General features: G+C 48.8%; 2 protein-coding genes across 7 annotated transcripts in view; one reads left to right on the top strand and one right to left on the bottom strand.

The window, feature by feature from the left end:
* Nucleotides 1-1113: 1113 nt before the first annotated feature.
* Nucleotides 1114-68581, bottom strand: ARHGEF18 (Rho/Rac guanine nucleotide exchange factor 18). 3 transcript variants are annotated; one of them, XM_036846603.1, is made up of 20 exons: nt 61410-61512; nt 27761-27899; nt 26129-26241; nt 25831-25971; nt 24137-24387; nt 23266-23391; nt 21445-21562; nt 20305-20553; nt 18764-18840; nt 17075-17253; nt 16170-16261; nt 8267-8449; nt 7058-7195; nt 6526-6650; nt 5724-5780; nt 5583-5633; nt 5004-5474; nt 4286-4619; nt 3386-3502; nt 1114-3299 (listed from the first exon to the last, which is right to left on the bottom strand). In XM_036846603.1, exons 2-20 carry the CDS (start codon nt 27826-27828, stop codon nt 3145-3147), a joined length of 3045 nt encoding a protein of 1014 aa, XP_036702498.1. In that variant the 5' UTR covers nt 27829-27899; nt 61410-61512; the 3' UTR covers nt 1114-3144. The 3 variants fall into 3 exon arrangements, with proteins under 3 accessions (XP_036702498.1, XP_036702496.1, XP_036702497.1); XM_036846601.1 differs by lacking the exons at nt 5724-5780; nt 61410-61512 and adding an exon at nt 68462-68581 and having other exon boundaries at nt 5583-5630; XM_036846602.1 differs by lacking the exon at nt 61410-61512 and having other exon boundaries at nt 5583-5630; nt 27761-28670.
* A 66863-nt stretch (nt 68582-135444) lies between these two features.
* Nucleotides 135445-144179, top strand: part of INSR (insulin receptor) — a 132920-nt gene continuing 124185 nt past the window's right edge. For all 4 annotated transcript variants that reach the window (XM_036846117.1, XM_036846118.1, XM_036846119.1 and 1 more), the window contains exon 1: nt 135445-136005. In XM_036846117.1, the coding sequence (XP_036702012.1) occupies nt 135906-136005 (100 nt within the window). In that variant the 5' untranslated portion in view covers nt 135445-135905. The remainder of the gene's footprint in view (nt 136006-144179) is intronic.

Genomic DNA, 144179 nt, shown 5'->3' on the forward strand with positions numbered 1-144179 from the left:
GGAAGAGGAGGGAGGGGGAAAGAGGAGGGAGGGGGAAAGAGGAGGGAGGGGGTCCCTCTTCCCTCTGGTAAAGGGGGGGCACGCTTGGCCTTCCCAGCACCCAGGGGCGCCAGCAACATTAGGGTGGGGGTCAGAGCAGCACCTGCCTGTCAGGAGACTCAGTGAGTTAACACCTGGAAGGCAGCGTGTTTGTCAGGGGATCACGTGAACACCTGGATGTGTAACACGGCAGGTCACAGGTGCCCCAGGAGGCTGGCGTCCCCCGGGCCTGGGCAGCGGGGCGGGGACGCAGCTGCAGGGCCTCAGGCACAGCTGGGTGGGCTGGTGAGGAGGAACCGGTTGCAACTGTCGTGTGGCCACACCCCCTGCCCCGTGCCCTTCCCTGGGCTGGCAGCTCAGCTGCAGGTTGGGGTGAAGCAAGACAATTCCAGGGGACCGGGCCCCGGCGGATCTCCAGCTGTCATGCAGGACTCGGGGGGCGCACGCTCCGTCAGGGAGCAGGGAGGCTGAGGGGCCCCACCTTGTCGAGGAGGCTGACACCCCAGGACCACAGGGGCGGCCTAAGTGGGAGGGGACCGGCCAGGGCGGGAGGACCTGGCGGCATTCTCCGCACCCTGGCTTCGTCAGCGCTCCCCCGGGGGGCCGCCGTAGCCACCTTGGTACTGGCACTGCCTCCCAACTTTGTCCAGATGGAGTCACTGTCTGGGGCTTCCTCACCGGGACAGAGCAGGCTACCTGGCCTGGGCGCTCTGTGCAGTCCATCCAACCCCTGGTCTGAGCTGGTGCCCAGCGGGGGGTAAGGTGCTGTCACTCGCCTGGGAGGCGTCCCCCGCCTCCCTACATTCCCCGCCCCAGCCTCGGGGCAGGGGGAGCAGTGCGCCCAGCAGGAGAGGTGACAGCGGCGGCGGGCACTGCCGTGGTGTCCTGGGCCCACATGGGAGGGACAGGGCACCACAGCCTGGTTGGCAGGCAGGCCCTGGGCCTGGTGTGCAGGCCTCCTAGTGCAGCAGAGGGCCCGAGGCTCCTCTCCTCCCCGCCCCCCGCCCCGAAAGCACACTGCAGCACCAACCTTTGCGCAGGTGATCCTAAAACAAAACTCCGAAGAACCGCCACTCCGGTCAGCTCATCTCAGACACATTTATTGCTAGAATCAGGTCTTAAGTTCTAGGGCGGTTCCGACATATATCACAGTGAGGAAATGCTGCCATCATTGTAAAAGTAACTGTCGGGTGGACTAAGGTCATGGTCACGATGAACGTGCACAGATCCCACAGAAATAGGAACATCTGCTCGACCCCTAACTTTACAAATAAGACTGAGCTCTACCCAGGAGTGACCTCGGGGTCCTGGTGAGATGTGCCCACGGTGCTGCCCCGCTGCTGGCACCACCAGGAAATCTCCTCGGCTGATATCCACGTGGCCTCGAGCTGCTGATCGCCCGAGGAATCCTCTGGGAGGGTCACAGCGGATCTGTGGGTGGGGCTCGCGGCCCAGCAATGTCCTCTTCACAACAGGACAGGAACTTAAAAGTCAACTTTTCTAAAGTGCTCTGATGCGTCTCAGTACAAAACACAAACACTGATTACAGACGTGGCACAGATGACCTGGACGTGTCCCGGGGCAGAGAGGCCGCTGCTCTTTGCTGCTCGCTGGTGCCGCAGGCCCTCGGGCAAGGGCGAGGTGGGGGAGGTCCCCAGAGGGGCAGGAAACAGCTTGGGAGAGGTCCGGAACCACTGTCAGTTCCTTGTCACTGCTGGCTGTGTCACCTCGCCCCGGGTGCCCGGGCTCCTGTTCCGCCAGGACTCAGTCTTCCCGCCAACGCTTCGGGAGGTACTGGGCTGTGGGTTCCACTGGGGAGCCTGGGGTGCAGGAAGAGGCTGGAATGCCCCGTCGTTCCCCTCCTCCCCCTGCCTGGTACCCAAGCCTGCACTTGGCCAGAGCTGGAACGTGGGTCTGACCCAGTTGCCACCCTGGGACTGTTCATGGACATGCGACGCCATCCCCGACACCTACAGCCTCGCCTCGAGGCTGGACCGGTGGCCCTCTCCCTCCTCCTGGGTGTTTGCTGACAATAAGCTGCGACAGCTCACTGGATGTGAGGTGCCCGCGAGGCGGCCGTCTGTGCGCTCACTGGCAACTGTCACCACCCAGGCCACATGGGTCCCTCCAGCATTCCGCCCCACTGCCCTTTGCCCCGGCATCTGCCCATCGGCTCGGGACACCAGCCCTATAGGGACTACCCCCCGGCAGCCCTGGAGCAACTGGCCCGTCTCATGGGGATGGAGGACCCTCCACCCGGGGCTGCGACCCTCAGGTGTGTGCCAGCCCTGGCTGAAGCTCTGGACTTGGCTTCCTGGGCGCCTGGTATTCGAGAGGGCCACAGAACCACGCTGCCTTGGTGAGGCGCCTTGGGAAAGCACCGAGTTTGACAGGAGCAGGTTTTAAAAACCTCCACCAGATTAAAATGAGCTACGGTCAGTCCCTTCCAGGTCAGCCCCTTTGAGGACGAGTTTCTGCACCTGTAGGACCCGCCAGGCAAGCCATCAGCCAACCTCTCTGGCTGCCCAGCCCTGTGGCCCTGTCCCAGGAGAGCTGTGTGCCACCCCTGGCTGGGCTCATGTCTTGGCCTGGAGGTTCACCATGAACCCACTCATGGAAGTCAATTCTGCCTGATTCTGTGGACAGAGCCAACACCACTGGGCCCCTTCTGGTGCCATCATGACTCGCTCCAGGGTCTCCTGGTGGCCATGGAGCCCAGCCTGGGCCAGCATCTCCTCAGGCCGGGGTCTGGCCTGTTATCATGCTCTAGGTGGAACCACCACAGTTGGTCACTACCTTGGAAACACAGCCTGGAGTTGGTCTCTCTACCCAAACGGGGCGCTACGATGACAGCTCCATGGGTTAGCTTTGGTTCAACCTTCTGTTAAAAACTTTCCTTTTTGTGTTAGAAAAAATAGGTTTAAAAGTTGCCCAGGCACCACTGCTAATCCTACAGAGAGCCTCAAGATGGCAGGCCAGCGCTGCCCCGGCCTGGTGGTGGTTGGCAGAGGCCTACTTGGGAATGGGAGAGGGCCGGGGGGCGCGTCCCCAGAGAGCACGGACGGTGGCGGCACAGGGAGGGGTCTGCACCCCGAGCCACGCCCCCTAGAAGAAGATGACATCTTCCTTGCCGGCTTCTTCCTTGTCGAGTGGTGTGGAGGACAGGGCCACGGGTGGGGAGGATGCCCCCCAGGCCTTGAAGGTGAAGTACTCATTGGGGACATCAGCCGGGACCGGGGTCGAGGCTGGGAGGCAGGAGTCTGGAAGAGAGAGGGGGTGGTGGGTGTCACCAGCTGCCAGGCACCGTGGGTGCCAGGGGGTGGGGGTGGGGTGCGGGCCGGCTCACCTGGGGGGGGTGTGGAGCTGCGCAGGATGGGACTCAGCGAGCGGCGGCTCCGAGAGGCGTTCTCCTCTTTGCCCATGAACTTGTTGAGAAGCAGTGGCTGCTTCAGGTCCAATGAGGCTGGAAGCGGGAGGAAGGTACCGGCTGGGGCGCTCGGCCTCGCTCCAGGCACAGGAGCGCTCTGCGGACCCGGGCCAGGGCCTCATCCCACTTCTCGCCCACACTTTCCCCAGCGCCCGTTCCCAGGGAGAGACCCCACTCAGACATTAGGCCCCAAATTCAGTGACAAAATCCAGGGCAGACACCCCTGCCCGACCACAGAAGGCCCTGCAGTCATTTAAACCTTTGGACGAGAGGCCCTGTGACCCTGCTGCCCAGTGGTCCTGGGACACAGGCCGTGCTCCCCAGGAATGTCCCAGGGATGCTCCCCCTGGGCCTGCCCTACCGGGGACCACTGGCTGCAGGGTGCTCTGGTGCAAGGGCTGAGTGTGCCGTAGGTGGAGCAAGGCCACCACCAGAGCTGGCAGCACCTGGGCCAGCGCAGGGCGGGGCTTGGTAGCAGAGCAGGAGCATCGATCACTGCGCAACTTCCTGCCCGACTTCCCGCCCCGGGCGACTAACTGCGCAAAGGTTTCCAAGGCTCGTTTCTGAATCGCCAGCACGTTCCCTTGTCCCTGATCCCAGTTTGAGGGCCAAGGCGGGAACAGGAGCTGAGGTTTGATGTTTCCATTTTTTTGCTCTTTGAGATGAAAGACCTCCACATGGGGGGTGGGGGGAGGGGGCAGCCTCAGCTGCATCACCAGCTGTGCCTTGGGGTTTCCTCCCGATGCCCCCTCCAGAGGCGAGGGGCCAGGCGGGCCCTGGGCAAGGTAGGGAGGGGGCTGCCAGGAGGCCCCAACTCACCTGAGCTCTCCGAGCGGTGGGAGCCCCGGCTCTTGCCGCCCTTGTCCTTGCCGCCCTTGGTGGAGGCGGCCAGCTTGGTGGGGATCTGCTGCTGCACGGCCGCCTGCCTCTGGATCTGGTTAGTGGCGCTGAGCAGCTGGATGGGCACGTCGCTCTTGGCTGGCCGACCCTCAGCCAGGGCGCTGTCCCTGCGGGTCACCTCGGGGCGCTCTGCGTACTCAGGCCCGGCACCAGACAGCAGCAAGCTCACCCGGGGCCCTGGCGCTTTAGCCAGGGCCGCGGGCCCTTCCAGCCCTTCCCCGTTGAAGCTGGGAGTGTGGCTGGGGGGCTGGGCCTGAAAGAGCGACAGAAGACACCAACGGTGGTTCCTGCGGGAAGCCCTTCCGTGTCCCGCCAAGGAGCCGCGCCCCGCAGATTTGCATGGCGCCGCGGGCCAGCCTCGCCCGCACTCTGCCGGCTCCCGGGTGGGGCGGGGTTTTTGGAGATGGATGGACCTGGCCTGCCTGCCCGCCCAGCTCCCGGGCCAGGGGTGGCTTAACGGAAGCTTCTTAGCTGGGAGGGTCAGATCTGGGCAGAGGCTGACGCTGGCCCGACGGAGCTGCCATTTACCGCCTGTCCCGAAAACACAGACATACACACCCACGCATGTGCTCACGCACTCACAACTCACAGACGTGCCCGCGCCCGCACGGGCCCAGGACGCACCCCCAGCGCTCACCTCTGCAAGCACCTCGGGCGGCAGCGCCCCGGCCACCGTGCTCTGCTTCTTCACTCTGCGCAGCAGCTCCAGCCGCTCGCGCTCCCGCTCCACGGCGCGCTGGGCTTCGCGCAGCCGCTCCAGGTCGTGCTGGTAGGCCTGGCGCTGGCGCTCCAGCTCCTCGCGCTCCTGGCTCAGCTGCTCCTGCACCCGCAGCGACTCGCTCTCGCGCTGCCGCAGCCGCGCCGCGGCCACGTCCAGCTCCTGGCGCTGGCGCCCCCGCTCGCACTCCCAGCGCTGCTGCTCTAGCCGCAGCTGGCCCTGCAGCTTCTGCACGCCCGCCAGCTCCTCCCGCTGCTTCTCGAAGTTGCGCTGCCGCTCCTGCTCCAGCAGCAGGTTCCCGCGCGTCGACTGCAGCCGGAACTGCTTCTCGCGCTCCTGGATGGCCGCCCTCTGCGTCTCCACGTAGCTGTCCTGCTGGGCGATGACCGCCTGGGGGAAGGGAGGGCCGGTGAGCGGCCGGCTTGAGGAAGAGCCCAGCCTCCCCCCAACCCGGAGAAGGGCACGTGCGGCCTGCCACGCTCCCCGCAAGCCGCGTACCTGGAGGCTGAGGAGCAGCTGGGACAGTGTCTGGATCCGCTGGACGAGCTGCTGAGAGAGGGAGAGGGGCGTTGGCGCTCTGCAGGAAGCCCCGCCGGGCGTGCGTGCCGGCCCCGGGGGGACGCACAAGCCCGCGCTTACCTCCGACTCCAGGAGGGCAGGCAGCCGGGGGCTGGGCTCAGCACCTGGTGCCTCCGCCTGTGGAAACACGGCATCACAGCACAGAGAGCTTCTAAGGGCCAATCCAACTCGAGCGGGACCCGCAGTATCGCTAAGGCATCCCCTTAGCACGGGACAGGCCCCTGCCTGCTCGTCTGACTTGTGCCAGCCTTGGTGTCTGGAAAATGAGGGCGCAGGGTGGGTGCAGGGTGGCCTCCGGGAGGTGCGAGGGCGGCGGGCGGGCTGGGCCCGCCGTGTGGGAAGCTCTGAGCCTGGCCGCGGGGGTGGGGTGGGAGGGGGTGGTTGTCGGAAGAGCCCAGGCCTCAGACCTCAGAGGCTCAGAGGTGGCCTGAGGCAGCCGGCCTCCAACTCTGACCCCAGCGCTTGGCAAGGGTGGGCCTTCTGAGTCAAAGAGGGAACAGCCAGTGACCTTGGCATCCGGCGGGGGGCGGGGGAGGACACCCGTGCAGACTGAAAGCTCGTGGTCCCCGCATGGTGGCTCTCACCTGTTGCTGAGGCCGCCGCCCTGAGCCCGCCCCTCCCCTGCCTCCCGCCCCGCCCTTGCCGGGGCCTGCAGGAGGAACCAGGAGGGTCACCTGGCCACACGTCAGTCTGCACATTGACTATTAGTCACCGTCAACCGGGACGACGCTGCTCACTATTTGCCCTGAGACGGAAAAACCAGACAAGCCAAGCACAGGCTGTTCACCCTCACTGACGATAATTGAAAGCACTGGGGCCGACTCTGTGTGGAGCTCGGGAACATCCCAAGGAGGCAGCGTACCGCCTGCGGTGCTTCCTCGGAGGCCCCCGGGGTGTCGCCGAGCCTCGAGTCCGGGCTGCCCGCGGGGCCCTGCCAGTCTCGGAGGCTGGGGTTGCTATTGCAGACGTTCTTCTGAAAACTGCCATCTGAAACCCCAAGCCAGGCGCGTGAGATGCCGCGGGTCCCGAGGGGTCTGCATGCCCTGTTCCCCACCCTGCCCCCATCCTGGGTAGGAATCGTGGCCGGGCTGCTGCCTTCCGACCTGGGCAGAAAGGGCGGCATGTGGGGCGCAGAGACCAGCAGCAGGAACTGGCCTGGGTGCTGCTGTCAGAACGTGACTCACAACCCCTGGAAAGTTCCAGAACCCTGACCCCGGAGAGTTTATAGAAGGTTGAGGGGAATCAGCAGCAGAGATGCTGAACAGCAAACGTCTGGGCTTTGACAAGGATGCTTTGTGAAGGGAACATTTTAAGAAACTGCACATCCTCCTGCACCCGCCGACCTCCCGGGGTCCCGAGAAGCCCCAGCCCCGAGAGGAGGCGGCGCCACTCACTCTTGCCGGGGCTGCCGGCGCTGTCGTAGCCCCCGGAGGCCTCCACCCTCCGAGCTGGGGCCGAGGAGCCGCCCCCGTCATCCACCTGGCTGTTGGCGCTGCCCAGCCGCCTGCAGATCAGGCTCTGGATGTCCTCGACTGCGGAAGGAGATGGAGGGGAACCGAGTCACCCTGCGGCCCTGCCGTGGGCATCAGAGCAGGGTGCAGGGACCCGGGCCACGGCCTCGCAGGGTGTCGGTCACCCCCTCTGACTCTGTGCACCCCCTACACAGGTACTGCACCCAGGATGTGCCAATCTGTATCTACACGAGGCCGGACCTCGGGGCGCTCCGGGCCCTGGGCCTGGGTCTGCGCTGGGCCTAGGAGGGAACTCGGCGTGTTCACTGCCTGTGTGCTGACGGTTATACAGGAGGTCAGGGGCCACGGGAGGTGGCCTTGGGGGGGGCAGGGCTGGTCACACAAGGTGCTCGAGGACAGACGGGCTTTGGCCAGGTGAGGAGGTGGGGAGACTACTCCAGGCCGAGGCACAGGACATGAGAGGGTCTCGGGAGCCCAAGAACAGTGGTGACTGGAGGCGTGGGAGGCACGGCCGGAGGGAGCGAGGCCGGGCAGGAGCGCAGTCCCCGCGGGGCCCCTCTGGCCTTTCCACTCCGATGGAAAATTCTGTCTCGCCTGCCGCTGAAAGAACAGTGCTGGCCCTGCTGCCTGACTGCCCGGCAGGAGCACATGCCCTGGCCTAGCATGGGGCTCAGCAGTTGCGTGGAAGTTTCTAGGAGCTCCGCAAGGACCCTGTCAGCTCCCGGAAGCAGGCCTCTTACGGGCCACCGCCCTCCCGTGGCTGTGCGGCCAGGAGCCCCTGAAACGACCCACCAAATGTGTATGTGTGTATTTTTCTGGGGACAGCATCAGTGACCCACTCATCAGAAAAGAGGAACCGTCTCAGTCAATTTGAGACCCCCGGGTCCAGCCCCGGGAGTGTTTGTTGAGTGAAGAGGAGATGGTACTTTAAATCTGCAGCGAGGGGTCTGCACCCGACTGGGTCCAAGGACCTTCCAGCTCTAAGCAGAACAGAGGCAGACAGAATCGTGCCCGGACAGGGCGGCCTGTGGGCCCCACGGGGCTGTGTGCCCAGCCTGGGGTCTCCCGGGAGCCCACCAGGCAGCACAGGGAGGGCGGGCCGGCGCTCAGCGAGGGCTGGAGGCCACTTACTCTCACTCATGGCCGACTTGAGAATCAGCTCCCCCTGCAGGTTCTCGGGGGCGTCCCCTCCCCGGAAGAGGAGGCGAGCCGGGGCGAGGTCCTCGAGGCCGCTCATCTCAGCCATCGCCAGGTAGATGTGCTGCTTCTCGCTGAGGCTCTGGGCGATCTGCTGATCTTTAATGTTAAGTCGCTCTGCAAAGTGGCGATGGGCGTGGCGGTCGGCCTCCTCTGGGGTGGTTTCCCCCCAGGAGCCGGTGTAAGGATGCCTCACAGGGCCAGGCGGGCCCCTGGGAAGCCTGCTGACCCACGCCCTGTCCGGAGCTGGACCTCTCCCTTCGTCCAACATTCCCGACAAGCAGGCAAGGGCGTGGCCCTGTCTCCAGCTTGTTTCCCTCAATTATAAAAATCAAACACGGTGGGGGCATGGGGGAGGACCATAACGGGCTGATTTTCATTAGTTTGGGACAAATTCAGAGCCTTATAAGACTTAGTTTTCTAATCTCCTTACAAGTCTCTGGGTTTTATACTTTTTTTTTTTTGGCCGCACCACAAGGCATGCGGGATCTTAGTTCCCTGACCAGGGGTTGAACCTGGGCCCCCTGCAATGGAAGCGTGGAGTCTTAACCACTGGACCACCAGGGAAGTCCCTATACCTTTTTTTTTTTGCTGCCATGACTACGACTTATTTTATTAGACTTTCTCACTGGTGATTGCTAGTATAAATATACACATCCCGTTCAGCTAAATTATTGAGCTCTCTTACATTTCAAATAGTTTTCCAGTTGATTCTACAAGATTTCCTAGGCAGATAATCATGTCACCTGCAAAAAATAATTCTGCCACCTCCCTACCAATCGTGATCTCTTACTTCCGCTTCTTCCTTTATTACCCTGGCTGGAACGTCCAGGAGGAAGCTACTAATGGTGAGGGTGGGGGGGGTGGGGGGCCCTGCCTCGCTCCTGACTTAGATGGGAGTGTCCCTGATGGTCCAGTGTGAAGGATGAGATTGGCTTTTGGTCCAAGATAATAAAGAAGATCTTGGTGAAGGAAACATCTATTTCGAATTCACTAAGACTACTGTCAGGAATGGGTGATGAGGAGACGTTCCTGTATGATTCTGTGGTACCCATGGAGATGCATCTGTGCAGGGCATGTATTTTATTACCCTCCGGCAGAAATGAGAGTTAGAACGGGACACACTGGAGAGGAGGTGCACCAGCCCCGAGGGAATGGTGGAGCCCTGACAACGTTGGAACAGCCCTGAGGCTGAGTGGATGGGCCCCTACTTTCTAGATGTTGGCCTTCTACCACTATTTGCCGTGTGGCTGACAGGATCTTGGTGCTCCAGCCTGGTGTCAGGCCTGAGCCTCCGAGGTGGGAGAGCCGAGTTCAGGACATTGGTCCACCAGAGACCTCCCGGCCCTACGTAATATCAATTGGCGAGAGCTCTCCCAGAGATTTCCGTCTCAACGCTAAGACCCAGCTCCACCCAATGGCCAGCAAGCTCTAGTGCTGGATGCCCCATGCCAAACAACCAGCAAGACAGGAACACAACCCCACCCGTTAGCAGTGAGGCTGTTCAAAAATCATACTAAGTTGACAGACACCCCAACACACACCAACAGATGCGGCCCCGCCCACCAGAAAGACAAGATCCAGCCCCACCCACCAGAACACAGGTAGGCACCAGTCCCCTCCACCAGGAAGCCTACACAAGCCAGTGAACCAACCTCACCCACTGGGGGCAGACACCAAAAACAACGGGAACTACGAACCTGCAGCCTGTGAAGAGAAGACCCCAAACACAGTTAAGTTAAGCAAAAGGAGAAGACAGAGAAACACACAGCAGATGAAGGAGCAAGGTAAAAACCCACCAGCCCAAACAAATGAAGAGGAAATAGGCAGTCTATCTGAAAAAGAATTCAGAGTAATGATAGTAGAAATGATCCAAAATCTTGGAAACAGAATGGAGAAAATACAACAAAAGTTTAACAAGGACCTAGAAGGACTAAAGAGCAAACAAACAATGATGAACAACACAATAAATGAAATTAAAAATTCTCTAGAAGGATTCAGTAGCAGAATAACTGAGGCAGAAGAACGGATAAGTGACCCGGAAGATAAAATAGTGGAAATAACTACCACAGAGCAGAATAAACAGAAGAGAATGAAAAGAATTGAGGACAGTCTCAGAGACCTCTGGGACAACATTAAACACAGCAACATTCGAATTATAGGGGTCCCAGAAGAAGAAGAGAAAAAAAGGGATTGAGAAAATATTTGAAGAGATTATAGTTCAAAACTTCCCTAACATGGGAAAGGAAATAGTCAATCAAGTCCAGGAAGCACAGAGAGTCCCACACAGGATAAATCCAAGGAGAAACATGCCAAGACACATATTAATCAAACTATCAAAAATTAAATACAAAGAAAAAATATTAAAAGCAGCAAGGGAAAAGCAACAAATAACATACAAGGGAATCCCCATAAGGTTAACAGCTGATCTTTCAGCAGAAACTCTGCAAGCCAGAAGGGAGTGGCAGGACATATTTAAAGTGATGAAAGGGAAAAACCTACAACCAAGATTACTCTACCCAACAAGGATCTCATTCAGATCCGAGGGAGAAATTAAAACCTTTACAGACAAGCAAAAGTTAAGAGAATTCAGCACCACCAAACCAGCTTTACAACAAATGCTAAAGGAACTTCCCTAGGCAGGAAACATAAGAGAAGAAAAGGACCTACAAAAACAAACCCAAAACAATTAATAAAATGGTCATAGGAACATACATATTGATAATTACCTTAAATGTAAATGGATTAAATGTGCCAACCAAAAGACACAGACTGGCTGAATGGATACAAGACCTGTATATATGCTGTCTACAAGAGACCCACTTCAGACCTAGGGATGCATACAGACTGAAAGTGAGGGGATGGAAAAAGATATTCCATGCAAATGGAAATCAAAAGAAAGTTGGAGTAGCAATTCTCATGTCAGACAAAACAGACTTTAAAATAAGGACTATTACAAGAGACAAAGAAGGACACTACATAATGATCAAGGGATCAATCCGAGAAGAAGATATAACAATTGTAAATATTTATGCACCCAACATAGGAGCACCTCAATACATAAGGCAAATACTGACAGCCATAAAAAGGGAAATTGACAGTAACACAATAATAGAAGGGGACTTTAACACCCCACTTTCACCAATGGACAGATCATCCAAAATGAAAATAAATAAGGAAACACAAGATGTTTTAATAATGACACATTAGACAAGATGGACTTAATTGATATTTATAGGACATTCCATCCAAAAACAACAGAATATACTTTCTTCTCAAGTGCCATGGAACATTCTCCATGATAGATCATATCTTGCATCACAAATCAAGCCTTGGTAAATTTAAGAAAATTGAAATTGTATCAGGTATCTTTTCCAACCACAACACTATGAGACTAGATATCAATTACAGGAAAAAAACTCTAAAAAAATACAAACACATGGAGGCTAAACAATACACTACTAAATAACCAAGAGATCACTGAGGAAATCAAAAAATACCTAGAAACAAATGACAATGAAAACACGACGACCCAAAACCTATGGGATGCAGCAAAAGCAGTTCTAAGAGGGAAGTTTATAGCAATACAATCCACCTCGAGAAACAAGAAAAATCTCAAATAAATAACCTAACCTTACACCTAAAGCAATTAGAGAAAGAAGAACAAAAAAACCCCCAAAGTTAGCAGAAGGAAAGAAATCATAAAGATCAGATAGGAAATAAATGAAAAAGAAATTAAGGAAACAATAGCAAAAATCAATAAAACTGAAACCTGGTTCATTGAGAAGATAAACAAAATTGACAAACCATTAGCCAGATTCATCAAGAAAAAAAAGAAGACTCAAATCAATAGAATTAGAAATGAAAAAGGAGAAGTAACAACTGACACTGCAGAAATACAAAGGATCATGAGAGATTACTACAAGCAACTATATGCAAATAAAATGCACAACCTGGAAGAAATGGACAAATTCTTAGAAAAGCACAACCTTCCAGACTGAACCAGGAAGAAATAGAAAATATAAACAGACTAATCACAAGCACTGAAATTGAAACTGTGATTAAAAATCTTCCAACAAACAAAAGCCCAGGACCAGATGGCTTCACAGGCATATTCTATCAAACATTTAGAGAAGAGCTAACGCCTGTCCTTCTCAAACTCTTCCAAAATATAGCAGAGGGAGGAACACTCCCAAACTCATTCTACGAGGCCACCATCACCCTGATACCAAAACCAGACAAAGATGTCACAAAAAAAGAAAACTACAGGCCAGTATCACTGATGAACATAGATGCAAAAATCCTCAACAAAGTACTAGCAAACAGAATCCAACAGCACATTAAATCATGATCAAGTGGGATTTATCCCAGGAATGCAAGGATTCTTCAATATATGCAAATCAATCATTGTGATACACCATATTAACAAACTGAAGGATAAAAATCATATGATCATCTCAATAGATGCAGAAAAAGCTTTTGACAAAATTCAGTACCCATTTATGACAAAAACTCTCCATAAAGCAGGCACAGAGGGAACCTACCTCAACATAATAAAGGCCATATATGACAAACCCACAGCCAACATCGTCCTCAATGGTGAAAAACTGAAACCATTTACTCTAAGATCAGGAACAAGACAAGGTTGCCCACTTTCATGACTATTATTCAATGTAGTTTTGGAAGTTTTAGCCACAGCAATCAAAGAAAAAGAAATAAAAAGAATCCAAATTGGAAAAGAAGAAGTAAAACTGTCACTGTTTGCTGCTGACATGATACTATACATAGAGAATCCTAAAGATGCTACCAGAAAACTAGTAGAGCTAATCAATGAATTTGGTAAAGTAGCTGGATACAAAATTAATGCACAGAAATCTCTTGCATTCCTATACACTAATGACAAAAAATCCAAAAGAGAAATTAAGGAAACACTTCCATTTACCATTGCAGCAAACAGAATAAAATACCTAGGAATAAACTACCTAAGGAGACAAAAGACCTGTATGCAGAAAACTATACAACACTGATGAAAGAAATTAAAGATGACACAAACAGATGGAGAGACACACCATGTTCTTGGACTGGAAGAATCAACATTATGAAAATGACTCTACTACCGAAAGCAATCTACAGGTTCAGTGCAATCCCTATCAAAGTACCAATGCCATTTTTCACAGAACTATAACAAAAAATTTCACAATTTGTATGGAAACACAAACGACCCCGAATAGCCAAAGCAATCTTGAGAAAGAAAAACGGAGCTAGAGGAATCAGGCTCCCTGACTTCAGACTATACTACAAAGCTGCAGTAATCAATACAGTATGGTACTGGCACAGAAACAGAACTATAGATCAATGGAACAGGATAGAAAGCCCAGAGATAAACCCACACACAAATGGTCACCTTATTTTTGATAAAGGAGACAAGAATATACAGTGGAGAAAAGACAGCCTCTTCAATAAGTGGTGCTGGGAAAACTGGACAGCTACATGTAAAAGAATGAAATTAGAACACTTCCTAACACCATACACAAAAATAAACACAAAATGGATTACAGACCTAAATGTAAGGCCAGACACTATAAAACTCTTAGAGGAAAACATAAGCAGAACACTCAATGACATAAATCACAGCAAGATCCTTTTTGACCCACCTCCTAGAGTAATGGAAACAAAACCAAAAATAAACAAATGGGACCTAATGAAACTTAAAAGCTTTTGCACAGCAAAGGAAACCATAAACAAGACGAAAAGACAACCCTCAGAATGGGAGAAAATATTTGCAAACAAAGCAACTGACAAAGGATTAATCTCCAAAATATACAAGCAGGTTGTGCAGCTCAATATCAAAAAAACCCAAACAACCCAATCCAAAAATGGGCAGAAGACCTAAATAGACATTTCTCCAAAGAAGATATACAGATTGCCAACAAACACATGAAAGGATGCTCAATATCACTAATCATTAGAGAAATGCAAATCGAAACTACAATGAGGTATCACCTCACACCAGTCAGAATGGCCATCATCAAAAAATCTACAAACAATAAATCCTGGAGAGGGTGTGGAGAAAAGGGAACCCTCTTGCACTGTTGGTGGGAATGTAAATTGATACAGCTACTATGGAGAATAGTATGGAGGTTCTTTAAAAAACTAAAAATAGAACTACCATACGACCCAGCAATCCCACTACTGGGCATATACCCTGAGAAAACCATAATTCAAAAAGAGTCATGTACCACCATGTTCACTGCAGCTCTATTTACAATAGCCAGGACATGGAAGCAACCTAAGTGTCCATCGACAGATGAATGGATAAAGAAGATTGGCACATATATACAATGGAATATTATTCAGCCATAAAAAGAAACGAAATTGAGCTATTTGTAGTGAGGTGGATGGACCTAGAGTCTGTTGTACAGAGTGAAGTAAGTCAGAAAGAGAAAAACAAATTCCGTATGCTAACACATACATATGGAATCTTAAAAAAAAAAAAAAGGTTCTGATGAACCTAGGAGCAGGACAGGAATAAAGACGCAGACGCACAGAATGGACTTGAGGACACAGGGAGGGGGAAGGGTAAGCTGGGACGAAGTGAGAGAGTGGCATGGACATATATACACTACCAAATGTAAAATGGATAGCTGGTGGGAAGCAGCTGCATAGCACAGGGAGATCAGCTCGGTGCTTTGTGACCACCTAGAGGGGTGGGATAGGGAGGGTGGGAAGGAGATGCGAGAGGGAGGGGATATGGGGATATATGTATACATAGAGCTGATTCACCTTGTTGTACAGCAGAAACACAACATTGTAAAGCAATTATACTCCAATAAAGATGTTAAAAAAAAAATTTAGAACGGGATGAAATGAATACTATGTTAACATTATACTTTCAGGGGTCAGTGGGATTTCTCTCCCTGATTTCTTTTGGACATTTTTATTCCTTAATACCCTCAAACTTGCACCTCTCCCCGCAAAAAGAGATAAAATACATACTGCCTAATTTTATGTGCTTACTGCTCAAATGTTACCTATGTTAAACATAAATATCACAGTGAGTGAGAGAGAGGAGGGGAGTTGACTGAGACCACAGAGTACTGAGATGGATTCTTGGCAGTGACCTCGCTGAAATCTCACAGGAATCTGTTAAAACCGGGGAGCAGAATAAGCACGATGTGGTCCATCCACACAATGTAATATTATTCAGCCTTAAAAAGGAAGGAGATTCTGCCACAGGGGTGAACCTTGAAAACATCACGCTTGGTGAAATAAGCCAGTCACAAAAGGACAAATATCCCCATTTATACGAGGTGTCTGGAATAAGTAAATTCATAGACAGATAGACAGTAGGACAGAAGTTCCCAGCTGCTGGAGATGGGGAAAGAACGGGAGTGACTGCTAATGGGGATGGGGCTTCTTTCTGGGGTGATGAAAACAGCCTAAAATTGACTGTGATGGTTGCACATCCTTTTGGTATATACTAAAAGCCACTGCATGGCACACTTTAAATGGGTGACTGGTAAGGTATGTGAATTATTGAGCCCTTCTTGAGCGAGGACCAAGGGAGGAACCCTAGTGCCCCACCCCCCTTTCCCACACGCCCTCTGGAAGATCGCTACCCCAGGGCAAACGGCCCACAGAACCGCAGGACATGGGACAGCCCACAGCCAAACTCCTGGGCACTTGGGCGGCGGTTCGGTCCACGGCCAGTTCCGATGGGATAGAACAGAAAGGCTACTGCTGGGCCCAGGAGGGCTCTGGGGGCCAAGTCACCAGACGAGGGCCACGTCGTGGGTGCGGAGGTGCGGAGGTGACGCTGACCCCACCCCGCCCTTACCTTGGAAGTCCCTCAGCCTCAAGGCGCGGGCCTCAAGCACCTTCCTCTCCTCCTCGGCCTCGCTGTAGGGGCCCTCCTCCTCGTCCGGGCAGCTGCAGGGAGAGGGGGCGGATGGGCGAGCACGCTCCACGTGCTGGCCGCCTCTGAAACAGCACTGAGGTCTGCCTGCAGGTCCGGCTGCAAAGAGCATCTCTGACGTGCTGAGAGATTTAGTTTGTTAACGGTCAACCGTGCAGGACAGAAACACAGCCGTCGGCAAGCCTCCAGTCGCAAGGTGTCGGGACGTAACCGGCCACAGGTTTTAAATGTCTGGCACAACTTGCAGGGGGTGGGGGGGGAGGAGGAGACAGAGCAGTTCATTCCCTGCGGACCTCCCAGCTACAGGAGGCTGCAAGGCCAGCAGGGCCGAAGTTGAGTACTGAGGGGGCTCGAAGCAGACTACGGCTTTGAGAAGCTTCTGGGCATAAAGAGAGGCAGCAGCAGGCTGGGCAGGGAGGCCGGGCCACCGTCTGTCGGTGGACCAGGAGGCAGGCATCACTCAAAGCCACGGGGCTGGGGTCCTGAGGGCTCCCCTGGCCCGAGGAGGAAGGACAGCCCCCCGTGTCAGGTGGACAGCCCACCAATACAGAAGGTTAGAGCTGCGGGCCCCGCATCCTCCAGCCACAGACATCTGGGCCTTTTCAGCCGCTGTCGGAAGGGGGTGAATGGCATCCTCTGCCTGCCCTTAGGTGAGGGGACGGACAGAGCACCGAGGTGGAATGACAGGGAGGGGAAAAGCGAAGGGGTCTCCCGCCTGCGACCCCCGGCACCGTCACAGGCGCCCCAAGGTCTCTGCTGATTTGCCAGCCACCACAGCCAGGGGCACAGCCGCCGGTGGAGGGAAGGCCCACCCGCGCCCCTCTCACCTCTCCACGGCCCTGCGGATGTGGGCCATCCAGGTGTTCCTGTCCTCCTTGGAGCTGGTGTAGATCTCGTACATCTCGGGCCCGTGCAGGGAGGCGCTGATCAGAAACATGGCTTTCTCCTCGTTGGCTACCTCCCTCACGATCAGCTTTTGCAGCGAGATGATGGGGCGCTTGGAGTCCTGCGCGGGTGGGACGGGGCGGGGAGGGTCACCCTGTACCTGCTGCAGCCCCACAGCCGTGGAGCCATGAGCCGGCGGGGAAGGGGACTCGGGGGGAGCGGGGGAGGCGTGCACCCTGCTTATCCTCCAACAATTCGACGCAGAAAGATTTTGCCACCTGGGGGAAACGGACACTATCGCGATGATATCCTCACATCCTTCTCACGTGCCTGTTCAACGTGCTTAAAAAATGTTCTATAATTGCTAACGCACGTACACTGTATAAAACTCAGAAGATACAAGAGCAGGCAGTCTGTGATGACAAATAAATCTTCCTCCCAACCCTGGGCCCCAAATACCCAGAGCCAACCAGTATTTCCAATCTGTGGTGTGTCCGACAAGAGATAATGCTCTGACCGACCAGTAAAATGCGCAATTTTAACTGGCTGTTATGGGCTATACTGCATTTCCCCCCATTCCCCACTAAATCCAGATGGTGAGGTCCTAACCTCAGAATGTGACGGTATTTGGAGACAGGGTCTTTAAAGAGGTGATTAAGTTAAAGCGAGGTCATGAGGGTGGGCCCTGACCCAACAGGACTGGTGTCTTTCTGAGGAGAGGCAATAAGGACACAGACACACACACACACGCACACAGAGGGCGAGCAGGGGAGGCCGTGGGGAGCAGACGGCACAGCAGATCATAGATGTCGCATCACCCTCGTGAGCGGACACACAGCACACACGAGGTGGGCTGGCGTCAGGGCGAGACCACTGTTTGGCAAGACAGCGTGACCTATTTCTGGAAACTTCCTGAGAAGCTAGTTTAAGTTTCTGGGAAAGGGGCGAGACTCTGGAGTTGAGTGACAAAGGCCACTTTCCTCTCCAGGTGAACCCAGAGGCAAACGGGTTCGCTGAGCCCCTCCGCGGCAGGTACCCACGGGTCACCCAGGCGAGCAGGGGCGGAGCCCGAGTCCCCGGTGGACGTGGGCCGGGTGGGATGGGCGGAATCCCAGCCTGACTCCGAGCCCTCCGTCCGCACGGAGCTCCCGGCCAGCTTGGCTCCCGTGACGCGGCTGTTCTGGGACCAGCATGCCGTGAGGCCAACGTGGTCATAGGTCCCAGGGCAGTGGCTGCCTGAGGGCGCATCCTCAGCGACGCGCTAGCTCCCCGGGAAGGAGGGACAGGCTCTCCCGGCGAGGTTGCCCGGGCCTGTGAGAGCCCGGGCGCTTGTGAGGGGAAGGGCCACGGAAGCACAGAGCCCGGGCGGAGCTGGGCAAGATGTTGGCACGACCCTGAAGCTGCCTCAGGCCACTGGACAGGAGCCCATTCTTGGCAAATTCTACTCCTGCCTTGCTGGTACCTTCTGGCCCTGGGGAGGGCCTGGGACGACGGGGTAACATGTGGATGTGCTCTTCTAGCCTCCCTGCTCTTGTGCTGTCCCCCTGCCCTGGCAGTGGGGCAGTCCCTCCCTCCCCGGCCCGTGCAGGCAGCTTTGAGCAGCCCTTTCTGCGAAGGGATGGGACACGTACCACGGAAGCAAAGACGTATTTTTGATCCTTTTCTTGTAGCAGCAGAAGCACGTCCGTCAACAGGACAGCAAGGACATCTAAGGCGAGAACGCAGAAGGAAACATCTTAATAGGGTCCCGCCAGGCAGACGAGGAATCCCAGGCCGGCGCCACAGCCCGCGGGCGCCCTTCAACCTGACCCCACCCCATCACCCTCCTGGTTTCAGCTTTGAATGCCGAGCCCCTGGATGCTCGCGTCCTGCTTCCTGCCGTAGCAAAACTCTCGTGCCCGCATGGCCGAGCTTCCTGGTGGCGGTAGGTTCGGAGCCTTGCCCCTGTAGGGACATGGTGCGGTGACCCGCCCGGCAGAGCTGGTGCACGTGGGTGCAAATCCCGAGCTGTGCTTCCAACAGGAGCACTCGTGCTGCGGGAAACGAAAACACCGCCTCCTCGGGGTGCTTGTTCAGACACCCCATCCCAATCAGACACCCTCTCCTCACGGAACTCTGTCGCGCTGCAGCCTGCTGGGTTCCTCTAAAGCACTTACTGTGCTTTTCACTGTTTTTGTGCTTACTTCTCTCCTCTGCCCACCAACTGGAGCCCCACGTGGGCAGGGGCCTCTGCCACCCACCTCGGTGCCTGGCGTGCAGGGGCTGCTCCACCGTAAACTGTCTCTTTTGGCCGCTTACCTGCTCAAATTAAGAACAAGCACATCCTGTCGTCTGCCTACCTGCGACGCCCCCCAAAGATCTTTAAAGAGGCTGATGCCAGTGGACAGGTTAGGATGCTTCTAGAGGCTCATGAAATGGACAGGAAACTCAGGGATGAGCCCCGGGCGCTCTCTGGTCTGGAACCACACCACGGATCTTGAAAGTAGGGCGTGGAGCTCGCCCCGAACAGCGGGTGGGATGCTGGCGGCCACGGAGGTCCGTGGCCCAGGTGGCATCCTCTACCCCCACTGGGGCCCGTGACTGTTGTTTAGAACCCTGGGGCCTCTGCTAAATCTGGGGTGTCCTGATACCCCGGGTTTCTGTTCAGGAGTCAATGACTCAGTGTGCCCTCTTCACCTGGCGGCCTTCCCTGTGTGCACCACACCACCTCAACCACCGGACACAGAGGGTGCTGGTACGACCACCTCCACCTCGTTCCTGCTCTACTTCTGTGCTCGACCTGACTCAGCAGGTAACCTCCCTTTAGCCGCGAAGCAGCCAGGCTGCAGTGGCTCTGTGCCAGCTGGTGCCCATCAATCCAAAATAGTGCTCACTCATCCAAGAGGGTACCCAAGTCTCCAAGGTGGTGCCACCGACCCAGGATGCCGTCCACCACTCCATGCTGGTGCCACCAACCTAGATGGCGCCCACCACTCCAAGGTGGCACCACTGATCCAAGAGGACGTCCACCACTCCCAAATGGTGCCACCAGCCCAGGATGGCGTCCACCACTCCAAGGTGGTGCTACCAATCCCAAATGGTGTTTACCACTCCAAGATGGTGCCACTGATCCAAGATGGCACCCACCAACCCAGGATGGCGTCCAGCAGAGGTGACTGGAGCGGGGCTTTACCTTTTAGGCGCCCGGACGTGGTCTTCCAGCACAGCGTGCCCTCCAGGTGGAGCTGCCGCTGCAGCATGTCCTCCTTGCGGAAGGTCAGCCCGTTCTTGAGCTTGCTGGAGGACTTGAGGTCCATCTTGCCCGCGATCTCCCTGAGGCGCTGGCCTTTCTCGCACTCGCTGACCCTGGCGTCCACTTGCGAGATGACGCCTTTGATGAGGCTCAGGGCCTGCGTCAGGTCTCTGTGGTCCTCGGAGTCAGCTGCCACACACAGCAGAGTTAGCGCTTTCCTTGGTCTGCGTCCACGAACGCGATGGAGGCGGACAGGCTACGGGGCCGAGGAGGTGTGTCCCGAGGCCACTGCTCACAGGACCCTCGAGAATCACCTTCCAACTCGAATTTCCTGAGATGTAAACACTTCTCCAAAGTAAACGTGACAGCCCAGCGTTTGGTTTTCACCAAGACAGAGCTTCTGTCGAACGCAGAAGCTGAGGTGCAAATCAAGCGGCAAAAACAGCCCCTGCATAACTCCGCCGGCCATTCCTCGGTAAATAGACGCCCCCCTGCCCTCCAGCTCTCCATGAAAGACTCCCTCCACCTCCGGCCATTACCAAGAGCTGGCTCCCCCCACTCCAAGGGCTCTGCTTTCACGGCAGGGAACTTCGTGCGTTCTCCCACCACCCAAATCCCCTGGAGACAAGGGAGGTGTGGTCAGCACTGCCCGGGCCTCCGGGAACCCCCGGCTGGGCTACATGCCCTTCCTCTCTGCCCTCCATGGCACCAGGCACGCGACACGGAGGCCACCTCTGGGCCTGTGTGGGTCACCCAGGGGTGACCTTAGCAAGGGCACTACCCGTGTCTTTTCATCCACTCTCCAATACTGACTGAGGGCTGCTCCAGCCCAGACCGTGCGGGGACGCGGGGGGTAACGGCAGGCGAGACCAGGCACCCTGGCTGGAAACCCTAGCACCCAGCACAGTGGATTCTGCAAGGTGGCAGCTCAGTCAGGGACTGCTGAGCCCAGCTGAATCCGGAGAACCAGGGACAGATCGCAGAGTGGGTTATCTAACCCACTATTAGAATAGGGGGTGGGGAGACAGAGACCCTCCTCCCCACCGAGCACCTAAGGGCAAGACAGGAGAGCTACCGTACCTTCCGTGTTCTGAATAATACGCTCCACCAGCACGGGGTACTTGGTTATGCGCTGGGTGACCAGAAGGATACACTCCTGCACGCCGAGCCGCCTCACGATGGAGAAGTTGCCGATTCTCTATGACACGGAGGAAACAAAGCCATGCTGCGTGGGTGTCTAATCCCCCGCCACGTCAGTTCATGGTCGGTTATCGAGTGATATCCAGTTCACGGTCCCTTTTCTGCTTACGGGGACCTTGTCCTTGCCGCTTTGCAGGTACGTGAAAGCAGGGACTGCCTGCTGTATACAGAAAGGCCACAAAGGCAGAGGCAGCCTCACCTGCTATAAAACGTGGGCCCCCGCAGAACCCGTTAGGAAGAAACCAGCCGGGGGGTGGGGGAGTGAGTGGGGGGGTGGTCCTGGGAATCCCCTGGAGAGCTGTCCACGTGCACACGCACATGTGCAGACCCTCGCCCTGCTGATGGCCGCCGGGACCCTCCAGACGCGCTGGGCCGGTGCTCCCTGAACTGGCTCCCTGGCGGCTGCTGGTGCGCGCTTCTGGCTAAGAGCCTAACAAGTGGTCACCTGAAGTCACTTGTTTTTCCCAGCCACATCATGTGGCTTGCAGGATCTTAGTTCCCTGACCAGGGATTGAACCTGGGCCCGCGGCAGTGAAAGTGCCAAGTCCTGACCACTGGACTCAGGCCCCCAAACGACCCTCTCCTTTTCATGTCTATCCACTGTCAGGATAATGGAGTGAAATTTTTTTAGATTTTTTTTTTTTTTTTTTGCCACACCTTGTGGCGTGCAGGATCTTAGTTCCCCGACCAGGGATCGAACCCATGCCCCCTGCAGTGGAAGCGCGGGGTCTTAACCACTGGACCGCCAGGGAAGTTCCCTGGGGTAAAATTTAACAACCCTGGATCCTTAACTCTAGACCTTTAGTTGTTGGATATCACTTCAGGGTAGAGTCCTTGCGGTACAGGCTGCAGGTGCGGAGCTGTTGCGGGGTGCAGTGGGCCGGGGCTGCCGCAGGGCATATGCTGACGGCGCCCAGCAGCCTTGACCCAGGAGCGCCTCCCAGGATGCGGGGGGCGGGGTCTTGCCCGACCACTGACTCAGCTCCTGGGCCCTGAGCACTTGCACACTGTTGGGCAGAAAGAAGACAGGTGTGGGTCATTCCACGGGCTGCGGGGGATGCATGGGGACCAGACAGGGGAGGAGGTGACGAAAGGACAAAGGCTTAGAGGAAGGCAGGTCTTGCATCTGCCGGAGCATCCGAGGCAGAGCGGGTGGCTCTGGAGGGCCGGTTCCCGGGGCAGGGCGGCCCCTTGTGAGGACACTCATGTCCCCTCAACGGTCTGAGGACCCATGGTCATCCATTGAGGGGCATCTCAGGGGCCACCCTGCTGCGGCAGGAACAAAACCCTAGGCCTGCTTTGCTTTACACCCGGGGATTCTCCAGAGCTTTCACCACTGTGTTCTGAATGAGTTTGTGGTTAAAAATGAGACAGGGGCTTCCCTGGTGGTGCAGTGGTTGAGAATCTGCCTGCCAATGCAGGGGACACGGGTTCGAGCCCTGGTCTGGGAAGATCCCACATGGCGCGGAGCAACTAGGCCCGTGAGCCACAGCTACTGAGCCTGCGCGTCTGGAGCCTGTGCTCCGCGACAAGAGAGGCCGCGACAGTGAGAGGCCCGCGCACCGCGATGAAGAGTGGCCCCCGCTCGCCGCAACTAGAGAAAGCCCTCGCACAGAAACGAAGACCCAACACAGCCAAAAATATAAATAAATAAACTTAAAAACAGATAAATAAATAGATACTATTTTTTTTTTTTTTTACCTTGATCAAGTTTTGAAATTTCTTGTTTTGCTGCAGTAGCAACTTGTAGTGACTGACGGCTTCATTGTGGCCGCTACAAAAGACACCGTATTTTTCTTTCATTCTCTCCCCGTTTTCACCTGAAAACTGAAGAGAGGCCGTGGAGGCGTTACTAGAAGGAAACACAAAAACTGCCAGGGAATGTTTTCACCTCATTCGCCTGACTCTGCTAAAACGCAGATTGACTTGACTTGGGATTTCACTTTCTCGTCTGGCTTGCTGGCAACCGAACAGAGAAATGCTTCAGGACATGGTGTCTCAGCGCAAGGTACCGAAAGGGAAAAGGAGAAGACGTCTGCACGTCACAGGTGCTTGTAAAACATCCCGAAGTCCGAGAAGGAAAAATCAATTTAAGTGGAAGAATGTTAGAGAAATTCAAAAGCGAACGGCGTCTTCTTCTCATGCATCCTAGTTAGCTGACCTGGGACGCTCCGGGCACTCCGAGGGCAGATGAGGGGCCCTGGGTCCCCTCTGTCAATCTCGGTCTTGGCCCTGAAGTCCACTCAGAAGTCAGCTCAGGGTCAATGGCCCTACCATGGATGGCTCTGGTCCAAAAACCAAACAGCCGTCAAGACCAAAAAAAATAAAAGCCAGCCAACCAAACAAACAAAAGCCCAGAACACCCACTGGATAGTGTCTAGACGAGTGCATTCACCATTTAGGTCTCTGTGTTTCTAGGCTGGTGGCAGGATGCGTGGCTGTTAAGGGGCCGGGACTGCAGTCCTCGGGGGCTGGGGCTCTCAGCAAATGGGGGGCATGTTCTTTCTGCATTGGAAGGAAAGAGACGGGGCAGGGGCTGGTCCAGGCCCTGAGCCGCCCTGGCCACGCCCACCTGTTGTACCAGGAGGTCCCCGATCTTCTGCACGATGTAGTTGCGGTCACTGCCCTCCTCCAGGGACTCCTGACGGCGCTCCTTCAGCCGAGACAGGAAGTGGCCGTGCACCTCCAGCAGGTCGTCTGCGCCTGGGAAGAGGAGGCTGATGGCCTTGGGGCTGAACTGCAGCTCCTCCCGCAGGGCCCTGGAGTAGACCTTCAGCATGATCTTGAGCGTCCGCACGTGGTGGGCCTCCGTCTGCATCAGCTCTGCAGGGACAGGGACGCGGGACTTAGTGGTGCGGGGCCAACGCCCCAGCTCGGCCCTCCCTTGTCCCGCGACGGGTCAGGCCGGCTTCTCAGGTTTCTGTGAAGCCCTCGCCCTGGTGGTCTGACAGCCCAGGGGCCAGGCTTCCTGTCCTCCCCGGCCCAGCAGTGCTGGGGGGCCCAGCTTAAGGGGGCGGCGAGGGGTGGAAGGACATCAGGAAAGAGAGGACCCGGATGTGCGCTGGGACCTCAAATTCACAGGAGGGGTTCCTGCCTAATGTCAACCGAAGACGTTTCCAGGCTGTTTGAAACAAAGAAGACTGTTCTGACGAACACCCCTCCCAGGGATGTGAAACTTGCATGTCAGAGACCTGCCCCAGACTACAACTGATGGGAAAAGCGGAGCTCCAGGGAGGATTTTAATTCACTGTTAAAGGCAAAGAAAGATTCGATTTTGTGATGGAGTTCCTCTGCCGTTTAAGTCAAGGCCTTGAAGTTGTTAGAGATGAAACAGAAGTCAGTGGCGCCGGCCGGGGCCAGGGTCGTCAGCCACGGGGCTGGAAGGAGTCTGCGCTTGCCCAGCAGGGGAGACAGCGTGGCACAGGGCTGCCCAGAGGGAAGCGATGGACTGCACCACCCCCCCGCCCTCTAGGCAGGACTCCTGGCCGGGCTCAGGCTCTCCTCCCCACCCACACCCCAACCTGCTGTGGCCCTGGCAGGGAGCTCAGTGTGTAAAATGTGGAAGGAAGTGAGTGTCCACTGGTGAGTGGACACCACTGAGCAGTGTTGGGGGCCTGGAGGGACCCACGGGGGGCACCCAGCCCAGGGATGGGCGGTGTCTGGGAGATGTGGTTTCCACGGTGACTGCAACATCCCATCTAAGGACAGCAGCTGCCCATGGCCAGGTTCTCCAACGGCCAGTGGGAAGGGGCGCCCAACCCGCAGCAGCGCTACAGTCACATGCAGAGAGGGACCTGCCTCCAAAACCTCCACCACGCCCGGGCCTGTCTGTGGTCACCAGGGATGGCTGGGATGGGCCCAGGCGGTCTTCTCTCTCGGGGACACCAGCAAGGTAAGGACGAGTCATGACTGGGCATTCAGCCATTCCTGTCCTCGGGGACTGGTCCTCACAAAGCCCCGTCCGGCCACCTCCTTCCCGGCCCGGAAGGCAGGGCTACCCCGCGGGAGTAGGTGGAGTGGGCCACACAGTCTCAGGGAGGGTCAGCAGTGGAGCCCTGGCTCCCAGATGGAATTAATAAATTAAAAAAAAAAAAAAATCAAGAAGAAGAAGAGGGAGGAGGTGGAGGAGGGGGAGAAGGAGGAGGAGGGGGAGGGGGAGGAGGAGGGGGAGGAGAAGAGGGAGCGGGAGGGGAGGAGAAGGAGAAAAGGAAAAAGAAGAAGGAGGAGGGGGAGGAAGTGAAGGGCTGGCGTGGCAGGCCTCCTTACCATAAAGCACATCCTGCCTTTTCACCACCTCCCTCTTCTGTTTCTTCACATATGCGGGGTCCACGGAGAGGCTCCAGGACTCAGCCTCGAACTCGTGGGCATCTGCTTCGATCTCACGCCTCAGCGAGGCAGTGTAGGGGTCTGAGGGAAGAATAGGAGGCTGCTGCTCAGGGGCCCGGGGCCTGGCAGGCCTGGGGCTGCCCCTGCCCGTGCCGCCTGGACGCCCGGATGCGGGTCCTGGCGCCTCCCAGTGAGTGGAGACCACCTGACACCCGAGAAAGAATCGAGGTGACGGTACCTTCTATTAAGATGGAGTCAGCGTTCAAAGATGTAAGTGAAAGACAGTCATCGGCTGCCTGCTTGAACTTCAGAGGCAATGTGTCGGTTTCATCCATCTCTCCTGTGACTGGTCTAGATGGAAATCATAAAACCAGTCATTCAAAAAAACTGCATTAAACACACACACACACACACACACACACACATTCTACAAAGGCAAATCAAGTTGTTACTCAATCTGATTAGATACTATTTGAGAACTTTCTGCCTATCAACATAAGCCTTAACTCACAGACCATTTTGAAAATTAGGAGACTATCTGTCAATGTGACATCAGGTCTTCTTCCATCAAAACTGCCTTTTTTGCGGGGGGAGTACAGTTGATGTACAATATTATATTAGTTACAGGTGTATAACATAGGGATTCACAATTTTTAAAGGTTATACTCCATTTATACTTATTAAAAAACATTGGCGATATTCCCTGTGTTGTATAATACACCCGTGTAGTTTATCTATTTTATTTTTTAAAATAAATTTATTTATTTAATTTATTTATTTTTGGCTGCGTTGAGTCTGTTGCTGCACGTGGGCTTTCTCTAGTTGCAGCAAGTGGGGGCTACTCTTTGTTGCAGTGCTCGGGCTTCTCATTGCGGTAGCTTCTCTGTTGCGGAGCACGGGGTCTAGACATGCGGGCTTCAGTAGTTGTGGCATGCAAGCTCAGTAGTTGTGGCTCATGGGCTCTAGAGCGCGGGCTCAGTAGCTGTGGTGCACGGGCTCAGTTGCTCCACGGCATGAGGGATCTTCCCGGACCAGGGCTTTAACCCGTGTCCCCTGCACTGGCAGGCGGATTCTTAACCACTGCGCCACCAGGGAAGCCCTATCTATTTTATACATAGTAGTCTGTGCCTCTTAATCCCCTGCCCCTATCTTGCCCCTCTCCCCTTCCCTCTCCCCACTGGCAACCACTAGTTTGTTCCCTATATCTGCCATCAAAACTTACTTTAATTTAATGTTCAAGTACATTCTAAGGGTGCATTCATTATATGCTTCCTTTCCTGGCCACCGGAGCCCTCAGGAACCCCTGGAATTCTTTCTGGCCAGAGTAGGCTGCACACAGCCTCATTCCCACTTGAGATTGGAGGGAGAATCCTTTCTCGAGGAAAAAGAAAATCAGCTCCTTTCCCCACTGACTCATCCAAGGATGAGTGACATTTTTTTTTTTTTTTACATGAGGTTTTCTACCTGAATGCTGCTGAATGCAATATTACAAGAACCACCTCAAAGTCCTAGGAAAATCGGATTAAGGCATGAATAACAGGACACAAACTTCGCGGCAACCTCAGTGGACTCCCAGCCTCGTCTGGAGGACACAAAGGAGCCCTGTCCAAGGGTCCTTCAAGAGCAGGAAGCAAACTGGATCCAAATGGCCGAGGACCCCCAGAACACATCATTTTTGAAAAGGGAAAAGGAGTGAATCTCCAAAGCAGGTGTTAACAGCAATCTCGCTGCTTGGTGGGGCTCTCCCCAACCCGCCCCCCCCCCCACCGAGGGTCCCCTTTCGGAGAGGCTGTCCTCGGGGTCCCTGAGGAAAGCCACCCCTGCTCCCTCCCTTCGTCAGCTCCTGTGGCAGAGGGAGTACCCGACTCACCCAAGTCTTGTCCCCGTTCCCGCCGGGCTGGGTGCTGGCTGTGGACCCCCCTTCTGCGAGACCGTCATGCCGACATTCCTGGCCAGGCCCGGGCTGCCATCGGACAGGAGGGTGGCCCTCGGGTGCTCCTTCAGGGATGCTGCGACGGAGGCAAAGACAGAGCTGGTGCTGAGGAAGTGGGCAGGGTAGCGGAGGTGGCCCGTCCGGAGGCCCCGCTCCGACTGGGGCCGCAGCACGGACAGAATCTTGGAGGTCAGCAGCTCGTTATCCAGAAAGATGTTCTCGCTCCACTTCCTGGGAAAAGAGCTGTAGAACGAGAGCTCGGGGCGGCCGCGGAGCGAGCTGGCCCCGTCGCTGCTCTTGGAGTGTGCGTTCCCCATGGTCATGACGCTGGGGGCACCGAGACCCAGCCGGGCTGTGCCGTTTTTATAGCCCCGGGGGTGATCCTTCTAGAAATGGAAAGCTGCTTCTCTTACTGTATTGGCTGAAGCCTCGGGTATGGAGGGCAGGAAATTGGTCCCCGCTGTGACCATTTAGTGTGGAAATCGCACGGTATTTTCTCCGCAGGTAAAATAAGAACGACACGGCTACTCCTCCACCCCATACCCCTCCGTCTTGGTAGGGGGTAAAAAGCAAAGAGCAGCTTACATCCACCGCAAAGAGTCTTAAGATCACGGATTGGGAGCTTGTGCCGACATCACACACATCTCAGGTTGTAATTAATCTGAGACCGGCTGTCAGGATGATTCTGAGATGCGGAGACCGTGGGGGTCTCTGGTGTTTGGCTGCACGCGCCACTGTTCGTAATTGCTCTGATAGAATTTGACTCCCAAGGTTGATGAGAGGCCCTGATCCTATGTCATAAGGTGATCGTAAACCAACCTGACACACAACAGGGGTCCCGAAGGGTTGTCTGCACTCATCTGCTCGTTAAGAGTTGGGATATTGCTGTCGATGCCAACTACCTCCAACAGGTCATATACTTGAATATGTTCTTCCCATATGTTATATGTTAATTCATTCGATCCTCTCAATAAGTATCAAGGTATGCAATCTTATCTTCACCTTGATAAATAAGGGCAGTGAGAATTAAGAAGATGTGTACAATGTCCAGTGCCACTTATATTTGATAAATGAAAGCCCATGACATCACTCACAGGACTACCTGATTCAAATCTGCAACTTTTTTCATACTCGGTACTAGCAAGAATTTGTATGTTCTATTAAGGTCATCATCTAGAGACAGGTATTGATCTATTATAATTATACTTGAAGTACATGACTGTACTGGACTTTAGACACATACACCCAAACACATACATACACACACATAACAAAAACAAAAACAAACAACAACAAAAACAGAAATCTAGCATCAGATTGGATATTGAATAGAAAGGATGTTGAACACAAGTTAAGAGACAAAGAGTCAAATTATTTAAAAAAATAGTGTGATATTAGAATAAGTGTTTAAAGAATGTGAATGTAATTTTTACCTTTTTAAATTAAAAAATATGTATTGAAAAGAAAAAAAAGAGTTGGAATGTTCAGATGTATTGTACCCACTGATCCTTCCCCATCGATGGAAAGATGCAGCTCTTGGAAAGCCAGGCTGTCATTAATGAGGCTGTTTTTTTTTTTTTCCTCCTCCTATTTGACAAGTCGATCATTTAAGTCAAGCCTAGTTGCGACCGGCCGCTTGGCTAATTTATTTATTCTCAGGGTGAAAGCCACATTTGAAAGCTTTGCTCTAAGACAAACAGCAGCCTTGAAAAGAAATCTGGGGACTTCCCTGGGGGGTCCAGCGGTTAAGACTCCGTGCTCCCAATGCAGGGGACACGGGTTCCATCCCTGGTCAGGGAACTAAGATCCCGCATGCCGAGCAGCATGGCCAAAAAAAGAAAAAAGAAAAAAGAAAAAAAGAAGAAATCTGTCCAGTGGCCTTCCTGACCCGGCTCCTGGGTCCCCAATGCACCCACCCACCAGTTTCTCTGTGTCACACAAGGAAAGCAGTTGGGACTCTGGTTCTGAGCCGCACGGAGACTACGTGATGCCATTTGGTCGGTGACCTCAAACATCCTGACGTCGTGATCATAAATAGCTAACAATGACTATTATCATAGTAGACAAAGGTGACAAGGCTGTCGCTCACATACCAACACCCGTTTGCAATGGTGAAAATCATAAATCGAGGCCTCCACGGTCCAGGGCAGGCACTTCCCGGCATTTCTACGCCCAGTGAACTCCACCCAGGCAATTATGATCTGGATGTACAAATATGGGACAAATGCTAAAATGAAGACTTTGCCCGGCATCCTGGTGCGGCTGACAGATTGCTCCTGTGATCCGAGGTCCTGCCTGAAGTCGGATGGATTCTGCTTTAATCAAACAGCCCACGGGAGGAAAAGTCACCCTAAACACCCTCTAAGAATCACTGGTTCCAGAGAATTTTTAGAAAATGATCGGTAATGCTAAATCAACGATAAATGGAATTAGATCTTCCTTGGATGATTAAGAAGACACTTGGAGGTTTTCATGTCTTGGGGGTCATGATTAGGGGCCCCAGGTACCACTGGACTCAAAAGGGTACAAGGGGTAGAATTCCAGCTAAAAGAATGATGAACTGGCCCCCTAAACGTATGATATAATTTACATATTCTGATCACTGGCTGTCTCCCCGGTAGAATGGAGGACAGTGCCTCCCACAAAACAGGTGCCAAGAAATCACTGTTTCACAGGGTTTTATTTAGCCATAAAAAGGAATGAAATTCTGACACTTGCTACAACGTGGACAAAACGTGAGGACACGGTGCTCAGTGAAATAAGTCAGACACAAAAACGACAAATACCCTCGGATTCCACTTCTAGGAGGTCCCAACAGGAGTCAGGTTCATAGAGAGAAAAATTAGAATGGGGGGTTCCCAGGGGCTGAGGAAGGGGAATGGGGAGTTTTGTTGAACACGGACAGAGTATCAATTTGGGAAAATGAGGAGAGTTTTGAAGATGGATGGTGGTAGTGGTTGCCCAAAACTGTGAATGTACTTAATGCCACTGGACTGTACTCTGGTTAAACTGGTCACTTTTATGTTTATGTATATTTTGCCACCGTTTTTTAAAAAAGAAATCATTGTTTATTTAGGGTGATGGAATAGTTCTGCCTCTTGACTGTGGTATTGGTTACTCACATCTACACCTGGAAAACATTTCATAGATACATACACTCCCCTTTCCCTCACAAGAGTGCAGGTAACAACTAGCAAAACCCAAATAGGGTCTGTCCCTGAGTTGATAACATTGTATCAATGTCTTGGTTTTGCCACTGGACTATGGTTATGTGAGATGGCACGAGTGGGGGATGCCTGGTGGAGGGTACACAGGAAGTCTATTTTTACAACTTCTTGTAAGTCTTGAACTACTCCAGAATAAAAAGTTACAGTCAATTCTTGTTATTCGCGGTAGTGACTGAATTAGCTAATACGGAACCACGGCTCCTATGGGAGCTTCTGGCTGCACTTTTGCCAACCGGTCATCCTGTAACCTTGTTTTATGTGTGTTTCTATTGAAAAACGCATCATTTAACATATACTGTTGACTCATTAACATTGAACTTGTGTCTGAACGAAGCTGGTCTAACAGATCTTCTCTGTAAGGCCCACTGTAGCCTTCTTGTGCTTAAGACCACTACACAGCACTTCAGCGCTATGCTTGGGGGCCCCTTTGCCAAATCACCAACAAAAAGCTCCCCCCCACCAAAAAAAAGGGCAAAACGTGTGGCACCAAATACACTGCAAAAAGGACACGTGTTTGCAGTATGAACTGAAGCAAGAATGCAGGGCACGGCCTGTTCAACCTCAGCTGGGAACGTGCGCCTTAGTGACTCACATTTTTCACCGCAAGTGTCTCTGCACGTGACTGTGAAAACACCCCACAAGTACTGATTGGAGGGTTACAAATACATTTTAGCCAGTAGGTGAATTTGCAAAGACAGAATCCTGCATCCATACAATGCAATAGCATTCATCTAAAGAAGAAATGAGATGCTGAAACATGCTCCGATGTGGATGGACCCGGGAAATAACCTGCTGAGTGAAAGTGGTCAGGCACACAAGACCACGCAGTGTAGGATTCCATCTATAGGAAACATGCAGAATACGTAAATCCACAATGACGGAAAGTAGATCAATAGGTAGATGCCTAGGACTTGGGGAGACTGGAGGGTGACAGCTAATGGGTATGGGGTTCCTCTTGGGGGTTCTAAAATTGCGGAAAAAAAAGGGGGGAATTCCCTGGTGGTCCAGTGGGGGCCTGGGTGCGACCCCTGGTTGGGGAACTAAGATCCTCCAAGCTGTGCAGCATGGCCAAAAATAAAATAATAAAATAAAACAAAATAAAATAAATTGATTGCGGTGACTCTGAATACACTAAAAGCCACTGCACCGTACACTGAAATGGGTGCACTGTATGATATGTGAATTATACCTCAGTTAAAGCTGTTCAGCGGATAAACTCTTGTGAAGAAGGGTCACCTTTCTGCAGGAGAACAAGCCCAGTGATTTGTAGGTTTCACACCCAGTATGACTTAGTCATGCTGCCGCTGGCTCTGAGACAGACAGGAATCTGTATTTATCCTGCCCTCGTGTTTTCCTAAACCAGACAGCCATGGTGGGGCAGACAGGGGGTGGTGGGTCGCTGGGATCTGGGCTGTGCTGTCTGCACAACCATCGAACCCGATTCGGAGCTTAATTAGCACCGTCTGCCCACCGCTGAGAGGTGCCATCGATCGGCATGCTCCTGGCCCGCTGCACAACCGGTCCACCACAGAGGGGACCCAGAGGAGAGCCACGAATGACAATGAGAAGTGAACGGTGAAAATGGAAAAAGTTCTTGGCTTGGAGGAAAAAACACACCCGTTCTCAGCCACAAACTGACAGCAGCCTCTTCTCATGATTTTTTTTTTTTTTTTTAAACCTGTTTTGCCTCGGTTTCTTGAAGAGTGGTCTCTGTGAGCAAATCAGACGACTAAGCTGGTGTGACAGCTACGATGATCCCACTCTGGGATTTTACTTGGACAACAGACCCCACGCCACAAAGTTCAGGTTAATAGGGGCTAATTTCTAGCGTACTTAGGCTCCCGAGTGACCTGCAGTCTATAAATCCTCTGATACACAAGCACAACCCCATCAGCCCTTGGGGGAATGTAAGGACCCACGAGGGAAGTCCATGAACAAGACTTGATAGTTAAGGACCTGCTGAAAGTCATTTTTCAAGGAAACTCATTATGACATATCAAGTGACCATCTTAATTGGGCTTAAACTGTCCTTTATAATCTAGAAGCATACTGGCTTCTAGAAACACCAACTTCCAAGCAAGAATTTTATATTCTAACCAACAAGGACCTACTGTATAGCACAGGGAACTATACTCAATATCTTATAATAATGGAAATTATTAATTATTAATAGTAATGGAAAAAAATCTGAAAAAGAATATATAGATATATATACGTATAACTGAATCACTTTGCTGTACACCTGAAACTAACACAACACTGTCAATCAACTATACTTCAATTAAAAAAAAAGAATCCTATATTCTAAATGGCAGATTCCTCCTGCTGCTCGACGGGGAAGTAACTGGAAACATCTTTGGGAGGCAGCTGGGCCCAGGCACAGAGGTCCCTGCAGTTTTCTGCAAAAGGTCACGCAGGGGACTTCCTGTGCTCCCAATGCAGCCAGCCTGGGTTCGATCCCTGGTTGGGGAACTAGATCCCGCATGCCGCAACTAAAGATCCCGCATGCCACAACTAAGAAGTCCGCATGCCGCAACTAAGACCCGGAGCAGCCAAAATAAACAAACAAATAAGTAAATAAATATTAAAAACAAAAAAACCACCAGCTGCCTGGCAGTTTCAAAGGCTTGGCTTCGAAACAGCTGCCCCTTTTCTCATATTTGGCCAGGTCCTAGGCCCCCCTCCCTGCCCCCATTCTTTGTGTCTTCGAAGACTTTTCTCTCAGGCTGCGAGTGCCACCTGTCTCTGGAGAGTTCTAGCAAGCACGGGCTGCGGGTGAGTGTTCGAGAGACAATTAAGAAAATCTGATACCAAATGAAGTTTTCAGTTCACAGTTCCCGGCTTGGCAGCCACCTGGGAATAGACTAAATCAATGCCGAGACAACTCATTGATTTCTCTGCCCTGCTTCAGTTGGATGTTACAAAAGCAAGACAGCATAAAAAAGAAAAAAAACAAAAATACAGGAGGGGGGAAAAAAAAACCCCAAACCCCAAACCTTAACCCCATGCCTCAGAGGACAAAGAGAGAGAAAAAAAAAAAAAAAACAGAAAAAAAAAACAGGCATATTGGGGCTTAGAAATGTGAGCCAGAAAGAATACTCTCTGTAAACCTGAAATTAAAAAAATACATAAGCCCCCCCCCCATTCCCAAATTACATCAAACCCAGCAAACATCACTTAAAAAAGAATTGTGGGATCTTCTTGACTGCGTGTGCAGAAGACTTAAAAATCGCAAAACAGTATAAAAGTAGAAATAACCTGTACTGCTACCACCCACAGTTAATTGCTTCTGGAATGAAGATTTATAAGTTGAGAATTAATGTTTAATAATGAGTGATCTAGAGATCTGTGTTGAAAAATCCTTCACGTATAGCAAAAGGATAATAAGGTAGCAAATATATATTTTTGGCGTAAATATCATGCAGGACATGTGGGTTATACCATCAAGCGATATGCTTGCAAATCACTATTCTACAAAACAGTTTGTATTATTCTATGGATAATTCCGGAAGTTAATGCAGAAAGGACCAATGGCCATGTCCGTGGGCATAAAAATGAACCTCAACCTAAACTTCATGCTTTTCACAAACAAGAACTCAAAATGGACCACAGATTTAAACAGAAAATGTAGAACTATAAGACTTTTCAGAGCTAACATAGGAGAAAATCTTCAGGAACTGGGGCTTGGATGGGTGAAAGAGTTCTTTGCTATGACACCAGAAGCCTGATCCACAAAAGAAAAATATATCTTTAAATCGACTTCGTCATAATTAAACACATTTGCTTGTGGAAGATCTGTTAAAAGGATGAAAAGACAGGCTACGGAGTGGGAGGAAATATTTTGCAAACTGCCTATCTGACGAAGGACTAGCATTTGGAATATATAACGTGCTCTCAAAATCCAACAGTAAAAATACAAACAACCCATTCAGAAAATGAGCATAAGAGATGAAGACTACATTTCACTGAAGAAGATATACAGATGGCAAAAAAGCACATGAAATGATGTTCAACATCATTTAGCCATCAGAGAAATGCAAAACCACCGTGAGCCGTCACTACCAGAACGGCTAAAATAAAAAACGGTGAAGATGCTGAATGCTGGTGAGGATGTGGAGAAACTGGATCACTCATACATTGCTGGCGGGAATGTAAAAGGGTGCAGCCGCTCTGGAAAACAGTTGGGTGGTTTGTAAAGAAAACTAAACGATTGCATTCTTCTGTATTTATCTCAGAGAAATGCAAAACTCAGGTCCAGACAGAAACCTTTACATGACTGTTCGGAGCTGCTTTGAGGCCAAAACAGGAAACAACACAGATGTCCTTCACTGAGTAAATGGTCAGACAAACTGCGGTCCACCCATGCCACGGAATACTGCTCCGCAAGGAAAAGGAACTGTTGATAACACACAACAACCTGGGTGGATCTGATGGGCATCATACTGAGATAAAAGCCAATCTCAAAAGGTCACCATATGATTCCATTTATGTAACATTCTTTTTTTTTTTTTTTTTTTGGCTGCACCGAGCAGCTTGTGGGATCTTAGTTCCCCAACCAGGGCTCAAATCCAGGCCCCCAGCAGGGGAAGTGCGGAGTCCTAACCATTGGGCCACCAGGGAATTCCCTATGTAGCATTCTTGAAATGACAAAATTATAGAGATAGAAAAAAGATTTGTGGTTGCTGGAGTTATCCGTGGGGGGGGGGGCGGGCGCGTGAAGAGTGGGTGAGAATATAATGCAGAGAAGTTCAAGGGCAATCTGTGGTGATGGAACAGTCCTGCATCTTGAGGGAAGTGGTGGCTGTGGGAATCTACACATGTAATAAAATGGCATTGGACCAGACTCACATATTGTCCAGATGACAATTTCCTCGTTTTGATATCCTATTATATTTTAGTTACAAAGAAGTAACCAGTGGGGGAAACTGCGTGAGGGGTACACGTGACCTCTCTGTACCACCTTGGCAATTTCCTGTGAATCTGTAATGATTTCAAAAGAAAAAGTGTGAAACAAACAAAAGCATCACCACCAACAAAAAAAAGAAAGAACACTCATGCCCAAAGTCATAAACAGCTCCTGCTGTCATAATAAAATAACAATTTGGGTGGCTTAAACAATAGAAATTTATGCCTTACAGTCCTGGAGGCTGGGAAGTCCAAGACTAAGGTGACAGTAGATTCGGCCTTTGCTGAGGGCTTGCTTCCTGGCTTCAGACGGCCACATTCTTGCTGGGTCATTACATGGTAGAGAGAGTGAGAACAAGCTATCTAGAGTTTTTTCTTATAAGGGCACTAATCCCATCATGGGGGCCCCACTCTCATGACCTCATCTACTCCAATCACCTTGCAAAGGCCCCACCTCCTATTACCATCATGCTGGGGGGTTAGGGATGCAACATGGGAATTTGGGGGGAACACAATTCAGACCAGAACACAGTGAATAAAGCCGTGTTTCCAGCAAACTCATTTAATTCCAGAGCTTCTCTTATCACTCACTGGACACCTCAGCAGAAAGAACAAGCAGCCTTCCTCTTTCTTCCCTTCCTTCATCTCTTAGAGGGAAGGCCAAAGGGCACAGCCTCTTAAGAAGAATTCCTGCAGAAGGTGATGGACGCTCAACTGAGATCTCAGAGAGCAGTTCTGATGGCCAAGGAGGAGGGTCTGGGAATAGTGCTTTATAAGAAAGCAGGCTTGGAGACTTTCAGAGAGGGTTACAGTGAAAACGAGAAATGCCCGAGGACCTCATGGCAAGTCACCATAATTTGGGAGAAGAGACTGTAAGAGTATAAAAAGTAATGAGAGGGACTTCCCTGGTGGTCCAGCAGTGAGGACTCGGCGCTTCCACTGCAGGGGGCATGGGTTTGATGCCTGGTTGGAGAACAAAGATCCCACAAGCTTCGCAGTGCGGCCAAAAAAAAAAAAACAACAAAAGAGCCACCCAACGGGATGTGGGGCTGCTCCACTGAGAGTGGCCGAACACAAGACTTTGTCCTGGCTGGAAACCTGGGGACTTCGTGCAGAAGCCTCTGCCAGGGGCCACCATGTAAAAGAGAAATGCGCAGAGGTGTGGATGGTAAGAAATGATACCTGGCTGAGAGAGCTGCCAGACGGCCCTGGGCCAGCCATCCCTGCCTGTCCCCGACCTCGTGGGAGAATCTGCCCCTCATGAGTAAATCCCCAACATCACCACAAGGCATAGAAAAAATTTACTTTGGGGACTTCCCTGGTGGCGCAGTGGTTAAGAATTTGCCTGCCAATGCAGGGAACATGGGTTCGAGCCCTGGTCCGGGAAGTTCCCACATGCTGCGGAGCAACTAAGCCCATGCACCATAACTACTGAGCCTGTGCTCTAGAGCCCGTGAGCCACAACTACTGATCCCACGCGCCACAACTACTGAAGTCCGCACACCTAGAGCCTGTGCTCTGCAACAAGAGGAGCCACCATAATGAGAAGCCTGCACCCCGCAACAAAGAGTAGCCCCTGCTCGCCGCAACTAGAGAAAGCCCGCGTGCAGCAACGAAGACCCAACGCAGCCAAAAAATAAATAAATAAAATAAAATAAAACAAATTTTTAAAAAAAGGAAAATTTACTTTGTTATTAGCATGAATGTTAAATACGGTCATCCCTCAGTATCTGGAGGGGATTGGTTCCAGGGCCTCTAAGGATGCCAAAATCCCAAAACCCAGGATGCTCAAGTCCTTCATATGAAATGGCAAAGTATCAATACAGTTGACCCTTGAACAACATGGGTTTGAACTGTGCAGGTCCACTTAGAGCGGATTTTTTTCCCCCACTAAATATGTGCTATAGTACTATACAATCCGTTGTTGGTTGAACCTGAGGATGTGGAGCCACAGATATGAAGGGCCACCTATAAAGTTATACTCAGATTTTCAACTGCACAGAGGGTCAGCGCCCCTAACCCCCCCACCCCCCGCACTGTTCAGGGGTCAGCTGAATCTGCATAGAACCTATGCACACCCTCAGGTATACTTTAAATCATCTCAAGGTTACTTATCATACCTAATACAATGTAAATGCTAGGTAAACAGTTGGCTGCGAGCACAGCAAATTCAAGTTTTGCTTTCTGGAAGTTTCTGGAGTATTTCTGATCCTTGGTTGACTGAATCAAGGATGTGGAACCTGTGGATATGGGGGATGGGCAACCATACCTTGTCTGCTTAGCTAAGGAACTGTGCCCAACTCATTGTCTGCCTGTGTCTAGAGAAAAGGGAACTGCGTGATCTTTTATGCATGTGTATCTTGCTGAAAATTAGTCCAAGTAAAAGATTTTTGGAAAGCTCAGGTCTGAAATGACATTTCGCTGGGTACACCTGACATTTGTGAATGTTACGTTCCCGAATGGGGCCTGCAACTTAGGAAGCATATGTACCTTAAAATTAAAACAAAAACAAACAATAACAAAAATGAATGGCCAAGGAGCTTCCTCTCTCTGAAATGGGTTGGTTGGCAGATAACTTGGAGGTTCATCACCTGAATGGCATTTTCCTTTTCTCCAATGACATCAATGAATATGTTGGTACCAAAATGCAGTAATGTTTTATAATGAGTAGATGCCTGCCTATTGTGATTATAGATAATTCCTCCTTTGTTTGGTTTTGTGTTAAGAGTTTACTTTTGAGAAGAAGAAGAAAAGAGGGGTTTATTTCAAAGACCTGATATCTGAGAGTAAAGGGGGAAGGGGGGGGGCTCTTAAAAATTTGGAAAATGAACCCAGACAAAACTATAATTCAAAAAGATACATGCACCCCAATGTTCGTAGCAGCACTGTTCACAATAGCCAAGACGTGGAAGCAACCTAAATGTCCATTGACAGAGGAATGGATAAAGAAGATGTGGTACATATACACAATGGAATATTACTCAGCCATAAAAAAGAATGACATAATGCCATTTGCAGCAACATGGATGGACCTAGAGATTATCATACTAAGCGAAGTAAGTCAGACAGAGAAAGACAAATACCATATGATATCACTTATAGGTGGAATCTAAAATACGACACAAATGAACATATCTATGAAACAGAAACAGACTCACAGACATAGAGAACAGACTGGGGGGTGGGGGTGGGGGAGGGATGGATTGGGAGTTTGGGACTAGCAGATGCAAACTAGTACATACAGGATGGATAAACAACAAGGTCTTACTGTGTAGCACAGGGAACTATATTCAATACCCTAATAAACCATAATGGAAAAGAATATAAAAAGTATATACATATATATATATATATATATATATATATACACACATATATATATATATAACTGAGTCACTTTGCTGTACAGCAAAAATTAACACAACGTTGTAAATCAACTATACTTCAATAAAATAAAAAATGTGGAAAATGATTTGATGAAGAATCATGAGGAGTAAGGAAAGGGGGCAGGATCTGAAGGAGGAGGATGAGGGGCTGCCAAGGAAGACCACCAAGTTCAGATTTTCAAGGACTGGTTATTAGAACTGGACAATGCATAATTGCAAAGGATGACAATATTAGGGAAGTAGCTCAAAAGTGAAATCCGCTAAGTGCAATGTGGGCTCCTGGGCTGGATCCTGGCACAGAAAACCTGGTGAAATCTGAATAAGGTACGGAGTTTAGTCAACAGTAATGTGAACATCAGGGGAAACTACGTGGGGGGTATAAGGAAACTCCATACTCTCTTTGCAAGTTTTTTATAAATTGAAAACTATTCTCAAATGACAGTTTCCTTTTTTTAAAAAAAAAGTTAAGTTCGGGAGGAACTGAGCCTTGTTAAAAACAAAAGAATAACATTTGAAAAGGTATGTGTGTGCGGGTGCTCCGAGTTATATTTCAAAAGGGCAGGAATGGGCCAGGCCCCTCTTGGGACAGAGGGAGGGAAGTGACAAATAATCGAAAATATTTAGGGACACCCATGTTCACAGCAGCATTATTCACAGTAATGCTGAGGTGGAAGCAACCCAAGTGTCTATCGATGGATGAAAGGATAAACAAAACGTGGTCCTTTCATAACACTGGAATATTATTCAGCCCTAAAAAGGAAGGAGATTCTGACACCTGCTACAACATGGATGAACCTTGAGGACATTATCCTCAGTGAAATAAGCCAGTCACAAAAGCACAAATACTGTATGATTCCACTCATGTGAGGTCCCTAAATGAGTCGCATCCACAGAGACAGGAAGTAGATGGTGGGTGTCAGGGGCTGGGGGTGGGGGATGAGGGGTCAGAGTTTAATGGGGACAGAGTTTCAGTTTTGGAAGATGAGAAAGTTCTGGAGATAGATGGTGGGGATGGTTGCACCACAGGGTGAATGTACTTAGTGCCACTGAATTGTGCACTTAAGATGGTTAAGATGATAAAGCTTTTGCACAGCAAAGGAAACCATAAAGAAAACGAAAAGACAACCTATGAACTGGGAGAAAATATTTGCAAATGATGTGACTGATAAGGGCTTAATTTCCGAAATATACAAACAGCTCATACAATTCAATAACAAAAAACCCCAAAAAACCCAATCGAAAAATGGGCAGAAGACAAAAATAAACATTTCTCCAAAGACATACAGATGGTCAATAGGCACATGGAAAGATGCTCAACATTGCTAATTACTAGAGAAATGCAAATCAAAACTACAATGGGGTACCACCTCACACAGGTCAGAATGGCCATCATTAAAAAGTCTACAGATAATAAATGCTGGAGAGGGTGTGCAGAAAAGGGAACCTTCTTACACTGTTGGTGGGAATGTAAACTGGTGCAGCCACTATGGAAAACAGTGTGGAGGTTCCTCAAAAAACTAAAAACAGAGTTGTCATATGATCCAACAATTACACTCCTGGGCATATACACAGACAAAACTATAATTTGAAAACATACATGTGCCCCTATGTTGATAGCAGCACTATTCACAATAGCCAAGACATGGAAACAACCTAAATGTCCATCGACAGATGAATGGATAAAGAAGATGTGGTATACATATACAGTGGACTATTTCTCAGTCATTAAAAAGAACGAAATAATGCCATTTGCAGCAACATGGATGGACCTAGAGATTATCATACTAAGTGAAGTAAGTCAGACAGAGAAAGACAAACACCATATGATATCACTTATATGTGGAATCTAAAATATGACACAAACGAACTTATCTACAAAACAGAAACAGACTCGCAGACACACAGAACAGACCTGTGGTTGCCAAGGGGCTGGGGGAGGGAAGTACTGGGAGTTTGGGATTAGCAGATGCAAACTATTATATATAGGATGGATAAACATCAAGGTCCTACTGTATAGCACAGGGAACTATATTCAATATCCTGTGATAAACCATAATGGGAAAAAATATAAAAAAGAATGTGTATATGTATAACTGAATCACTTTGCTGTACAGCTGCAATTAACACAACATTGTAAATCAACTATACTTCAATAAAATTAAAAATAAAATAAAAACAAAAAAAGATGGTTAAGATGATAAATTTTATGCATATTTTACCTCTATTAAAGATGAAAACAAAATTAAAGGACCCAGAGTGTGTCCACATAATACCACTTGACAGAGAAGAAATGAGACTCCCCCCTCCCCATTTTTTTGGGCCACACCGTGTGGCTCGTGGGATCTCAGTTCAGGGGTTGAACCCGGGCCACAGCAGTGAAAGCCCGCGATCCTAACCACTAGGCCACCAGGGAACTCCCTAAAACGAGACTCCTTAACCGTGGTTTCCTTCCGTCTCCTCTGTTGGTGAGTTGGCACTTGGACCAGGAAGGATCAGAGAAAACACGTTGAGAAGGGCGTCAAAGCTCAATGCAGGACGAGGGACGTGTAGCTGACCTCAACTCCTCAGTACCTGGCACATGGCTGTCCAGGGACACAGGTGGCACCAACTAAAGTCGCCAGATCGGACAACTTTTGCGTCAGACACGGAGACAGTTGGCTGAGCTTGTGTGGAGTGCCTTTGGGGAGCCGGGGAGGGCAGAGTGACAGAAAACAACAGAAGGGCAAAGCGATCCTGATTGGAAAAGAGGAAGGAAGTTAATCTTACAAACTCGATGTTAATCGCTGGCAGAAAATGGCTTATGGGCTGTGGGGATGGGAAATAGGCCGTGAATCCTGGGTTTCCCGTTTCCTGGAACAAATCAAGACTAAACTCTGAGAGGTGTGCTTTGCAGCCCTACAGGAGAGTAGACAGAGAGAAGGTGTTTATAGCCACTAGAGCAAATGGGTCGCTAATCCTCGTGGCTCTGGGCACAGTGGGGAGACAGAGTGGATACGGGCCCCTGGGGTATCAGCTAGGTGCTGGCTGAATCCCTCATGACATCCATGTAAATTCCAGGGGGTATTAAGAACTGATGAGTGCAGGCTGGGCGACTTTAAAATGTACTGGGCATCCACACTCAAGCTTGGTAATGGACCGATCTTACGTAGAAAGAGGGTCTCTAGTGGAATGCCAAAGGGCTCTGTCCTCGGTCTTGCCTGAGATGAGACCATAGGAGGCTCGCTTATCAAATTCACAGATGACATGGAGCAGAGAAGCTGCCCCAGATTTTGTTTGGAAATAAAGACAGAGAGATGAATTAACACAAAGCTCCTTTTTTTTTTTTTTTTTTGGGCCGCCCCGCGTGGCATGCGGATCCCCGACCACTGATCGAACCTGGGCCGCCTGCAGTGGAAGTGCTGAGTCCTAACCACTGGACCGCCAGGGAATTCCCAAACACAAAACCATCTTGATAGGCTACTATGGAGGAAATAGCAAGAGATTCAGCAAAGATGGGGGCCATTGGAGGTTCCCACCTGTAGCAGCAGCACAGGTGAGAAAACCAAAGGGGTTTCTGGTGCCTGCAGGCAGGCTCAATAAACCAACAGTGTAGTGCACACAGGGTGGGTCATCTTAGGTCACAGCAGTATCAGTGCGATAACCAGAGCTAGGAGGGCCAAGCTGCTGGCCGGCCAAGCCTGCCCTGGAGTTTATCTAGGGCCTGGGCCAAGTTCAGTGAGTTCATTGGCTGGAAGTGGCACCCAGAAAGCTGTGTTCTAATAAGTACCATGGAGGGTCGGATGCAGGGGGACTGAGGCCCCCATGAGGGCCAACTCGGGCTGAGTGGGGTATGCCCCGCAGAGTTTATAGAACTACTGAGGGGTTCCAGCTGTGAATTGAGAGGAAGGGGCCGAAGGATGGGGGTGATGGTTGGAGGAAAGGAAGTCCAGGATGGCAGTCCCCATGAAGGGCTGGCTCATGGGTGGGCGTGGAATTGGGCTCTCCTGGGGGGCTCCCCTATGTAACAGGTGACGTTAACAGACGAGGGATTTCTAGTTTTCCATAATAATTAAATAGCAACCGCCTGGGATTTCACAAACCAGATGGAACCACTGCTCCTGTTTTAGCACATTCCTTTCCATTCTTATTTCTGTTCATTTCAATGAGGTCACATGGTCGCCAACCATCAACCATTTCTGACCTACAAAAACGACCATTTCCGACCTACAAAAACGACCATTTCCCACGGTTTGACCTAATACACGGGTGAGCTCCTGCCCAAACTGAATTTTACATCCTGCCTTTCTGCTAAAGATGTGTCATAAACATTCTGCCAGCCTGTCAAATATATTGTGTAAAGCTTTTACAACAGCTTTCTTATGGAAATCTTTTGCAGTGGCTGTAAAATCACTTATTAAACACGACCATTCCTCTCATGTTGTGTTCTTGGGGTATTTCCAACGTTTCCCGTGGTTGTAAATTAAACTGTGATGGACGTCTGCATGACACACTTCATCAGCAATGGATACTCTCCTGGGATAAATTCTTAGCAGCCGGGTCCCCCACCCCTTGTTTCCACAGTCCATCTTCCCCCACCATAGCACAGCCTGTCCGGAAGCTTCCTGAGAGCAGGCCGCTGTCTGGTCGAGCGCTGTATCCCCAGCTGCTGGGGAGCTTAGTGGGTCACACTCTGCAAGCAGGGTCAAGGGTCTGGATTCTCAGATACTTTAGATCTACTCAAAAGAGCTCTTCGGGGGGCGGGGGGAAGGGATAAATTGGGAGATTGGGATTGACATAGACACACTACTATATATAAAATAGATAACTAATAAGGACCTACTGTATAGCACAGGGAACTCTACTCAGTACTCTGTAATGACCCAGATGGGAAAAGAATCTAAAAAAGAGTGGCTATAGGTATATGTATAACTGATTCGCTTTGCTGTAGAGCAGAAACTAACACGATGTTGTAAATCAACTCTACTCCAATAAAAATTAAAAAAAAAAAAAAAAAAAAGAGCCCTGCTGAGCACTGTGGTGAGCTGGGAGCACGTGGCCTCCCCCCACCAGGGAACTTGGACTTGACACACTTCCCAGGAAGAGGTGGCCTCCCCTCCGCCCACACTCGTTCTCTCCCCGCATTGTCCCCAGGGCCCCTCCCCGTGCTCTTCGGGAGCCTCCGTCCCTCTGTGCAGGGCCCTCCCTCCGTGCCATCGGGACAAGTCCTGGCCGTTTAGCCAAGGCTGTGACCTCCTTGGGTGGCTGCCCGTCCAGACTTGCCACCCCGGTCCCTCCCCACCTGCTGCCTGCGCGGCTTCCCACACACCTGATCGGCGTCCCCATGGCTTTGGTATAAAGTCCTAACTCCCTGGCCTGCTTGTGCTGGACTCTCCAGGGTTCGGGCCCCTCCCAGGCCTCACCTCTTGCCACCAATTGCACCCTGTACCCCAAGTGTGCTGTCATGCAGCACTGGGGAGCCCTGGAGTCCCTGGGGGCCCCGGCCCAGGTGCCCCTTTGCTCGGCCAGCTTTGGGGCCAGGTCAGAGTCCCTCTGGGTTGCCCTGCCCTGCTCCCCACCCTCGTGGTCTAGGCTTTCCGGTGCGCTTCCGTTACCTGCCCCCCACCCCCCTACACACACTGCTTCCATCTCATTGCCTCAGGCCTCATCAAACCTTGACCTCCTCAAGGGTGACATCACCGGCCATCTCTGTGCTCACAGCACAGGTACACAGAAAGACCTGGTCCCTGCCAGGAAGGTCAAGGGCAGACACCCAAGGGTGAGGCCTGCAGGGGTCGGGTGCGAGCCCGTCCTTGGCTATTTCACTTTAAAGACAACTTATCACCTTTCCACTTAAAAAACAAAAAAAATCTCCACGGAACAGACTGGGCTCTGCTGGAAGGTGGGGGAATGAAATGAGGGTCTGTCAACCCTCATGGCTCCTCTCTTGATGAACTCCCTGCCCACCCGCCCCAGAACCTTATGCACTTTCTCACCCCCAGACCTGTCATTTACTGAGCCAGCATCACCCCGACAGGACCTGTCCTGTCCTGTGCACCCTGAAAGTTGACCTCCCCCTGCCCAAGCCCACTCTTCTCCTGGGGTCTCCGTGGCCCTCTTGCTACCCTGGCTGACTTCATGAGGACAGCTTTCCTCCTCTGCACGGTGCCCAAAGACATTCCCACCCTTGGGAACTGGGCAGACACAACTGCCCTTGGCCCCAGAGGGTGGGCTTTCCTGGCAGAGTTTATTTATTTTTATTTTTATTTATTTATTTATTTAGGCCACACTGTGTGGCTTGTGGGATCTTAGTCACCCGACCAGGGATCGACCCCGGACCCTCGGCAGTGAAAGCTCGGAGTCCTAACCACTGGACCGCCAGGGAATTCCCTCCTGGCAGGTTTTAAAGTTCTGTGTCTGCAAGCAGGCCAGACGGAACCCCATTACCCGTCTGGAAGCGGGGTGATGGGCCAGGTGGCCTCTAGCTTGTCAGGGGAAAGATGAGGGCGGGGCCGTGGGTGGTCTCATCTCTAACCCCCCAGATCAGGACCCGGTCTCCCTGGGGCTCCTCCAGCCCCAGAATTCTGAGAGATGCAGGAGGCTCTTCAGAACCTTTCCACACTGCGAGGTGACCTCTGATTAAAAAGTTCTGATGGCACACTAAAGAAAAACTCAGATGCGTGGGGAGAAACCACACCCTTCCATGAAAACTGTTCGAAGCTGCTTTTTCTTCCGGGACATCTAAGAGTCAGGGACGCTTCATGGCACAAAATATACGCTAACTATTCATGTGAGACCTTTATCCCGGCAGAAATGGGCCAATCCGTCCCCATGATCCCTCAAGCAGTCTAGCATAATTTCGGTGACACGATGTGTAGAAAAATATTACTCTGATTTTGCATAAGGGAAAAAATGAGGTTGGCATGGGACAGTCAGGCAGAGAGCTAGATTTTAGTGCCCAAATCACTAGATGTCAATTAAGTAGCTGGTGTACTGCCTAGGAGTGAATTCTTAGTAAGTGTTCTTTTTTTTTAAATATATATATTTATTTATTTATTATTTTTTTTTGGCTGCATTGGGTCTTCACTGCTGCGTGCGGCTTTCTCTAGCTGCGGCGAGCAGGGGCCACTCCTCACCACGGTGCATGGGCCTCTCACTGCGGTGGCCTCTCCCGCTGCTAGAGCTTGGGCTCCAGCCGCACGGGCCTCAGTAGCTGTGGCCTGCGGGCTCTAGAGCGCAGGCTCAGTAGTTGTGGCTCGTGGGCTCTAGAGCGCAGGCTCAGTAGTTGTGGCGCACGGGCTCAGTTGCTCTGCGGCATGTGGGATCTTCCCGGACCAGGGCTCGAACCCGTGTCCCCCACACTGGCAGGCGGACTCCCAACCACTGAGCCACCAGGGAAGCCCTTAGCGAGCGTTCTTAATAAACCTTAACCTCAAAGGTTTTTTTTTTTTTGGGGGGGTGGGGCGGGCACTGGCTTAATTAGTCCATAGATAAATAAGGCACATCTCTGATTAACATCTAATGCCAAGATAGTGTTTCTCTAAATTGCTCTTCTTTAATAAAGATAAGAACTAACTGAGGCAAACTGCTAGTGGTGAGTCATCTTAGGGGGAAAAAAAAAAAAACAAAGCGGAACATTCTTGGGCATAAATCCAGCCAGCTGCATATTATGGTCCTGAAGAACAAATGTGGTACAAACTCTTCACCTGCAAAGATTCCTGGCTGATAAGAAACGGCCCTCATGAAACTCTGGTAAGGGCTCATGAAAAAAATGTCACCTATGTCACTGTTACCTGAATTTGATCCCTCAATTAATAGTACAGGAGTGAACTTAAAAAATTTTTTAAAGGAAAAATTAAAAGAAAATGAAAATCGGCCAATATTCTTGCCATCATTTACAAATGTCACTGTGCCCAGATCTTTATTTGCCTGGGTGTATACGACGACAGTTGTCATCACGGTGAATATACCAACGTTCCAAGTTTCGCATGCTGCTATGGTCTTTGTAAGTATTGCTTTAATCATTTCCCTGTTGTCAGATGTCAGATGTATGCATTCCAATCACACACACACACGTCTCAAAGGGACAGAATTGAGAAGGCAGAGGTTAGAAATGCTTTATGATTTTAGATATGCATCACCAAACTGCTTTTTCAAATGACTGTACCAAGGACAACCCTGCAGGAAAACAGGGGTAAAGAAAGAAAATCCTGGGAGGTGATGCAACAAAATGACAACTAACTGCAGTTGCAAGGGATTTTGGGTGTTTTCCCCCTTTTTTCTATTTTCCAAATTTTCTGCAATGGTCATATGACATTTATAATTTAAAAAAAAAAAAGTTAATGCTAGGAAGCTGGGTGCAGGGTATGTGGGAACTCTCTGCACGATCTTTTTTCTTTTTGGCTGTGCCACGCGGCTTACAGGATCCTAGTTCCCTGACCGGGGATTGAACCCGGGTCCCAGCAGTGAAAGCATCAAGTCCCAACCACTGGACTGCCAGGGAATACCTGGCATGATCTTTTTTTTTTTAACTCTTTGTAAATCTAAAATTATTTCAAAGGATTCAGCAGTTGGATGGCCGGAGGTTTCTTTAAATTTCTGATTAAATGGAAATTAGAGAGCAGAGTCTCTACCATAGGTCTGGTTTCAAGAAACATGACAAATTTCCATCAGTGGAAAGGCTGTTGGGTCTACACCAAAAGACAGGCAAATAAAAGTACATTTATCTACTTTAAGCTAACTATTGAAGGCATATGACTTTTAAAAATAAATGCTGGCCTTTTTGTGATGAGTTGATCATCTCTGAGCACTCACAGGCTGGAGGTGAGGCCCTGGGCTGCGCTCGGTCCTCCCGCGGGCAGCCACCTATCGTGCAGCGTGTGCAGTTCAGAAAACCCGTACTGACAAGGTAAGGACCACCAGGGCAGGCTCTGCCCCACATCTCCCGTGTGACTCATTCATGTCCCACGAGAACCTGTCCTCCTCCAGCGGGCTGGTCCAGAGCATGGGGAAAAGCTGGGGTGGCTCCTTGGAATGAGGAGTCCTGAGTGAAAAGGGGCTTGGAGGAGCAAGGGTCGGGAGAGTAAGACTCGGAGACAGATGCCTGTCCTGCAGCAGGCATGGCAGGGCCTCCAATTCAGGGCAAGGGTGTGCTCCTGAGACAGGCTGGGGGTGAGGAGTTCCCTGCACAGTGGCTGGGGATCCCAGGCTGCAGATGCCCCTGGGGTGCAGGGGACAAACGTGGTTGGAGAGAAGACATAGCTGCAGGGCAGAAGTGAAGGGGAAGGTCAAGGAGGCCCAATCTGGGAGGTTTCTGCACCCACTCGTGCAGTAGTTACGTCTATAAAGTTGTTGTGAACACTGAGTTAGTGGATACCGAAGCCGTTGCTTCTAGGGCAAATCTGGGGTTAGGTTCCAAGAGCCTCTGGTCATATTTTCATCAACCCATTAATACAGAACCTGGTGTGATGTGTGTTTCTGTTGAAAGGCGACTTACTGAATACATATTGCTGATTCACTAACACTGAACTCGTGGCCAACAGCTCTGTAACTCACAGAGCTCGTCGAACACTCGTGTTTTCCCCAAGAGGGAGCATCGCAGCCCCCCTGGGCTTAGGACACTAGACAGCGCTTCAGCCCTAGGCTTGGGGGCCATTCTCAAAACAGTGAAATTGCCAACAGAAAGCACAAGAATGCAGAAAATGTGGCACTAAATACACCACAAAAAGGATGCTTGTTTACAGAACAAGCTGAGACGGGGTAGGCGGGAAGGCGGAGTGTGCAGTTCAACCTCAGCCAGGAACGCGCTGTTGAATGGCGGAGAAAGCGCTGTGGGCACTGACTTGGGGGGATTACAGATAAACTTTAGCCCGTAGGCGAATTCGTGAATACAGAACCCACAAATAATGAGGAGGGTACTGCATTTTCATGTTTTACTTAGGAAACTCCACGCAGGTGGGGACCTCTGTGTTGTTGGTTATGGGCACAGGGCCTGGTGTGGGGTGGATGCCCAATAAATATTTGCTCGGAGGAGGGAGAGAGAGAGGCAGGGAAGTAAGGGAGGTGCCTGGTCTGGGGTTTGGAAGAGAGAAACGAGGAGAAACAAAGTGGGGTGGAGGGGCAGTCGGGGAGGGGATGCCTTGTGCACAACGGTTCTGTGGTGGGCCTTAGGGGGCCCCTGGGGGTTATACTTTATCCTTGAAACTGAAGCTACAGAAAGGTTTATGCATGAGGGTATTAGTTCCGATTTGCCTCTGGAAGTAGCGGATGCAACCGGGCAGCAGACTGGAAGGGGCCGAGGGTGGAGGGTGCCAGGGCCGCCGACCCGGGGGTGGGGGACGGGCAGGGCAGACTTGGGGCCAGGAGGGGGAGCAGTGGCGGGTTTGACCCAAGCTGCTTGGGAGGACTCGGGGTGATGGCAGGTGGCAGCTAGACACAGGAGTGGGGCGCTCAGGAGACAGGTTTAGAAGAGGGATGGAGATTTGGGCAGAGGACGGTACCCGAAGCCAAGGAGTAGACGAGATTCCAGGGCTAGGGAGACTGCTTTGCAGAGCTGCCTGGGGACTGAATGGGACAAGACACGGAAATGACAGCCCTGAGGGGCCCCTGCTTTGTTGCAAGTAGTACCGGAACAGGAAACGGGGGCGAGGAGTAGTTCATCTCAGAACCACTAGTTCAAACTATTATTATCAACTGAAAGCTCTAGGTTTTCTCACAGGCTGTCATTCAGTCCTATTTTCCCATCCTATATGTCCATAGTTGCTTATTTAGACCAGTGGTTGATTCAGATCCCTGGGAGACATTTGGCAGCATCTAGAAACATTTTTGATCATGACTGCCAGGGGCTATGGGGGGTGCTCCTGACATCAAGCGGGTCACCACCAAGGATGCCACTCGGCATCCCGACCACGGAGAACCAGCTGGCCCCAAATGTCCACGGCGTCCAGGCCAGGAAATGCCGAGTGAGATCCAGGCATGGGGATCGAAACATTCCTTGCCCCGAAGCCCACCTTGCTGGCTTCAGCTAACTACTTCAGTCGCTGAGATTTGGGGGGCCCCGATTTTAGGACAGAGATGGAGGCCACCCCTCCAGCTTTGATAAACAAACTTTCCACATCTTTGCTTTTCTAAATGACATGGTAGGGACTTCCCCGGTGGTCCAGTGGTAAAGAATCCGCCTTCCAATGCAGGGGACGTGGGTTCGATCCCTGGTCAGGGAACTAAAAGCCCGCATGCCGCAATGATGACCAGACACAGCCAAAAAAAAAAAAAAAAAAAAAAAAAAATTACATGGTAAAGGACTGGTGGACAGAGCAGAGGATGGAACCTGGGGGGCGATCTCCCTCTAATTAACTCACTAATTAACGCCCTTTGGGAACTTTCATCCAACTAGTTATAAGCCTGGCCAAACGGTGATTAGCTCAGAATTATTGTAACATCTCTGTGTGCTTCTCACTTCTGCCCCCAAGAATGATGTCCAGGACCCGATCTGACGCTTCCCATCTCCCCACGTTCCACTCCGTTTTCCTGGTCTACTGACTAGACGGTCACCTGCCAGAAGAGGAAATGAGGCTGATGTGACACCATTTCTTCCTAATGATTCATGCTGGCTTTCAGGCTCATGACTTCAGCTCTGATAACCCACTCTTCTGGGGGACAGGGGGATGACAGCGGGTTGGCTGGTCTCTAGTTGGGAGACTGCCCTGGGCCAATTCTTCTGCTTCCTTCCCAGGCCTGGGACCATACTTACCAGACGCCAGTCTTCTGGTGGAATGCCTGGAGATGTCAGAGGTCATGGGTATCTAAGACTTGCTTTTAAGTTCTTACAACCCTCTGGTGTCAGATGCAATGAGTGTAGAGAAGTCTTACCATTTAACGATTAAAAAACAAACAATCTGATTCAAAAATGGGCAAAGGGCGTGAATAAACATTTCTCTAAAGAAGATACAGAAATGGCCAATAAGCACGTGAAAAGATGCTCAACATCCTTACTGCTAGGAAAATGCAAATCAAAACCACAATGAGATGCCACTTCACACCCACTAGGATGGTACAATGGAAAGTAACAAGGGTTGGTGAGGATGTAGAGGAACTAGAATCCTCATATGTTGCTGGTGGGAATGCAAAACAGTGCGGCTGCTATGGAAAAGTATGGCAGTTCCTCAGAAAAGTCAAACATAGAATTACCATATGATCCAACAATTCCACTTCCGGGTATGGACCCAAAAGAACTGAAAGCAGGGACTCAAATAGATATTTGCACACCCGTGTTCATAGCAGCATGGTTCACAATACTCAAAAGGTGGAAGCAACCCAAGTGTCCACTGACAGATGAATGGATAAACAAAATGTGATATATCCGTAAAATGTAATATTATCCAGCCTTAAAAAGGAAGGAAATTCTCACACCTGCTACACCTGGGTGAGGACGTCATGCTCCGTGAAATAAGCCAGTCGCAAAAGGACAAATACTGCATGACTTCACGTATACGAGGGACTTAGTGTAGTCAAATTCTTAGAGGCAGAAAGTAGAATGGTGGGGGACAGGGGGCTGGGGAGTCAGCGTTTAATGGGGACAGAATTTGGGAAGATGAGAAAGTCCAGGAGGTGGGTGGAGGGGATGGATGCACAGCAGTGTGAATCTATACTTAAAAATGGTTAAAATGTTTTCTTAAAAAAAAAAAAAAAAGCACAACTAGAGCTGTAGGAGACTTGACCTGCGGAGCGAGCATGTGCTGCTCAACCATCGTGGATTTCAACCTCCTCCCACGAACCTGACATCCCCGGGACAGAAGACAGACTCAGACAGCACTTAAGAACGTCATTCCTCCTTCTCTACTGACAGCTGTCCTGCGTGATGGATGGGACCCTGAGAGCTTCGTTGAGGAACTGATTCCGACACCCAGGGACCCCCACAGTGCTCCGTAAGTGGCCTGGAAGGCACCCTGTAGTGCTCACTCCTCAGAGCTCCCTTAGCATCTGACAAGGATGGTTCATGGAAATAAGGGGAAAAAAACGCTCCATTTAGTGTTTTGAGTCATTCTGCTGAACAAGTTTAACCACTGCATGGGTAGGGGGGGAGCGGGGAGGCGGGGGTGTCCCTGGAACTTCTTACCAAGAGTAAACTAGTAATTACCATATGATCCAGCAACCCCACTCCTGGGCATATATCCAGAGAAAAGTCTAATTCGAAAAGATACATGCACCCCAATGTTCACAGCAGCACTATTTACAATAGCCAGGACATGGAAGCAACCCAAGTGCCCATCAACAGATGAATGGCTTAAGAAGATGTGAGATACACACACACACACACACACACACACGCACACACACGCAATGGAGTATTATTCAGTCATAAAAAAGAATGAAATAATGCCATTTGCAGCAACATGGATGGACCTAGAGATTATCATACTAAGTGAAGTAAGCCAGAAAGAGAAAGACAAATATCATATGATATCGCTTATATGTGGAATCTAAAAAAATGATACAAGTGATCTAATTTACAAAACAGAAATAGACTCACAGACATAGAAAACAAACTTATGGTTACCAAAGGGGAGAGTGGGGGGGAAGGAGAGATAAATTAGGAGTTTGGGATTAACGTATACACACTACTATATGTAAACCAGGTAAACAACAAGTACCTACTGTATAGCACCGGGAACTATACTCGATATCTTCTAATAATCTATAATGGAGAAGAATCTGAAAAAGAATATATATATACACACACACACACACACACACACACACACACACATATGTATTTCTGAATCACTTTGCTGTACACCTGAAACTAACACAATATTGTAAATTAACTATACTTCAATTAAAAAGAAATTCTATAGTGATTTAAAAAAAAAAAAAAAGAGTAAACTAGTAAGGATCACACCTAAAGGATGACATTGACCACCAACGGAAATGGCCTTCCAACATGAGGTTGAAAAAGGGCAGATCTGGTCGGGAGGACAGAGGTATGACCCTGACACTTTGGTATGAACACAGCTGGGGAAGAACATGAGGACACCCCTGCACTGTCCAGGCTTGTCCCAGAGCTTATCCACTCCCCTTTGCTGCATTTCACACTACTTTCTGGTGTCAGGAAGGAGGCACCTTCAGTCTCATCCACAGGCAGTTCAGACCCTAAGAAAGCATATGCCTCGTGGGTAAGTATTTCTCGTCCCTCTGAGTACAAGGCCAGATGCTTGTGCTGGCCCCAGCAAAACCATTCCACCCCCTTAGGCCCCGCCAGGAAGGGCAGCCGGCTTTTCGTCATTGGCGTGTTTTAAACAATTATGTTAATTCAACTGACTGTCCAGAAATCAAAATGACATGACTGAAAAACACTTTAATGAAAACAGATGACTTTGAAAAGATTAATTCAGGTGTAGCTACTACACATCTGAAATCTTCCAGAAAACCCCAACTGACCTTATTATATATTATTGCTATTTTAAAAACCTTTAATGCAGGAAACACAGAGCAAATGTTAGCAAGAGGTGGCTGGAAGGAGGGCAGAGGAAATCAAACACTTGACAGAGGCCAGTGGGTTTCTCTTTCAGCAGATAAAAAGCATTCTGTTAAAGGCGGAAGGGAGGAAAGAAAAACTTGCACCTACAATGCCAGGAAAAAAAAAACAAACAAACCTGTTTGCTTGCAATGGCCTGGGAAATTATTCAAGGGCACTGCATTTCTGTCAAAAGACAACCGAAATGGTGTGAGGGGTAGGTGAGGCTTAGCAAGACCCTCCATGGGGAGTTCCCAGGGCAAACTCACACCTGCGAGGAACTCCTGTCCCTCCTGCACCTGTGTCCCTCACCAAATTTACAAGATCAGAGTCATGGGCCTAGAAGGAGAACAGGAAAAGTCATGAGCCTATTGTAGGGGGTGGCAGACTCTGGCCTGTGGGCCAGCCACCTGTTTTTGTAAATAAAGTTTTACTGACTCCCAGCCATGCCCACTTGTTTCCGCGTAGTCTGGGGCTGCTTTAGCAAGTTGGGTAGCTGTGACCGAGGCTGTGTGACCTGCAGACACTATAATATATACTATCGGGCTCTTTACAGAAAAAGTCTGCTGAGCCCTGGTCTACTGTATTCTCATTGGTTTGTTTTGGAAAGGAGGGCCTATTCCCAACAATCAAGATGCACCCAGCAGGGCCCATGGGGCATGGGAAACTCCCATTTTTAATCTCCGACACACACAAGGGAATGGAATAAAGGAAGCAGCAAAGTGGCTTAACGGTGTGGAGTCGTTACTGAATTCCAGAGCCCTGAAATAGCCCATGCTGGTAGCAAACAGGTATGAGGTGGGTTTCTGAGCATCTCAAGGTCCTCACCATCCTAAGAATGCCGGCTCTAACCAGCTCCTATATGAGGAAAATTCCAGAACCTTGCAAAACCTTCATTAGTATTCCTTTTAGTGCTGCAATGGTGTGAGCTCGAATATATTTTAATATATCTCATGTCTCAAGGTCAGGAAGAAAACACGTTCATGCACTTATGTAAGCTAGGTGCAGGGCTAGGCAGACGGAACATTTTTTTCCCTCTCTAAGGTACAAGAGTTTTGTATTTGATGAGGGTGGTATTTGAACGCATGGAGAAGGAGCAGATTATTCAGAGTACAGGCAAAGAGCCAGACATTTTGACCCACTGTAATATATTAGGCACCTATTTATACTTTATAGCAAATTATATTCACAGAGGATTCAGATTTAGAAGCTTCCAAGCAAGGAACTAGTAGTTCTCCTTAAGATCTCCTCTTTCCTCTTCTTACTTACTGGGTTCCCGAGAGTGAGCCGAAGTTCAACACTTAACTTTAAAATACCTGAAAATTACAATGTGTTCTAAAGAACGTAAGAATGAAGTACTAATAACCCCCGTAAACTTGTTCTCGTTTACAAGTCACTGGAAATAGAAAGTTCCTGAGGGGGGTGGAATAGGGTCCCCCCCAGATTCATGTCCACCCGGAACCTCAGAATGTGGCCTTATTTGGAAACGGGGTCTTTGCAGATGTAATCAAGTCAAGGATCTCAAGATGAGATCATCCTGGATTTAGGGTGGGCCCTCCTAGATCCAAAGGACGGTGTCTTTATAAGGGAAAGAAGAGGGAGATTTGTACGCAGAGAGACACACGGATACAGAGACAGACAGACACACAGAGAGGAGAAGGCCATGTGAAGATGGAGGCAGGGGCTTCCCTGGTCGTGCAGTGGTTAAGAATCCGCCTGCCAATGCAGGGGACACGGGTTCGAGCCCTGGTCCGGGAAGATCCCATATGCTGCGGAGCAAATAAGCCCGGGCGCCACAACTACTGAGCCTGCGCTCTAGAGCCCACGTGCCACAACTACTGAGCCTGCGTTTCACAACTACTGAGCCCACACGCCTAGAGCCTGTGCTCCGCAACAAGAGAAGCCACCATCCTGCAACGAAGAGTAGCCCCTGCTCGCCGCAACTAGAGAAAAACCGCACGCAGCAACAAAGACCCAACGCAGCCAAAAATAAAAATAAATAAAATAAATTTATTTAAAAAAAAAAAGATGGAGGCAGAAGGATGGATAAACAACAAGGTCCTACTGTATAGCACAGGGAACTATATTCAATATCCTGTGATAAACCATAATGGAAAAGAATATGAAAAAGAATATATATATGTATAACTGAATCACTTTCCTGTACAGTAGAAATTAATACAACATTGTAAATCAACTATATTTCAATTAAAAAAAAAAATGGCCAAAGCCAAAGATCGCCTCTGGCCACCTCTAGAAGCTGAAAGAGTCCATCAAAAGGAAGGATCCTTCCCTAAAGCCTTCTGAAGAAGAATGGCCCTGCAGACACCTTGATTTCAGACTTCTGGCCTCCAGAACCATGAAAGAGCATATTTCTGTCATTTTAAACCACCCATTTTGTAGTCATTTGTTACAGTAACCCTAGGAAACTAATACAGTTCCTCAAAAGTCAGCGTTATTGTGTCACCAAGTGCTTCATCCTTTTCTAAACATTTTTTTACCGTCTGGTGCACTGGGACCCCAGGGTGGCATTCTGACACTGAGGACCAGTTGAGGACCAGGCCCATTCATGAGTTGGGAAGACAGTTTATAATAAAATAGAATAGAAACTACCAGAGTAAAACTTTGGATCCCGTGTGTGTGTGTGTGTGTGTGTGTGTGTGTGTGTGTGTGTGTGCGCGCATGCTTATGGCATCACTGTGTAAAATGTTAGTTTTCATTATGATCGTGGTCAAAACCAAACACACAATAGTGTCCCAGAAGCCCCCATATCCAGGCCCATCTACAAGGTGAACCTTCCAGACCAACAGAAAGCAACCCCAGTTTTAAAAAATCTCCAGGGACAGTGTTTAGTTTTACCATCTAGAAGGCCTTCAGATTTGACCTTAACTCCGTTTCTGCTTTTTGTTTGTTTGTTTGTTTATCTTTTGGCCGTGCCTTGCGGCATGTGGGATCTTAGCTCCCCGACCAGGGATGGAACCCGTGCCCCCTGCAGTGGAAGCGCGGAGTCGTAACCACTGGACCGCCAGAGAATTCCCTCCGCTTATTGACTAGAGATCAGTTGTCCAGGCAAAATCCATAGAGACAGGAAATAGATTTGTGCCTGGGGACAGGGAAATGGGGGGTGAATGCTAATGAGTAGGAGATTTCCTTTTCGGGTGATGAAAATGTTCTGGAATTAGTGGTGATGGTTGCACAACTCTGTGACTATATTAAAAACCACTGACTCATACACTTTAAAAGGGTGAATGCTATGGTATATGAATTATAATATCCCAATTAAAAAAAGCAGCAGCAGAATGGCTGACCCTGTGGATGGCAGAGCTCTCCCCAGCAGGTGGGGAAGCTGGGGGCCTTCCCCTTTGATCACAGCTCTGGGAATATTCTAGAAGAGGGAGAAACACCACAAGGAAGGTTTTAGCTTCTTGATCATAAGCGGGGAGGGGGTTGGGGGGGAAACCTGGTGACAAATTTAGAAGCACTGACTTACCAGATGTGACTTATAATTGGGCCTCGGATTTCTGGAGTAGACCACTGTGGTTATACTTCGTTTAAGAAAAAAAACTATATATATATATATGTATGTAGATATATATTTGTTTTGAAAGAAGTTATTTTTTTTTTTTAAAAAAAGCAAAGTTGTGTTCACTGTTGTAACCCTAGGACCTGGTTCACAGAGGGTGCCAGGTAATAATCTGCTGAATGAATGAATGAATGAATGAACGAACACACCCAAACACTGCAGGAGCACTCCACAGGCAATGACAACCCTAGGAAATAAGGAGTGGTATTATGTTTCTAATTTGATAGACAGGAACCTGAGGATTAGAGAGTTTTCGTTGCACCTCCAATACCACGGAAGCAGACCTGAGCTCCCTGCTGCCACCTCTGTGTTGTTCGCGGTGCTCACGGCTATGTGTGCAGAGAAGGGGCTGCAGGGCAGGTCAGCGAAGGTGTGGTGACAGCGGCTTGCTGGGGAATGTTTAAAAGCCTGGAATGTTAGAAGCTTCCGTGGTAGAAGGACAGACGGAAAGGGAAATGAGATGGCGCGGGGGTGTGCATAGGAGGCTCCCAAGTCAAATGAGAAGGAAAACCAGGTGTATGAGTTTCCTATTGCTTCTGTAACAAACTACCACAAACGCTGGCTGAGAACAACACAAATCTATTCTCTTTCGGTTCTGGAGGTCCGAAGTCTAAAACAGGTCAAGGGTTTCCCTGGTGGCACAGTGGTTAAGAATCCACCTGCCAATGCAGGGGACACGGGTTTGATCCCTGCTCTGGGAAAATCTCACGTGCTGCGGAGCAACTAGGCCCGTGCGCCACAACTACTGAGCCCATGCAGCGCAACTACTGAGGCTGCATGCTGCAACTACTGAAGCCGGTGCGCCTAGAGCCCGTGATCCGCAACAGGAGAAGCCACCGCAATGAGTAGCCCCTGCTCGCCGCAACTAGAGAAAGCTCGCGCGCAGCAACGAAGACCCAACGCAGCCATTAAAAAAATAAATAAATAAATAAAATAAAATGTAACCACCCACAATGCGTCAAATGTATATACTCTAAATTAAACCTTTAGAATATTTTTTTTTTCAAGATACGATGGCAAATCAGCTGAGTATTTGCTACTTTGAACGTAACCAAACGCTACTTTAATCTCGGTGGAAAACTATGAATCTACCTAAGAACAAAAGCAAAGAAACGCCAGTTGAATTTAGTTTACACCCAAGGCAATTTTAACCACACAAAAAATGAGCATAGCTGCAGGGGTCCTTTCCCTGAGACCTCCACAAGGACATTATTTTAATCACTCTGCCCCTCCCCCGTCAGCCACATTCCTCCTCCAGAAAAATTCCTACCGGCTGCTCCAGAGCTGTGACTGGAATTGTTTTGCACCTGGAGAGAGGGTTTTCAAAACAGAGCAGCTCTTTGCCACTTTCAGGGGAAAAGTAAAGTTTAACTAACAAATAACAAAGAAACAGTGATTGGGCTGGACGTAACAAAGACCTCGGGGCTTAAAATGACTTAAGAGAGCCGCGATGAAAATGTTTAGATGAAAGTGTTTAAAAAGTCATCGATGGAATTTGAGGAAATGGAAACAGGACCCAGGATGAGTGAAGAAAAATGAAGGAGACCTTGACACAAGGATCAGAAATATGCTAAACACGTGGAAGGTAAACACCCAGGGAGGCACAGCTGGTGACCACAGCCCTAGTCCCAGGCACTGGTGACATGGGCAACAGGCCCTGCAGCCAGCTGTAATCGTTACTGTGTGACAAGAATGAAAATTATACCACAGTTTCTGCCAGGAAAAACGTACGTGCCACCACAACTTTCAACGTGGGGGCATTCTTAAGTCGACTGAAGGAAAAAAGAGAAAAAAAAGAATCAAAGAATCCCTTTCTCCTTTCCCTCAGGTATGCCATTGAAAAGGGATGTAAGTGATACAAACCCCAAACAAGTTACATTTACAAGAATTAAATTTAGTATGCCCGCCGGCTGTATGCTCTTACTGGATTTAGAGCAACCTTTTTTTTTTTCTTTCCCACTCAAAAGGGCTTGACCCACAGAACTAGCAAGCTATTGATAAAGCATAAAACTCTGACCCAGTCCAAACAACCAAGATGCTCAAACTTTCCAGAATCTTTATTACTTGGAATGTCAACTTAAAAATACAGGCCTGGGATGGATGGAAGGAAGGAAGGAAGGAAGGAAGAAATAATGCCATTTGCAGCAACATGGATGGACCTAGAGAATATCATATTAAGTGAAGTAAGTCAGAAAGAGAAAGACAGGGCTTCCCTGGTGGCACAGTGGTTAAGAATCCGCCTGCCAATGCAGGGGACACGGGTTCGAGCCCTGGTCCGGGAAGATCCCACATGCCGCTGAGCAACTAAGCCCGTGCACCACAACTACTGAGCCCGTGCGCCACAACTACTGAGCCTGCGCGCCTAGAGTCCATGCTCTGCAACAAGAGAAGCCACCATAATGAAGCCCGCGCACTGCAACGAAGAGTAGCGCCCGCTTGCCACAACTAGAGAAAGCCCGTGCACAGCAACGAAGACCCAACACAGCCAAAAATAAATGATAATAAATAAAATAAACATAAAAAAATCTTATCTATAAAAAAAAGAGAAAGACAAATATCACATATCACTTATATGTGGAATCTAAAAGAATGATACAAATGAACTTATCTACAAAACAGAAATAGACTCACAAACATAGGAAACAAACTTACGGTTACCAAAGTGGAAAGGGGGAGGAGGGATAAACCAGGAATTTGGGATTAACATACACACACCTGTTGTTTACCTGTTTATATATAAAGCAGGTAAACAACAAGGATCTACTGTATAGCACAGGGAACTATACTCAATATCTTGTAATAACCTATAATGGAAAAGAATCTGAAAAAGAATATATATAACTGAATCACTTTGCTGTACACTTGAAACTAACACAACTTTGTAAATCAACTGTACTTCAAAAAAAATTAAAATTAAAATACAGGATTGGGGGCATGCCATATGCACGGAGTATATAACATTTATTGAGCATTCACCATATGCTAGGCGCTGTGCCATGCACCTTACACATATGATCCCATCAAATCCCCAACCAATCCTTATTCCCGGTTTAAAGGTGGGGAGACTGACTGAGACTTAGTGGTGGAAACTGGCACCAGAACCCAGATCTGATTTGACACTCAAGCCTGCGCTCTGGACACTTCTCCGTACAGCTCCAGAATTACTCATTCACCCGGATACCTGCAAAATCATCCTGAGAGCGCCCTTGGCCATAGGGCTGTTCACCTGTCCTGAACTCTCTCTAGTCAACAAGAAGGGACCCGCCCTTCCTCGCTCCTGGCTGGAGTTCCATTCTGCCAGAACGGAGGCAAAAGGGGGAAAAACTGTTCTTCGCTTCTATGGTAAAACTTCACGAACACTTTTGACCCCTTGGGCCAGCCATCTCTTCTACCGCTTCGATCGCAACAGAGCATCAGGCAGAAAAGACAAGGAGAAGACAGCTACAACAAACCGTGCAAGACCAAGGGCCTCTCATTCCTGCACCGCACCATCTAAATTCTCCCAAAGAGAGAAACTGGAGAGAGAACTAAGGAAGACCCAAAGCACACACACTTCGTATGTTTTTGTTACCCCAACGATCAGATCAATTGTCAGGAGGACGTCTGCTCCGCGGAAAAAGTGCTGCTCGGAGGCTTCAAGTCCCCCGGTGTTGTTATGGTTATCGCCACATCCCAGGTCCTGCCCCGGGGAGCTCCAGAACCTGGAACCCGTGTCCTTTCCCGGCTGAACCACGGAGGTTGCACCGCCCAAGCGCTGGGGCTCGGACAGAACCGGCGGGCATCGTCTGCGCTCTGCATTCGCCAAACACAGCCCACATGCACGGAAGGGGCAGCCTGCACTGCAGGACCCGCCCGCCAGTATGGACGAGCCCATGGGGGCCGGGCCCGAGGCCGAGGCAGCCCCGGGGTTCCAGCGCCCGAGGCCGCCCCCAGGCCCCGACGGCGCCTCCCCGGGACCCGAGCCCCGTTCTCCTCAGCCCCGCCCCGCCGGCCTCACCTCGGTCCCCCGCAAGTCACTCGCCGCCCGCAGCTTCGTTAGCGTCCCGGCTGCCTCTGCCGCCCGGCCTCCCGGGATCCACTGCCGCCCTCAGCCCGGAGCCGGAAGCGGGAAGCCGCGCGGGCGAGGTGCGCACGCGCCGCTCCGCCCCCGAGGGCGGACCAGAGGGTGTGGCCCCGGAAGGGGGCGTGGCCGAGAGGATCGGTGGGTCCCGGTAACTAAGGACTTGGGTTGAAGCTGAACGTGTGGTCTCAGGCAGGGGTAGTTCGCTCGGGTTTACCCGGGGCCAGGGGACTGAAGAGTATTTGCGAGGAGGGTGAGAGTGATCCTTGAGGGGCGGGTTAGTGGAGCAGGGGGGCGCCTACGGGCGATCCTGAGGGGAAATCCGCGGGGTGGGGGGCTTTTTTTGGGAGGGGTCAGTGGGGCGCTGGGGTATCTGTGGGACTGGGGGGCGCTTAGAGGGGATCCTAAGAAGAGATCAGCGGGGTTGGGGGGCGTTTTGTGGGGTCAACGGGGGCCTGGGTGATTAGCGGGACTGGGAGGTGTTTCCTGGGAGAAGATAGCAGTGCTGGGGGGGCGACTTGGGGAATTAGGGGTGTCTGGAGGCGGGAGTTGGGGTACAGTGGAAGCCTGGGGGCATCTAAGGGGGATGAGTCCGGGGGCGAGAAGTTTGAGAGGGGAGAGTACAAGAAATGGAGAGAACAGCTCTGTCTCCTGTGAAGAAGTGGCAGCATAGATTACAGGAAGTGAAGATTACAGGTCTTGGAAAAATGAGTCATATATCTCTCAGGTGGTCCCAGACACCCCAACATAGGTACCACCAGATACCCCAAACACATACCAGACACCCAGGCAGATGCCATCAGATACTCGCTTTCAGGCACCCGCAAATAGGTCAGACACCCACGTAGGTCTGTTAAATGCCCCCAAACTATTCAAAATCTGAAAAACATGCCAAATATCTCAAAAGTACCGGACACCTTCATCCAGGAGCCATCAGATACCCCCATACAGGCTTTCAGACACCCAGAAACATACCAGAGACCCCACATGGACACTTTCAGACACCCTCCAACACAGATGCTATCAGATACCCCCAAACAGGTGTTCAGAGTCTGAAACACATGCCAGACACCCACACACAGATGTTTTTAGACACCTATAGCCATGCCAGATGTCTCTCCAAGTGTCAGCACCCCTCAGGTGCCATCCGCCATCCAGGTCCTGAGGCTTCTTGTCTAACCCAGGTCCCCCATAAGTGGAGGGGGTGGGCAGGAGCCAGGAGAGGGGCCAAGCACCTTTCACCTAAGGCCCAAGTTGTTCAACCAGGTCAAGGTCGCCCCAAACCAAACTCACCTCAAAACACACACAATCTGTGGTTGAGATCTCTCAGTTCAGACACTGGGTGGCAAAATCCCCAAGCGACCTGCCTTCACTTTAAGTTTAGGCTTCATGATCAAGAGAGGGAGCATGTCCAGGGAGTTGGAGGGTCCAGAAGTGCAAGAACCCCACCCCAGTTGAGGCCATCAGATACCCCCCCGCCAACTGAGGTCAGAAGCCCAGACACAGGTATTTCGAGGTCTCGATGGATCTGTAAATGTTCACTCTCTGAATTGCTGTGACTTTTGGACTTTATCCCAAAGGCAATGGGGAGCCATTGAAGATTGTAAGCAGGAAGAATGGCATGATCGTTATTTCTGTAGCCCCCTTGGTTATAGAAACCTTCAGGTTGACAAAGTTCTCCCCTAAAACCTTTTCAAGGGGCCTGTCAGGAAGGAGAGGTATCTCTTGTCTTCCTTTTATCCATCCAACCATTTTCTGCATTTTATTGAGTCCTTATCATGGGCCAGGGACTCTGCTAAGAGCTAAGGAGCTATATGTCTATAGCTGCATTTCTCAGTCTTGGTACTAATGACAATTGGGGCTGGATAATTCTCTGTCGTCAGGGGCTTCTGTGCATCAGAGGATATTGAACAACATCCCTGGTCTCTTCCCATTAGATGCAAGTAGCACTCCTAGTCCTGACAACCAATAATGTCTCCAGATATTGCCAAATGTTCTTTAGGGGGACAAAATGGCCCTTGGCTGACAGCAATTGGCCTCAGAGGCGCTCAGAACTTACAGTCACCTTATGCTGGCTTCCTGGGGAGGTGGCCCTTCGCTTTGTTTTAGAGAATGAGTAAGAGTTATGTGGCAGAGGGAGTTCCAGGAACAGCGCTGAATGAGCAAGGCGCAGGTGATGGGCACAGGCAGCCACAAGACTTAAGGGTGGCGGCGCTGGGCAATCCCCGTGGCTGAGTAGTGGGAGAGAAGGGTGGAGGGGTAGGCGGGGTCAGACCACGGAGGGACCTCAGAGGTCAAGGCCAGGAACAGGACTGTCTGGAATGGTGTTCCATCAGCGGGGCTGGTCTCTAGGAAAGCATCTCAGCTTTACCCTGGAGACGCACCTTCCATAATTACCTGGAGCATGACTCATTCACTGTTGTGTTTAACTTACTGTGGGGCTGTTTCCTTAAATCAGTAACATCTGGTTTTGAATACCTGCGATGGGAGGTAGGCTTGTGACGAGTTATACCTGGGCAGTGCCTGCTCTCAGCCTGCTGGGAGCGAGACACAGCTGTTCTGGCCTCACACGCTTCCTTAGACAGGTGTGGGGCTGTGGTCAGAGCCCAGGGTTAGGGTCTGTGATTTAGATGCTAGCTTTGCCTCCTCAACAACAAGAAATAATGATGATGTCAGTAGGTGCTACCATTGCCTGTTAAGTACCAGGCATCACGCTGAGCGCTAGTCACGTCATTTCTGTGACACGAACTCCAACCTTCCCTGACCTCAAAGGGTTGTCCCAAAAGTCAAATGATGTTTCCAGGAGGTGGAACTTGACTCCTGCCATCCCGAGAGTAGGCTGGATTGAGGGACTCGCTTCCAAAGAAGAGAGTAGGGAAACGGGAAAATAGTAACCTGGCAGATGTTACCTTAACCAGGTGTTAAAGGTTAACATCTTCAGGGATGTCATGTCAATAGCACGTCCCCCCGATCTGATGAGCCAGGAAGGTTCCCCAAACCCATAACCCCTTTCTAATTATAAGAAAACATCAGACAAACCCAGATTAAAGGACATCATACAAGACACCTGGGTAATATTTCTCAAGACTGTCAAGGTCATGAACAATAAGAAGAGACGGAGAAACCCTCAAAGACCAGAGAGACTGGGAAGACAGGGTGATTGAAGATAATGTAGTATCTGAATTGGATCCTGAAACAGAAGGAGAACACTAATGGAAAAAACAAAACAAAACTGGTGAAATCTGAATAAGGTCTGGAGTTTGGTTAATAGTACTGTACCAGTGTTGGTTCCTAAGTTGTGACAAACATATTGTGGTCATATAAGCTATTAACATGAGGGGAAGCTAGGTGAACCACGTGAGGGGGCTCTCTCTGCACTTTTCTGTAAATCTAAAATTAAAGGACTTCCCTGGTGGCACAGCGGTTAAGAATCCGCCTGCCAATGCAGGGGACACGGGTTCGAGCCCCGGTCTGGGAAGATGCCACAAGCCGCGGAGCAACTAAGCCCTTGCGCCACAACTACTGAGCCTGCGCTCTAGAGCCCACGAGCCACAACTACGGAAGCCCACGCTCTCTAGAGCCCGTGCTCTGCAACAAGAGAAATCACGCAATGAAGCCCACACACCGCAATGAAGCCCGTGCACCGCAACGAAGAGTAGGCCCCGCTCACTGCAACTAGAGAAACCCCGCATGCAGCAATGAAGACCCAGGGCAGCCAAAAAAAAAAAAAAGAAGAAAAATAAAAAAAGTTAAAAAATAAAATGAAAAGTTTCAGGGAGAAAAGGGATCTGCCGCCCGCTGGAGGGTTAAGAGAGTCCTCAGATAGATAGTTGTATACTCTAAGTTAGGGTATAATGCCAAAATGCAGCAAAAGATTCCACTTACAAGTCCCAGGTCTGGTCTTTTTTAAGTAACAAACAAAACATTAAGTTATCCCTCCTGCCTGCCTTGCATTGCATTCTACGCGTGGTAATTCGTTGGTTTATGCTAGCCACGGACAGCAATCCACGACAGTTTCATGCTTATACCAAAGAATGGAATCTGATCCTTAGTACCTGGTATTTTGCCTGTAAGTCTACTGATAAAAGATTATTGGAAGCCAGTCACAGAATCTGAAAATAAACTCTAGTCTCTCGTTTACTATTTTAGGGCTTTCATAGAAGCCAAGGACTCATTGCAAAACATTTTTGCAAGGATGACCGCTTGTATTCCATCCAGGAACAATACATTTTTGCCTGGTTTAGGATTACCGGTAGCTTATTTCAAAGCGAAGGAAAACCAACTGAGCACGTGTTTGCTGTCTTTAGAACAGTTGGCAAAAATATGGTATGAAAGTGTTTTCATCTTCCTATTATTCTAAATATTATTGTACAGAGCTATTATTAATGAAGTTTTTTGGTGGGAAAACCTTAAAAAATTGCCCCAAATATGGACATTAAGCACGTCAAACAACAGAGTGTCCTTGGTATGTTAAACTTTTGGTTTTCATGTATCTGTAATTTAATTTTCTTTTAAACTATAAAATTTTGCCTTTGGTACAACTAAAAGAATTAGAAGTTAATTTTATTAAGCAAAAAATAGGGACTTCTCTGGCGCTCCAGTGGTTAAGACTTCCTCTTCCATTGCAGGTGGTGCGGGTTTGATCCCTGGTGGGGGAGCTAAGATCCCACATGGCTCGTGGCCAAAAAACCAGAACATAAAACAGAAGCAACATTGTAACAAATTCAATAAAGACTTTAAAAATGGTCCACATAAAAAAAAAAAAAATGTTAAAGAAAAATTAAATGGCATCATGTGGCAGTGGATTGGTGATCAGGGGCTCAGGCTCTGAGTTCAGACCCTGCTGTGTGACCTTTGGCAAGAAATTAACTCCTCTGGGCCTCAGATTCCTCATCTGTAGAAAGGGGGAATACTAGTGCCTATCTTACAGAGTTGTGAAGCTTAATGAGGAAATCTGTTTAAAGGACTTGGTGTTTGGGATATTGTATCTGCTCAGTATAGTAATGTTACTCTCTAACTATTTGTACAAAGTCTTCTGTGATTGTAAAGTGACCTTCAGGAAATTAGTCCCTGTTGGAAACCTCATCTTCAAGGTCAGATGTGTAAGGGGTTCATTGATCTGTCGGCTACTGTAAGTCACTTCCCTGGGTCTTCCTTGCTGCTGGGAAAGCTAGCTCGGGGATCGGCAAACTTTGGCTATAAAGAGCCGTAAGGGAAATATTTTCAGCTTTGCGAGCATGCTGCGAAATACTCAACCCTGCCGTTATAGCGTGGATGCATTTCTGTACTGTGCACGGCCCAGTCCCGGATCTTTGACCTCATTCTTCCTCCTGCCAATCTCCCACTTGCCCCTTGAATTTGATGCCTGAGATACAGCTCCGTGGGGCTTGATCCTGGCCCTCCAGGGAAGTCCCTGTATCCAGCAGACCTCACCACCCCCCCCCCCCGACCCCCAGAAGAAGAGATTAGGAAGTCAGCAGAAACAGGAAGTCACCTGCTGCTTAAAAGGACTTTAAGATGCTGAAGACTTTGCAAAGCCCAGGTGGCCTCCGCTGAAAACAGCTCATGTGTCAGAAAGCGGGTTGGAAATCTTCCAATGCAGAGAAAGCTCCGAAGGGGACACCCCTGACAAGAGCGGCCGGCCAACAGTCCTACCACCAGCAAAAACAGTGCTCCGGAAAGAGGGAGGACTCAGGAAGAAGGAAGACGCCCACGTGTGGGACCGGGCAAGGAAGAAATGCAAAACCTGCGGCTCAGGTCACAGGGAGGCACCTGCCCTGCAGGTGGAGGGACAGCTCTCACGGCACGGCCCATCCTGGGGCCAGTTCTCTATTGCACTCCCCAGTGATTCTCACCGGGGCAATCCTAGCCCCCAGGGGACATTTGGCCACATCTAGAGACATTTTTGGTTGTCATGACTCATGGGATGGGGGGTAATAGGTATCTAGTAGGTGGAGACCAGGGATGGTGCTCAATATCCTCCAATGCACCAAACAGCTCCCCGTTCCCCCAACAAAGAATTACTAGGCCTCAAATAGCAATAGGGCCAAGGTTGAGGAACCCTGCGCTAGCCTGAATTTGCAACTAACATGCAGTTGCCGGTGCCTCCTCTGTCTCCCTTACAAAGCCTGATTTGTTTTCAAAAAGGTGATATGCTAAATCTCAGAAAAGGCCAGAGTCATCTCCCTCCAAGGCCTCTGGAACCTAGTACTTTTTCCTGAGCAGACACCATTACCCCCCAGACAGCCCCGGGAGGCAGGAAATTGCCTGTTATGGACTGATCGTGCCTCCCCGCACCTACCCCAATTCATATGTTACAGTCCTAATCCCCCTCAGCACATCAGAAGGTGGCCTTATTTGGAAATAGGGTCATTGCCAATTTATTTAGTTCAATGAGGCCATACTACGGTAGAGTTGGCCCCTAATACAATGTGACTGGCGTCCTTAGGAAAAGGGGAATTTCAGACGTAGACATGCATACAGGGACAATGCCATGTGCAGATTATAGTTCTGCTGGCACAAGCCACCGGACTTCCAGAAGCCAGGAGAGACACCTGGGGTGGACCCTTCCCTAGCACGTTCAGAGGGAGCCTGGCCCTGCTAACACCTTGATGTCGAACTTCTTCAGAACTGTGAGACAATGCATTTCTGTGGTTTAAGCCAACCAGATGGTGTTACTTTGTTACGCAGCCCTAGCTAACTAATATACTGCCCGAGTCTGGATTTTGCCAAAGGATTTTTGCAACGACGAAAGCTGAGACTTAAAGGGAATTTGGTGGCGGCGGGGGGGGGCCGAGCTAATCAAATGGTCCCTGCTCTTAGGGATGGATCCCTGGTGACATCCAGGAAGCCAGGGTTGGTCCGAGCTTAGAAAGGGTGAAATAGGATGAGGATGCAAAGAGCGAAGGAGGCCATGAGAGCGATTTAGGGGAAGTGAAGGAGAGAAAGTGGCTTCCATCCAGGGGCATGGGCTGGGCCACCAGACTTACCAGAGCTCAGAAAAGGTTTGCCACACGGCGGGCAGCTGGAGTGGCCAGAGAAGGTTCCTTGAGCCAGCTGGTGCCCGTTGACACATTCTTTCCGCTCTCGAGCATCCTGACCTTTGTCTTTCAGAAGCACTGGGCTCTTCCCCTGTTGGGGACAGATGTGGGCCTTAGAATGCCCTGTGCATCCAGTCTCGCCTCGAGTCAGAGAGATCTGGAGCCAGGGGCACCCTGACAAGCTGCAGAAGGCAGAGGGGGATTTCCCCCCCTACGCCCGGCCCGGCCCCCTGACCTTCTCCTTCTGCCTGGTGACTCGGCATCGGAGGGAACTAAGTCTGCGCTTCACCCTGGCACTCCTGTCACTTCTCTCCATCTTCCCCGCTCTGTCCTCGCTCCTGAGGGGCAGAAAATTTGGTGAGGAGGGCGCAGCAGACCCAGAAGGCCCTTCTGAGCCAGTCCTGCAGGTCGCTTCTGGGATCCACCTGGAATCTGTCTCCCTGAGGCCCCTTCATCCTGTTTCACCCCTGCTGTGGTCCCTAACTCTCTCCCTCCTTCTCTCACTCACTCATTCACTGGACAAACATTTACAGAGGTTTGCAAATTTCAGGAACCTTGGGGACCAGGTTTGCAGAGGGGAAGGTGACACGGTCTCAAACTTGAGGTCCCTTGATGGGCCGTGTCCATCTCAGCCTCCTCCCTCTGATTCATGCCCCCTTCCTATCTCATCAGCCTAAAATCCTGCCCATTCTTCCTGTGGGATATCTGTCAAACCCGGCTTCCCTCTTCCCATCCAATGCTCCAGCCCCAGATCGTGCCTCTCCTGGATGACTGGCACACCCTCACTTAATAAATATGTATTAAGTCATTGACAAAGAAACCCAGCCCCTGCAGAATCTAGTCCCTGGAGGGAGATTCCGTACCTGCAGTCTGTACCCCTGACAGAGCTGTGCTCCTTTGCTTCCCAGGTGTGATCTGGCCTCTGCTGACTCCCCCTCCCTCCTCTCCTCCCAGCCCCACCCTGACACTGTTCCTGAGGAAGGCACCGATTTCTTTTCCCCATCCTCATGTCTTCGTATTGCTGAACTCCTACTCTTCCATCGGAACCCAGCTCAAGCTGTCACCTCCTCCAAGAAGTCTTCCTCTGCCCTCCCAGGGCATATGACGAGCCCCCCTACCACCCCTACCGTTGCCCTGGCGGTTCCAGTGAGAGGATGGGGGCCCCAGCTCCTGCCCCCAGCTCAGGGCCCACGGTAACCTCTTGTGGGAATCCAGTGGAGGCCCGCCAACAGCTCTGCGTACTCACTCGGACAGGAACTCAAACCAGGTGAGGTTTGAGTGGGCTCCTCCGGGGCTGATGGACAAGTGAGCCCTCTGCCGGGCCCTGCAGGATCAGAGGGGACAGACACAGCAGCAGCCCTTCCTTCCTCCCGCAGATGCCCCCTCTCCTGCCCCTCTCCCTCTGGGCTCCTGTGGATAGGTGTGCCCCCCGTGCCATGTCTGAGATCCCACCATCCCTCCACATGTGGGCTCACCTGTGCCTCCTCCCACCTCCCCTGTCACCGTTTTCCTCCCATTTCTCCTTGTCTTCACACCTTTCCCCCTACACTTTCCCCCTACACCTGTCCTCCGCATCTGTCCTCACATACCTGTTGCCTCACACCTAGCCCCCTTTCCACTTACCCATGGTACTGTCGGAGTTCTTGAAGCACCTGCTGGACAATCAGCCTGCCATGGCAGAAAGAAACAGCCCACAGTCGCCCCACATGACAGACATTCCCCAAGGCGAGCCGTCATTGCCCGACCCGCTCCTGGGTCCTGATGCAGCCCCTAAACTGGAGCCCCAGCCCCTCCCCATGCTGTCGAGAACCTTTCTGAGGGGCCTGGGTCCCTCTCCTGGGAGAAGGATGGTGTGGTAGAGAAGATCGAGATTATTATAGGGGGACAGTGGCCGGTCACTTACAGCCAGTGATGCTACACCCTGCATCCCTCCTCCCCAAGCCTGGACTCCTTGGCTGTCCAGGGGGTCCCTCCCTGACCCAGGGGCGGACACTCACACATGATCTGGCTCCACGTGGTCCTTTTCCATGCACTCCAGCACCGGTGGATCCAGGCCTGGAATCAGCCCCCACCCCAAGAGGCACAGGCGTGAAGGGGGCCCTGGGGCAGGACCAGCCCGGCATGGCGCCCCCTGAACCCACCCCTGCAGAAATGGAGACTGTCCAGATGTGGTTTGCCACTCTCAGAGGAGGAGAGGTGAAAAGAGGGCAGAGAGCCAGGGATGGAAGTGTCCGCGGAGTGTCATGAGTGCTTAACGACTGGCTAAACGCTTTACACATATGCGGTCAGTGAACCCTCCAAGCGACCCTAAGGAGATACACTAATCGTCCCATTCTCAGCGAGAAAGCTGAGGAGGCTTAGAGACTTGCTAGAAAGTGGTAGATTCCGGTTTGGCCTGTAGGTCTGTCTGACACCAGAGGGACACAAGCTCTTCAGGTAGAGATTCAGAGACAAAGAAGGAGATAAAGAAAGAGACAGAGTCAGAGGGAGAAGAGGGAGCCCTGCGGGTCATTGCAGTGTTGTGTCCACCTTGGAGGATCCCTGGTGGGGGCGGGGGGGGGGGCGTAGGGGTGGGGGAAGGGCAGATGATGCAGGAACCACCCCACCCCCTCCCCCAGCATTCTGCCCATTTCCTGTCCAGGGGACCCTAAGCCCCCTCCACCAGCCCCATCCAGGGGACCCTCCAGCAGAAACCCCCTACTCCACTTGGTTTCAATGAAGGAAACCCCCAGGCTGGGCTACCTTGAACCGCTGGAGCGGGCACTTCCAAAGCCGGAAAGATTTCCAGGGAGCTGATCTCATCGAAGGACACGGGAACCGACCGTGACCTCACTCTTTTTTCGGGGCTGTCACATTCCTGCAGGGAATAAGCATCTCGCTAAGCCTGGAGACAGCCCAGGCTGCAGGCAGGCTCCCCGGGTCGAGGGTCCCCAGCCTTCAGCTGCAGACAGGGGCTGCCCCCAGCCGTGGGGCATGAGCACAGGGTTGGGACTCCACAGCAGCTGAGGGCTGGGGCCATACCCTCCCCAGCCACGGGCTGCAGTCCTGCCAAAGACCACCAGCTCCCCACCCCAGCTGTGGGCTGGAGCTCTGGAATTCTGAGCCACAAATTCCAGCCATGGCCAGTAATTTCCCCCCAAGTCATGGTCATGGGCAAAGATGCCCCAGGCCGAGGCAACAGCTCCGAGCATGCATTCCCCAGGTTTGGGCTAAAATCTCAGACCTCAGACGAGCCCTCCCTGCTTCCAAACTCCAGTCGCAGGCAGGGCCTCCTTCCAGCTGCAAAGATGCGGAGACATGCCCCTGCTCCCCAGCCCAGGGGTGCACTTATGGCCAAGGAGCCCAACCCAACAAAGGACCTTCAGGTCTGGGCTGCAATCTCAGGACCCAGCGACTCCCCAGTCACGGGCTGTACCTGCCATGATAAAGCAGTCCCTCCAGCTATGGGCAAGGCACTCCTTGGCACCTGCAGAGACAGCGCCTGGGCCCACAGGTGTGTTATTATCTGGGGTGGCTTCAGCTTGCACCCACCTTGTTTGGTGCCTCTGGGGGGGTTCCGCCCCCAGACAGACACCCTTGGGTCCAGGCCTGCAGGCCCTCTCCTGGCAGGTTCAGAGCAAGGCTGGCCAGTGTCCGAGGGAGACAGGGCCCCTCATTTGCAGCTGAGGCTTCGAGGCTGAGCCTGGTGGAGGAAGGGAGGGAGTCGGGTCTCTTCCACCTGGTTGCTGCCCCAGCTCCAGCATGTGAGGCATGGGGGCCTGGAGGGAACCTGTGGGTAGCCCTCTGGAGGGGCAGGGCACAGAGAAGGGGCCAGCTCTCCCAGTACCAGAGAGGTGGGTGGGGAGTCTGGCTGGGGGATTTGATGCTGAAGTTCCATGTCCATCGCAGGCCCACTGTTTTTTGTTTTTTGGGTTTTTTTACCTTTTTTTTTTTTTGGCCCAGTAGCATGTGGTATTAACTTAGTTCCCCGACCAGGGCTCACACCCATGCTCCGGGATTGGAAGCTCGGAGTCTTAACCACTGGACCACCAGGGAAGTCCTCCCTCCCACTGTTTATTTTACACAGACTGGATTTCTATCTGGGGGGACCTGTGAGGGGTGGAGGGGGCAGCTAAAGCACCCCTCTCTACCGTTTGGGGCTGCCACTGTGGTTTGTGGGTGGCACTGAGCACGCATCTGTGTTTTGATCACAAGTGCATCTGTGGCTTTGTGCACGCATGTGCAAGTGACATGTTTATGTGTCTCTGGGTTTGAGCAGGGGGAGGGTGCACGCCTGCGCGTTGAGCGTGGGCGTGCACGCCCAGGGTGCACGGGCGGATGTGCACATGTAGGTCCGAGCCTGCCGGCCGGGTTCACACAATTCCAGTCTGGGCTGGTGCACGCTCCTTCAGCGTGTGCGTGCTTACCCATGCACACGGATTCGTGTGCGCACGTGGGCTCTGTGTGCAGACCTGCATCTCCGGAGAGGGCCTTTGGGGCTGCCTTCTGACAATGCAGACACCTCTGGTGGCCCTTGTGCTAGATGACAGAGAGGGAGGGGGGCAGCGTGGCCTGGCCGCCCTGGGGGTGTGTCCCGGAAGGTGTTAGCTGGGGGTGGGGGGGGAGGACGACTGACCTCTGCCAGGTCTCAGAGCAGCTCCGCGACCTCTCCCAGCTGCGTCTTCGAGGCAGGCCCTGGGACCCTGCCAGGCTGGAGAAGGGCGAGTCTTCTCCGACTTCTTCGCTAGGGGGCCCACTGCCCCTGGCCCCCCTAGACTGGTTTTGTGAAGGGACCTCAAGGCCCAGGTCCTGGATATACTCACTGCCCTGAAGGTCCCCCAAGTCCAGGCTGAAGTCCTCCGAGCTCTCGCCACTGCCGAGCAGCGCTGGAATTCCATCCTCCTGGAGACAGATGGGGAAAAGGCATTGACCGAGGGCAGCAGAGGCCCCCAACTTGCAGACCCTGCCCATCCCCCTCCCATCCAACCTGGGTTCAGCGCCCATCTAGTGGCAGGTGGGGTAGAACGGGGGTGGTCCCCTCAGTGCAATGTCTAACCCAGGCCTTCAAGGTTTTATTCCCCGAAAAGGGGCCAGAATCTGGGCTGGCAGACCTGATTCCACCTCCCTTACTGAATTTCTGTCTGATGGGCTTATGAAACAGACAAAATAACCTCTGTCCTGTCGGCTCACCCAGCTTGTTTTAAGCCTCATGTAAAATCATGCCTGTGAACACAATTTGTAAAAGCGCTGCACGGAGGTAAATTATCCTCGGTGCTACTGCTACTGGTGGAATTTCAGGCAGTGTCAGGGCTCCTAGTCTTTTTTTTTTTTTTTTTTTGGCTGCACTGCGCGGCATGCGCTATCTTCATTCCCCTACCAGGGATCGAACCCGCACCCCCTGCAGTGGAAGCACGGAGTCTTAACCACTGGACCACCAGGGAAGTCCCAAGGGGCTCCTAGTCTTTTCCCGGGGCTGCTTAGGGTGTCTACTCATGGGTCTCCTGTACCCTAAGTCTCCCTCCCAGGCCTAGGGTGAGGCAAGTGAGGCACTCACCTCGGACACAAAATTGTAGGGGGTGCCCCAAAACTCAGGAATCAAGAAAATCATACTTTAATACAATATTAAAAAAAAGAACTCAATACAGTGCAAAGAGTTCCATGATGAGCAAATTATCAAAATGTTAAGACATGACAGTTTCGGACCCCGCACCTCGCTTGCCTCCCCCTATCTCCGGCCCTGCTCCGTCCTACCAGAGGGTAGCCTGGAACCTCTGCACTCCTAAATCCCCTGCAATAACTTCCGCTCCCGGACAGCAGAAGCCTGAGCTCGTGAGCACAGTGCAAAGGGCTCCAGGGTCGGCTGCCTCCCGCTTCTGGCCCCTCTGCAGCCTCACGTTGCAACCCACCCATGAGGCATCGATGTGCCAGGCGCTGCTAGACACGGAAGATACACAGGGGTGGACGATGATTGCCACATCCACCAAAGCAGCAACCAATCTGCACCCAGAACTACACGGGTGTTAGCCCTAATGCCACCGCAGCTCCACCAGGGGGCGTTGTTGTCCCACTTTCCAGATCAGGAGACAGGCTCAGGGAGGAGAAAGGACCACACAGTCCTGGGCCACACAGTCAGTAAACCGCAGAGACAGAGCCAAACTCAGATCTGTCTGGGTCCAAAGCTCTATCCTCTTTCTTACCCTTGTTACTCTTCTTTTTCCTCTCTCTCCCTCCCAGTCATTCTATTTGTCATTTTTTTTTCCCCCCAGTCAGAGCACCTGCTTTTTCCTCTCCTTGGAGAACCTCTTCTCCCAAGCCACCCAGAGGCAGCCTGGTGAACTCCTATTCACCCGTCAAAACCCAGCTTGGGCATGCCTTCCAGGCTGCCTTCCTGACTCCTCCAGTCTAAATAAGGTGTCCCTCCTTTGAGCTGTCAGGATCTGCAGGACAGGGACTGTCCTTTTCCAGGCCTTTGTTAGCACTGTCCTCAGACAGGGCTTTGTGGGGAGGTGGGGAGTCCTCTACCAGCGCTCCATGCAAAACCAACCCTGAGATGTGACCCCAGACATCTATGTGAGCTCAGGCAGCCCTTGATGGACTGTCCCAATTGGTGGCCTGAAGGGCCCACTGAGAAGACCTGGCCCCCTTCATGAGCTCTATAAGAGGCCCCCAGGATAGGACTGACAGATAAAATATAGGACGCCCAGTGAAATTCCAATTTCATATAAACAACGAATTTTTTTTCTAGTGTAAGTAGATTCCAAACATTACAATATTTGACATGCAAGTCTAACTGCGCATCCTTTAATTTTATCTGCTCAATGTTGCAACCCTATTTATCCCCGGACCATTTGGCCGGTCATGGCCAGTTTTTACTAGGGGAGGGGGAATAGGAAGGTCCCTGCTAACACTTGGTGTGGGGAATTTTCAGAGAAGCAGCCAATTGAAAGTGGAGAACACCTGCCAGCCAAGAGCCACGCTCTTGGTCGGCTGTGGATCTTGGCTGGCAGGACGCAGGTGGCAGTGTCCACACCTGCCATGGAATGAGGGTGGAAGAGCTATGCAGGGTCTGGCTTTTTCTCTCACCTCCGCCACTTGGAGCTTTCTACAGTTTTGACACCTTCCTTCTTTTTAAAAATCGTAGTAAAGTATACATAACATAGAATTCACCATTTTAACCATTTTTAAGTGTACAACTCAGTGGCATTAAGTACATTTACACTATTGTGCAATCGTCACCACCGTCCATCTCCAGAACTTTTTTTCATCTTCCTCCAAAGAAGGTTTGTACCCATTAAACAGTAACTCCCCATTCTCACTTCCTTGAGCCCCTGGTCACCTCGACTCTACTGTGTCTTATTGAATTTGCCTATTCTAGGGACCTCGTATAAGTGGAATCATACAATATTTGTCCTCTTGTGTCTAGTTTATTTCACTTAGCATAATGTTTTCAAGTTCATCCGTATTTTAGCATGGGCCAGGATTTCCTTCCTTTTAGAGGCTAACATTCCATTGTATGGATGGACCGTATTGTATGGATATAAACAAAACTACATTTTGTTTAGCCATTCAGTCTTTGATGGACATTTGGGTTGCTTCTACCTTTTGGTTCTTGTGGATTATGCTGCTATGAATATGGTTGTACAACGTCTGTCTGAGTCTCTTTTGGGTAGCTCTGCAGAAGTGGGGTTGCTGGATCGTACGGCAATTCTCTGATTGGCTTTTTGAGCCCCGGCCATACTGTTTTCCATGGTCTTGAATCTTTCCTTTGCACCCACTGATCTTTTTTTTGGGGGGGGCGGGCTGCACTGCATGGCATGTGAGATCTAAGTTCCCCGACCAGGGATTGAACCCATGCCCCCTGCAATGGAAGTGCAGAGTCTTAACCACTGCACTGCCAGGGAAGTGCCTGCACCCACTGATCTATCTTGCTTCCCCCCACCTCCCTGGCTGTTCCTTCTCTGCCTGCTGCTTCCTCCCTGTATCTTTCATATACCAGGGTCCCTCTTCTTCAGTCTCCGTCCAAAAAACCCACACCTCTGGCCCTGGCTGGTCCAGGTTCCCCTGGTGCTCCTATGACTTTAGCGGCAGCCTTCCCGAGATCACTCCGATCCCATCCCTGGTGCCTCGGTAACCTCTGCCAACTCCTGTCTCCTCTGCCACGGCCCCAAAAGTTTCCTTGCATCTCTGGTTTTCATCTTCCTGTAAATATAAATACATCAGGACAGCCTCTTGGCCTGGGCCGGGCCGTCTCCACTCCCTCTCCTACATCTGGCCTCCTTCACAGGAGGCAGAAGTGGGAACCCCGCCAGAGCTTTGGGTGGAAAGGGATGGTGGGCAGCTGTGGCAGGTACCAGCGATGGAGGGGGAGGGAGGGGGCTTTGTCCTTTGCTGGGGAACTTGTATCTTTCCTCCAACATTTCCTGGGTCAGAAATGGGAGCCGGCCCACTGAGGGCCTTCCCAGGCATCTCCCTAAACATTTGTATGCTGGCCCTGATGCCCCAGAGAGGATACAGTAAATCGAGGCTCCTGCTCCCTGGAACCCTGGGGAACCTTGAGGGATGGGTCCCCCCTCAATGGCAGACCCAGAGACGAGATGTCCCAGGAATTCCCACTCTACCAAAGGGCTTGCTGCGTGCAGATTGAGATAGTACGTGGATCAACGTTTTTAAAAAATGTAAATAGTTATTTATCTCCTTGTATATTAAGAAAAAATAGCACACCAAAGCAACTTCAAGCATATCATTTCTCTGGTTCCATTTCATCGTGTAAAAAAGGAATTGATTTCAAACAAAAGAGCAAATAAATAATAGGGACAGACAGTTTTCGGATGGTTGGAACGATAGAAAGGCCTTAGTCAAGGTTTGCATCCCTCGCGTGTCTTTTATTAGCTCAGTGTGACCTCAGGCAAGTTTCTAACCCCTCTGGCCTCAGTCTTCTCATCTCTAAAATGGGCATGGTGCTGCCTTCTTGTAGGATTGCTGGGCAGGTAAAATGAGATGATGCTTACACATTTGCAAGCCCTCGATCAATGGAAACAGATATTGTTGTTGAAACCATGGTTGTTGTTTTTATACTTCAGGAGTCAGGGCCCTTCCTCTGGGCAAATTGATGACCCTGCCAGATGGAGCTAATTGGAGTAGACTGATGACTAAATCCAGCGATTATAATCAAGGATGAGCGAATGTTCTAGAAAATGGGCTGGAGAAGAACTGAAGGGGGGCCAGCTGACCCTGTTTGAAGGGACAGAAATTCTGGTTTGGAGTTCTACTTAGAAAATCCCTTTTTTGTTATTATTATTTTAAACTTAAATTTAATTTTTTTTTAAGTTTGAAAAATAAGATTTATTCTAAGCCAGATCATATAGAAAATTCCTTTTTTTAAAAAGGACAAACCCTGGGGTAATCATTGGTGTGCAAAATCTACTAAGGACAACTCAATTAGGACAGGTTAGACCATCTTTAGACAGTTTCTGTAACAAAATAAAACCCCCAAACCCTACTTCCAACCACATAAAATAGTGTCTATGTGACATGTAAATGATTTATTGAGCTGGCTATATAGGTCAAGTTGCATATATTTTAAAATAATTTACATCTTACCAGTATATATATCTTTTTCAATGAAAAATCCTACTGAATGTTTTTTAAAAAGACAAAAAGAAGGAAAGAAAGAAAGAAAGGAAGAAGAAGGGAAGAAAGAAGGAAGGAAGGAGGAAGGAAAGAAAGAAAGAAGGAAGGAAGGAAGAAATCAGGGAGGGCTTCCTGGAGGAAGTGACAGTGAGGGAAGCCCTGAGGAATGTGTAGGAGTTAGCTAGGTAGAGGCTCTGGGTGAGGGCATTCCAGGCATTAAGAGAACAGGATGTTCAGAAGCCTGCTGGCTTGAGAGCTCAAGGTGCTTCCCCCCAAAACTGGCAAGATTTCCTTATGGCTGGAGGGGTGTGTGTGGGGGAGGGAATGGGGTTGGATCAGCAGGCCTGGTAGGCCAAGGAAGAATTTAATCTCTTATGTTCCAAACAATGGTGGTGTGGAGGCCAGGGGGCTGTGATTTGCCTTCAGAAAGATTATGCAAGATGCAGAGCCCAGATAGGCTTGGACAGGGGCAGGGCTGTTGCAGCAGTGAAGATACCTGTGCAAATCACCTGGGTGAGCAATTACAGTGGCCTCCACCAGGGCAGTGGAGAAGGAAGGAGAGACATGGACAGAATTGAGGGTTGTACAGGTGTAGTGTTCACAGGGCTTGGGGAGGGAAGGGCAAGGATGTTGCCTTCTGCTGCTTCCAGCTCTGGTGACCAACTAGATAAGGACACGGATGCCGGTGGCGGGGCTTATTTGGTGGTGGTGGGGTAGAGCCTCCCCGTATATACCCAGGGCTCCCTGCTTCTCCAGGTACACGCTTCCTCCATTGCCATCCTATCTGTCCGATCGCCTGCAGCCCAGGGTTCCTATTCCAAGAGGTCCAGAGCCCTGGAAGGATCCAGAACTAAACTTGAGTCCTGGTCCTGTCTTCATTTACCCTGGATTCTCCCTGACACCTAGGCCAATTCTTTCCCTGCTTGGACCCCAGTGTGCTCTTCTATAAAATGACAGGGGCGGATACACAGAATTTCCTACATATGGTTTGACTGTAATGGACCCTCCTTCCTTAGTGTGGTGGGTGTTATAAAATGCCACCCAGAACCCCCTTCAGTGAGGATGTGCTGCCCCAGATGCCGGGGGTGGGCTGCCAGCAGTGGCTGTCGGCTGTCAGTCCTCTGGGAAGTCACATCCGTTCCTGGGCAGTCCACAGGCCACGACTGATTGATGTGGGGACGTAATGGCTTGGCCATCTCCGCCTGAATTAGGACCACTTTGCAGGGCTGTTCTAGCTCAGAGGTCCCCATGGGAGCTTTTTCTTCCTTTTTCATTGATTGTTCTACTCACCCATGCACCCATCTAGCCACCCTTCCCTCCTCCCTCCCTCCCTTCCCTCCATTCTTTCATCCATCCATCCATCCACCCATCCATCCATCTCTTTTGTCAATCCTTCCTTCCTTCCATCCATCCATCAACCCTCCCCTCTACTCATCCCACCCTCCCTCTTCTTGTTCCAGAAAGAATTCATTTCCTCATCTGTAGAATGAGATAATAACTACTCTGCCATGTTTTGATGAGAGTTCCCTGAAATAATGCACACAAAGTTCCTGCAGGTGCTAAAAAAGTGTACTTGCTGCCACAGGCGTCATCAGCTCCTGCCCATCTCAGCAGTCAGACACATGCCTGCTCATCCTCCATGACGGAGAAGTCTGGGTCCTCAGGCCTCCAGAGTCCACCGCTGCTCTTGGTGGCTGAGTCTGCAGCTCCAGAGTCAAAGGGCTGGACACATGGCTTGGGCTCAGAGCCTGTGGGGAAAGGAGGGACAAGGTGTCATGGCTGAGTGGGAGGCCTGAAGAGTCAGGGCCTGAGTGCTGCATCTGGGCCTCAGTTTTCTCATCTGCAAAATGGGATGGCAGGGGAGGATGGTCCCAATGATATTTTTTTTTTGGCCACACCCTGTGGCTTGTGGGCTCTTAGTTCCCTGACCAGGGATCGAGTCCAGGCCCTCGGGAGTGAAAGAGTGAGTCCTAACCACTGGACCGCCAGGGAATTCCCTCTTTAAGCCAACATACACGACACCACTCGACACCACTCATGCTGAGCCTGGGACAGATATTTCTATTCAATCCCAGGGCTCTTTCTTCCTGAGCCATGGTCCCCTCGGAATGCTTCCCAGTGCATCATTTTTGGAAGCCATCTCCAGCTGATCCAAGTTAGCTCATGAGATGAAATCGATTTGTCATGCCTGCTCTAGCAAAAAGCCCTCATTTTCTAGAATGGGTCCCTAAGACCAAATGCAATTACCCAGTGCCCACATTTAGAGGGTCTCTAATGGTAGAACTCCAGGCTGTCTCTGTCCCTATATTGTACTTCGAGTTCCAGGGACCCCTGGGTGGCATGGTATCGAGGAGAAAACAAGGGGTTTGGGGTCAACCAGACTGTGTCCTTGCCTGGACCTGCCCCTAATGGCTGCACACCCTTGGCGAAGTCACCTCTCTGAGCCTCAGTTTCCTCACCTGGAAGGTGGGTGTGATGGTGCCCACCTTTCAGGGCCCGATCCTGGGGTGCTTGGACACCTTCCTTGCCCTCCAGGTCAGGAGGGTGCCCTGGCTTGATCTTGGGTGTTGGGTGGAGCCTTTTGCCGTGGGAGAAACAGGCACCCCCGACTCTCTCCCCCTGCCCCTTACACTGCAGCTAGAGCGCGTCACCCCTGCCTATCCGAATCCCCACGGAGGTTACCCACTGCTTGCAGGAAGAAGGTCAAATATCTTGGTCCAGCCACTGATGTCCTCCAGGATCTTCCTTCTGTGCCTTGTCCCTGCCGCTGCAGGACCCACTGCCTAAGAGCCCCCCATTCCTGTTGTAGGGCCGCCTGCCTAAAGACCTCATCCTCTTCGCTCCAGAAATCTTCGTCCACCCCCCACCTATGGTGCCTCTCTCCCGCGCATTGCGTTGCACTGCATTGCATTGCATTGCACTACACTGCATTGCATTGCACTGCATTGCGTTGTACTGCACTGCACTGCATTGCATTGCCTTGGCATCTGGACTCCCTTCACTCCTCCACACCCCCTGCAAAAACATCCTGGGTCCTGCTGAAACCAGGGAGCTGAGGGGAGAGTGCCTGGAGCTGAGGCTGGAGGATATGGGTGAAGGTGGAGGCGAGGAGTCCAATGGAGGTGATACCCAGAGAGACTGACCAGCACATTTGCGGTAAGAGCGATAGAAGCTTCAGGAAGGGCCAAGGTGGGGGTGGGGATCGGGATGGCAATGCCTTTGGACAGTGGCAGTTAGGTCCTCATCCATTCCGTAGCTTGGGTCCCCTGTGGCTGGGTGACCCCATGTCTCAGCTTGCTGGGGACAGTCCTGGTGTATGCTACTGAGTCAAGTAATGATTAACAGTAGCCCACTTTCACCCTCCAGAGGGTACAGGTGGGGTGATCTATTTTGGGGCCACTCTGCCTATAACCACTGCAGCTGGCAGAGGGGAAGGGGTGATGCTGTCCTTTTCTATCCCAACGTGGGGTGAGCTCTCTGTACCCACTTACGTTCCCTCTCCTCCCAGCTGTGTAAGTACAAACACTGCCCCAAGTTTTGGGGGTGCCGACAGTTGTATAATTTGGGGAGCCTTCTTTAAGAAAACGAATACAAAATTGTGAATGCAAAATTGCTGGGGCTTTTGGAAGGTAGCAAGAATAGCAGAAAATAGCTAAGGCAGAAATAAACACATTTCATAAACAGATGAATGAAAAGGTATCACATGGGCATAAAAAACTCAAGGAGTCTGGAAAACATTTTGGCAATTCTTCAAAAAATTAAGCATAGAGTTGCCATACGACCCAGCCGTTCCACTCTTAGGTCTATACCCAAGAGAATGGAAAACGTAGATCCACCCAAAAACTTGTACATGACCGTTCATGGCAGTATTATTCTCAATAGCCAAAAGGTGGAAACAATCCAGTTGTCCATAAACAGATGACTGGATACACAAAATGTGGTCCATCCATACAATGGAATATTATTCAGTCATAATAAGGAATGGAGTTCTGGGAGTTCCCTGGCTGTCCAGTGGTTAGGACTTGCGCTTTCACTGCCAAAGGCCTGGGGTTCAATCCCTGGTTGGGGAACTAAGATCCCACAAGTCGCACAGCACAGCAAAAAAAAAAAAAAGAAGGAATGGAGTTCTGACACCTGCTATACCATGAATGAACCTTAAAGACATGATGTGACATCACAGAAGTCAGTCACAGAAGACCACATGTTATGCGATTCCATTTATATGAAATGTTCAGAGTTGGTGAATCCATAGAGGCAGAAAGTAGATTAGTGATTGTCTAAGGCTGGGGAGAAACGGGAAACTTTGGGGTATGAGTAAAGGATACAGATTTCTTTTGGGGGTGATGAAAATGTTCTAAAATTGATTGTGGTGATGGTTGCACAACACAGGGCTTGTGGGATCTTAGTTCCCTGACCAGGGATTGAACCCGGACCTGGCAGTGAAAGCGAAAGCACCAAGTCCTAACCACTGAACTGCCAGGGAATTCCCATCACTGCGAGTATTCTAGAAACCATCACTACTTGCCCAGCTCCTCTCCCAACCTGACTGAGGGCCTCTGTTCTGCTGCCCTCATTCAACCTTGCATCTCCCGCGAGGCAGCTTCTATGACTCAGGGAAATGTAGAAACACAGCAAGCAGGCTGTGAAGGACGAGAAAAGCCAGATGTGGGGTTGGGTCCTGGAGGCTGATGGGAGCTTGGAAGGGGAGGGGGAGCCGCCTGGAGGGGCCGCCCCATCCCTCAGCCAAGGCCCCAGGGGGTCTCAGGAGAGGATGCAGGGTCTGCCTGCTTTCCTGGGCAGGGGTCTCACAGAGGCCTGAGGCCTCCCGCAGCCTGTAGAGGCCAAAGGCAGAACCTTACGCTTTGCATCTGTGACCCTAAAAGTCCGGGATCCAAAGGCTAAAGGTGAAAGGCCAGGGCTGAGTTTATTCTTTGCATGGAAGCTTCTGACCCAGGAACAGGCTGAGCTTGACCCTGATGACAGACTCCATTCTGATCCCAGTGTCACCTGTTGAGCCTCAAACTTTGTGTCACAGACTGAGCCCCTAACCCAGTGTCATAGACTGAACCTCAACCTAGTGTCACTGACTGAGCCCTGACTTTGGTGTTATGTACTGACTCCTGATCCTGGTGTCATGGACTGAGCCCTGATCCTGGTGTCATGGACTGAGCCCTGATCCTGGTGTCATAGACTGAGTTCCCATCCTAGAGCCACAATCTGAACCCCAACCGTCATCATGTGCTGAACCCTGACCCCAGGTACAGACTGAGCCTTAGTTCTGGTGACAGATTATCTCCTCCAAGCTCCAGACTTTGTCTCCAGTGGCCTCTGCCTTTGTCTCCAGTGGTGACTGCCTGATATTCCCACCCGCACTCCAATCTCAAGCTGTCAAGGCCAAACTCCTTGTTTTCCTTCCTCCTTCTGTGTCCCCATATCAGTGTGACTGCACCCTCTTCCCAGCGACCCTGCCAGAGACCCGGAGATGAGCCTTGCCTCCTCACTACCCCTCAGGGCACCAAGCCTTGTCAATTTCACCTCCACGACATTTCTCTACTCCATCCTCTTTTCTTTTTGCCTCTGCTACTATCTTAATGTCAGCCTCCATTATAGCTCTTTCTACACAACCACAACTCTTGTTGGGATTTTCCTGCACAAACGATTGCCAACCACAATTGGCTTCTTCTGTCCCAGTAGCTGGTATGTCTTCTTGGCATGACATTTCAGAGAGTCACCCCCCTTCCTCTGGTCCTCACCCCGAGACTCCCCTTAGAACGACATTCGAGCCCTTTTCAGTCTACCCTCTCAACTCGCCCCACACACCTGAGCCCCTAACTCACCATTCTCCTGTGTGCCTCTGTGCTGTTCCCACCACCCTTTTCCACTCTTCCTGCCTTGGCAACCAAGGACTTTCTCTGATCCTCTGCAGACCGTCTTAGCCAGAGGACTTTGGATTCGTCTGCACCCCTTTTCTACTCTCTGTTGTACTTTAGCTGGCTTACTTGTTCGCTTCTAGACCAGGAGTTTCACAGGCCAAATTTGACTCAACACCTGATTTTATAAATAAAGTTTTAGTAGCACACGGCCACACCCATTCGTGTTCGTATTGTCTGACTGCTTTCATGCTACAACTGCAGAGTTCAGTAGTTGTATCAGAGACCATATGACCTGCAAATCTGAAGACACTTACTCTCTGACCTTTTACAGAAAAAGTTTGCTGTCCCCCGCTCCAGATTGTGAGGCAAGTTCTGTATCCAACCCACTTTTACACCCCCAAGTCCCAAGTGGTAAAATCTTATGTGTGTTGATCAGTTCCAATATGCCTTGCCTTGTGCTAAGCCTGTCATGTTCTTTGCATTCTTCTATCCTCACAACAACCCTCTGAGTCCCTACATTATGGAAGGGGAAACTGAGGCTCAGAGAGATGTACCGACTCATCCAAGGTCATACTAGACTGGCAAGAGGCAGAGTTGGGATGTGAACCCAGGTATTTCTTGCTCCAAAGCAAGGGCTCACAACCACACAGCTATCCTGTGTGGTGAGCAGATGAATGGATAGATGGGTGAATATATGGTTGGATGGAAACGTGGATGGTTGGATGGATGAATGAGTGAATTGTTGAATAGATGGATGGGTGGTTGGATAGTTGGCTAGCTGGCTGCCTGGCTGAAGGGAAAGTTGTCTGGCTGGGTGGTTGGATGAATGGATGTTTCGATGAGTGGATGGTTAAATAAATGGACGGATGGGTGGTTAGATGGAGGGGTGGATGCATCGATGTGTGGATGGATAGTTGGCTGGCTGGCTGGCTGGTTGGATGGATGGATGAGTAGATATTTAGATGGATGAATAGTAGGGTGGTTAGATGGATGGACGGGTGGATGGATGAGTAAATGGTTAGATGGACGAATGGATGGATGTATGTGGGTGCAGGGATAGATGAATGGGTGGAGAGTTGGGATAAGTGCTGTGTCAGTGTCCAGTGGCAGTGATGCATTACATTCAGGAGATGGTATTCTGAGGGGATGAGGAGGGGAGAAACGTAGATAGAAAGAGGCAGAATTGTGACAGAGAAGCCGGGCAAGAAGGAAACCAAGTTGAGACACAGAATGCACACATTACATATACACTTATGATGTACTAAGGAATGAGTGAAAAAGTATGGCCGAAATGGGTAATTGAGCAACTGAGGGGAAGGGCCAGTGGGGCTCTGCCCCAGGGAACTTCCTGCAGGTCCCAACCCCACTTCCATAGTCTTGTCTGCCTCTCCAAATCCACTCCATTATTTTCCCAGGAGGTCCCATCTGGTGCCCAGACAGCCAGTTACAGAGCTTAAGAAGGGCACAGAAAGGTGAAAGAATGGAAGGACCCGGTTAGGGAGTCCCTCTCTGCTCCCCACCCCCATGCTTCTCGCTAAGGAGCCTCCTATCAGCCTGTATTCAAGTTCTAGGCAGACTCTTCCAACAGCAGCCCCTGCAGCATCAGCCATAAAAGGGTTGAAGAGTTACCACTGGTTCCCACAGCTCACTCCCCAACCTGTCAGCCTATAAGTCACAGCTTCAACCTTCCCGGGCAGGGAGACAGGGTGCGCTGGGCGGCCAAGAGTGGGTAGACCTTCAAAAGGATCTGGGTCCCAGGTGGGATCCGTGACTGATACCCTAATTCTCTAACATTACCGTCCACTGGTGGATTTAAAAACCCTCCCCAAGCCCTCCAGCTGCCCACACTGGTAGCTTTGTTCACTGGCCAGAACACACCACAGAGGCAGCCTTGAGACAGACCTGGTTCCAAATCCTGGCTCCTTCAGCATGTACTTGCTGTGTGACCCTGAGATCGTCACTCCTCCGTTCTGAGCTGAACCTCACAAGGGCTCAAAAACTGGCAGCAATTTCCACTATTATGACTGCTCTTCTGTTGCATCTCAGTCTGCACGCCACCTTCTCCCTCCCCAGCCCCAGCCTCCAGGTCCCCCGATAGTCTCGATATTCCAGGCTCCTCCAGTACAGCGCCTGGCACACGACAGGTCCTCAATCAGAGTGTATGTAATGAACAAGCTAATGAATCTTCTTATTGACTGCTCTCCTGCGTGGAAACTCATTCATGAACAAGTACTCGGCTTATGCAGGGGGTACGGGGGGCTCCTATCACACTATCCCCCATGCCCCATGGCCTTGGACACCATCTGGCTATCTCCCAGGACTAAACTCCTGCCGAGATTTAAGAAATGCCTTTTTGCAAAAGCAATTCACCCAGACCTTGGGGGATATGATACAAGGGTCTCTCCAGCCCCCACGTAGTAAACTGAAGTCCTGGGACCCAGGGGGGCTACCAGCCAATGTGTGTGTGTGTGTGTGTTCTAGGGAGGTGTCTACCAGCATTTCTGGAAGTCTCAAACCTCCTTCCTTTTGCTGCCTCTCTGAACCTCTGTCCTGCAGCCATTCGGGAACAAATAGCGTCAGGAACCCCCAGGAAGCCACCAGGCTACCCCAGTTCTAGGGTGGATTCTCCTCCTACAGATTTACCTCCCAACACAAGTTCCTGGCTGAGCCTGGGGAGACGTTTCCTCTGAGACAAGAGGGACCCCACAAGTCTGTGATGGTCTGTTGGGGTCCCAGGGAACCAGAGATCATGAAATTTGGGGCTGGCTCAGACAGACTCTGTGCCCCTGGGCTGAGGAAAGGCTCGGGGTGGGATGGTGGGCGGGCTGTCCAGGGAGCCCTGCCTGGGTGGCCGGTGCCCATTGCTCACTGCCTGCCCCCTTACCTCTCTTGAAGGCCCACCGCTTCAGCCAGAGCTTGGAGAGGGCCGGCCAGGAGTGGTTGAGTGCTGAGCTAGCCACGGGGGCCGTGTGTGCGAGCATGTGAGTGAACAGCGGATGACGAAGGCAATCGGCTGGGAATATCTGCCAGGACAGGGCTGCCGGCAAGAGGGGCGGAGACTGTCCGCAGGGGCTGCCAGATGCATCAGCTGATGGGAGCTTGGAGCTGGGGCGGGGGGGGCGGGGCCCGGGGACTCCAGCCTTGGAGGAGGCCAAGTCCTTAGTACTACCCCCCACCTCCCCTGCCCTATAGGCTTTTCACCCTGGCTGGACAAGACATTCCCAGGAGGAGCTGAAGGGTGCAGTGAGGGGTCCTCAGAAAACAAGTATAGGCTGGGTCCGGAGGTGGACCTGGGTATGCATGAATGTCTGAGTGTTTGTGTGTGTGTGTGTCATTGTCTCTGTGCTTTTGATAGTGCATTTGTGTGTCAGCAGAGTGTGTGTTTTCAAGTCTTGAGTGTCAACTTGTCTATGGGGGGGGGTGTATATAAGCATTTTAGGGTTTTTTTTTCCCAGTTTCATTGCGATATAATTGACATACAGCACCGTATAAGTTGAAGGTGTTACATATACGGTGAAATGATTACTACAGTAGGTTTAGTTAACTTCCATCATCTCATACAGATACCAAAAAAAAAAAAAAAAAAAAGAGAAAATAATGTTTTGTTGTTGTTGTTCTGAGGCGAACTCTTAGGATTTACTGTCTTAGCAACTTTCAAACACCATGCAGCAATGGTAACTATAGTCACCATGCTGTGCATTACATCCCCAGGACTTATTTATCTTATAACTGGAAGTTGGTACATTTTGACCCTCTTCATCCGATTCCCCCACCCCCATCCCCTGCCTCTGATAACCACAAATCTGATCTCTTTTTCTACGAGTTTGGTGGTGGTGTTTTTTTTTTTTAATTTAATTAATTTGTTTGTTTATTTATTTATTTTTGGCTGCGTTGGGTCTTCGTTGCTATGTGCGGGCTTTCTCTAGTTGTGGCGAGCGGGGGCTACTCTTTGTTGTGGTGCATGGGCTTCTCATTGCGGTGGCTTCTCTTGTTGCGGAGCATGGGCTCTAGGTGTGCGGGCTTCACTAGTTGTGGCGCACGGGCTCAGTAGTTGTGGCTCGTGGGCTCTAGAGTGCAGGCTCAGTAGTTGTGGCCCACGGGCTTGGTTGCTCCGCGGTATGTGGGATCTTCCCAGATCAGGGCTCGAACCCGTGTCCCCTGCATTGGCAGGCGGATTCTTAACCACTGAGCCACCAGGGAAATCCCTGGTGGTGGTGTTTTTTTTTTAGATTCCACATCTAAATGAGATCACACAGTATTTGTCTTTCTCTGTCTGACTTATTTCACTTAGCATAATGCCCTCAAAGTCTATCCATGTTGTTACAAATGGCAAGATTCCCTTCCTTTTTTTATGGCTGAATAATATTATCCACGCAGTTTTAAAAATCTCTGTGATCCTCTGTGTGTGTGTGTGTGTGTGTGTGTGTATCTGAATGCCCATCAGTATCTGTGGGGTTGTATCTACATGACTCATCTGGGACTTGGGGAGATCTGCATCTGGTATTTGTGGGGGGTTTTTGTGTCTGCCTGGTTTTCTTTGTGTCTACTTTTGTGTCTTTATCTCTGTGTGCATCTGTGTGGGTGCCAGCCAGCGCCTGTCTGTACAAGTGCTGCCCCCTGGTGGTGGAAGCCTCCTTACTTGCATTTTCACTAATGTCTGAAAAATTCCTGGCTGTCCCTTCTCTCTTCAGTGACCTCTCAGCCTCCACCCTCCCTTCTCAAAGGGTTAGCCACAAGTCTGTCTTTACCTACACATACCTACTGGACTCCAGCATCCACTGAAGTCTTATTTCCATCCTCTCCAGTCTTCTAGCTCTCTCTGGGGCTAAATCTAATGGGCGCTTTTCAGTTTCACCTTTACTGGACAAGTATGACCACTTTCTTCTTGAAATCCATTCCTCTCATGCCTTTTCTTCTTCTGTCTGTTCCTTCTCAGTCTCCCTTCCTGACTCGGCTCCTCTTCCTTTCTCTGCCTGACCTTTAAACTCTGTGTTCCCAGGGCTCTGTCCTTAGCCACTTCATGGTCTCCCCACTGGCCTTGGTGACCCCATCTGCACCTCCCTCATCACTTCCGCTATCCTATTATGAGTAGGTGGCCTTCAAATTTTTCACTCACAAAAAGACATAAAAACACACACTCTGTACACCAACACCACCCAATACACTTCCCAGTGCATGTAGACAATGGCAAACATACACACGCAAATAGTCAGACATATGCTCACACACACACACACAATTATACACAAACAGCCAGATACATACATAGAAATCCAGATAACAGCTCAGGGAGATTTAAAAAATCACCTCCTCTGCTGTGCTCCAGGTTTTAATTCCTCATCTCCCACCACATACTTTTCCCTGGACAGACTACAAATGCCTATTGGATCTTCTAGACCTTTGGATGGAGAGCAGATATGAGAACTTCAGGGAAATTAAAAGCAGTGAGAAGCCAGGAGGGACCTCCATCAAACTGATGGCAACCAAGACAGGGACCCAGGAGCCCAGAAACAGAGAAACACAGTGAGTCAAGCACAGCTAGCAATGGAGGCTTGATAAAAATCTTGTGTTAAAAATACAACAGGGATTGGGCTTCCCTGGTGGTGCAGTGGTTGAGAATCTGCCTGCCAATGCGGGGGACACGGGTTTGAGCCCTGGTCTGGGAGGATCCCACATGCCGCGGAGCAACTAGGCCCATGAGCCACAATTACTGAGCCTGCGCATCTGGAGCCTGTGCTCCGCAACAAGAGAGGCCGTGATAGTGAGAGGCCCGCGCACCGTGATGAAGAGTGGCCCCCACTTGCTGCAACTAGAGAAAGCCCTCGCACAGAAACGAAGACCCAACACAGCCATAAAAAAAAAAAACAAACAAAAAAACAGGGATACCTATTTCTAATGATGGCAGGCTACCTTATTGCAGATTTACCTTTCCACCAGGGTAAATCCAGCTTAAAAAGCTGGATAAAATCAGAAGAAAAAAAAAAAACACCCTCAATTTGAAGGCTTTGGCAGCCAAGGTTTGAGGTGTCAGAATCCTAGAGAGGTGAGGTAGACACAATGCAATGCTGGGTTTTTTTTTTCCTCACAAGCAAATTGTTGATATAAATGCAGTTCTTAAGTGGGAAGCAGACCAGAAAGGGGCTGAGAAACTGAGTGTAGCTTCTGGCAATCTTCTGGGGCTGGAGAAATAGACACTGGAAGTCAGGGCTCACAAAGAGGAGAGAGCTGGGGTCACCAAAGACTATACCCTAGGAGCAAAGGGAGACCAGAAATGGACCAACCTTCATCCAGACCAAAATCCAGCTTCAAGTCAGCTTAATCCCCGATTAGACTAAAGTCACCTGCCTTTAGTTTCGCTATCTGCCAGAAGCAAAAGTAAAACCTCTCTGGAGGGAAATAACACCGTGAAGAACCACCAATGATATCTACAGTTTTTCATAAACAATATCAGGCATTCAATCAAAATTGAAGCACATCAGAAGATAGAATCTCGTGACCTAAAATCAGAAGAAAAACCGACAATAGCAACAGACCCACAGAAGATACAGATACTGCAGTGAAAAGTACAGGAGAATGTGGCACAGGGATGGGTTGGTCTGGTGTAAAACATCACGGGGAAGGGATATTTCCAGGTATCCCCTCCATGGGCAGTATCAAGGGTACCCACTTAGTGGAAAGTTCTGATATACAGCCATCCCTTGGTACCTGCATGGGATTGGTTTCAGGACCTGCGGTGAATACCAAAATCCTCAGAGGTTCAAGTCCCATAGCCGGCTCTCCGCATCTATGGATTCAACCAACTGCAGATCATAAACATAGCACATGATCCACAGTTAACTGAATCCACAGATGCAGAACCTGTAGATACGGAGGGTTGACTATGTAGTGAGTAGAATTGGGAGGTGCCTTCTACTGTGGTTAACCCCCCAATTTCTCTTATTTCATCAGGGCCAGTGTTGACCATGGTGTTGCTTGAGTACTAGGTTAGGAACCAGTGGTTCCCACCTTGAGCTGTCAAGCTGATTGTTATGTTGTGGGGAGAGGAGGAAGGCTGGGTGGATTTGCATGGGTGGGAGTCATTGGAGGCAGAGGGCCAAGTGACCTTGAATGTCTCAGGTTAAAGTGTTCTGATTTTATTGTGTGTCTGTGCCAGACGGAGGCCCTGATGGCATTTACCACTTGGATTGCCTCCTCTAACCTGGTGCTAGTTACTGTGACTTGTAAATAGCCCCTTGGCCTGCCAAAGGGTGGTCTTCTGGTCCTGGATGGTAATAGTAGAAAGAGCTGGTGGAGAGTTTGAATGGAGGTGCAGGGTATGGAACGTGTTCCATCTCTTTTTTTAAAGATTCTTTTTTTGATGTGGACAATTTTAAAAATTTTTAATATTATTATTATTATTTTAACATTTATTTTATTTATTTTTGGCCGCATTGGGTCTTTGTTACTGCACGCGGGCTTTCTCTAGTTGCAGCGAGCGGAGGCTACTCTTCGTTGCGGTGCGCGGCCTTCTTATTGCGGTGGTTTCTCTTGTTGGGGAGCACGGGCTCTAGGTGTGCGGGCTTCAGTAGTTGGAGCACACAGGCTCGGTAGTTGTGGTGCATGGGCTTAGCTTCTCTGTGGCACGTGGGATCTTCCCGGACCGAGGATCAAACCCGTGTCCCCTGCATTGGCAGGCGGATTCTTAACCACTGCGCCACCAGGGAAGTCCCTGGACCATTTTTTAAAAAAGTCTTTTTAAAAAAGTCTTTATTGAATTTGCTACAATATTGCTTCTGTTCTATGTTTTTGGCTTTTTGGCCATGAGGTAAGTGGGATCTCAGCTCCTGACCAGGGAATAGAACCCATACACCCCCTGCATTGGAAGGCGAAGTCTTTTTTTTTTTTTTTTAAATAAATTTATTTATTTATTTATTTTTGGCTGTGTTGGGTCTTCGTTTCTGTGCGAGGGCTTTCTCTAGTTGCGGCAAGTGGAGGCCACTCTTCATCGCGGTGCGCGGGCCTCTCACTGTCGCGGCCTCTCTTGTTGCGGAGCACAGGCTCCAGACGCGCAGGCTCAGTAGTTGTGGCTCACGGGCCTAGCCGCTCCGCGGCATGTGGGATCTTCCCAGACCAGGGCTCGAACCCGTGTCCCCTGCATTGGCAGGCGGATTCCTAACCACTGCGCCACCAGGGAAGCCCGGAAGGCGAAGTCTTAACCACTGGACCACCAGGGAAGTCCCAGAATGTGTCCCATCTTGATAGAAGTACCTGCCGTCTTGGCAAGGATAGCCTCCATATTGGTGAGGGCATCTACCATCTTGGTGAAAGTCTCTGCCATTTTAGTGAGGTCTTTTACCATCTTGTTGATGGTGACTGCCATCTTGGTAAGGGTACCCTTGGTAAGGGTACTCTCTTGACACAACAGTGTCCTGACCCTTAGAAAGGGCAGATTCCAGGGAAACCTCCATGACAGTGTCCCACGAATCCATTAGTGAACCCAGCAGAGATGGACTGAGGCAAGAAGAACCACCCAGCCGACCCAACAAATCATGAGCTAAACAGTTGGATGAAGGCAGTCAAAAGATACAAACTTCAGCTGTAAGATAAATCAGTACTGCTAGGGATGTAATGTACAACATGATACATGTAATGAACACTGTTGTATGTTATACATGAAAGCTGTCGAGAGAGTAAATCCTAAGCCTTCTCATCACAAAAAAATTTGTTTTCTATTTCTTTAACTTTGTATTTGTGTGAGATGATGGATGGTCACTAAACGTATTGTGAAAATCATTTCATAACGTATGTAACTCAAATCATTATGCTGTGCATCTTAAACATAGACAGGGCTGTATGTTAATTATGTCTCAATAAAACTGGAAGAAAAAAAACCATGAACTTGGGAGTTCCCTCATGGCTTAGTGGTTAGGATTCCGGGCTTTCACTGCGGTGGGCCAGGCTTCAATCCCTGGTCGGGGAACTGAGATCCCACAAGCTGCATGGCATGGCAAAAAACCCAAAAACCAAAAAAACCCCATGAGCTAAATAAGTCGCTATTGTTTGAAGCTACTGTGTTTTGGGGGTGCAATGCAGGGTGCTCTGGTTATTGCCTGTTGCATAACCAATCACCCCCAAACCTAGTGGATTAAAACAACAGCAATCATTTATTATTTCTCAAGGTTTCCATGGGACAGGAATTTGGAAGTAAGTGGCCTGACTGGGGTGGTTTTGGTGTGGGGTCACCCATGAGATCTTAGCCAGAACAGGGGGCTAGCCCAGCAGGGCTGGGGCTAGGCCATCAGAAGGCATCTTTGCTCACACAGTTGGGAAAACTCAAAGAGCTGGGGTTCCATGGGCATCTCTTTTCGTCTCTATGTGGTCTTTTCTCATAGTCTCTCCTGCATGTCATCCTCAGGGAAGCCAGATTTCTCACTTGGAGGCTCAGGGCTCCCAAGAAGAGAGAGAGAGAGAGAGCTATAGCCAGGGATAAGTGGCCTTGTCTTTTATGATCTCGCATTGCTTCTGCTAGACTTTATTAGTTGAGGGACCCATGAAGGTCTGCCCAAGTCCAGGCACAAGGGACTCCACCTTGATTCCACCTCTTGATGGGGAGAGGCAAGATTCTGGAAGAGCATGTGGGCCTGGAGTCCATGTGGGCAGGTGTAGGGACAGGTTAAGATGACGGGCATCGGGAGGGGGTGCCAACTAGGGGGCCAGCTGTGTGGGTCATGCCAGCCTAAAGGGCAGGGATGAAGTAATAGCAACCCAAGCCAACATTTAACAAGAGCTTATGTTGTGCCAGGCACCAGTCCAAAGGTGCTGGCACACCATCAATCCCACTCTATGGTGGGATGATAGTAGTGACACTTCCATCACTCCCATTGTCCAGATGAGGAAACTGAGACACAAGGAGGGTAAGTAACAAACATCTTAGACACAGCTTCTTCTCAAATCACCTCCATCCCCTCATTCAAGCGGAAATCAGCACCTTGTCCTGGATTCCCTCTTAGCCTGAACACCTTCTAGAGCCACCAAATGGTCCCCAAGTCCTGTCCCCGGTCCTCCTCCTGCATCTGTACCCTTCTTGCCCTGACCTGGTCCAGCCACCTTCATCTCCTGAGAGGGTCTCCCTACCCCCAGTATATCCCCTTCCACCCAGTTGCTTCTCCATGGGGGTGTGGTCCCAAGGGATCTTCTAAAATGAACCTCACTGCTGTGTTCCAATGCTTCTGTGGATGCTAAAACCCCACCCCTCTTGAGGAAGAGCCCACCTCAAGCAGAGTCCAAGGAGGTGGTTGCCATGATTTTTACAAGTCTACCCCACATACTTGATAGAGATTGAGACCCACCATTAGTCCCTCTTTCTAGGTGTGGCACAGAAATTTTCTGAGGTTGCACACTTGTGGCATGGGCAGGGATTGCTCAGGGAAGCCAGGTTTCGGGACAGGGACAGAATAAGAGAGAACAGGCAAGGCTGACAATGTTTCAGGGCACGTACTGCGTGCCAGGCACTGCGCCATGATTTCACATGCAAGGTCTACGACGACCCTTTTACGGAGGAGCAAACGGAAGCCCAGAGTGGTGAAGTCACTTGCATACAGCCACACAGAGGCAGGGGAGCAGGGATTTGAACCCACAACTGGCTGACACAGTCACCCTCTCACCCACAACAGTATTGAGCGCTGGCAGGTGTCCAGCCCTGTGTCAGGGGCTGGGGGGGCCAGGGCGCATGTGGGGAATGTCCCAGACTGGATACACTGATGGGTTTGCAGTTGCCATTCCACTGGTGCTTCAAGGTCCAGTGAAAAGCCTGCCTCTGCCAGGAAGCCCTCCCACAGAGACTCATTGCGGTGGTGGCCAGGGAGCTCAAAGGTGGCTGGTAGTAGGGACAGCATTCCCTTGGCTGTCACTGGTTGTCAAAGCCTTTCCTTAGAACCGCAGGTGACCCAGCCAGTGGAATTCTCCATGGAGAGTCCGCTCTCTGAGTGCGGCCTTCAGGGCCTTCCCCGATGTGCCCCCTAGCCTAACCCCACCAGCTCCATCGTCCCTGGCTCCAGCCGTTCAGTCCAATTCACCCCCTCCTGGCTGCTCCTGGGCCACCTTCCCCTGACCCCAGAGTGCCTGAAACCCGCCTGATGGCCTCGTTGGCAACCAGGGCAGGGAGGAAGCAGCAGGCCTGGGTGTGCCCAGAAGGAACCACAGCCCTCCCCCCCCCCAACCTCGCCCCACCCCAGGCAGCCGGGTGAGTGAGGCTTCCCTCGGTGGGCCACCGGGAGGGCTCCAACCAGGAGGGCTGCCCGGGTGGAGGGTCCTCCTTCTTGGATGACCTTGGAAGATGAAGGTGAGGCTCTCCTCGGGACTGGCTCTCAGACCTCAGTCTTAAGCGGGAATTTGTTTTGAATGTCAGACTCCCCAGCGCCACTCTTCGGATTCTGTTTCAGGGAGGTCTGTGACCTCTCTCTTCACCCCAGATCTCTAGTTTCAGAAGCAAAGCATCCCTGGCGACTCTGCCACAAGGAGCCTAATCCACACCACCCCCCATTCATCCCCTGTCCCTTGTTCCCTGTGCAGACTTTGGCTACAAGGGGCTCCATCTTTCTGTCTGGCTTTGTTGCCCATCATGGACCCCACCCCCCCCTGAGGTATAACTTCTTGCGATCACAGACTTTTGCAGAAGAACAAGCAGCCTCCCCCTACCCACTCGGGAAGTGGGCTGACCAGAAGGTGGACAGAAATTGTGGATGGTCTGTCCATTGCCCCTCAGGCCTCCCCCGCAGACCCCTCTGTCCCCGTTGGTCCATCTGTCCCCCACTCCCCAGTGATGGTCACTCACCAGATGGAGCTTTGTCCTCGCTGCTGTGGGTATCCAGCTCGGCTACAAGCTCCTGCATCCCCCAGGACCCACGGCTAGGGCTTTGAGCCTGCCCGGGGAGGGGGGCATCTGTGGGCCAGAGCCCGGGGTAAACCGCAGGGTGACCCAACTCTGCCCTAACTTCCTCTTCCACAATTGCCGCCTGCCTGGCCGGTGCCTCCTCTTCCAGCTGGGGGCTGAGGCAGGGGTCTGAGTCCAGCACAGGACCGCGTTTTAGAAGAAGGAGCCCTCCTCTTTCGCTCAGACCTGTGCATGCAGGTGTCCTGACGAGCTGGGGTAGGGGACGGGGGGGACCTCAGCACCCTCGCCCCACCCAGACAACTTCCTGAGGAACCAACTGCCGAAGAGGTACGGGGTGCTGGGGCCTCACCCGAGCACGTGGGTACACACACACAGATGCACGGGGACACGTCAGTCACGTGTATCCAGGGAGACACAGGCACTCATGCACACCCATGAACATGCACTGGCATGTGGGCACACACAAGGTGACATGGGGCACATGGGTCCCCATGGTGTGTTGGTAAAGGGTTAACACCCACCTCTCTTGACCACAAAAAGAAAAAGAAAAAAAAAAAAAAAAGAGCCATGATGTGAGCATTTGCAGATCCCTGTGGCGTAAATACTCCCATCGTGGCTGATTTCAACTGCCAACCTGAGGTTGTTTGGTGTGGGGTTAGGAAGAGATGCTCAGACTTGCCTCCCGCACGCCACTGGAGTGGGTACCCAGGCAAGTGGAGATTCTTGCGGAGAGACAAGGGCCCCCAAGCTCGCAGATGCGTAGATAACTGTGGGTCTCGAAGACATGGGGGTGTGCAGACAGAGCGGTCTGCTGGCAGACACACCTGGGTGCGTGCAAGGCACACCTAGGCTCTTTTGCACTCAGAGACATGTGGGTGCATAGGCACACACAACATAGTCATGGAGAGTCCGGGAACCACTCGCGTGGGGACACACACCCGGAGGCTGAGGCTAGAAGGAGCCTGTGATGGGACGTGAAGACAGGCAGGGCCAGCTGTCCTGGCTCACAGGAGCCTCTTCTTAAACGTTTAGGAATTTTGCCAGCTAGTTGTTAAAGGCAGGCATCATAAAAATTTAATGATATGAATTTATGGTTAAATAAATTCTGTTCAGAACAAAAGTAATAACCACTTAAATCCATCACCTTGTACTTAATGCCACTGAACTGCATGCTTCAAAATGGTTAAAGTGGTATATTTTGTGTCACGACGTTTTACCGCAATAAAATAAAAACTCATCACTTCCTAATTATTTTGCTACATTTTTCTCTTACTCATGCTCTCTTTTTTTTTTTTAACATCTTTATTGGAGTATAATCGCTTTACAATGGTGTGTTAGTTTCTGCTGTACAAAGTGTACAAAGTGATCAGCTATATGTACACATATATCCCCATATCCCCTCCCTCTTGTGTCTTCCTCCCACCCTCCCTATCCCACCCTTCTAGGTGGTCACAAAGCACCAAGCTGATCTCCCTGTGCTATGTGACTGCTTCCCACTAGCTATCTATTTTACATTTAGTAGTGTATATATGTCCATGCCACTCTCTCACTTCGTCCCAGCTTACCCTTCCCACTCCCTGTCCTCAAGTCCATTCTTTACATCTGCATCTTTATTCCTGTCCTGTCCTGCCCAGGTTCTTCAGAACCTTTTTTTTTTTTTTAAGATTCCATATATATGTGTTAGCATACAGTGTTTGTTTTTCTGTTTCTGACTTACTTCACTCTGTATGACAGACTCTAGGTACATCCACCTCACTACAAATAACTCAGTTTTGTTTCTTTTTATGGCTGAGTAATATTCCATTGTATATATGTACCACATCTTCTTTATCCATTCATCTGTCGGTGGACACTTAGGTTGCTTCCATGTCCTGGCTATTGTAAATAGTGCTGCAATGAACATTGTGGTACATGACTTTTTTTTTTTTTTGGCTGTGTTGAGTCTTCGTTTCTATGCAAGGGCTTTCTCTAGTTGCGGCAAGCGAGGGCCGCTCTTCATTGCGGTGCGTGGGCCTTTCACTGTTGCGGCCTCTCTTGTTGCGGGGCACAGGCTCCAGACACGCAGGCTCAGTAGTTGTGGCTCACGGGCCCAGTTGCTCCGCGGCATGTGGGATCCTCCCAGACCAGGGCTCGAACCCGTGTCCCCTGCATTGGCAGGCAGACTCTCAACCACTGCGCCACCAGGGAAGCCCTACATGACTCTTTTTGAATTATGGTTTTCTCAGGGTATGTTCCCAGTAGTGGGATTGCTGGGTCATATGGTAGTTCTATTTTTAGTTTTTTAAGGAACCTCCATACTGTTCTCCATAGTGGCTGTATCAATTTACATTCCCAGCAACAGTGCAAGAGGGTTCCCTTTTCTCCATGCCCACTCCAGCATTTATTGTTTGTAGATTTTTTGATGATGGCCATTCTGACTGGCGTGAGGTGATACCTCATTGTAGTTTTGATTTGCATTTCTCTAATGATCAGTGATGTTGAGCATCCTTTCATGTGTTTGTTGGCAATCTGTATATCTTCTTTGGAGAAATGTCTATTTAGGTCATTTGCCCATTTTTGGATTGGATTGTTTGTTTCTTTGATATTGAGCTGCATGAGCTGCTTGTAAATTTTGGAGATTAATCCTCTGTCAGTTGCTTCATTTGCAAATATCTTCTCCCAACCTGAGGGTTGTCTTTTCGTCTTGTTTATGTTTTCCTCTGCTGTGCAAAAGCTTTTAAATTTCATTAGGTCCCATTTGTTTATTTTGTTTTTATTTCCATTTCTCTAGGAGGTGGGTCAAAAAGGATCATGCTGTGATTTATGTCATAGAGTGTTCTGTCTATGTTTTCCTCTGAGAGTTTTATAGTGTCTCGCCTTACATTTAGGTCTTTAATCCATTTTGAGTTTACTTTTGTGTACGGTGTTAGGGAGTGTTCTAATTTCATTCTTTTACATGTAGCTCTCCAGTTTTCCCAGCACCACTTATTGAAGAGGCTGTCTTTCCTCCATTGTATATTCTTGCCTCCTTTATCAAAAATAAGGTGACCATTTGTGTGTGGGTTTATCTCTGGGCTTTCTATCTTGTTCCATTGATCTATAGTTCTGTTTTTGTGCCAGTACCATACTGTCTTGATTGCTGTAGCTTTGTAGTATAGTCTGAAGTCCAGGAGCCTGATTCCTCCAGCTCTGTTTTTCTTTCTCAGGATTGCTTCGGCCATTCGGGGTCTTTTGTGTTTCCATACAAATTGTGAAATTTTTTGTTCTAGTTCTGTGAAAAATGCCACTGGTAGTTTGATAGGGATTGCATTGAATCGGTAGATTGCTTTGGGTAGTATAGTCATTTTCACAATGTTGATTCTTCCAATCCAAGAACATGGTATATCTCTCCATCTGTTTGCATCATCTTTTATTTCTTTCATCAGTGTCATAGTTTTCTGCATACGGGTCTTTTGTCTCCTTAGGTAGGTTTATTCCTAGGTATTTTATTCTTTTTGTTGCAATGGTAAATGGGAGTGTTTCCTTAATTTCTCTTTCAGATTTTTCATCATTAGTGTTTAGGAATGCAAGAGATTTCTGTGCATTAATTTTGTATCCTGCTACTTTACCAAATTCACTGATTAGCTCTAGTAGTTTTCTGGTAGCATCTTTAGGATTCTCTACGTATCGTATCATGTCATCTGCAAACAGTGACAGCTTTACTTCTTCTCTCCGATTTGGATTCCTTTTATTTCTTTTTCTTCTCTGACAGTTGTGGCTAAAACTTCCAAAACTATGTTGAATAATAGTGGTGAGAGTGGACAGCCTTGTCTTGTTCCTGATCTTAGAGGAAATGGTTTCAGTTTTTCACCATTGAGAACGGTGTTGGCTGTGGGTTTGTCATATATGGCCTTTATTATGTTGTCTTACTCATGCTCTTGTGGTTAGTTATATCTACTGAAACTGCTTGATGGAAATAGTATATAAAGGCGTTATACACTATTCCATATCTATATGTCTATATAGATCTATCTATCATCTATCTATCAAGATATATATTTGTATACTGGACTGTGTCTTTGCAATTCTGTATTTATTTTTTCCCCCTCATTCCTGGTCATCTTGAGGATGATGACCAAGTGAGTGAAGTAATGAAAGACATGACAATCTCACCATCATCTGAAGTGAAGTCATGACTAATTCTCCTAGGAAGCAGATCTGCAGTTTGCACAGTAAGTTTTTTTTTTTTTTTTTTAAACTCATCTTTTTATTTATTTATTTATTTTTGGCTGTGTTGGGTCTTTGTTTCTGTGCGAGGGCTTTCTCTAGTTGCGGCAAGCGGGGGCCACTCTTCATTGCGGTGCGCGGGCCTCTCACTATCGCGGCCTCTCTTATTGCGGAGCACAGGCTCCAGACGCGCAGGCTCAGTAATTGTGGCTCACGGGCATAGTTGCTCCGCAGCATGTGGGATCTTCCCAGACCAGGGCTCGAACCTGCGTCCCCTGCATTGGCAGGCAGATTCTCAACCACTGCGCCACCAGGGAAGCCCTGCAATTCTGTATTTGGTGACATCACATTGGTACTTTGAAGTTGAACACAGTGAGGGTATTTACACCATGCAAATGGGCAAATCAGCGTCCTGCACTTGAGAGCCAGCTGTTCGCCATTTACTAGTGCACCACTGCACCTGCACGTGTGACACCTCATACATGAATGCAGGAGCCCCCCCCCACCACAGGACACCAGAGACACACACAGGCACAGCAGGTTCCTGGACTCCTGGAAACATGAACCTGCAGAGGTGCATCCAGAGAGGGGCAGTCAAGGAGATACTAACACAGACCACTGTGCTCATGCACACATGGTCACACATGAGCACATGCCATCACGTGGACACCCAGGATGGACACGAGGACATACACACAGAGTGCACACCCCTGGACATACATGGGGCCACATAATGACTCACACACACATACATGCACACAAGGGCAGATGCCGGGCACCTGTGAGAACACACGTGGAGACACGGACACACTGGTTGCCTTGTGACACAACTCCCCCCCCCCCCCACACAAAAGCCACAAGTACACAGACCCAGGGGCCTTCAACGCAAACCCTCGCTGACCCAGAACCCCGTGCTCGTCGTCTGGGACCCACACACTACTGTCCACAGAAACGTGCAAATGCAAGATACACTTGGAACCGAGGAGACACGAAGGCATACAGATTTGCATGCACGACACATCCTGCAACCAGCTGATTATTTGTTTAATGCAGCACGCATTGATTGAGCACCTACTGTATGCTGGGCACTTTTGTAGGCGTGGGATTATGGTGAAAAAGACAGAAGCAGCCCCTGTTCTGGGGAAGCTCACGGTTCATTGGGAAAGCAAACTGTGAACCAGGAAACAGACCCACAAGGTAACTTCAGATGTTGTTAACTGCTGTGACAGGAAGTAAACATCGTGATGTGACAGAGATTGGGTGGGGGTGGCGGCTGCTTTAGCTGGGGACAGGGGGAAGGGCGTCAGGGAAGGCCATGGGAGCTGAGACCTGAGCGCCCAGGAGCCAGGCGTATAAATGAAGGTCTGGGGAAAGGGCATTCCGGGTGGCAGGAACTGCAGGGACAAAGGCTAGGAGGCAGTTCTGAGCCTGATGTGTTTGAGGAATAGGGGGAGGCCAGCGTGGCTGGGAGACGCTGGTGCGGACAGAGGCGGTGAGGCTGGCGGGGCTCAGACCTTCAGGACCTTGGGAGCCCAGACTGTAGGTGTGATGGATGGGCACCATTGGAGGGGCTTAAGCAGACACTGAATGCACAGAGGATGCGGGAGCCCCAGAGACCCACACAGACACCGTCACAGGGCGGCGCTGGGGGAAGGTGGGGTCAGGATCGTACGCCCAGGAGGGGCTGCTCCCTGCCTCTGTCCATCTTTCTCTGTCTCACTTCACCTTTATCACTGTCTTTCCTCCTCTTTCGTTCTCTTGCTGTCTCTCTCTCCTGAAAACCTTGGTTTTCTCTCCATCTCTCTTCGTACTCTTCTCTTCCTGGGCTCCCCCTCCTGCAGAATTTAAACTCTCTCGGGCTTCTCCCCTGACTCCACTGCCCTCTCCCTGCTGCCCTGTCTTACTCCTCCCTCTTACGGCCCAAGTGCTTGAGAATGTTGTAGACTCTCAGTCTCCAACCCCATGACCCCATCGCCTCCCTGCTGAGGTCCCCACTGGCCTCCTGGATGCTGACCCCTCAGCCGTGTGCCCCTGGCTCCCCTCTCCCCACCCACTACCCCGTCTCACCTCCACGAGGCTCCCCCCCGCCCCCCCCCGCCTGTGCTACCCTTTCCTGCTTTCCTTGGTGGTGAAATATACATAATGTAAGATATACCATGCTAAGCATTTTTAAGTGCACAGCTCAGTGGCATCAAGTTCCTTCCCATTGTTGGGCAACCATCCCCACCATACACCCCCAGAACTTTCTCATCTTCCCAAACTGAAACTCTGTCCCCATGAAACACTGACTCTCCATCCCCTCCCCCAGCCCCTGGAAACCACCATTCTACTTTCTTTCTTATTTTTTTTTTAAGATTTTTTTTGATGTGGACCATTTTCTTTAAAAAGTCTTCATTGAATTTGTTACAATATTGCTTCTGTTTTATGTTTTGGTTTTTTGGCCGTGAGGCATGCGGGATCTTAGCTCCCCAACCAGGGATCGAACTCATACCCCCTGCATTGGAAGGGGAAGTCCCCCACCGTCCTACTTTCTGTCTCTATGGATTTGACTCCTCTAGGGACCTCATATAAGTGGAATTTGTCCTTTTGTGTCTGGTTTATTTCACTGAGCTTCATGTCCTCAAGTATCATCACGCTGGGACTTCCCTGGTGGTGCAGTGGTTGAGAATCTGCCTGCCAATGCAGGGGACACAGGTTTGATCTCTGGTCTGGGAAGATCCCACGTGCCACAGAGCAACTAAGCCCGTGTATCACAACTACTGAGCCCGTGCGCCACAACTACTGAAGCCTGCGTGCCTAGAGCCCATGCTCTGCAACAAGAGAAGCCACCACAATGAGAAGCCCGTGCACTGCAACGAAGAGTAGCCCCTGCTCGCCACAACTAGAGAAAGCCTGCGCACAGCAATGAAGACCCAACGCAGCCAAAAGAAAAAGTTTCATCCTGTCGTAGCGTGTGTCAGGATTTCCTTCCTTTTAAAGGCTGAATAATATTCCATGTGTGTATGGACCACATTTTGTTTATTCATTCATCTGTCAATGGACGCTTGAGTTGTTTCCACCTTTTGGCTACTGTGATAATGCTGCTGTGAACATGGGTGTACAAATACCTGTTTGAGTCCTTAGTTTCAATCCTTTTGGTATCTGCTGCTGGAGAGTTTTAAGCCCAGGCATGTGAACAGATCCTGCTTTTAGCTTTAAGAGATGGCTTTTTCTTCAGGATGTAGGTGCTATCACTTTGATAGCCAGTAGAAGGCAGTGTTTCCCCGGGGCTTCTCTGGCTGAGCTAAGACCACAGAGAGATTAAAAAGGAAAAACCAGACCAGGGATAGAACACCCGAGGCCGAGGGGCCAGACCATGGCTGAGTTAGTGAGGGACATGGGTGTGGAACACAGGTGGACCTTAGGTTTACCTTTCTTTCTCCCACTGTTCATAGAAATGTGATTGAGTGAAATACTTCTGTGCTGCAGAAAAAAAAAAAAAAATCCAGAAGGGCTAAAGATAAAATGTAAAAACAAAACAAAACCCAGGGACTTCCCTGGTGGTCCAGTGGTTAAGACTCCATGCTCCCAATGCAGGGGGCCCAGGTTCGATCCCTGGTCTGGGAACTAGATCCTACATGCACGCCAAAACTAAAGATCCCACAGGCAGCAAAGAAGATCCTTTGAGCCACAACTAGGACCTGGCGCAGCCAAATAACTAAATATTAAAAAAAAACCCAAAAACCAAAAACAAGAAACCCAACACATGTGGTAGAATGAACTTCAAAGCTACTTTTACAACTTAGGGTTAAAAACTGTTTTTTTGTTTTGTTTTGTTTTTTAAACTAAGACAGGAAACTTGGAAGGCATAAATGAAAGAAATATATGATTATATATAAACCTACAAAATTTTAGGGAATTGATATTATAAACAAAACCAATAAGTAAAAATCAATTAGTCATCTGAGAAGGGTTAGTACTTTCATATATAAATATAAAGAGTTTCTACACATTGATAAGAAAAAGACAAAGAACATAAACAGAAAATTTAGAAAGGCTGTGAACAGGTACTTCTCAGATCCAAGAGCCAAAGTACATGAGAAAATATAGTCCCCGGGAGCCCAGAGAGTGCAAATTTCAGTAACAATGAGCTATCACTTCACACCCAAGTGAGGGGCAAAAACAACAACCAAAAAGAGGGAAAAACATGTATTTAATTATCATCTTATTGTAGTTAAATTGTGGTGGAAATCAGAAAATTTGTGAAATCCTACAGGGTTAACTTGTCCATGATATGGAAAATCTGATATTTTCTAAAATTGAACAAAAAATTTTCAAGCAATTGTCCTAAAATATTTTAAAAGTGATAAAAAAACATTAAAAAGTGATAACACCTACTGCTGACAGAGATGCAGAGAAAAGGGTACTGGCACATCTATCATATGTTTAGTTACTCTTCCTCTAACATGTATAGACCATAAACAATCACAGTTGAGGCTGCCCGTTTGAAAATTAATAAACAGAAGTCTCATTAAAAATGGAGTCAGATAGAGAACAGATGTGTGGTTGCCAAGGGAGGGTGGGCATGGGAGAGGGATGGATTGGGAGTTTGGTAGGCATTCTCTTTCCCTAGCTCTGAAAATCACTGATTTCTTCTCTGAAGAAAATCCTATAGTTTTGTCTTTTCCAGACTATTATATAAATGGAATCATTCAGTTTTTTAGCCTTGAGTCTGACCTTTTCCACTCATGCATTCAAGATTCATCCAGGTTGTTGTTGTGTATCAGTGATTCCTTTCTGTCTCTGAGAAGTACTCCATTGTATGATATATACCACTGTTTGTTTATCCATTCACCCATTGAAGGTCATTTAAACTGTATCTAGTTGTTGGCAGTTATGAATAATGCCACAATAAACATTTATGTCAAAGTTTCTGTGTGAAGACAAGTTTTCATTTCTCTTGGGACAATATCTAGACATGGCATTGCTGGGAGTCATATGGTAAATGTGTATTTACCTTTATAAGAAAGATGTAAACTGTTTTACAAAATAGTGTTATTAATACACCATTTTGCATTCCCACCAGCAACATTTGAGAGTTCTGGTTGCTCCAAGCTCTTGTCAACACTTAGTGTTGTCATTTACTAATTTTAGCCATTCCAGTTGGTGTGTAGTGGTCTCTCATTGTGTTAGGGCCCCTCTATAACATCAGAAAAAATTTTAATAGCTACATTGTTACCAATGTTGATTTCCTTCCTTTTTTTATTGAGGTATAGTTGACTTACAATATTATATTAGTTTCAGGTGTACAACATAGGGATTCAACATTTTTATAGATTATACTCCACTTAAAGTTATTATAAAATATTGGCTATATTCCCTGTGCTGTACAATGTATCCTTGTAGATTATTTTATTTTATTTTCTTTATTTATTTTTAAAAATATTTATTTATTTATTTATCTTTGGCTGCATTGGGTCTTAGTTGCTGCGCAAGGGCCCTCTCCAGCTGCAGCGAGCAGGGGCCACTCTTTGTTGAGGTGTGGGGGTCTCTCACTACGGTGGCTCCTCCCGTTGCAGAGCACGGGCTCCAGGCTTGTGGGCTTCAGTAGTTGTGGCACGTGGGCTCAGTAGTTGTGGCTCGCGGGCTCTAGAGCACAGGCTCAGTAGTTGTGGTGCATGGGCTTAGTTGCTCCCTGGCATGTGGGATCTTCCCGGACTAGGGCTCGAACCCATGTTCCCTGCATTGGCAGGCGGATTCTTAACCACTGCGCCACCAGGGAAGCCCCAGGTTATTTATTTTATACATAGTAGTTTGTACCTCTTAATCCCTTACCACTATCTTGCCCCTCCCCCTTCCCTTCCCCAACTGGTAACCACTAGTTTGTTGTCTATATTTTGTAACATCAGAGAATTTGGATGATTGCTCTTGGGGCTTTTGCTATATCCCTGGATGGAAAGTGGAGGTGATAGGGTCTGCAGGGGCTAAGAGTGTGGAGTCTGGATTCAGTTCCTGATTCTGCCAATGACTTGCTCTGTGAACAAGCACCTACATCTGCCCATGCTGCAGATGTAACAGAGGTTTAGATGAGGTGATGCAGGTAAAGGACTCAGAACAGGATATGATACACCGTAGGCACCAGGTAGGTTTTCTCTCCATTTCTGCCAATAGCTTTCCAGCCTCAGGGCCTTTGCACCTGCAGATCCCTCTGTTGGAAGAGTCCTCTTCTGGTGCCCTTTTAACTACATAACCCTGTGTGTGTGTGTGTCTGTGTGTATAGGCAAAAAGCTATGATTATTATTTCATTAATGCCTTTAATCCATTTGTATTTTTAAAGCAAAACCGTACCTGACCCCTTTACAAAAATAGACCTACCTATATGCAGGGCACATAGTTTATTCAGGCAGGAGAGGCTCCCTAGCATACCTGTATACTCAGGCTTGCCAAATAAAGTAGAGGCCACCGGACATTATATATATATAATATTTATTTATTTTTGGCCACACAGCGTGGCATGTGGGATCTTATACAATAGCTCCCCCAGCAGGGATCGAACCCATGCCTCCTGCATTGGAAGCGTGGAGTCTTAACCACTGGACCACCAGGGAAGTCCCCGGACATCTTATATTTTTATTTGTGAATTGTGGCAACCCTACTCAGGGACCATTTGGGGTGACCCCCCGACCCCCTGGGGGCTGGATTCTGAGTTCAGACAGCAACATGAGGTAGGGGGAGGCTGGGTCCCTTCTCATGCCCACTCCTTACTGAGGACCTAACTCCTTCCCCTGCTGCTGAACCCCCGGAGAAACCACAGAGGACATGAGAGGCTCCAACAGGAAAACCACATCTTAATATAACCCAAGAACCCAACGTTCTCACAACGAGATGCCCACAGAAGCACAGCCTCATTTCCTTACATGCTTCCAGTCGGATAGCCCTGCCTGTCTCTGCTAGTTACCTGGACACATGAGTTCTGTGGCTTCTTCCAGCCCAAGCCCCCTCTTGAGGTGTGTCTGTGGTGGGGCAAGGGCCATCCTCCACTGCTGGGTGGGGTGCACAGAGGCTGGGGAGAGACGCTGCCAAAACCTACCTTCTCATGATTAGGGTCATCAATGGTGAGAGGTAGTGAGCTTCCCAACACCAGGGTTAATCAAGCCCCCCTGCTAGGGAAAGTTAAGCTTTGAACTTTCAGATGCTGATTCTGCCCTGGGCACCACTGAGGAAGTTTCTTTCTTTGGCCCATGAAGCTCATCTTGGCTAAGAGAGCAGAGAAAGTGATCCCCTAGGTCCACCCTCCGTGTGAACGATGAAGAATTACTAGTAAGTGCCTGGTAACCACCCATCCCTCTCAACCATGGAACAGTGGTTAGGACAGCAGCAGGCTGTCCCCTGCTTGGCCCAGTCTCCTGAAACCCACTTCCCTGTACAGGACATCTTGTGTTATCTGTTAGGCATCTATTTTGAACCAGACATCGTGCCAGGTGTGGGAGGCCCCTGCCCTGCAGAGCTCAAGTCTGCTGGGGAGACAGAGATACAGGTAAGAACAAAGCAATATGGCCTGTGCTCTAGCGGGAGCCCAGGTGAACTTGGACTTGGGAGTCCAGGAAGCCATCCTCAGGAAGCGACGCTCAGCAGACCCTTGAAGGATGGGGGAGGCTGGGGGACCCTGTGACAAAGCTGCAGGGGAACCCAAAGTGATTCCACCTGTCCGCTGCAAGCAGAACCACGAAGGGGAGAGGCTATAATGAAGGATGCTAGAGACAGAGGCCATGGTGTGCTGGGTTGGAGGACGTGGGTTTGGAAAGAGTTTAGGCTTGGCTCCAAGGGCAATGGGGAGCCATGGGGGGATTTATGCTGGGGGCAGGTGGCAAGGTCTGGGGTTTGTTTTAGAAAGAAATCCCTTTGGCTGGGGCTGGGTGGGGGCAGAATGGAGGGAGGGTGCAACCAGCAGGATGGAAAGCAGGTCGGTGGCGGGGGCGGGGAGGGTGGTTGCTTGGCCAGGGCACAGGAGGGAGAGAAATGGGTGGCTTTGAGGGGGATTCAGGAGGCAGAATGAGCTGGATTGGATGTAGATATGGAGGGAGGGTATGGAGTGAGGATGCCTCCTGGATATCAGCCTGCTTCCCTAGCACACAGGCCTGGGGAGAGGCTCCGGGGCTCCGCACTTGGGACGCATGGCTTCACTTCCCACCAGTCTCTGGGTGTGACGTCCCTGCCTGCTTCCCGCCATTTGCCCGTTTCTATTTCCCATGCTTGGAATTTTCCAGCAACCCCTCTGGTCACCCTGGAAGGGAGAGTGCTGGGAAGAAGTTCCCCCACCCCAGTGGCTGGCCCACCCGACAAGGGAGAGGCTGCCCCGGGCTGACGCTCTTCCTTTTCCTTCCGGGGGAGCCCACGGCAGGGCGTCTTGGAACCTGGAGGAAGGGCGGGGCATCCCAGCAGTGGGGACCTCTCTTCCCACGCCCTCAAGGACCTAGGGGTCAAAGAAGCCCAGGTCTGCGGTGAGGGGCTGGGGGGCTGGTTATCTGGACACGTGTGTGTGCACGTCGCCCTGGGGGTGTGTCTTGCGTGCTGGAGCAGGTGTTTCTGCTGCGGGCATTCCTTCCTTCCTGCCTTCGCCCATCACAGCTGGAATTGAAATGACAGCGCCAGCCTGACTTAAAGTGGTCGCCTCCCCTTCTTGCAGCTAGTCTGCCTCTCGCCCTCCCACTCTCCAGACTCCCTCCCTGTTTTATCTTCTCTATTGTCTGCATTTTCTTGCCACTTTCTGAAATCATATTTTTTGCACTCTTTAGATTTGACTTACATTTTTTTAATTAATTTTTTTTTTATTGGAATATAGTTGATTTACAATGTTGTGTTAGTTTCAGGTGTACAACAAAGTGAATCAGATTATCACAGCTCTAAGGCTGGCAGATACTCTTCTGTACCTTCACTGGGTGCTTTATTACATTTTATTACGGCATGACTTGGTTCCTTCATCCAAAAAATAAATTGAAAACATTAACAAAACAAAACAAAACAAAAACAAAACAAACAAAAAACCCCAAAGTGAATCAGTTATACATATACATATATCCACTCTTTTTTTTTTTAGATTCTTTTCCCATTACAGAGTATTGAGTAGAGTTCCCTGTGCTATACAGCAGGTTCTTATTAGTAATCTATTATATATATATAATATATATATTATATATATATATAAATTAAAAAAAATTTTTTGGAGTATAGTTGGTTTACAGTGTTGTGTTAGTTTCTGTTGTATCTGAAATCATTTTTTGCTCTGCACACATTGACCTGCCTTCTGCCTTCTTGAATGCAAGTTTTTTGGGAGCAGGGATTTTTGTCTATTTCCTTTGCCCGCTAGGCACATAGTAGGTGCTCAGTAAACATTTGTTAAAAGAAAGGAGGAGAAAGCCCTCATCCCCAGGGGAGTGAAAGACAGATAGTAGATAGGTTAGTAACAGCAACAATGATGTCTAACAGTTACTCAGCTTTAAGGGATATTTATGGAATACCTACTGTGCACCCACACCATTTGGAACGGAGACACCAGCAGAGCACGAAGCCCACAGACATCCTTGTCTGGAGTGACCTTTCAAGTGGCAGGGGACAGAGAACAGACATGAAGACTGAAGGAGGTAAAGGGAGTGAGACTGAATATCAGGGAGAAGAGCTGTCTGGGCAGAGGGCACAGACCGTGCAAAGGCCCTGGGGCAGTGCTGTGCCTGCATTGTTGGATGAACAACAAGGAGGCCTGTGTGGTTGGAGCAGAGTGAGCGAGGTGGAGAGAGGAAGGAGGTGAGGTCAGGGAGGGGACAGGAGCAGGCCGTGCAGGGCCTTGTGGGCCACGGGGAGGACTTGGGCTTTTACCCCAGGGAAGTGGGAGCCCTGGAGGGCTGTGGGTAGAGGAGGGACGAGACCTGAGTCGGGGGCTCACAGGCGCCCTCTGGTGGCGGCTGCGGGGAGGACAGACTGTGAGGGCGAGAGCGGGAGCCGGGGTCGAGGGCTGAGGGGACTGCACGGGTCCAGGTGAGCGATGCTGGGGCCAGACCAGGTGAGGGAGCGTGGGAAAAGGAAGTGGTTGGATTCTGGGTATATTTTGAAGACTGAGCGGGTGGTAAGATTTGAGGTCGGCTACAGTTCAAGATGGAGGGCAGACAGCTTGGGGGTGAAAGAACGTTTGGTGGCGGCAAGGATGATCCTGAGAGTTTTGGCTGCGAGGAATGTCAGATCCTGAGTGTGAGCGTGTTGGGTGCCAGACACTCCCGAGACCCCGACTTGGGGGCGCCGAGGAGGCGGGAGATCCCACGAGATGGAGGCTGGGGAGAGGCCTGGAGTTGCCTCTCTGTGAGTCGTCCCCCACCCTCCCCCCCGCCCCACGTGAGTCCTCCGGGCTGCTTCTCTTTACTTTGGGGATAAATATCGTGTGGGGCGGGCGTGGGGGAATGCCGGGGCGCGAGGGAGGTGGAGATGCAAGCTTGTGTGTGCCCTCCAGTGTAAGCACGTGTCCCCAGTGCGGCATGTGTGAGTGAGTCAGCGAAACACACCATCTGTCAAAGTCTCGCTCCCACATCACCTTTCCTGACTCCCCAAATGGAGTTTGGGTCTCCTGCCATGCCCCAACCCTGCCACATCTGTGGAACTCTGGGAATCCACGTGTCCCCCAGACTTTTCTCCCCCATTCAAGTCTGTTTTGGCAGGTGGCTGGATTTGAGCTTTGGGCTCCCCTCTGGTCTCTCTACTCCTGCAGGGCAAGACCCGCTTGTTTTTTTTGTTTGTTTGTTTTTCTTTCTTTTTTACTGACATGTAGTTGATTTACACTATTGTGTTAGTTTCAGGTGTACAGCAAAGCGATTCAGAGATATATATATATATATATATTTTCTGATTCTTTTTCATTATGGATTATTCCAAGATATTGAGTATAGTTCCCTGTGCTATCTAGTAAATCCTTGTTGCTTAATTATTTTATATATAATAGTGTGTATCTGTTAATCCCATACTCCTAATTTATCCTTCCCCTTTTTCCCCTTTGGTGACCATAAGTTTGTTTTCTACGTCTGTGAGCCTGTTTCTGGTTTTTTTTTAAAATAAATTTACTTATTTTATTTATTTATTTTTGGCTGTACTGGGTCTCCTTTGCTGCACGCAGGCTTTCTCTAGTTGCGGCGAGTGGGGGCTACTCTTCGTTGCGATGCGCGGGCTTCTCATTGTGGTGGCTTCTCTTGTTGTGGAGCGCAGGCTCTAGGTGCGTGGGCTTCAGTAGTTGTGGCTCATGGGCTCTAGAGCACAGGCTCAGTAGTCGTGGTGCACAGCCTTAGTTGCTCCATGGCATGTGGGATCTTTCCAGACCAGGGCTCGAACCCGTGTCCCCTGCATTGGCAGGCGGATTCTTAACAATTGCACCACCAGGGAAGCCTTGTTTCTGTTTTGTATATAAGTTTATTTGTATTATTTTTTAGATTCCACATATAAGTGATATCATATGGTATTTGCCTTTCTCTTTCTGACTTACTTCACTTAGTATGATAATCTCTAGGTCCATCCATGTTGCTGCAAATGGCATTATTTCATTCTTTTTTATGGCTGAGTAGTATTCCATTGTATATATGTCCCACATCTTCTTTAGCTATTCATCTGTCGTTGGACTTTTAGGTTGCTTCCATGTCTTGACTTTTGTAAATAGTTAAGACCAGCTTGTTTTTTAAGTCCCCACTGGATCCCAAGAGCAGAGCACAGACCCCCCGCCCCATACACAAGGTGCTCAGTAGACATTTGTTGATTGAATGTGACAAGTGTATATGCAGCTGGGCACTGGGGGTAGTGGCATGAGCAAACAGGACGTGGGTGACACTGTTTTGGTCTGTGCATGGGTCTGAACACATCTCTGCATGTGTCCCGCATGTATTTGCATGTGCCATGTATGTACCTGCGTGTGCTGAGCATGTCTGTATGTGGGCCCGAGGCGAAGGTGCATGCCCACACGAGTCCCTGTGTGCCATCCCACACGGGTGTACCTTGCACATAGGAATCTGTGCACATCTGCCCAACAGGCACATGCACATACCTGATCACGCCTGTGTGTGTGCCCATGTTGGTGTGTTGGAGCATATCTGCGAGTGTGTGATCACACGGGTGTCCACATGCTCCTGAGCATGTTGGTGTGTGTGTTTGCATGAGTGTTTTGGAGCATATTCTTGCCTATGTGCTTACTAATGCACAGATGTATGCTTGAGCATGTCTGCGCATGTGCCCACATGAACACACATGTGTCCCCAACATGCCTGCATGTGTACCCAGGTCTGAGTGTGTCCATGCATGGTGCCCATGCGCCTTCAGAGCTAGCCTTTCCTGAGCTAAGGGATCTCCCGACCCCCTCAGACTGAGAGAAGAACTTGACTGGCCGTGACTTCCTCTGTTCCCCAGCCTTGACTCTGAACCCTCTGGCCACCCCCCAAGCCAAACTTGCCTTCAGAGAACCAGGATGCAGTGGAGGAAATTCCTCCCTGCAGCTTCCGGGCCTCCCAGTGGTTCCCATGGAGGGATCCAGAGCTGTCTGGAGTGGGAACAATCTTCTTGGACGGGGGCCCTGGCTCCCAGGGGGCAAGAGCTGGGACCACAAGTTCTGGGATGTTCAGGGTCTGATTCTGCTGGCAGGATCCAGCTCCATGAATTCACTGCTGAGTTCACATGTGGAACTAGATGATACTTAACAAAACAGAGGTGATCTGTTGGGCAGCCAGTGGGTACCTGGATGGTGCACCTGGGAGGCTATGGTGCCAAACCCTCAGCACACGCTGAGGGGCATTGTCAGTAGTGTCCAAATTTCAGAGCTAGGGAGACCCAGAGGGACTTAATTCAAGCATAGGTCACTCTGAGCCAGTGGTCCTTAACTGCAGAGTGACTTTGCTCCCAGGGGACATTGTTCAAGATCTAGGGGTGTTTTTGATTGTTACCCCTGTGGAGGGGGGTGCTACTCTCATCTAGTGAGTAGAGGCCAGGGGTGCTGCTAAACATCCTACAAGGCACAAGACAGCACACCGCCCTCCCCATGGCAAAGAATGAGCCAGCCCCAAATATCAGTAGTGCTGAGGCTGAGAAACTCTCCTGTAAGTCTTTTTGGGGACAGACAGGATTCTGAAGCATGGGCTGAATTTAGAGACATAAAAGGTATCTCAGGTGCAAAAGACTGGACAGATGCTTCAGAGCAAAAGAACAGATGAATAGCCAAGAGCCCATGAAAATATGCCCAGCGTCCTCAGTGATCAGATGCTTAAGAACAAAAGAACAGATGAATAGCCAGTGAGCCCATGAAAAGATGCTCAGTGTCCTCAGCCATCACAGATTAAAACCACCATGAGGTACCACAACGCACCCACCAGAATGGCCAAAGAGGAAATTTCCGATGATACCAAATGTTGGCAAAATCATGGAGCAACTGGAGCTCTCTGTACTTTCGCTAGTGGAACATTAGATAGTACAACCACGTTCTATTGGTCAGACCAAGTCATAAAGTCACACAACCAGCCCAGATTCCAGGTCTGGGGAAGTGGATTCCACTTCCTAACAGACTTGCAAAGAATTACAGTCATGTTTTCTGATCAAGCAGAGTAGCCTTGTGCAGCCTCAAGACCATGGGCTTAGGGTTCATGGTGCTTCCCACTGGAAGGAGGAACCCAGTTCAAAGGCCATGATTCAGGATTTTAAGTCCCCGGTAAGCACAAGCATCCATGAAAACGCTTCACTGATCATCAGTCATCGCAGTGTGCTTTAAATATAGTTAATACCTACAAGTATTTTGGGTAAAGATGAGTTTTTTTTGTTTTTGTTTTTGTTTTTTTTTAAATTTTATTTATTTATTTATTTTTGGTTGTGTTGGGTCTTCGTTTCTGTGCGAGGGCTTTCTCTAGTTGCGACAAGCGGGGGCCACTCTTCATCGCGGTGCGCGGGCCTCTCACTATCGCGGCCTCTCTTGTTGCAGAGCACAGGCTCCAGACGTGCAGGCTCAGCAATTGTGGCTCACGGGCCCAGCCTCTCCGCGGCATGTGGGATCCTCCCAGACCAGGTCTCGAACCCGTGTCCCCTGCATTGGCAGGCAGATTCTCAACCACTGCGCCACCAGGGAAGCCCTAAAGATGAGTTTTGAACAAAGCTTCCTCCCTCCCTCCCTCCTTCCCTCACTGCCTCCCTTCCTTCCTTCCTTTCTTTTTCTTTTTCTTTTTCTTTCTTTCTTTCTTTCTTTCTTTCTTTCTTTCTTTCTTTCTTTCTTTCTTTCTTTCTTTCTTTCTTTCTTTCTCTCTCTCTCTTTCTTTCTTTCCTTCTTCTTCCTCTTCTTCTTCTCCCATCCTCCTCCTCCCCCTCTTTACTCCCCCACCCTCTCCCCTTCCCCCTCCTTCTTCTCCGTCTTCTTCTTTTCGGTTGCTCCTTTCCTCAGTTTCACTACTGTGTGAAAAAGAGTCACTGACCTCTGACGGAGGCGTCTTGGGAGAGTGGGAAGGGGTGCTGACTCACCAGCCCTGTTCCTGGCAGGTGGGTGTGGGTGACCTCCGGGCAGTGTTTGAGGACTTGAGGAAGAATGATGTACCGACTGGTCAGGGCTTCCCAGGCAGGGTGTTCCTGAGCTAGGCCTCGGAGAGGCTCCCATGGCTGACATTTGTGCCTCCGCCACACCTAAAGGCCAGGGAACTTCCCAAAGTTCAGCCTCTGAGGCAGCAAAGGCAGCTCCTACCTCTTTGAATGCAGTAAGAACAATCGTTACATTTACTGAGTGTGGGCTGTGCGTCAGGCCCAGGGCTGAGATGCTATAAATGCTGTTTTGTACTTTCCTCCCAATAACTTGGACCCCTCTCCTCTTGCTCACAGCCCTCCAGACACACCAGCTACATTTTTGTCCTTTGCACGGACCTTTCTCCAGCCTCAGGGCCTTTGCACTTGCTGTTTTTGCTCCCTGGTACTCTCTTCCCTCCTAGATCTTCATGGCTGGTCCCTTCTCATTCTCTGTGTCTTAGATCAAATGCTACCTCCCTTCCAAAGTGAATCCCCCACCACCACCCCATGACTCACTATCACATCACTTGACTTTATGTTCTTTATTATGTTTATGACACTTTTTTTTTAATTTTTAAAAAATTAAAAAAAATTTTTTTATTTATTCATTTATTTATTTTTGGCTGTGTTGGGTCTTTGCTGCGCACGGGCGGGGTGAGCGGGGGCTACCCTTCGGGGCCGTGCATGGGCTTCTCATTGCAGTGGCTTCTCTTGCTGTGGAGCACCGGCTCTAGGTGCATGGGCTTCGGTAGCTGTGGCTTGCATGGGCTCCAGAGTGCAGGCTCAGTAGTTGTGGCTCGCAGGCTCTAGAGCGCAGGCTCAGTAGTTGTGGCGCACGGGCTTAGTTGCTCCACAGCATGTGGGATCCTCCCGGACCAGGGCTCAAACCCGTGTCCCCTGCACTGGCAGGCAGATTCTTAACCACTGCGCCACCAGGGAAGTCCCTATGACACTCTTTGAGTTTCTTTCTTGTTACTGGGCTTATTCTTTCTCTCTCTGCAATTAGAGAATGGAAACTTGTGTGGTCAGGGTCCTGCCTGGTCTATTTCCAACTGAATCTCATACTCTACTACTTACCATCCATGTGGGCAAGCACTTTAACATCTCTGTGCCTCCTTTTTCTGGTCTATGAAATGGGTATGATAATATTTCTGATTTCAGAGTAAAGCCATGGGAAGTGCTTAGAATATGGTGTCTGGCACATGTGGGCTCAAAAGTTATCCATTATTATTATCAAGTGCTCAAAAAAATCTTACTAGAAGGAAGGAAGGAAGGAGGGAAGGAAGGAAGATTCTCTGGGCATACAGCTCCATTAATGCAAAGATTCATTCATTCAACAAATGTTAGTTGAGAACCTGCTATGTGTCAACTATAAAAGAGAGGCACAGACCAGTAAGCTTACACCGTAGAGGCTGAAGTTAAAAAATAATCATGATACCAGTGAATATTCGCTGAGCACATACTATATGCCTGTCTCATTGAACTTTCATTCCCTCTTTGGGAGGTATTCTCATTTTCCAGGTCAGGTTGCCGAGGCTCAGAGAGGGTAGGTATTTCCCCCTATCATACAGTCGGTAGCTGGCTCAGACCCTCTCTATTTAACTCCCTTTCAATGTGCTGTTTTCCCTTGTCAAAACTGAGGTTTGTAAAACAAAAACAAAAACAAAAAGTGAACCAAAACAATATGACAATCTGATAAAAAAAAATGGGTAGAGGAACTAACTAGACATTTTTCCAAAGAAGACATATAGATGGCCAGCAGGTACATGAAAAGGTGCTCAGCAGAATTAATCATCAGGGAAATGCAAAACAAAACCACAATCAGATCATCTCACACCTGTCAGAATGGCTGTTATCAAAAAGATAAGAGATAACAAGTGTTGACCACGATGTGGAGAAAAGGGAACCTTCCTGCACTGTTGGTGGGAAATTAAATTGGTGCAGCCACTATGGAAAACTGTACGGAGATTCCTCAAAAAGTAAAAGTAGAACTACCATATGATCCAGCAATTCCACTCCTGGGTATATACCCAAAGGAAATGAAAACAAAATATAAAAGAGGTATCTGCACTCCCATGTTTATTGCAGCACTATTCACAATAGTCAAGATATGGAAAACCTAAGTACCCATCAATGGATGAATGGATAAAAAAGATGTGGAATAAAAATACATTATTCATCCATGAGAAAGAAGGACCTCTTCTCATGTACCGCAACATGCATGGACCTTGAACACATTATGCTAAGTGAGAAAAATCAGAGAAAGACAAGTACTATATGATATCACTTATATGTGGAATCTTAAAAAGCCAAACTGGAACTTCCCTGGTGGTCCAGTGGTTAAGGCTCCATGCTTCCACTGCAGGGGGCATGGGTTTGATCCCTGGTTGGGGAACTAAGATCCCACATGCCGTGCAGCGCAGCCAAAAAAAATTTAATAAAAAAATAAAAAATAAAGCATAAATAAAAAAGCCAAATTTGTAAAAACAGAGAGTAGAATGGTGGTTATCAGGGGATGGCGGGGGGTGGGGTGGGAAGATAGGACAGATGTTGTTAAAGGGTAAAAACTTGCAACAAGTAGTAAGTAAAAGTCCTAGGACCCTAATGCATGGTATAGTGAATATAGACAACTATATTATATTATAATCATTAAAAATATGTAGATTTACATATTCACAATAGCCAAAAAGTGGAAGCGACTCAAATGGCCATTGATGGGTGAGTGGATAAACAAAATGTGATATACATGCAATGGAATATTATTCCGTATTGAAAAAGGAAGGAAATTCTGACACCTGCTATACCATGGATGAATCTTGAAGACATCATGCTCAGTGAAATAAGCCAGACACAAAAAAGAAAAATACTGTGTGATTCCACTTATATGAGGTCCCAAGAAGAACCAAATTCATAGGGACAGAAGGTTTCATGGTGGGTACCAAGGGCTGGGAGGGAGAGCCAGTGTTTCATGGGAACAGAGTTTCAGTTTGGGGAGATGAGATAGTTCTGGAGATGATGGTGGGGATGGTTACTCAACAATGTGAATGTAACTTATGCCACTGAGCTGTTCACTTAAAATGGCTGTATTGTAAATTTCACGTTTATGTGTATTTATTTTCCCAGAATTAAAAAACAGAGCAAATCAGAATGGGGAGGTATTCTGGCCCAGGTTCCTGGGTCTGCCCCTTCAGGAAGCTTCTTTGATATCTCATTCTGGGACGTAATCTGAGTCTGGGGGTGTGGTCCAGAGCTGTACACCCATGGCTTTGCTGGATGTGTAAGGTTGGAGCTAATTTCATATTGACCGCCCCCCCCACCCCCCAGTCCTCCTGCCCATCACCGCGAGGGTGAGTGAGTCAGCTGGGCCAGGGCTGGAGGCCAAATCAAAACTCCCAGGTCTGGGAGGTTGGGGTGAGCTTAGGAAGATGGTTCTGACTGAGGGTCCCAACAGGGTCACTGTGTGGACAGCGTAGGGGCAGGGCAAGTGCAGAGAGGAAAAGGCTTTTAGCCCCTCTGAGGAGCGTCTGAGATCAGCTCAGAAAATGCTAATTGACACTTCTTCCCACCACAGTTGGGAGGGACATTGGACATCAGGGAAGTCTTCCTGGAGGAGGAAGCTACAACTGCACCAGCTTGGTGTAGCATATTGTGATATAATAAGAAATATATATTTGGGGGAATTCCCTGGCGGTGCAGTGGTTAGGACTCCGCGCTCTCACTGCCGAGGGCCCGGGTTCAATCCCTGGTCGGGGAACTAAGATCCCCCCAAAAAAAGGAATATATATTTGGTCTTCATCCCTTGTTCTGGCACAGAGCTCCTAGAATGCCTGGAATTTCTCAAGTGCCGAGAGTGATAAAGGTGTCTTTTGTTATGTTAATGAAGTGCTTTTTGGAAAGCCTCCCAGGTTACCTAAGGATGGGGCCGATCACCAGGGGAACCAATTCTGTGATGAGAGGTTTGGAACTTTCACCCCCTGACCTCTGGGGAGGAAAGAGAGGCTGGAGGTTGAGTAAGTCACCAGTGGGCAATAATGTAATCAATCATGCCTATGTAAGTGACGCCCTCCATAGACACCAAAAAGGATGGGTTCAGAGAGCTTCCGAGTTGGTGAACACGTGGAGGTGCTGGGAGGGTCGTGCTCCTGGAGAGGTCATGGAAGCTCCGCCCCATTCCCCATGGCTTGCCCTGTGCATCTCTTCCATCCGGCTGCTCCTAAGTTACTTCTTTTTTTTTTTTTTTTTTCTGTATTCAGTAATAGATATATTTAAAAAATTTTTCTCAGTGCACAGTTTCAAATCTTAAAAATAACTTTGGTCCTATTCTGAGACATATTGTGAGTCGACATAAAACTTGCCTTTGTACGAATGTTGGTAGGCTAAAGTTCAATGAAGAAAAGTTTTAGAATGGTTAGAGAGAATTATCTAGATTCATTATCTTTTTTCCCCAAAGAAGAAAACTAAATGTATGCAGGTAATTATATAAATTTCACATTTTGACTGGGTAGGCAAGACACAAGAAGAAAACTTATACCCCTATATTAATCCTGTTCTAACTTTTTTTTTTTCTGTTTCTTTTTTAAATTAATTTTTATTGGAGTATAGTTGTTTTACAATGTTGTGTTAGTTTCTGCCGTACAGCTAAGTGAATCAGCTATACGTATACATAGATCCCCTCTTTTTTGGATTTCCTTCCCATTTAGATCACCACAGAGCATTAAGTAGAGTTCCCAGTGCTATACAGTAGGTTCTCATTAGTTACCTATTTTATATATAGTAGTGTGTATATGTCAGTCCCAATCTCCCAGTTCATCACCCCCCGCCCCAAGTTATCTCCTTTTATAATAAACTAGTGATCTAGTAAGTAAACTGTTTCTCTGAGTTCTGTGAGGGGCTCCAGCAAATTAATCAAACCTAAGGAGGGGGTCGTGAGAACCTCCTATTTATACACTGATGGGTCAGAAGCACAAGTGACAACCTGAACTTGCAATTGGCATCTGAAGTTGGGGGCGGGGGCAGTTTCGTAGGACTGAGCCCTTAACCTATGGAATCTGCCGCCATCTCCAGGTAGACAGAATTGAGCTGAATTTAGGACATCCAGCTGCTGTGGGAGAATTGATCGCAGAAAAATCTTTGGGATAAGTGTCAGAATCATACATATGTGTATATCAGCCTTGGCTATACTTGTGAGCTGTGTGCGCTCAGGCAGCTCATAATGTTCTGATGTTCCCAGCCTTAATCCCTGATGGAATCTCTTGGCTGCTGTGTTTGAGATTCTTAGCTAATATGGTGTTGAAGAAATGATCTGATTTATAGAGGCAAGCGGATTCTAGATTGCCACCCCCTCCACCCCACCGAAGTGAATGCCTTCTGGGATTCGCATCTTTGTGTAAGCCTCTCCTCTGAGTGGGAGTTGGGTCTGTGACTTGCTTCTCACCAATAGAACATTGCAAAAGTGACGGGATGCTTGTGATTATGTGCTCAAGATTATGTGATGTTAGGATGATATGATACTGTCTTCTGCTAGCAGTCTCTCTCTCTCTCTCTCTCTCTCTCGACCTTGATGGCTTTGAATAAGCAAGCTGCCAAGTTGTGAGCTGCCCTAGGACCATATGGCACGAAACTGAAAATGTCCCCTGTCCACCAGCCAGTAAGAAACTGAGTCAATTATTCCAACAATCTGACCAATTTTAGGGGCTTGGAGACTATTGCCCATGGAGATGGTGAGGGCAGGGGAGAAGGAAAACTATTGAAAACTTGTGCCCACTCGTTTTTTAAGGAAATTACTGTTTATCCACAGCTCATCAATGCCGTTCTTAGAGCATGGGCTCAGATGGACTTGTCTCATGAAATTGATGACTTGGGGCAGAAAACATACCATCCATCACTTTGGATTTTTTGTGAAGACAACATCTGTCCAAAGGTTGACTCTGTATCTGACACATAGTAGGTGATTTATGAATAAAAAACTCACAGGGTGAGCTTACGAGACCAAGCTTCATGGAAGGTCATACTGGCTTCTTGTTTTTTATTGTAACACTGTAAAAGAAATTATACATGTATAGTTATTGTGAAAAAATCCAAGTGCAGATAGAAGGAATAACATAAAAGCCAGTTGTGATTTTATGTTAACATTTTGGCATACATGTCCAGAGTTCTTATCTATGTCTGTATAATGAATGTTTAAACAGTCTTAAAAAACTCATTTTTAAAATCATTTTGGATTTACAGAAAAATGGCAAAAGCAGTATAGAGAGTTTCCATATATCCTGTACCCAGCTTCCCCTAAAGTTACCATCTTATACAGCTATGGTACTTCTATCAAAACCAAGAAATTGGCATTGGTACATTACTATTAACTAAACTACAAACGTTATTTGGATTTCATCAGTTTTTCCACTAATGTCCGTTTTCTGTTCCAGGAATCAATCCAGGACCCCATATGGATATTCCACGGTCTACTGTGTCAGTCCTCGGTTATTATACAGTTAGGTTTTTCTAAATGATTCATTTTTATGTATTATGCTATGACAACCATCCGTATACACAATTCTTTGCATATACTCTTCCTTAAGATAATTCTTTTTAAAATTTTAGGTTCATTGAGGTATTGTTTACATACAGTAAGATTCTCCCAGTTCAGTCTATAATTTTATAGGTTTTGACAAATACCTGCAGAATGTTCTGTCATCTGCCCAAATTCCTGCAGACTCTTTTGTATTCAACTTCTTCCCTCCACCCATGTCCCTGGAAACCACTGCTCTGATGTCTGTTACTACAGTTGTGCTTTTTCCAGAATGTTGTATAAATGGAAGTATGCAATATTTAGCTTTTTGAGCCTGGAGTCTTTCACTCAGAAGAATGAATCTGAGATCTATTCCTCTAGTTGTGTGTTTGTCATTTGTTCCTTTTTGTTGTTGAGAAGTAGTCTAGTGTATGGATTATGCCAGTTTGTTTATCCTGTGGGGAAACATTTGGGTTGTTTCCAGTTTCTGGCAACTATAAATAAAGCTACTATAGTATACAGTGTATACTGTGTATACACAGTAGAATACATAAGGTTTTTTTTTTTTTTGTCTTGCCAAACTCATTGGCAAATACTGCATCTCATTTTAATTTGTAAAATTTTGATACTTAACGAAGTTGAGCATTTTTTATGTGTCTCTTGGCCATGAGTCTTTCATCTTTTCCTTATTGATTTCTAAGATTTCTTACATATAAAATAATCCACTGGCAAATATGTTTCAAATAGCCTTTTCTAGTTTTTCCTTTCTTTTTTAACTTTTTGAAAATGGTTTTGGCCCCCAGAATTAAAAAAATTTTATCTAGTCAAATTTCTCAGTCTTTTCCTTTATTCTCGATACCTTTGGTAAATATTCATCTTGTATTATCTTCTAGTGGTGTGTTACTGCAATTTTTTTTTTTTTTTTTACATTTTACTTCTCTATCCATCTGGAATTTATTTGGTTGTGAGGGTTGAAATGAAGGTCAAATGTAACTTTTTTTCCCAAAAGTTTAGTCAGTTGTCCCAGATCCATTTTATTGAATAAGTAGCTGTTTGCCTTCTGATTTGAAGTTCCTCATTTATAAATACGAAATAATTATCTATATTTGGGTCTGTTTAAGGATCTTCTGTTTTTTTCTATAAATCTGTATTTTTTGTTTTCTGTACCATAGTAGTTCTTCATAATATTCTTCCCATTCAGGAATATTTATTTGTTTCATTTTTTATATTCCTTAAGATTTTAATGATTTCACTCACATTTATTCACATTAAATTTTTAATGATTTCATTCACATTTCATACATATATTGGGTTGCTATTATAAAATGAGTCATTTCCCCATTATATTATTTGATAATTGCTGGTCTATAGGAAAGTGATTAGTGCTTGTGTATTTTTTTCTACCCTGTTGCCTTCCCGACTTCCTGTTAACTCGAATGGTTTTTCAGCTAGATTTTCTAGGGCAAATAAGGCTATTACCTGTAAATAAAGATGATTTGATCTCCTTTTCTCTTGATATTTATTTTTTCTTGTTTTATTGTGATGGTTAGAACATCCAAATGTTAACTAATAATGGCAACATAGTCTTTCCTTAATTGTGACAAGAAAGCTTGTGTTTCTCTGTTAATCATAATACACTGGTTGAGATAAAATAATTTGTTATTAGGAAAGTGTTATTTTTTTCATATTTAACAATTAATAGCTTATGGTTACCAAAGGGGAAAGGTTGGGGGGGGGGAGGGATAAATTAGGAGCTTGGGATTAACATATATACACTACTATATATAAAATAGATAATCAACAAGGACCTACTGTATAGCACAGGGAACTCTACTCAATATTCTGTAATAACCTAAATGGGAAAAGAATCTGAGAAAGAATAGCTATATGTATAACTAATAGTATAACTGACTCACTTTGCTGTACCCCTGAAACTAACACAACATTGTGAATCAACTATACTCCAATGAAGAAAAAAAAAAACTTTCACACACAAAAACACAATAGCAATAACTACCATTTACTAGGTTCTTACTATTTGCTTATCACTTTTCTACGTGTTTTATAGGATTGTTTCATTTAATTCTTCCAGTCCTCAGAGGTAGATACTATTCTTATTCCCATTTTCACAGGAGGAAACTTAGGTTCAGAGAACCCAAGAAAAAACAGCCAATGGAAGAATCAAGGTTTAAAAACAGGGAATAGAACTTCTGAGCCTGTGTGTTTCACTGTATGCTAAAATGCCTTCCTGGACAATAAAAATGTCCTTGCATTACTAAACTTTTATGTGAGGAATGCATCAAGATTTTACCAAATAACTTTCTGACTTCTCTGGAAATGAACAACTACTACCGTTTCTTTCACTTACCGATAGTGAATTTTATTTAAAAGACTTTTCAATGTTCAGTAGAGTGCTGGTAAGTGGGTGGAAATTTCAGAAGCACTTGCCAACTTCTGTGGTGTAAAGACTCTTCCCACGGATGATTTCAAACTACCAACGTGATATCGCTGAATGAGGAGATGGAGAAATGCACCCTGATGCTTCCTGTGACCCAACTGCCAACATAGATTCATCCTTGCATTCCTGGCATAAACCTCTAAGGTCACGGCAAATTACTGTTTTTACACACACACACACATATGCAACAGAGTGCATATACTAAATTGTCACTTAACACCCCTAGTGGGTTGTAGGAGACCTTGTAATCAAGCACATTAATATTTCAGCAGCAAAGATGCATGAATATTCACATTCTGTGTCATAAATACTATAAAGAGGCTCACATCACCTTGGGTCAAGTTGGCTATCAACTTAGTTTTGATGCCAAACTTACCAAAAGAAAAAAAGCACATTGCAGAACTTTTTGGTTTTTCAGAATTATGGATAAGAGTCTGTGAACCTGGGTCGTATTTAGTACTTTTCCTCTTTATTTTTATTTTTATTTTATTTTTTTGATGAGCTTAGTCTTTAAACATTTTTTCCTAGGTTGTCAGGTTTTGTATCAGGGTTGGGCTGTTTACAGAATGATTAGGAAATTTTCCATCTAGCTTAGAAATCTTTACCTATTTCTTGACCTTTTGAAGATTGAACTTTTGAAGGTTGAATGGTGAAAGCATTTGAGATTTGACCTTTTGGCGAGGGCTTATTTTTGATAATATCTTTAGGTTTTTTTCCTATCGTTTTTTATTTATTCATTCAGGTGTTTTACTCCTTCTTGAGTTAATGCTGGTAATGTATACATTTGTAGAAAGCTCAGTTTTACTGAGATCTTCAAATTTCTCAGCTTAGAGTTGTATGTCATATTCTTTTACTAAAAAAACCCCTCTATATCTGGTTTTAGATAATTGTATTTGTTTTCTTTTTCTGTTTCTTGAATAAATGGGCTAGAGATACGGCTCTTCAGTTCCTGAATTCCTTTCTTTATTCTAGTGTTTTTATGTGTTCTCACTGATGAAGATCTACTCTGTCACTCATTACAAATTCCTTCCTCAGCTTGTTTTGTTTCTCTCTTTCTGACTTATTGAATTAAATGCTTCAGCAGTTCATTTATTTCCACAGTAGCACAGTGGAGGGAGGTATTCATCTCATGATGTGGAGGAGAGAGGAGAGTCAGGGAAAGAATACTTTAAGTTGGGCTTTGACAGATGAATAGGAGTTTTCTAGAAGGAGAAGAGGTTCTTTCCATTTGAGACACCAGCCACAGAGGAGTGAAAGACCAGTTGTGTTCTAGAATTGATCATTGGCAAGGTGCAGTTGAATGGACAAATAAGTGGCATTTGCAATAATTTATTTATTAAGTTTATCATATAACATAATGAATTAATATATTTATGATATACTATAATATACTAATATATTTATTTGTGTGATTATTTGATTCAACTGGAAGCTCCACGAAGGCAGAGACCACTGTTTTCTAGTACCAACTTGAGGAACTGGTCCAACGTGGGGATCCACAAATATTTATGGAGGAGACAATTCCTAGGATGCCTGCTGTGTGCCAAACCTCGTTCCAGATGTGGGGGACACAGCAGTGAACACAGCCTATCTGTAGCTGATGGATGGTGCTGAAAGACCTCAGATGGCTGGAACATAGGGAGCCAGAGTGAGTGTGATGGGAGGTCAGCAGGGGGGCCCACGAGTGGCCTCGCCGGCCCTGTGGAGTCCCGGGAGGGACACCACATAAAGAACAGTCCCATGACTGCAGTGCTGAGAAAGGCCTCTAGGGGGCAGAAGTGGAAGCTCGGAGTTCAGGAAGGGAGCGCTTCGTAGTACCGGAAGGAGATAAAGGATACGGAAAGTAGTGACCCTCTTTGCCAGCTGTGTGTGCAGGAGAACTACTTTGGACTAAATGCATCTCATTGTTTTTACCTTTAGTGGCTTTGTTGACGTATAACTGGCAAACAATAAACCGCACATATTTAAAGTAAAAAATTTGATGAGTTCTGACATACAGCCATCACCATAATGAAGATAATGGGCATACATAGACTCAAATGAATAAATGATACCCGTACATTTTGCCAAAATGGAATTGTACGATGCATAATTTTTGCAACTTTAAAAAAAACATCGTAATAGATAGCGTTCGTCTTTCCATGTCATTACCTGGAAAACAAGATTTCTCATGTTACGTTTATTATTTATTTATTTATTTAGGCTGCGCCGGGTCTTAGTTGCGGCATGCATGCGGGATCTAGTTCCCTGACCAGGGATCGAATCCGGGCCCCCTGAGTCTTACCCACTGGACCACCAGGGAAGTCCCACTACTTTTTTTTTTTTTTTTTAACATCTTTATTGGAGTATAACTACTTTAGATTGTTGTGTTAGTTTCTGCTGTATAACAAAGTGAATCAGCTATACATATACTTATATCCCTATATCCCCTCCCTCTTGTGTCTCCCTCCCACCCTCCCTATCCCACCCCTCTAGGTGGTCACAAAGCACCGAGCTGAGCTCCCTGTGCTGTGCGACTGCTTCCCACTAGCTATCTATTTTACATTTAGTAGTGTATATACGTCAATGCCACGCTCTCACTTCATCCCAGATTCCACTACTTTAAAGAGGGTATAATATTCCACAGCAGGACTTGGCAAATCTTTCTTTAAGGGAAGGAGAGTAAATATTAAGGCATTATGGACCAAATGGTCTCTGTCGCAATTAAAACCCTTCTGCTTTAGCACAAAAACAGTCACAGACAGTATAAAAGATGAGTGAGCATGACTGTGTGCCCATAAAGCCTTGTACAAAAACCAACCCTTGTTCTATGACTTGAATCTTGTTTAGTGTTTATTTACCTAGTCCCCTGCTGATGGACAGTTGGGTTGTTCCTTCCCTCCCCCTGCCTTTCAAGGGATGCTACTGCAAACATGTGCAGAGATCCTAGGGATGGCACAAGATGGAAGGGGGTTACATCCCTGAATCGTCATCCATCAACCCAGCGTACCCATTTTACAGATGCGGAAACTGAGGCCTAGAAATAAACAGTCACATACGTGAGCACGGAAGAACGAAAACATTGGAGTTTATTTGTTATAGCAGCTGGCACTATCCTAATACAGTGGTTCTCACCTGGTGGTCATTTTGCCTCCCAGGGAACATTTGGCCATGTCTGGTGACATTGTTGACAACTGGAAAGGAGAGTGCGGCTGACATCTGGTGGGTGGAGGCCAGGGATGCTGCTAAACATCCTACAATGCACAGGACAGCCCCTATGCAAGGAATTATCCTGCCCAAAATGTCAACAGAGAACCTCTCCTAACTGAATGAACACCCCACTTGGAATCATTTTATTTCTTTTTTTTTTCCTGTGCCCTTGAACATAGTCACATTTCTCAGCCAAGGAGAGAGAAGTGTCTTTCCATTTAGGGCAGGGCAGTCTGGGTGTGTGGGAACTTACTCAGAATGGAGTTGGGTTTTCAGCCTCTGCTTGTTTGGGGCTTGCCTGATGGATAGAAGGAGGATGTGACTTCAAAACTGACCTTTGGGTTCTCCTGGGATGGGAACATGCCTTGAGGTCTCAGATGGACCCACTCCTTGGACTCAGAGGTCGGGCCACTTGGAGAACAGCTGAGGCTGAGTTCTAGGAGTTTTCTTGGCTGTTGGTAATCTAGTATGCGCTGGTGGGAGACGGTTATTTTATTACTGGGACCGTTTATGATGGTCCATTTTCCAATGCAGTTTACAGAAGGCTCCGTTTTGGTTTTTGCTGATGGTCTCGAGAAAGAATCCTTGGCTGGTGTTGGCTGAACGTTTGCTATATGCCAGGCTCTGTGTGAAGTGCATGGCCTGTATCAACTCATTTAATCCCCATGATGACCTAGGACTTGGATCTGAAGTCCTCATGATGAGCTATGAGACTCTGGGGTATCACTCCTTACCTGTCTGATATCTCTGCTCACTTGCTCACTCAGCTTCAGCCCCACCAGCCTCCCTCTGTTCCTCCAACATGCCAGGCATCATCCTGCCTCAGGGCCTTTGCACAGGCTGTGCCTTCTTCCTCGTATGCCTTTCCTCCACATACCTGCACGAGATATGCCGTCACTCCCTTCTGATCTCTGCTCAAATGTTGTCATACCAGAGAAGGCCTCCTATTGAAAATTTCACCTATTTCTCACCCACTGGTAACTTCTATCCCAGTTTCATTTTTCTCCACAGCGTACATCCCAGTCCGACTGAGTCTGTATATGTCAGTCACATATTTTGCTTATTGTGTGTTTCCCTCCACTGCTGTATGAGAAAAAGGGAGTTTTAATGGCTCTAGTTTCGCCTCTAGATCCCCAGTCTCGGCCCACAGTAGGAGCTCAATATTTGCAGAATGAAGGTACAAGGTAGGTGCCGTCTTAAAGATGAGGCTATCGCACAGTTGAGGTCCAGAGACATGAAGGGACTTGTCCAAGATTGCATTCAAATAAGTGGCACAGTGGACTTGAACGGTGCCCTCAAAACATCCCTCCCCCATGCTTTCCATTTTATTTTATTTATTTTTTAAAATTTATTTTATTTAAGTATAGTTGATCTACAATGTTGTGTTAATTTCTGCTGTACAGCTAAGTGATTCAGTTATACATAAACATATATTCATTCTTTTTCAGATTCTTTTCCATTATGGTTTATCACAGGATACTGAATACAGTTCCCTGTGCTATACAGTGGGACGTTGTTGTTTATCCATCCTATATATAATAGTTTACATTTGCTAATTTCAAATTCCCAATCCATCCCTCCCCCACCCCCACCCCCACCCCCCTCCACCTTGGCAACCACAAGTCTGTTCTCTATGTCTGGGAGTCGGTTTCTGTTTTGTAGGTACGTTCACTTGTGTCATATTTTAGATTCCACCTATAAGTGATATCATATGGTATTTGTCTTTCTCTTTCTGGCTTACTTCACTTAGTATGATAATCTCTAGGTCCATCCATGTTGCTGCAAATGGCATTATTTCATTTTTTAAAGTAAATTTATTTTATTTTATTTATTTTTGGCTGCGTTGTATCTTTGTTGCTGCCCACGGGTTTTCTCTAGTTGCAGCGAGCAGGGCTACTCTTTGTTGCCATGCGGGGGCCCCTCATTGCGGTGGATTCTCTTGCGGAGCACCGGCTCTAGGCGCGGGCTTCAGTAGTTGTGGCTTGCGGGCTCTAGAGCGGAGGCTCAGTAGTTGTGGCGCATGGGCCTAGTTGCTCCGCGGCATGTGGGATCTTCCCGGACCAGGGCTCGAACCCGTGTCCCCTGCATTGGCAGGTGAATTCTTAACCACTGCGCCACCAGGGAAGGCCATCTCCCTATATTCTTTTAGATACAGATTTTGATTTAAATTGGACCTGTAAATTATTTTCTTGGAGGGGGAGGGGTGGCCCTTAGACAACACTCCATTTTCTTATCCAGAAATAAGGCATATTTATTTATTTATTCAAGTCATTTTATGTCCCCTTAAAAAGTACTATAGTTTTTAAAAAAATATGGGTCAGAGCTATTGCTGTTAAAATTTTTCCTCTGTATTTTATTTTATTTCACTTCGTAGATATGATGATGCTATTCTGAAAAAAGTCTCCGTCTTATGCTGATTTTTGAAAAGGGAATGCACATACATGGTTAAAACAATCCGAACAGATAAAAAAGGATTACCAGCTCCTGCGTCTTCTTTGAGAGATATTTCCTGAGAGATCATTCACATCTGTGAATGTGTATATGTTAATTTGTGTTGCTGTAGTCCACTCCTCTTTTAAAATGCAAATGATAGCACTCCATTTACACTATTCTTCACTTAATTCTTTTTGTGTAATAATATGTATCTTGAAAAAAAAATAATATGTATCGTGGAGATTTTGTCATCTCTGTACCTGTGGATTTAACTCATTGTTTTCTAAAAAGGTCACAGAACCCCACTGAATATTTTTCCATTATTATATTTATGTTAGAAAACAGTTATTTTATTTTACTTTATTTTTAATCGAAGTATAGTTGATTTACAGTGTTGTGTCCCTTTCTGCTGTACAGCACAGTGATTCAGTTAAACATATATTACGTTCTTTTTCATATTCTTTTCCATTATGGTTTATCACAGGATATTGAATATTGTTCCTTGTGCTATACAGTAGGACCTTGTTGTTTACCCATTCTATATATAATAGCTTGCATGTCCTAACCCCAAACTCCCACTCTATTCCTCCCCCTTGGCAACCACATGTCTGTTCTCTATGTCTGTGAGTCTGGGAAACAGTTTCCTTTCAATTATAATTTTTATGTATATATTTTTCCATCTAGATTTGGGTAACTGTCACTCTAAGCCAGCGGAAAAGAGTCCTGGACATTGCAACAATGAAAGGAAATGTTTCTGAGAAATAAAAATATTTTACACGAGTTTCATCCCGTCTTTCATCTTTCTTGAAAACTACATTGGGAGGAGGGGCAAACACCACAGTGTTAATCCTTTTAGATTTAGTTGGCAGTACTTCCTTAATATTTTTGTCTTATTCAGGTACAAATAGTTCGTCTCGGAAGCTTATCCATCTCCTAAGCATTTTATTTGTCAGGTCCAGTCACAATCTAAATTCTCTGAAACTGGTTAAGATGAAGCCTCAGTTTGGACAATGGCCCCAAAAGCATCAGAAACCAGGAGAAGCCCAACGCTCAAAAATTCCCATGGGTTGCAACTCAGCCATGCTGCACATTTCAGAAAGTGTGGTTTCAAGTGTAGGTGCAAAATGGGATCATGGAATGGGTCTGAAGATTCAAGATCCATATCCACATCTATTGATAATGGGATGTCATTCAGCTATAAAAAAGAATGACGCACTACTCCATGCTACAATATGGATGAACCTTGAAAACATTATGCTAAGTAGTGAAAGTCATAAGGTCACATAATATATGATCCCACTTATAGGAAATGTCCAGGATAGGCAAATCCGTAGAGACAGAAAGTAGATTAGCAGTTGCCAGGGGTTGAGGGGAGGGAGAATGAAAAGTGATTGCTTAATGGGTATGGAGTTTCTGTTCGGGGTGATGAAAAAAGATTTGGAACAAGATAGTGGTAAAAGTTGCACAACATTGTACTGAATGTCACCGAATTGTACACTTTAAGATGGTTTCAATGGTAAATTCTATGTTATGTGTATTTTACCACAATAAGGAAAAGCAAACGAAAACAATAGCCCAGTGTATTTGAATAAGGGTCGGAAATGAAGACTTTACGAATAACAGAGCTATGTGGAAGTGTTGAAATAAACCCCCATGAGACCAGGATGGGCAGACATCAAGCTGTGTAAGTACAGGATGTCTGTTTTCTTATACCAATTTCACACCCTGCCTTTATATCCTCAAAGTTCCCCTAAAGGAAAAATAAAACCCAGGAAAAAATATGAGAATATTATGAGTTACTATAACTTGTCAATGCAAATCATACGTGAGTGGTATCAGAGGAGAAAGAAAAGAGAGAGAAAGAACAAGGAAAATTTGAAATATTTGAATTGATGAGGCATTTTGAGGAGAATGTAAGAGTCTCCCCTATTTCTTGGGGGGAAAAGTAATTTAGGGTGATTCCAGGTTGTGCTGCAATGATTATCTTTGAGAATACTTATTTTTACACCCATGGGAGGATATTTGTGCAGCATATAATTTCCTAGAAGTGAGACCAGTGGGAAAAAGCATCAATGCAATTTACATGTTGAAAGTCTTTGCCAAACCTCCCCCCTGACACACTCCTTAGTTGAACTCATTTATACCAGTGTTGATTGAATAATGTTATTCTCACAAATCTTCACATTGTGTTGCCCGTTTATCCTGACAGTTGGCAACTCAGTGAAAATGACATGTTGCATGTCTCTAACTATGAGAAGGCTGGAACATCCTTTTATATGTTTGAATACCTTTGGTATTCCTTCTTTTTTTTCTTTTCAATGGTCTGTTTCTGTGAGCTGCCTATCATGTCCTTTGCCATTTTTTTTTTTTGCAAATAAGAGTTTGGGCTTTTTTTTTCCTCACTGAAAAAAAATTAGTATTATGTTATTATATATTATGTAACATCTTATAATGCATGCCCTTTATCTGTCACTTAAGTTGCATATATTTTTCTCACTTTTAAAAATCTGGACGTTCAACTTTATGCATGATTTTTTTTTTTTACTATTCATATAACTTAATTTTTTCATAGCCAGATTTGTTATGTTTAGATTTTATTTTATCTTATTTTTTAAATTTTATTTTTGGCTGCGTTGGTCTTTGTGGCTGCTCGCGGACTTTCTCCAGTTGCGGTGAGCGGGAGCTACTCTTCATTGTGGTGCGTGGGCTTCTCATTGCAGTGGCTTCTCTTGTTGCAGAGCACGGGCTCTAGGTACATGGGCTTCAGTAGTTGCAGCACTCGGGCTCAGTAGTTGCGGTGCACAGGCTTAGTTGCTCCGCGGCATGTGGGATCTTCCCGGACCAGGGCTCGAACCCGTGTCCCCTGCATTGGCAGGGGGATTTTTAACCACTGCACCACCAGTGAAGTCCCTATTTTTAGATTTTAGATTTGGTATTTGCATCTTGCTTAGAGAGATTTTCCTTACTTTGCAATTATAAAACAAAATTGCCACATTGCAGAGTCTTATGGTTTCATTTTTGAATGGCTATGGAATTCATCAAATACATTTTTAGTAGCATGGAGATGTTATTGTACCTTCTCTCCTTGGACCTACGAATACTGTGATCTTGATGACTAGACTTCCTAGCATTGAACCATCTTTGCCCTCCTGGCCCAAGGTGCACTTAATCCTGGTATAGGTGTTGTGTTCTTTCAATCCTCTGCCTGACTCTGTTGGTAAATTCTCACTGCTGTGTTTTTGCACTGTTATTCACAAGTGAAATCAGTTTGCAGTTTTTCCCCCCCTACTCCTAAATGTAATGTATTAAAGCAGGTTTCCATGACAACACAGGAGTCAGGATTTACATTTGGTTTCCTGCTTTAATGTAACAAAAAACTGCTAGATTGAGGGAGATTGTCCCGGAGGGACCTGCTAAAGGAAGACCCCAGCAGGGTGGTGGTGGGCCTCCCTTAGACCTCCTTGATGGACAACAAAAGTAGAGTATTTGGGTTTATATTTCATGAACGATGAAAAAGATCTCTCTCATTACATCATTGCCTTCAAAGTATGGTATGCTTAAATATCAGACCAAAGCCAATCTGAGAAAAACAAAGCCAAACAAAAAGTCCCAAATGGTTTTTCAAAACTTTTAATTTTGACATGATGTCAGACTTCCAGAAAAGCTGCACGAATAGTACAATCAATCCTTTTAACACAGATTTACCAATTTTATCACACTTTCTATCACACCTGCTTTGTTCTGTCTCTGTCTCATTTTTGTTTTCTGAACCATTTGAGAGTAAGTTGCAGATATCATACTCCTTAACCCCTACATACTTCATTCAGTGTGTATTTCCTAAAGCCAGGGACATTCTGTTACGTCACTTCAGTACAATGATCAAAATTAATATTGATACAATACCATTGTCAAATTGACACACCCTTTTCAGTCTTCCCCAGTTGCTCCAGTAATATCTTTTATTACAGAAGAAAATCCAAGAGCAACTTTGATCATTTAGTTAAGCCAGCTTTCTACTCCATGAAGCTACTATTTTTCCTTTCTTTTATTATTGACGAGCGTCCTGCAGAGAGATACTTGCAGACGGCGGAAATACTCTGTTACTTTTCAGACTTCCAACCATCACTTAGCATTCGTGATGGCTCTGGCCAGAACCAATTATTTTGGAGATTAGCAAATGGTGATTTTCTACTTCCATTCTATTGATTTTAATAAAAGGCAGAGGTTGACTTTCAACTTTTAGATGATTGTATTTTTTTGGGGGGGGCACGGTGGTCTACAAAAGAAACAATGAGTTTTTTTCGGGAAGTGGGTGTGTCTTCATTTCCATCCAGCAAGTCACAACTACAATGATTCTCTTGACTTTATACCCAACATGGAAGTCTTGTGTTCTGAAAGATTTCCAGAGGGCACATCACGTCCCCTGGAATTTCAGCAAATGCCACTGGCCTGGAATTGTTGGTGGCTTTTGGGGACCCCTGTGGATCAGAGGGAAGCCCCCCAAAGAAGGGGAACAACATTGATCAGACCCACAATTCTTGGTACTCTGGGACTGCAGTTGCCTCTCGTCTGTTCTCCGTGGGTCCATTCTTGCCCCATTGTCCACAGTGAGATACTATTGGAAAGAAAATCTGATTGTGTTAACCTTTTGGTGTAAACCCTCTAATGCATCCCCGTTGCTTTCAGGATAAAGGTGGTGGTGGGGACAGCCCTTCACATGGCATATCAAGATTCTACCCTTTCTAGCTCGGCTTCCCCTCTTTTCTTTCTGTGCTCCAGCTACAATGCCTGATTCAGTTGTGAGAACACCGGCTTGTCCTCCTCTGGGCCTTTGCACATGCTGTTCCCTCTACCTGGAACACTTCCCTGCTGCTTCCCTGGGCTGGCTCCTCCTCATCCTCAGATTTCAGTTCAAAAATCACTTCTTCGGAGGATCCTTCAGTGTCTCCCCACCCCACCTTATAACACATCTGATGTATAATTAATGGCCTTCTCCCCCACTGGATTGTGAGGTCTACAAGGAAATGGATGGTGTGTTTATTTTGCTCCCTGCAAATCCCCATTACTTACTGCATGTTGATTCTTCCATTCAACAAATATTTATGAAGCAATGGATATGTCAGGCACCGGGTATAAAATAGTGAACAAGACAGACAAGATTTCTGCCTTCCCGGGGAGGGGCGAAGACACACAAGAACTCAGAATTTCAGGTAAGGATACTGGCATGTGGTCAAGAACAGGGAGGGGAACAAAGGGAGGAAGGGATGGGGAGCGTTTGCAAAGTGTGGTCAGGGAAGGCTCATTGGAACAGAGAGGTGAAGCCAGACTCTGGAGGGATGGGAAGGCAGGAATAGGTTTGAGTTAAAAGGACAGTGGGCCCAGCTCCTGGCAAATTAATATTTGTTTTAATAGATGAGAGAAAGAACGAATGCCCTCAGACAAGAGTTGTGCTGGGTGCTTTGTCATACTTTATTTCTCCTGCAACTCCCCAAATCTGACCTGCAGGTATTGGTTACATGCATCATACAGGTGAGGCTGATCCAGAGAGAGGACTCTGGGTCTGCAGTATTGAAAACTGCGTGTGTCCACTTGTGTCATATCCAAGGTCTCCAGCGCCTGGTTTGCACTTTGGCTAGGTTCTGCACATTCTCCAAGGGGTCATTTCTCCAACTTGAACCACAGACCGCGCGGAGGGGCCCAGGCTACCAGTACATTGAGCGCACGGGGCGCGCGTGCACGTGGCTGTCCCCAGGGGCCTGGCGCTGGGCGGGGGAGCAGTCGGGGTAGGACAGGGCGCCCGCGCGCTCGAGGACCAGACTCGCTGGCGGGACTGGGACGAGGGGGAGGCGAGCGCAACATTTAAGGGAGTAATAAAAAACCGAGTAACCTAGATAAACAATATTTTAATGCAATATTTTTAAAAAATCAAAATGAATTTTCCAAAGTCCCATGATGAACAAAATAGCTAAACGTTAAACACAGGATCCGTCTCGCTGGGTCGGGCATCTGGGGCGCCCCCAGACTCTGAGACGGGAGTCACGGGGCTGGAAGGGGCGCTCCGGCTGGGCAGGGATCTGTGGCGCCCCCTCGCCTAGGGCGCGTCGGGGGCCTCCAGCGCGGGGCCCAGGATTGGGACTCTGGCGGGTGGGGCGGGGCGGCGCCTCCCCCCTGCCGGTCCTCCCTCTACCCGTCTCGGGCCTCTCCCGGGCGCCGAGTCCCTTCCGAATCCGGATCCGCGCCGCCTTTTCCCGCGGCCCGCACGGGGCCCAGCTGACGGGCCGCGTTGTTTACGGGCCGAGCAGCCCTCGCTCCCGCCGCCCGCTCGCCACCCGCCTGCCCAGGTGCCCGCCCGCCTGTCCGCGCGTCCGTTTGTCCGCGCGTCCGTTTGTTCGCGCGTCCGAAGATCTGAGCCCCCGAGCGCTCGGGGCCGAGAGCCGGGAGGCAGGGGCGCAGCGCGGGGCTCGGGGCCCTGAAATCGCGGGACGGGGCCCGGGCCGCGGTGGCCCGGAGTCGGGGCCGCCTCCACCGGGCCGCACTGCCGGATTTGCAGCGGCAGAGGCCGCGCACCCCTCCTGGGGCTGTTTCAAGGACCCTCCCGGGCGGAGGCTGCGGCCCCTGGGCCGCCCGCGTGGAAGAGAAGGACGCGCGGCCCCCAGCGCCTCTCGGGCGGCTGCTTTGGAGCATGCACCCCTCGGGCCGGCGCCGCGCGCTCTGATCCATCCGGACCCCGCGCTCCCGTAGCCATGGGCGCCGGGGGCGGGCGGGGGGCGGCGGCCGTGCCGCTGCTGGTGGCCGTTGCCGCGCTGCTGCTGGGCGCCGCGGGCCACCTGTACCCTGGAGAGGGTGAGTCTGGGGGTCCGGGAGTGGGCGGGGACCAGCGCGGTGGGGAGGGGACCCTTTGCCAGAATGAAACCCCTGCTGTGGACTGAGAGCCCTCCTCCGTGGGAGGGCGGGTGGCCGGGACTGTAGCTCCAGCCTCGCGGGGGGCGGGAAGCCGCTGACCTTGGCCTTTGCCCGCCTGGGCTCGCGGCTCCACTCTCCGCGTGCGGGCTCCGGGCTGGAGGAACCTTGCCCCAGTGCTCGCCCCTTCGCGGGCGCCTCCCCCGAGCGCTCCTCGGACCTGTGCCTGGACCTCTCCGAGCCCAACTGGCTCCGGAGACGGGCCACGCGTCCTGAGTCTCCTCCGAGAAGTGGGGTTATTGGACACTCTCGGACAGCCAAATTCCCGGGGCACAGACGGTTTGGAGCCAGAGTCGAGGGTGACGGACTGGGGAGGGGGTCCCTTGGGGGTCCCTGCTGGTAGGTGACGCTGCCCGGGGCGGGGAACTGTAGAATCCACCCCCCCTCTTTCTCGTATCTAGACCCATGGCTACCCCGACTTAAGGTCCATGTTTACACTCTTGGGTTCTGTTTCCAGATATCCGGAGGCAAACTCTAGCGCCTTGGCAACAGCGCAGTTGTAGTAGCAGAAGTAGTGTCGGCTTTAATGATTATTGTAGTTAGTGTCACCAAATGCCACGGGCTGGTCAGTCTTATCTCTCTGGACCTTTTTTTTTTTTTTTTTTGAGATTTTTTTGATGTGGACCATTTTGAAGTCTGTATTGAATTTGTTACAATGTTGCTTTTGTTTCACGTTTTGCTTTTTTGGTCGCTAGGCATGTGGGATCTTAGCTCCCCGACCAGGGATCGAACCCTCACCCCCTGCATTGGAAGGGGTAGTCTTAACCAGTGGACCGCCAGGGAAGTCCCTCTCTCTGGACCTTTTTTTTTTTTTATTTTTAATTTATTTATTTATTTTATTTATTTATTTTGGCTGTGTTGGGTCTTCGTTGCTGCGCGCGGGCTTTCTCTAATTGCGGCAAGCGGGGGCTACTCTTCATTGCAGTGCGCTGGCCTCTCATTGCGGTGGTTTCTCTTGCTGCAGAGCACGGGCTCTAGGCGCGTGGGCTTCAGTAGTTGCAGCATGTGGGCTCAGTAGTTGTGGCTCACGGGCTCTAGAGCACAGACTCAGTAGTTGTGGCGCACGGGCTTAGTTGCTCCGCGGCATGTGGGATCTTCCGGGACCAGGGATCGAACCTGTGTTCCCTGCACTGGCAGGCGGATTCTCAACCACTGCGCCACCAGGGAAGCCCCTTCTCTCTGGACCTTTGCGGAGGCCTCTCGAGGCTGATACCGTTGTTGGTCCATTTCGTAGGGAGTAAAGTGAGGCTCGGGAAGGACACATAACTCACTTGCCCCAAAGTCAGTGCCAGAGGGAAGAACGAACCTCTCCAGTGGTGCCAGGGCCCAAGGCTCTGGACTGCTGCCCACGGCCCATGTCCCCCTAATAACCTCCCTCCTCTGCCCTTTTACCTGTCAGCTCCGGGAGGTCTCTAACCTGTGGTCATTCCAGCCCCCAAAGCCTCCCTCCTGAGTGTCCCTGTGCTGGCAGCTACCAGAGGCAAATCCCAGCATCCTTCTTGGGCTTGACAGCAGGTCTTCCTGGCTGCAGGTCAAGGACGGAAGAATCGTTTAAGAGAATATAGCTGTGGTTTCCCACCATGATGGCTGAGGCCCTGCTTTCAAAATATCTGTTGGGTTACTTCTTCAGATCTCGCCATAAAAGGAGATCAGTCATGATGAGGAAGGGGTTCAAGGAGGGAAGAAACCGAAGCTCCTGAGTTCCCTGACGGTGAGCGAGGGGCGTGAGAAAGCACACGCAGGCTCTGGAGTTGCCAAACCGGGTTTGCTGAGCACCTTTGCCAGTTAGGCAATGTCTCCAAGCACCCTGGTATACAGTGGGTGCTCCGTGAAGGAAGGGTGGCAGTTGGTTTAGGGTCTTGTTAAAAAGGTCCGAGACCAGTTGTTAGGCTTTGCCTATGTGTGTCCGTGCTCACCCCTGTATGTTTCCTTGCTCCTCTGTCCCTGGTAGCTTTGGTAATTAATGGTGGGTTTGTGCCTGCGCTTTCAGGGGTCCGTAGATGGATTTTCCGCTTCTTACTTGTTTACAGTTTCCACAAGGGCAGAGGTTTATGTTTCTTTGGTTCACTGCTACCTTTCCAGAGCCTAGAGCAGTCCCTGGCACCTAGTAGGTATTTGATAAATATTTGTTCTAGATTCAACTCCTACCCCAGGAGTCCAAGTCACAGCTGCTTTATTCTCCAGATAACTCCTAACTAACGAGAATATAAGCAACCGCTCAGCGGGCGCTGTTCTATACACTTTGCATAGGTCATCTCAGTTAATCCTTACCGCAATGCTCTGAGGTAAGGTTTATTGTCCTTTTGGAAGGTGAGGAACTTTGACGAGATGGCAGAGCTGAGATTAGAACCCCAGTCTGTTAATAAAAGGTTTCTGAATAAAAGGTTCTTTGGAGTCTGAGCCTCCCCACCCCAACCCCTGTGGTAAAGGTTAACAAAATACTACTGAATAGATGACGTGTGATGCCCTTTGGAGGTTTGGGGAGGGGCGTGAAACTTTACAGATGGCTTATCTCCAACAGCAACCAATATGGCATTCTGGCTGGGGTGAGGGTGGGGTAGAGGGAGATCAATGGGATTTTTAAGGACTGAGGACTCAGAGATGTCACATGGTATGTGCCATCCCACTTCATCCCCCCATGGAGTCTCTGTGGCTTGGCTGAACTGAAAGCAATGGCTTTCCCCTCCATTTCTCCTCGGGTCGATCCACTCTGGCCCGAGATGACCCAAAGTCAGAGAATGAAGGCGAAGTGAGATTAATGACAGTGAAAACCCACAGAGTTTTGGCGGGGGTAGGGGGGTGGGCAGTGAGTTGGTTAGGTGAGGTGTGAGATGTTGCTTTCAGATCCCATCGGATGTTTCTCCTGTGTGTTCTCTTGTGTGCTCCGGGACCCTTAGAGCAGAACTTCCGCTCGCCGGGTCACCTCCCCGGGGTTCTTCCCAGTCTTTGCTTCCCCCCTGGTGACCCACCCCTCGCCCCTGCCCCACTTACTCATAGAGGTCATTGGGGTGAGCCCCCTGGAGTCCCCACCTCACTCCACTCCATCGTTGACTTCCTTTCTTTTTTGATTAGAGGAGAACCTCTCGACTTCTGTGCTCTGGACTTATGCGGTTGGATAGGTCTTGGTTGCAGGGGGCTGTCCTGTGTATTTTAAGATGTTGAGCACCGTCCCTCATCTCTAGACGCCAGTAGCAATTCCCCTCTCCAAGTCGTGACCACCAAGTGTCTCCAGACATTGCCAGCTGTCCTGAGTTGAGAATTACTGCATTTGGGGAGATAACTTTTTCCTTCTCTAGGACACTTACCCACCTGGGTCCCTTGCTCTCTCCCCTCTGTTTGTTCAGGGATCTCCATCCACCCAGGAGCCTTTCTCTTTTCAGCCTATAAACACTCAATACTCCCCTGGGCCCCATTACTCACCACTTACCTCTCGCCTTCCCCTGCCAAGTCTCCCCCGCAACGGGTCCTCACGGCCCTTGCTCTCTCACCTTTTCACCCACTGCTCTGCCCACGGCATCTGGCTTGTGTCTCCATCGCTTTGCCCATGGCACTAGAGAAGGTCATCCCTCACTTCCCAATTGTAACCTCACCCCAGTTGACTTCTCTGGGTTTTGCCTCCCACTGGAAGGCACGGTCTCCTGGTGAGTTTTCACCTGTGTCTGACTTCTCCCATCCTCTCTCTTCCTTTCCTCTGTTCCTTTCCTGGACTAAGATATTAGCCCCTTCTTCATAGAGGGCCATTCCCTACTCTTGACTCTCTCTGTCTCACTCAGTTTTTAATTTATATGTGGTCAAAGTCTTTATCTAGAACAGGGGCCAAATCCTGCCCACCCACGCCAGTTTTTTTGTAAATAAAGTTTTACTGGCACGCAGCCATGCCCATTCGTTCATGTGTCATCTGTGGCTGCTTTTGTGCTCTAAAGGCAGAGTTGAGTAGTTGTGATCGCGTGGCTCCCAACAATATTTACACCTGGGCCCTTTCCAGAGTTTGCCAACTCCTGATTTAGAACAAACTCCTTGAGGATCATGATGACATATACCTCATAGCTTGTGTGGTCCCTGATACAACTTTGAATGAATCAAGTTAAATGAAACGCCCAGGGATGCTGTGTTTTCCCCTTTACAGAGCAAGCTGTAGTAAAGAAATTTATACCATTTGCTGTGCTGAATGTATGGGTTCCGATGGTGAGAAAATAACAGTGATGTTCCCTCCTTGTGTGTGTGTTTGTGTGTGTGTGTGTGATCTTTGGATGTATTTGTTTAAACAGCCTTCTTGGCCTTGAATGAGGATTCCGTGCTCTTGGCCCTGTCTCCAGTACCAAAAGAAAGTCGTATCCGCTATGAGATGTTCTCTTGAGACCCCCCCTTATGTTAATTTCTATTAAGGAACACATCGGGGTGGCTTGGTTTATGTTTTGCAACTTAAAAACCGTATTTATGGGACTTCCCTGGTGGTCCAGTGGTTAAGACTTCCCCTTCCAATGCAGGGCATGCGGGTTCGATCCCTGGTAGGGGAGCTAAGGTCCCACATGCCTCACGGCCAAAAAACCAAAACATAAAACAGAAGCAATATTGTAAAAAATTCAGTGAAGGCTTTAAAAATGGTCCACGTCAAAAAAAATCTTAAAAAAGCCGTATTTATGATTTTCAAATTAAAATAATAACAGGTAGTGCATTCTCATTGCAAAAAAAATTATGAAAGTATAGAGAGGAAAAAACCAGAGTCCCCCTTTGTCCCTAAAACCATTGCATTTCTGTCCTGGGAAATGACTACACTATCAGTTTGGTGTGTATCTTTATTTATTTATTAAAAAAAATTTTTTTTTAACATAAGTGTACTGGCCAATGAATTTGTTTTCCTTTTTTTAAAAAGTTTATTTTTTCTTGTGTGACTTTTTAAAAAAATAAATTTGTTTATTTTTATTTTATTTATTTTTGGCTGTGTTGGGTCTTTGTTGCTGTGCACGGGCTTTCTCTAGTTGCGGTGAGCAGGGGCTACTCTTTGTCGCGTTGCGCGGGCCTCTCATTGCGGTGGCTTCTCTTGTTGTGGAGCACGGGCTCCAGGCACGTGAGCTTCAGTAGTTGTGGCACGTGGGCTCAGTAGTTGTGGCTCTCGAGCTCTAGAGCGCAGGCTCAGTAGTCGTGGTGCATGGGCTTAGTTGCTCCGCGGCATGTGGGATCTTCCCAGACCAGGGCTCGAACCCTTGTCCCCTGTATTGGCAGGCGGATTCTTAACCACTGCGCCAACCAGGGAAGCCCGGTGTGTATCTTTAAACATTTTTATTTTTAAAATGGTCATACGGTAAAACTGACTTTTTTGGGGGGGGCACAGTTTTTGCATTTTAGCCCCTGCATAGAGTTGTGTGGCTGTCCCCACAGTCAGGATACAGAAGTGTCCCATCCATCATCACCCAGACTCCTTCCGGCCATCCCTTTATCGTTATGCCATCCCTACCTCGAACCCCTGGCAACACTGATCCTTCTCCATCGCTATAGTTCTCTCTAGACTTTAAAAAGTATCTCATGTTTGTCTTTCTCTGTCTGACTTACTTCACTAAGTATGACAATCCGTAGACCCATCCATGTCGCTGCAAATGGCATTATTTTGTTCTTTTTTATGGCTGAGTAATATTCCATTGTATATATGTACAACATCTTCTTTATTCATTCCTCTGTCGATGGGCATTTAGGTTGCTTCCACGTCCTGGCTATTGTAAATAGTGTTGCAATGAACATTGGCGTACATGTATCTTTTCAAATTATGGTTTTCTCTGGATATGTGCCCAGGAGTGGGATTGCTGGATCATATGGTAGCTCTAGTTTTAGTTTTCTGAGAAACCTCCATACTGTTCTCCATAGTGGCTGCACCAATTTACATTCCCACCAACAGTGTAGGAGGATTCCTTTTTCTCCGTACCCTCTCCAGCATTTATTGTTTGTAGATTTTTGGATGATGGCCATTCTAAGTGGTGTGAGGTGATACCTCTAAAAAAATGGTACAAATGAACCTATTTACAAAACAGAAATAGAGTCCCCGATGCAGAAAACAAACTTATGGTTACCAAGGGGGAAGGAGGGGAGGGATAAATTGGGAAATTGGGATTGACATATACACACTACTATATATAAAATAGATAGCTAAGAATAACTTCCTGTATAGCACAGGGAACTCTACTCAATACTCTGTAATGACCTGTATGGGCACAGAATCTAAAAAAGAGTGGATATATGTATATGTATAACCAATTCACTTTGCTGTACAGCAGAAATTAACACAACACTGTAAATCAACTATACCCCAATAAAAATTAACTTAAAATATTTTTAAAAGTATCTTATAATTGGATCAATATTCTTAAAATTGAAAACCTAAGTACTCATAAGATTCTCATTATTCCTGGATTCCATATTTGTGAATTGCCCTATTCACTAAAATTTATTTGTAACTCCAAAATAAATAGCGCTTTAATGGTTATTCCTGGACGTGCACCAAGTGGCAAAAAATTGGAATCATCTGACATGCATGTTCCAGCTCAGATTAAACAAGGTGACATCTTGCCTTTCTGTTGCATCTCTCCTCTTGTGAATTCATAAATCCCCAAGGATTAAAACAAATGTCCTTTAAAAAATTTTTTTTAATTGAAGTATAGTTGGTTTACAATTTTGTGTTACTTTTTGGTGTACGGCAAAGTAATTCAGTTATACATATGTGTATATATTCTTTTTCAGATTCTTTTCCATTATAGATTATTGCAAGATATTGAGTATAGTTCCCTGAGCTATACAGTAGGTCCCTGTTGTTTATGTATTTTATATATAGTAGTGTGTATCTGTTAATCCCAAACTCTTAATTTATCCCACCCCCTTCCCTTTGGTAATCATAACTTTGTTTTTGATGTCTGTGAGTCTGTTTCTGTTTTGTATATAAGTTCATTTGTATCATTTTTTAAGATTCCACATATAAGTGATATCACATGATATTTGTCTTTCTCTGTCTGACTTACTTCACTTAGTATGATAATCTCTAGGTGCATCCGTGTTGCTGCAAATGGCATTATTTCATTCTTTTTTTTTTATGGCTGAGTAATATATTCCACTGTGTATACGCACCACATGTTCTTTATCCCTTCATCTGTCAATGGACATTTAGGTTGTTTCCATTTAGGTTGTCTTGGCTACTGTAAATAGTGCTGCAATGAACATTGGGGTGCATTTATCTTTTTGAGTCAGAGTTTTCTCCAGGTATATGCCCAGGAGTAGGATTGCTGGATCATATGGTAACTCTATTTTTAGGTTTTTAAGGAACCTCCACACTGTTCTCCATAGTGGCTGCACCAATTTACATTCCCACCAACAGTGTAGGAAGGTTCCCCAAATATGTCCTTTTTTGTGGTGTATTTAGTGCCATGTTTTTCACACTTACTTGTGCTTTTTGTTGGTGATTTTGTTGTTTACCATGGTCTGCGTGCATAGTTCTGAAGTGCTGTCTAGGGTCCTAAGTACTAGAAGGCTGTGATATACCTTCCGGAGAAGATACATTTGCTGGATAAGCTTTGCTCAGGCGTGAACTATATAGTGATTAGTGAATCAACAATGTATATTAAATAAGGTGTTTTTAAACAGAAACGCACATACAACAAGGTTACGGTATTGATGGGTTTGCAAATTAGTGTTCTTGAGAACATTGTAGAAAATAGCTTCCATAAACAAAGAGAATCTGCTGTAGGTGGTTTCCTATCACTGGGGTTTAAAATTTGTGAAATTGGGTTTGTCAGCGTCCGTGTAGAATCCTTTTTGAATGCATACGCCCTTTTTGTCATACTTTCATCGGGGCACAAATCCTTGGTTTACCTCTCGGAAACTTCATAAGATGGCACAAAACCCCTGGCCTGTGTCTTGAGGAGGGGTCCCCCGTGTTCTGCTGACCCTGGTGCCAGGGAGTGCCCCAGTGGCTTTCAGGGGTTTTAGAAACATATTTTTGTTTCTGGCAGAGCAAGATTTGCTGTTCTGTGTTGCCCAGTGCAGACTGGATATGAGTTCCAGTGGGAGTTCACGGC

This window comes from Balaenoptera musculus, chromosome 3, assembly GCF_009873245.2.
Source record: "Balaenoptera musculus isolate JJ_BM4_2016_0621 chromosome 3, mBalMus1.pri.v3, whole genome shotgun sequence".
NCBI classification, from domain to species: domain Eukaryota; kingdom Metazoa; phylum Chordata; class Mammalia; order Artiodactyla; family Balaenopteridae; genus Balaenoptera; species Balaenoptera musculus.

Bases quoted from the DNA above. Each gene is read 5' to 3' on its own strand.
- ARHGEF18 (XM_036846602.1), bottom strand. From the start codon at position 28,146: ATGACCATGGGGAACGCACACTCCAAGAGCAGCGACGGGGCCAGCTCG. The intron at 25,972-26,128 runs GTACCGTCACCT...TTCTTCCCTCAG, and splicing joins TGACTCCATCTTAATAGAAG to ACCCCTACACTGCCTCGCTG. The intron at 20,554-21,444 runs GTACGGTAGCTC...TGTGTGTGGCAG, and splicing joins TATTATTCAGAACACGGAAG to CTGACTCCGAGGACCACAGA.